The 135,188-nt window shown below is 41.8% G+C and overlaps 3 protein-coding genes and 1 pseudogene across 6 annotated transcripts; 3 read left to right on the top strand and 1 right to left on the bottom strand.

Annotated features, from left to right (window-relative positions):
* The first annotated feature begins 25,562 nt into the window (after nt 1–25,562).
* GALM (galactose mutarotase) lies at nt 25,563–77,418 on the top strand. 2 transcript variants are annotated; one of them, XM_022574045.2, is made up of 7 exons: nt 25,563–26,085; nt 33,031–33,185; nt 36,608–36,814; nt 43,287–43,368; nt 73,765–73,906; nt 75,304–75,478; nt 77,235–77,418. In XM_022574045.2, the coding sequence occupies exons 1-7, from the start codon at nt 25,896–25,898 to the stop codon at nt 77,412–77,414; spliced, it is 1,131 nt and encodes a 376-aa protein (XP_022429753.1). In that variant the 5' UTR covers nt 25,563–25,895; the 3' UTR covers nt 77,415–77,418. The 2 variants fall into 2 exon arrangements, with proteins under 2 accessions (XP_022429753.1, XP_022429754.1); XM_022574046.2 differs by having other exon boundaries at nt 76,053–77,418.
* A 10,816-nt stretch (nt 77,419–88,234) lies between these two features.
* SRSF7 (serine and arginine rich splicing factor 7) lies at nt 88,235–93,724 on the bottom strand. 2 transcript variants are annotated; one of them, XM_022574048.2, is made up of 8 exons: nt 93,576–93,724; nt 92,365–92,545; nt 91,926–92,102; nt 90,986–91,060; nt 90,786–90,896; nt 89,503–89,556; nt 88,914–88,949; nt 88,235–88,535 (listed from the first exon to the last, which is right to left on the bottom strand). In XM_022574048.2, the coding sequence occupies exons 1-8, from the start codon at nt 93,601–93,603 to the stop codon at nt 88,481–88,483; spliced, it is 717 nt and encodes a 238-aa protein (XP_022429756.1). In that variant the 5' UTR covers nt 93,604–93,724; the 3' UTR covers nt 88,235–88,480. The 2 variants fall into 2 exon arrangements, with proteins under 2 accessions (XP_022429756.1, XP_022429757.1); XM_022574049.3 differs by having other exon boundaries at nt 90,795–90,896.
* A 13,620-nt stretch (nt 93,725–107,344) lies between these two features.
* LOC149747773 (tetratricopeptide repeat protein 39B pseudogene) lies at nt 107,345–115,654 on the top strand (annotated as a pseudogene).
* Nucleotides 115,655–120,163: 4,509 nt separating this feature from the next.
* On the top strand, nt 120,164–124,844 carry GEMIN6 (gem nuclear organelle associated protein 6). Of its 2 annotated transcripts, XM_022574040.2 has the most exons (3): nt 120,164–120,364; nt 120,959–121,102; nt 123,976–124,844. In XM_022574040.2, exons 2-3 carry the CDS (start codon nt 120,978–120,980, stop codon nt 124,349–124,351), a joined length of 501 nt encoding a protein of 166 aa, XP_022429748.1. In that variant the 5' UTR covers nt 120,164–120,364; nt 120,959–120,977; the 3' UTR covers nt 124,352–124,844. The 2 variants fall into 2 exon arrangements, with proteins under 2 accessions (XP_022429748.1, XP_030618830.1); XM_030762970.2 differs by lacking the exon at nt 120,164–120,364 and having other exon boundaries at nt 120,838–121,102.
* Nucleotides 124,845–135,188: the final 10,344 nt, after the last annotated feature.

Below are 135,188 nucleotides of genomic sequence, written 5' to 3'. Positions count from 1 at the left end.
TATTTCTCTGAATTTCTCTTTTAGACCAAAGTTGTTCATTCAATCCTCTGAACCTCCCAACTTGCATGAGCCAATTAGTTCTCCTTTTGCTTGAGCCTGTTTGCACAGGGTTTCTTTCACTAAAAGATGACTCAAAACCTTTCTCTGGGGAGTTCCCTGGTGGTGCAGCGGATAGGACTCTGCACTCCCAATGCAGGGGGCGCAGGTTTGATCCCTGGTCAGGGAACTGGATCCCACATGCATGCCGCAGCTAAGAGTTCACATGCCACAACTAGGGAGCCTGTGTGCCACAACTAAGGAGCCCACCTGCCGCAACTAAGGAGCCCACGTGCTGCAAGTAAGACCCGGAGCAACCAAATAAATAAATAAATAAAACCTTTCTCTGGGGTTTTTATTCCTACAGCCAATTATTGGGAACGCTCACTACCATAATTCCTGGGATTTAAAATCAAGTTAACTAGATAAAGGAAGAAAGACTTGGCAGAGTGATCACATGTCTGTTCTTCCTCTCAAGCACCAATAAAATAAAAGTAAAGGAATATACAATAAAAAGGCACTACCCCCAACAACACTGGAAAGGAAACAGAAACAAAGAATATTCAACAAACTATGGAAGATGGAAAGTAAATGAAGTTATAACTAACTTAATAGAACAGAGGAAGGTGAAATCTAAGCATCTCAGAGGGGAATTCCAGTGAATGAGCCAGAAACTGAAAGTCTCAGTGTTTGGAGGCAGCAAGTACCACAAAAGGTAGAAATGAAGATGTGACTCTAAAATTAGTGGGATTGGTGACTATATGTGTGGAAAATGGTTGGACCTCTAGTCCTAGGTCCCCATCTAACGCTAAGCAGCCAGATAAATATTCCCCCCTCTACTCACCACTGCACAGGAGAATGGAAGTTCAAACTCTGGAGAAATCAACCCAAAAGGCTTGGAGCCTAAGCCACATGCAGGGCAAGGATAAGTCATAGAGTTGAAAACTGGTATATTATGTAAGAAGATATATACTGAACTATGGAAGCTCCAGGCATGCCCCTTTCCTGCTCCCAGAATGTCAGTAACCAAGCATATACCTAGCCCCAACCCTTGCCCAATCAGAGATTCTGCTGTAGGGGAAGTAGACAGTCCCAAAGAAGAGACCTCCAGACACTGACAGTAGAGGATCCCCCAATAATAAGGCTAGTTCACTACCCAGTCATTCTACAGCAAAGTCTTTCAGGCAACAAATCTTGTCAATGTACCCAGACCTTGTATATTTCAATGATTAATCCTTTGTCAGTTGCTTCGTTTGCAAATATTTTCTACCATTCTGAGGGTTGTCTTTTCGTCTTGTTTATCGTTTCCTTTGCTGTGCAGAAGCTTTTAAGTTTCATTAGGTCCCATTTGTTTATTTTTGTTTTTATTTCCGTTTCTCTAGGAGGTGGATCAAAAAGGATCTTGCTGTGATTTATGTCATAGAGTGTTCTGCCTATGTTTCCATCTAACAGTTTTATAGTGTCTGACCTTATATTTCGGTGTTTAATCCATTTTGAGTTTATTTTTTGTGTAGGGTGTCAGGAAGTGTTCTAACTTCATTCTTTTACATGTAGCTATACAGTTTTCCCAGCACCACTTATTGAAGAGGCTGTCTTTTCTCCATTGTATTCTCTTGCCTCTTTTGTCATAGATTAGTTGACCATAGGTGTGCGGGTTTATCTCTGGGCTTTCTATCCTGTTCCATTGATCTATATTTCTGTTTTTGTGCCAGTACCGTATTGTCTTGATTACTGTAGCTTTGTAGTATAGTCTGAAGTCAGGGAGTCTGATTCCTCCAGCTCTGTTTTTTTCCCTCAAGATTGCTTTGGGTAAAATAGATAGCTAGTGGGAAGCAGCCGCATAGCACAGGGAGACCAGCTCGGTGCTTTGCGACCACCTAGAGGGGTGGGATAGGGAGGGTGGGAGGGAGACGCAAGAGGGAGGAGATATGGGGATCTATGTATATGTATAGCTGATTCACTTTGTTATAAAGCAGAAACTAACACACCATTGTAAAACAATTATACTCCAATAAAGATATTAAAAAAAAAAAAGATTGCTTTGGCTATTTGGGGTCTTTTGTGTCTCCATACAAATTTTAAGATTTTTTGTTCTAGTTCTGAAAAAAGTGCCACTGGTAATTTGATAGGGATTGCATTGAATCTGTAGACTCTTTTGGGTAGTATAGTCATTTCCACAATATTGATTCTTCCAATCCAAGAACATGGTATATCTCTCCATCTGTTTGTCTCATCTTTGATTTCTTTCATCAGTGTCTTATAGTTTTTTGAGTACAGGTCTTTTACCTCCTTAGGTAGGTTTATTCCTAGGTATTTTATTCTTTTTGTTGAAATGGTGAATGTGATTGTTTCCTTAATTTCTCTTTCTGATCTTTCATTGTTAGTGTATAGGAATGCAAGAGATTTCTGTGCATTAATTTTTTTTTTTTTTTTTTTTTTTTGTGGTACGCGGGCCTCTCACTGTTGTGGCCTCTTCCTTTGCGGAGCACAGGCTCCGGACGTGCAGGCTCAGCGGCCATGGCACATGGGCCCAGCCGCTCCGCAGCATGTGGGATCTTCCCGGACCGGGGTACGAACCCATGTCCCCTGCATCGACAGGCAGACTCTCAACCACTGCGCCACCAGGGAAGCCCTGTGCATTAATTTTGTATTCTGCAACTTTATTAAATCCATTGATTAGCGTAGTAGTTTTCAGGTGGCATCTTTAAGATTATGTATGTATAGTATCATGTCATCTGCAAACAGTGACAGTTTTACTTCTTCTTTTCCAATTTGTATTCCTTTTATTTCTTTTTCTTCTCTGATTGCCATGGCTAGGACTTCCAAAACTATGTTGAATAATAGTGGCAAGAGTGGACATCCTTGTCTTGTTCCTGATCTTAGAGGAAATGCTTTCAGTTTTTCACCATTGAGAATGATGTTTGCTGTGGGTTTGTCGTAGATGGCCTTTATTATGTTGAGGTAGGTTCCCTCTATGCCCACTTTCTGGAGAGTTTTTATTATAAATAGGTGCTGAATTTTGTCAAAAGCTTTTTCTGAATCTATTGAGATGATCGTATGGTTTTTATTCTTCAATTTGTTAATATGGTGTATCACCTTGATTGATTTGCATTTATTGAAGAATCCTTGCATTCCTGGGATAAATCCCACTTGATCATGGCGTATGATCCTTTTAGTGTGTTGTTGGATTCTGTTTGCTAGTATTTTGTTGAGGATTTTTACATCTATATTCATCAGTGATATTTGTCTGTAATTTTCTTTTTTTGTAGTATCTTTTTCTGGTTTTGGTATCAGGGTGATGGTGGCCTCGTAGAATGAGTTTGGAAGTGTTCCTTCGTCTGCAATTTTTTGGAAGAGTTTGAGAAGGATGGGTGTTAGCTCTTCTGTAAATGTTTGATAGAATTTACCTGTGAAGCCATCTGGTCCTGGACTTTTGTTTGTTGAAAGATTTTTAATCACAGTTTCAATTTCAGTGCTTGTGATTGGTCTGTTCGTATTTTCCACTTCTTCCTGCTTCAGTCTTGGAAGGTATACCTTTCTAAGAACTTGTCCCTTTCTTCTAGATTGTCCATTTTATTGTCATAGAGTTGCTTGTAGTAGTCTCTTAGGATGCTTTGTATTTCTGCGGTGTCTGTTGTAACTTATCCTTTTTCATTTCTAATTTTGTTGATTTGAGTCCTCTCCCTCTTTTTCTTGATGAGTCTGGCTAAAGGTTTATCAATTTTGTTTATCTTCTCAATGAACCAGCTTTTAGTTTTGTTGATCTTTGCTATTGTTTTGTTTCTATTTCATTTATTTCTGCTGTGATCTTTATGATTTCTTTCCTTCTACTAACTTTGGGTTTGGTTTCCTTCTACTAACTTCTTCTTTCTCTAGTTCCTTTAGGCGGAAGGTTAGATTGTTTATTTGAGATTTTTCTTGTTTCTTGAGGAATGATTGTATTGCTATAAACTTCCCTCTTAGAACTGCTTTTGCTGCATGCCAAAGGTTTTGGGTCATCGTGTTTTCATTGTCATTTGTCTCTAGGTATTTTTTGATTTCCTCTTTGATTTCTTCAGTGATCTCTTGGTTATTTAATAAAGTATTGTTTAGCCTCCATGTGTTCGTGTTTTTTATGTTTTTTTCCCTGTAATTGATTTGTAATCTTATAGTGTTGTGGTCGGAAAACATGCTTGATATGATTTCAATTTTCTTAAATTTACCAAGGCTTGATTTGTGACCCAAGATGTGATCTACCCTGGAGAATGTTCCATGTGCACTTGAGAAGAAAGTGTAATCTGCTGTTTTTGGATGGAATGTCCTATAAATATCAATTAAATCTATCTGGTCTATTGTGTTATTTAAAGCTTGTGTTTCCTTACTAATTTTCTGTCTGGATGATCTCTCCATTGGTGTAAGTGAGGTGTTAAAGTCCCCCACTATTATTGTGTTACTGTCAATTTCCTCTTTTATAGTTGTTAGCATTTGCCTTATGTATTGAGGGGCTCCTATGTTGGGTGCATATATATTTATAATTGTTATATCTTCTTCTTGGATAGATCCCTTGATCATTATGTAGTGTCCTTCCTTGTCTCTTGTAACAGTCTTTATTTTATTTTTTTTAATTTTTTTTTTTTTTATTTTTTTTTTGCGGTACGCAGGCCTTTCACTTTCGTGGCCTCTCCCGTTGCGGAGCACAGGCTCCGGACATGCAGGCTCAGCGGCCATGGCTCACGGGCCCAGCCACTCCTTTAAGAACTCAACAGTAGAGTTCTTAAAGATTATTTTATTTAATGTTTTGTACCAGTATACAAATAATTGCACAATTATTAAAATTATGATATAACCTTTATTATTCTGACTTGTATTATTATTTTCATAAGGATTTACATTTATTGACTCAATATAAATCTATTGTTCTTCCTACAACAATCTAGCAAATGCACTCTTAATAGTTGTAATAAATGTCCATCTATTTCCCTATTTATTTAACTATTGAAAAGTTCTTAATAATTTTCATATAAAATTAACATATTTCATAATCATCATTAATTATTCTGGCATATTCCTCTTGCAATAATAAATACATATTTTTACTTCAGAGACTGATAGAATTTCAACATACAAAAGCGTACAAAGAGATTTTTCACTGCAACTTATATCTAGAAAGCTAAATTATATTTGAAAAGGAATTTCCAGATATTAACAATAAATCCAAATTACACGTCTTGTTCAAGTAATTTGTTATAGCTGCACTGATTAGCTATAAAGTTAACTACAAGATCATGTGATCATTGGTCATGCCTTGATCCCTGAACTGGGTGCCAGAGATGATCTTGAAGCAGGATTCAGCTATCTGGCCTTCCCAAAGCCAAAGCTGCTGCCAGAATTGTAGTGCTTCCTTCACTCCAAAAAGTTTAAAATATGCAGAAAACCTGATTTTGTTTAAGGATGTTAGAAAACAAAATTCAACTGAATAAATTTTAAAGATATTATTGGCTGTATTCAATGATTCATGAATCAGGCAGCATCCAATCTAGCAGATAGAAAGGAGCTCCAAGGAGTGGTACAAAATGAATGACTTTTATAGGTAGAAGGGAGCAGGTACAAGGAAGTTGTACTTGGCAAAAAGGCAGATTGGTTATTGCAAGGTTATTTTCCTTTAGGAGATGACAGGGGTTCTGTCAGGCAGATTACCTAACTAGTGCTGATTCCTAATTGACTGGTTTAAGATTTCATTTCTGGGAGAGCCAAACTGTATTTAAGTCTCAGTTGAGAAACTGAGGGCTTAGCTTAAGTGACTCCATTTCGGGCCTATTGTCTTGTTTTTAACAAGGATTACATGGATATGTATCACAATTATAAAGGCGCGTCTGAGAGTAAAAACCAAATTCAGGTATGAATTTTCTTCTTTTGTGGGAAAAGTGAGGAATGCACTACGTGAAGAATACACAGAAGGGCCGATTGTATTTGCAAAGTTTTATTTCTTAAGCAAGATTTGAAACTTGACTGTTTATTATATTTTTCTCTATTTTTTTTGCATGCTTCAAAAATTTAAGCAGAGAATTAAAAACTGTGCTTATGAAGAAATCGTACTGTTCTAGAAACCAGAAATATTACTTTCCCACGCAGCATGCGGGATCTTAGTTCCCCAACCAGGGATCAAACCCATGCCCCCTGCAGTGGAAGTGCGGAGTCTTAACAACTGGACCACCAGGGAAGTTCTATGAACTTTATAAATTGGAAAAAGATTTTAAAATAGGGATTTATCTTTTCTTCAGAGGTGAAATTATTGGTTATTAAAGCATCCACGCAGCTGTTGATTTATTTAAATCTCAAAAAAATAAGATAAAAATAAACAGAAAGCTAACTTAACTGTACACCATTTTTAATGGCAAACTGGTACAAAATGTCTTCCTGCTATAGTGATAGTAATTAAAGGCAAAGGAAAAATGTAGCTTAGAGGAAAAGAAACTTGATAGTTTGATCGTATCTGAAACCAAATGAACAACATTCAAATCTGCAGTCTTCAGGGGTAAGATCTCTACCTTAAGTGGAATGTAACCCAATATCAAAATCTGTCTCATTGAAATGTTCCTTAACTTCTGTTTGGGCACGGTTTTTTTTTTCTCAATATTATCTGGCACAAATTTTCTGTTTCCAAAGTTCCTCAGACCTCTGGTCAGAAAGCCCTGGTTCTAGATCTCTCTGGTGATAGTTGTTTGCTCAGTACCTGCCTCATTTCCTGTTTTCTCTCTCATCTAGATACATACAACAGGTATGAAGTAGAGCAGGATATGACAGTTAGAGGGAATGCTGCAAACAATAATGAAAGTAATTACTCTGAGTCTTAGGCCCATTTGCTCGTTTTCATTTCAGTAGATAAAAGATATTCTCTCTTGCAAATAACACAAAGAGGTACAGGGGCTGTACCCGTACCAGGGGAGAAGAAAGGCACCTGGCTCAGTTATCACTTTCAATCAGCAAATGTTTGGCGCCTTCAGGCCTTAGGGTTTTTTGGGGTTTTTTTCTTCTTTTTTTTAATTAAAGTCTTCCCACTAATGAGGTTTTGCATTTGAATTTTGAGTTTTGTAACTTTATATCTAATTTATGTCTTTAGAAATCTCACTTACTTTTAAGAAAGGCTGAAATATAAGAGACAAGATTTAGAAAACAGCATGATTCTATAGGACAAAATGAGGAAAGAGATGAGGTGCTTAAAAGTTCTGCTTTCATTGGGTGCAGTACTGCATCATCAGTTCCTTCACACACACACACATACACACACACACACACAAAACTCTACTACAGCAGATGAATTGCCTTCCATGATATATTTACATCCAATTACCTACCCCCAAAGCTCATTTTTGTAGTGCTTCCTACTGACTTTCCAGCAGAAAATCACTCTTTTAAAAATGTGTGCTCAAAGTAAATTGGTGGTTGCCTAGGCTTGTGGGGCTAGGGGTGGGGATAAGAGTGACTGCTACTGGGTAGCGGGTTATTTTCTAGGATAATAAAAAGGTCCTGAACTTAGATTTGGATGGTGGTTGCACAACTCTGTGACTATACTAACACCATTGAATTGTACACTTTAAATGGATGAATTTTATGGTTTGCAGATTATTTCAATAGAGATTTTTTTAAAATCTGTTCTGCAGGAGGAATCTGAGAGAGAAGAGTGCCATAAAGAGAAGTCTCTTGGATTTGAGTAACCTCTTTGCCAAAGCTTTAAGGCCAGGAAACAAAGGTCAGACCTGAGGTTTTTGATTCAATATATCCTAATAGTCCACCATTTTCTCTCCCTACCTTCCATCAAGATCCTTCTTTATAATTTATCACATGAATAATATAACCCAGTGGAGCCCTGTGATAGACTTCAGGGATTGGCAACCCCAAAGCCATTCACAATGTCCTCTTCTCCCACCCTTTTCCACTATAGGGGCTAGAGAGCAAAGTACAGTTGGCCCTCTGTATTTATCCATGGATTTAGCATTCATGGATTCAACCAACCTCAGATTGAAAATATTCAAAGCAAAAAAAGAGTCTAGAAAGTTCCAAAGAGCAAAACTTGAATTTGCCACATGCTGGCAACTACTTACATAGCGTTTACATTGTATGTACAGCTATTAGCATAGCATTTGCATTTATTAGGTATTATAAGTAATCTAGAGAGGATTTAAAGTATAAGGGAGCATATGAGTAGGTTATGTGCAAATACTACACCATTTTGTATAAGGGATTTGAGCATCCACAGTTTGGTATCCGAAGGGGTCCTGGAACCAATCCCCCAACGACTATATTTCTTTTTCCATTTTTGCTGCTGGAAGCAGCTGTATGACTTCATTCTGGTCAATAGAATGTAAGCAGAACTCTCTCAGATGAGATTTCCAGGGAAGTTTTATTTACAGATTAAAAGGGGTAATCACAACTGGCAGAGCCCTTTTGTTCCTTTGTCTCTTCCTCCTTTTTCCTGCCTAGAAAGCAGGCATGAGGCCTGGAGATGCAACAGCCAGCTGGTGACATGAGAGGACAAGCATGAGAATAAAAGCCCGTAAGCTAAGGAAGGTGGAGCAGAAAGACTTGGTCCTTGTCAGCATTTCTCAGCAGCTGTGCTGGACTGCTCAGCTCTGGATTTCTCATTATGTGAGAAAAAGAAAACTCTTTTTTGTTAACCTACTATGACTTGCTGTTGCAAACAAGTATCCTATTACTTGCAACCACAAGCACTTTTAACAAGCCAATTATGAGACTTTTATATTTAAAAATTATCTAAATATGTCAATGTCAAAGTGGGTTTACTTTAATGTCTAGGGGCTGCTTGTTGTACACAGAAAAGACCATTTATAGTTAATCTGGGTTCAAATTGTTATATAATTTATTGAAGACACAAATTTTCCTTAAGCCTTTAAGTTTAATTTAAAATATTTTATCTTCCTTAAAGATCTAATAAGTGCCATAATAGAGATCTACTCAAAGATGAAGAAAAAGAAAACGTTGTTTCACAGAAACACATTTGAGCTAGGCCTTAAAGAATGTAGAGAAAGGAAAATTCGAGACAGAAGAATACATAAACTCAGAAGCATGAAAGGGCATGATGTGTTAAGTGGGCGTGGGAGGCCGGAGAAGGGGAGATGAGGCTGGAAAGCAAATTGAAGTCAAATTGTTCAGTCTTATATACCAGACTAAGCACACTAAAGTTTAAACTTTATCCTACAGCAAACTGGAAGCTCTTAGAAGTTTTGAAGGAAGGGAGTGACGTGATTGTGTGGGTGTTTCAGAAAGAAAAAGAGATTGGAGGAGGCCATAGAGGCTATTTGGAGAATATTGCAGTAGAACCAATGAGAGAGGATAAAGGTCATTAAGAAAACCCCACTGCAGACGCTGCAGGGGACCCCCAGGGCAGCAGGCCAATGGAGGATGAAGCAGAGGCTCACAGTCAGAGGAAGCTGAGTGGAGGCCAAGTCTGCAAGGGAGAAGGGGGGTCAGCATTCCTAGGAAGCATTGCCAAGGCTGTTAAGAGCCACGTGTTAATTGCAGCAGGCTGCAGCTTTGGAAACCCATGAGGCCCATAGCAAACAAATGAACGTGGGGGCAGAGGAGGCAAGGGACCCCCAGCCGAGGACCCTGGCTCTTCCTGCTGTGACATGTACTCATAAGCGATACCCCTCCCTCTTCTCAACACCTGCTCAACAAGTTAGAAAAAGAAGCAGGGAGAGGGGCGGTTATCTGAGAGTTTGGATTTTTTTGTTGTTGCTTTTTTGGGGGGAGGGGGATTTGTTTTCTGTTTTTTTAATGCAAGAGAAACTGAACATACCTGTTAAATTAATTCAACAAGGAGGCCATTAAACTGAGGTGGCTTTAATGCCGTGGGGGCCTATGTAAGCAAACCAAAATCTAAGCCTGTCAATGCCTCAAGTTTAGGAAATTGAAACCTAAGGACAATGAGTCACAAATAGCCAACTGGGCTTTAAGATACAGCCAATCAGGAACTCCCTGGCGGTCCAGTGGTTAGGGCTCCTCACTGTCACTGTCAAGGGCCTGGGTTCGATCCCTGGTTGGGGAACTAAGATCCCACAATCTGCACAGCATAGCCAAAAATATATATATATATATCCAATCAATAATTTCCTTACTTTGCTTCCACTTTCTTTCTATAAAAGTGTCTCTCCAGGCTCCTGTTAGTGGAGAGCTCCTGACCACTTCCAGTTTGGTGGTGCCCTATGCCAATCCATTTTTGCTCAAACAAACTCTTAAAAAGTTTTAAATGCCTCACTGTATCTTTTAACATACTTAAAGGGCTCATTTCAATTATCAGCATTACCATGCTTTAAACCAGTTGGGACGGTTGGCTAATCATCACCACCACAAACAACTAACCAGTAGGTAGGAGCTCAAGAGAAGACCACATCAGTTATGGACAAAATAATAGGAAAATCCATTTTCTCTGCACAACAAAGTTGAATTATACACTCTGAATCAGAAGCACACAAAAAAAGCCAAATCGAAAATACAAACATTGGCTGGTTATATGCCACACCCACCATGGGAGGCACTGAATCCGTGGGGCATCAGCAATCCAGTCATCAGAGACAACTCCCACTTACGAGCAAGTACATTTTGGGGGGCCTAGCCCTGGCCCAAACTCTCCAGCTTTCTGCTCCAATCCATGCTTATCAAATGGTCCTTGATTATTAATTCATCATCACTAGTTCTTCAATACTAGAGGCTGGCAGTGGAAAAGGATAACCTCCCTTTAAGGAAATAGAATGGGCTTTTATTTTATACATCAGTCTCATAAGAGTGTAGCTGGTATTAGTCGCCCTAAGCAGGACTCATCCTGGGGCTCTAACAAGACGGCGTTTCCTTAACACAACATCATAATTCAACTGTACTTCAATAGGGAGTTCCCTGGTGGCCTACTGGTTAGGATTCCAGGCTTTCACTACCGCGGCCTGGGTTCAATCCCTGGCTAGGGAACAGAGATCCCGCAAGCCGTGTGGCACAGCCAAAAAACTCCAAAAAGTACTTGAAAAAGTAAATTAAAAAAAAAAAATGGACTGAGTTTATTGCCTGAAAGGCCGAGGACTAGACTCTGGGCTCATGGGTGAATCCAAACCCTGGTAATCGCTTGGCCAGTTTCTCCTGGTGACACCAGTATTTCCCTGTCCTGCCCCTTCTATCAATGTCATGTCACACTGTGGACTCCAATTGAGAAGGAGAAGAACCTACATGGAAGCAGAACAGAATCTGGCCAGATCCACATATTTCTTCTAAGGTCCTATGCCTGCCCCATGACACACTCCAGGTGTGGTGGCCAAGCTGTCCACTCAGTGACTCATCCCTGAACCACTTCCCATCACCTGGTCTACTTCCTTCTGACCAACTAAAAAATTCTGGCTGCTGACTTTTATATTCCTTCTCCTACTTATTTCCCCACTGCTCCCATTGGATTTGACCTTGGCTAACTCAAAAAGCCTTGGGTGACACCTTTCCTGTTTCAGCCTGTCTCCTTCTACCCCAGCCATGAACTGAAGGGCTACTCTCCCACTAGGCCTGCCCTGGCCTTGCTGACAGAACTTAGATGCACAGAACTCTCCAGGGCACACTCCTCCTGTCAGAAGAGGAACAACTTAGACTCGACCACGCTGGACTCAACCAGATTCAGCCCAAGATGTGATGATCCCAGCAATTTCCAGAACCGTTGGCTGGACTCTCCTACCACAGGGATTTGAGTTCAGCAAAAAGACAGGAAAACATTCAGCAGGACTGGTGATTTCCCAGGGAGGCCCTGAGAAAGTAGCTTTTCAGTAAGTAGCATTTGTAGGCCGAAGCTTTTCCTACTTGGCAGCCCAGTGCTGCCATGTCAGCGCTGCCATTTCCATAGCAGTGATTATGGAGTGACTGACATTCGGTACTGTGGCTGCAGCGACTCCAGCCCACAGTTAAGTCACACCAGCTCAGCATGTTCCCTTTTAATTACTTACCATTCTGAGGTAGGTATTGGAGCCAGGCAGGCCTGAGTTTGAATACCGGCCGTACATAGTTGGCCACATCTTCTCTGAGTCTCGGTTTTCCCAGCCGTGAAATAATAACAGCTATACCTTCCTCACAGATAAACCACATGAAAACGCCTAGCATGCACATCCCTGACACAGCAGACACTGACCAGTGTTAATTCTGATTCCTTATGCTGAGATTCTGATTCCAACCTGAGGCAGAATCTCCAGGATCCTAAAGATCTGCTTCACCTGGGAGTCCTTTGTACTCAATTGTAATTCTTCCTCGTCTTTAAGTCAGGGGAAGGTGGTAACCTACAATCAGACTTGGAGCTCTGACTGGACAAGCTTATAGAAAGTAATAGTTTTGGGGTTGGGTGTAAGACTAAAGGAAATGCTCACTCCCTGGCTTTCAACCTTCAGCGACCATGGGAATCATTTAGAGAGTTTACTAAAAATACAGGGACTTCCCCGGGTGTCCAGGGGCTAAGACTGTGTGCTTCCACTGCAGGGGGCACAGGTTCTTTCCCTGATCGGGGAACTAAGATTGTGCATGCCAAGCGGCCAAAAATAATAACAATTAATAAATAAAAATTTAAAAATAAATAAAAATACAGATACTCAGGTTCCTCTCTCAGTGACTGTCACTGAGTCACTGACAGTCAGACCCAAGAATCTACATTTTAAGTAAGTTTCCGAGGGCTTCCCTGGTGGCGCAGTGGTTGAGAGTCCGCCTGCCGATGCAGGGGACATGGGTTCGTGCCCCGGTCCGGGAAGATCCCACATGCCGCAAAGCGGCTGGGCCCGTGAGCCAGGGCCGCTGAGCCTGCGCGTCCGGAGCCTGTGCTCCACAACGGGAGAGTCCACAACAGTGAGAGGCCTGCGTACCACAAAAAAAATAAAAATAAAAATAAGTTTCCAAGATTATTCTAATGTGCACCAAAGTATGAGAATCACTGCCCTGTCTGGAAGTTTCTCTCTTCTCCTCCTTGACCTGGTTATTCTGGTAGACAGAGTGGGTGGTGGGGCCCAGTTGAGGGCTGTGGTAATAATAAAAAATTATTTGGTCTTTGTCTCCAGTTCCTGGCACAAAGTTCCCAAATCCTTGGAATCTCTTGAGTGATGAGTGTCTTATGCTAATGTGGTAACCCTTAGGGGGGTTAAGTGGGGGGGACCCACACTAGATAGCTTCAGGATGGGGACTGGTCGGTCACAAGAAAAACCAACCAAGTGATGAAAGGGCTAGACTTTCAGCCCCAGCCCCTGACCTCCGCAGGGAGGGAGAGAGGTGGAGACTAAGTTCAATCACCAATGGCCAGTAATTTAATTAATCATGCCTAGCTAATAAACCCTTGATTAAAATCCTAAAAAATAAGTTCCATGGGCTTGCAAGTTGGTGAACACATTCATGTGCTGGGAAGATGGCACGACAGGAGAGAGCATGGAAGCTCTGTGCCAATCCCCACTCCCCACCCCCATCCCCTATAACTGGCCCTATGCATCTGTAGGGGAGCAAAATTTGCCACCCCAAAATATCTCTTGACATGCAGATTATTCTGAACTGAAAACTATCAAGGCCCAAAAGACTTAGGAAGAACTTTTGACCTTCCCCCTAACTGCCTAAAGAATGTAGAGGCCCTGTTCTGGGGAGGGAGCTATCACCATAGATAACTATAGTATGAACTAAGTATGACTGGCAGAGAGGAACCTAGCAAAGTCTGTTTGTTAAAATTCCTCTCTGTGTCCCACTGTCTCTGCATGGCCCAGCAAACATTTGTTTACCAACAAACATTTGCTTTTCCACCTCATGTTAATTGCCTTCCTCCCCTTTAGAGCCCCAAACCACTATCCCCAACATCCTCTTTTGTCTCTAACTGAAGATGGTGTTTAAGGTGAGGGTTCTGGCCATTTTGGTGAGTTACTCAGTTTTCCTTGGCCTCTCCCATGTATACATGTTATTAAATTTTTGTTTGATTTTCTCCTGTTAATCTTTCTCATGTCAGTTTAATTCTTAGACCAACCAGAAGAACCTAGAAGGGTAAGGGAAATTTTTTTTCTTCTCTGACACATCTCTTCCATTTGGTTGTTCCTGAGTTATATCGTTTATAAGGAACTGGTATATGTAAGTAAAGTGTTTTTCCTGAGTTTTATGAGTCATTCTAGAATATTATCAAACCTGAGGGGATGGACACCAAGGGGGAAAAGTGGCGGGGGGGTGGTGGTGGGATGAATTGGGAGATTGGGATTGACATGTATACACTAATATGTATAAGATAGATAACTAATAAGAACCTGCTGTATAAAAAAATAAATAAATAAAATTCAAAAAAAAAAAAAACCTGAGGGGAGCTCGTGGGAACTCCCAAATCTGTAGTTAGCCAGGCAGAAGAGTGGGTAGCCTGCGTACCCCATTTGCAGCTGGTCTGAAGTAGGGGCAGTCATGTGGGAGTGAGCCCCTTAACTCATGGGACCTTACCCTAATTCTAGGTAGATAGTGTCAGAATTGAATTGAATTGTTGGGCACTCAATTAGTGTCATAGAATTGGTTGGTATGTGGAAAAACAGCACACATTTCGTATCAGAAGTGGTGTCAGAAAAAAAACACTACACAGGGGCCTGTCACATTCTGTCCCCTCTTGACTTCACCTGGCCCTTGTATAACCACACTTCTTTATAGAATGTGGTTGAGCCCAGAAGAAACAGCCAATTCCGCTGCAATTCTCTGACCTAAATTCAGTGTTGACCTTTTGAAGAGGAATAGAAGTAGGGCTAAAATTTTCCCTGTTCAAGCCTACCCAAAAGGAGGGCAGAATTTGCCTATAGGCTTCTGACTTGCTGACTGTAATCCATAGCACGCCCAGAAGACAGTCTCCAACAAACCAAGGAGCAAAAGGCCTGCTTTACAGTAGGGTACGAGCTCATTTACTGGAATCATCTATGGACTAGCTGACTGCCTTGACTCTGGCTGGACCCTGCCTGAGCTGCCCCGTAACCTTTTGAGCCTGGTCATTAGTGTTTGCCAGGCCCCTTCCCTCTAGCTAGATTCTCTGCCTCTGTTCCTCTTGGCTATTTATCAGTGCCCCACAGTTGCTGCAATAAACTCACATAGCAATTTCCACTTTAATGTGCCCCAGGAGTCCAGGTAAAGTCTTTTCTGATAAGCCTTCCTATCCTGGCCTCACATCTGATAGGCCTCCTGTGCCCCCAGCGTTTGCTGTTAAAATGCTATCCCCTCACTTCCTTGCCTTCTCTGCTCTCTCTCTCTTCCTAGAGAAGCCACATAGTTTCATCAATCAATGCCGCGCATCTTGGTATATCTGCTGATGTACCTGAGACCATTCTAAGGGCCTCATTCTTAGTCTTTTTTTTTTTTTTTTAAATATGTGATCATTTTTGACAAGGATTTCTTCTGCCAGAACCCTGTTCAGGACAAAGTTAACCTGGTCAATAATTGTCTTACCCACCTGCAGGGAGAGAGACACAGTCAATTTGGTAAGAGATGGTACAAAATCAAGGGAGATGACTGAGGCAATGTGCTGAAGTCCAAGTAGAATGAACTGGCCAAATGCTTCTACTTTGAGCAGAGGCTCAAGTCTTCCATGAAGGAGAAGCTTCCCCGAGACTAGAAGGCCAGAGCCACCACTAACTAGTAGAGAACACCTGCCAGCTACAAGGTCATCCCACGGACCTCAGCTGGGTACTACTTAGGGTAGTGCCCCAAGCAACTCCCAGTCAGTTGGCCTTGGGAAATTCCTTACTGTAACTATACTGGGTCAACACTGACTCTTGGAAATCCCTCCCTCCAACTGTGGTTTTGTCTCCTCTTCCATGACAGAAATAGCCCTTGTCCTGGGCTGACTGACTTGGAGTTCTCCACGTCTTTTACAGGATCCACTTATGTGAGGGTTGGGGGGAAATCCTGTGTGGCTTGGGCTCTTGAAAATGGTTCCCAAGCTGCACCACCCACCTTCTGGGCATAATAAACTTCTCCAAGTAGAGCTCTTCCAGACCTTGCAACTTTGATCCTTGGAGTCTCTAGCACCATACTCACAAACACACCATCATCTGGAGTAAAATCTCTGTCATTTTCCAGATCCTTGGAAGTCATATGATTCCTGTGTGTTCTCACTTTGGGGAGTGCCTGTAGAGTATCTGATACCTGTAGTCCCATCCCGAGTGTGTACTCATAGATATCTGGCTGCGACCGGTACCCACCCAAGCCACAGGATCAGATTCTCATTATGTACAAAGAATGGGAGGAACAAAGTGGTGATTAGCAACCCTCTAAGGTCCCTGGAAAGTATTTATTTAAATACCACCAACTTTTAGTAAAGAATGTGGCAGAGTGCCACTTATTCTCCAATGTCTTCTCCTTTATACTACATTAATAGAATATCTAGAATAAAGATTATACATTTCCCAACATATCCTGAACTTTGATATGGTTATGTGAATACACTGTGGCCAATGGGAGATGAAGGGAAGTGAAGTATAGAACTTTCAGGATATGTTCTTAAAGGGAGGGGGGCTGCCCTTTCTCCAACAGTTCCTCTCCCTGTCTCCTCTCCTCCACCCTGTTCCTCTAATTGTGGACATGGTAGCATATCTCCTTGGCCAAGTGGACTTTAGGCCACACCCTACAGATGATGAAGCAACAAGTTAGAGGGAACCTAGGTCCCAGATGACCATATTGAGCAGAGCTGCCATCCCAACCTCGGACCACCTGTTGAAACAAGCAGTGGTGAGCCTGAGCATCCCTGAACATCCCTTTTGGGTATGCCAGCAATGCAAGACCTTGATTGCTTTTAGCCAATCATTTCTCAGAGTTGAGTTTGCAATCAACAGGCTCAAGAGATAATGTAACGTCTTCTCCCAGACAAAGAGCAGGCTTGCTTACCAGCCACTGTAAAAGTGGTAGATTTCAGTTGAAATGCAAACCCACTATATGTAGAGTGTCCATCTTTGTCCCTCCATGCTGCCTCCATGGTTTTTTTTTTGGCTGCACCACGCAGCATGCGGGATCTTAGTTCCCCGACCAGGGATTGAACCCGTGCCCCCTGCACTGGGAGCATGGAGTCTTAACCACTGGACCGCCAGGGAAGTACCCCTCCGTGGGTTTTGAAAGGCATGAGGAACCAGCACCAACATGATGCCCATGATGCTTGGATGCAGTGAGTAATAAAATTTTTTGTCTCGGACCTAGGAATCTTGTATCTTCAGCCAGCATCCGTGAAACAGCAATTTATTAGCTTGCAAGTAAAGTAAACCCCCAGAACTTCACATACCTACCACTGGACTGTTTTTAGGAAAGAAATCAACTTGTATCTCTTTTAAGCCACTATTATTTTGGATGTCTGTTACAGACAGCCAAATATAATTCTAACGAATCAAAGAGTAATTTTTTGAAGTTTGATTTGGCAAAAAAAACTGCTTATTACATCTTGTCAGAAGTTTATCATTCAAGCTGAGCCAAATGTGATCCATTCAAAAGCAGGAAATTATAAAAGTGTTGGGACCTCTTGAACAAGTGACATAGCATATAGGAATTAAGGAATTAAGATCACACTATGACTGGTTCCCATGGTTAGCAGATATGGAACGGACTGAATCAAAGCTTACTGAATCAGGCAGGCAAGATCATGAGAGCGAATGCTCCACATTTATTTGCGTAAGATATCTTAAAAAAAATTTTTTTTTTTGGTCCACGCAGCGCGGCATCTTAATTCCCCCCTATCAGAGATTGGGCCTGTGCCTCCTGCAGTGGAAGCGTGGAGTCTTAACCACTGGACCACCAGGGAAGTCCCTTAAAATGTTTTTTGAATGCTATTTTATGCCAAGAATTATATTCACCCATGATTTTTGATGTGTTTCCATATTATGAGGGATGGAGTTCAGATAAACTTGGAGAGCAATTCCTTGATCCACCTTGTCTTCAGACAAGGCAAAGATTAATGTGCTTCAGACTAGACTGGATCTAAGCTAACATTCTTTCTAGAATGTTGGTGGCTCTTGTCCTTTGAAAAACTGAAGGGTAATTGAAAAATGTTGAGAAAGGTTTGAGCAAGTTTGTGTCAGTACCACATTAGTCAAGAGACCAAGGCAAAAGTAAAACAAGAATAGAAATGAGGATGTGGCAACACCTGCTACTGAAAGCACTGACAAAATGTTGAAAGCTCTTCATGAGACACAGGTATTCTGATGTGTCAAAATATTCTAAATGCTTGAACTCTCTACAAGAATTCCCTGTGTAGTTTTTTTTGGTTTTTTTTTTTTTTTTTTTTTTTTTTTTTTTTTGCGGTATGTGGGCCTCTCACTGTTGTGGCCTCTCCCGTTGCGGAGCACAGGCTCCGGACGTGCAGGCCCAATGGTCATGGCTCACGGGCCCAGCCGCTCCGCGGCATGTGGGATCTTCCCGGACCGGGGCACAAACCCATGTCCCCTGCATCGGCAGGCGGACTCTCAACCACTGCGCCACCAGGGAAGCCCTGTAGTTATCTTTTTAAATTAATTTTTATTGGAGTATGGTTGCTTTACAATGTTGTGTTAGCTTCCACTGCACAACAAAATGAATCAGCCATACACATAACAGATATCCCCTCCCTTTTGGACTTCCCTCCCGTTTAGGTTACTGTAGTGCACTAGGTGAGTTCCCTGTGCTATACAGCATGTTCCCATCAGTTGTCCATTTTATACATAGTATCAATAATGTATATGTGTCAGTCCCAGTCTCCCAATTCCTCCCACCCCACCCCTTTCCCCCTTGGTATCCATACATTTGTTCTCTACGTCTGCGTCTCTATTTCTGCTTTGCAACTAAGATCATCTATACCATTTTTCTAGATTCCACATATGTGCATTATTATACAATATTTGCTTTTCTCTTTCTGACTTACTTCACTCTGTATGACACTCTCCAAGTCCATCCACATCTCTGCAAATGACCCAATTACATTCCTTTTTATGGCTGAGTAATATTCCATTGTATATATGTACCACATCTTCTTTATCCATTCCTCTGTCAATGGGCATTTAGGTTGCTTCCATGTCCTAGCTATTGTAAATAATGCTGCTATGAACACTGGAGTGCATATCCCTTTTTTTGAATTATGGTTTTCTCTGGGTATATGCCCAGTAGTGGGATTGCTGGGTCATATGCTAGTTCTACTTTTAGTTTTTTAAGGAACCTCCATACTGTTTTCCATAAGGGCTGTATCAATTTACATTCTTCCCTGTGTAGTTATTTTTTATTTCCAACTTCTAACACTCTAATGACATTACTCTTTTTGGTGGACACACATTGTTTTTGCCTGATCAGCATCCATTTTCTCTTTGGGAATAGCATTCAGATTTTTCCTTGGGGAATTACCTTCCCCCTCCCACCCCCGGACTTTCCTAGTCCATATTGTTGGGTCAGCCTGACTTCACCCTACCAAGCAGCAGGTAATTGGTTCAGAAGAGCACATGACCAAGTGAGATTCAGTACTGGGACTTTTATTGATATTATTGGGAATGTGAAGTTTGATGTATTTTAAGTTTGCTATCATAGGATAATATAAGACTGGGGATGCTAGAAATCATATATAGAAAAAGCAGTCCTGGAAATAGGGCCAATGCAGTGGAAACAGAACCAAGAGGAAGAGAAATACCAAGTCCTACTGACATAGTTTTAACCCAGATCCAGCCATGCCTGAACATGCCTGAACATCTCTAGACTTTTCGCTATCTTTAGCCAATAAATTCCCTTTGTTGCCTAAGCCAGGCTTGAGGTGGTTTATACCTTGAGAAATAAAAGAGTTTTGACTCTTGAAGGTATTGCTGTCACAAAAGCTACCTAGAAGTGGCTATCTAGTCTGTATAAAAGCAAAGAATGTGCTCAGGCTAGCTGTGGCTCCAGAATTTATATAAATAGGTGCTACAATCAAGCCAGAGGTAATGGATGAGGGACTTGTTCTAAAGCTGCTTTACATAATTTTGCTTAAACATCTATTATTCATATCAAAGAATGAGGAGAAGAAAATACCTCACCCTCCAGGCCAGTCGCTTGGCACCACAACTGACTCAAGCTAAGAAAAGATCAATCAATAAGGTTGCCAGAGCTCTGTGAAGGTCTAATCCATATCTGCCTTTCAGCGTTTACCAGAAGCATCTTGATATAATGGAAAGTGCTCTGGGTTCAGATCCTAGCTGTACAACTTACCAAGCTAAATGACCCTGGACTAATGGCTCAAATTCTGGGAGATCTAGTTTGTTTTACAAATTTTTGTATTTGATATAAATGATATATCTGCATCCTTCTGCCAGTGATTTATTTCTCCCTTAACATCATAAATATGAAATTCATGCTTGAGGTCCTGTGGAGCCCTAGTGCATTCGTTTTCCTGTTATGTTATATTCCATTACATAGATCTACCGCAATATATTTTTTTAAATATTTATTTATTTATTTATTTTGGCTGCGTCAGGTCTTAGTTGCAGCTCGGGTCTTTTGTTGCAGCTCTCAGTTGTGGTGCGCGGGCTTCTCTCTAGTTGTGGCTTGCAGGCTCCAGAGCACGTGGGCTCAGTAGTTGCGGCGAGTGAGGGCTTAGCTGCCCTGGGGCATGTGGGATCATAGTTCCCTGACCAGGGATCGAACCAGCGTCCCCTGCATTGCAAGACCTATTCTTAACCACTGGACCACCAGGGAAGTCCCCTACCACAATATTTTTTACTCACTTTTCAATTGATGGACCTTAGGTTGTTCCCAAATTTTTATTCTTTTTTTTTTTAACCAAATTTTCATTCTTATGCATACTACTGCCATAAATATTGTTGTTGTTGTTTTTGCGGTACGCCGGCCTCTCACTGTTGTGGCCCCTCCTGTTGTGGAGCACAGGCTCTGGACACGCAGGCTCAGCAGCCATGGCTCACGGGCCTAGCTGCTCCGCGGCATGTGGGATCTTCCCAGACTGGGGCACGAACCCGTGTCCCCTGCATCAGCAGGCAGACTCTCAACCACTGCGCCACCAGGGAAGCCCTGCCATAAATATTCTTATGCCTATATGCAAAAGATCATCTACGGTATATTCCAAGGAATATAATTGCTTGGTTATGGACCATTGCTGAGTTATATGTACTTTGACTTTACTAGATATTGACAAGCTGTCCTCCAGAGTTTTATCACTTGAGACTTTCACCAGCTTTGTAAAAGAGATGCTTCACATCCTTTCTAGCACTCAAACATTCACTAAACAAATAGTTTTTTAGTCATCTACTAATCTGTTCTAGGTACTGGGATGCAGCAGTAGAATTTCCAGCTCTCTTGGAGCTTCATTTTCTTGGCAGGAGACATAATAACAAATAAAAAATGAATATATAATAGGTCCAGAGGTGACGAGTGCCTAGTTTCCAGAGTCTTTGGGTGCCAAGGACTAGTTCTTCTCCTTGGGTCCTTTTTACCTACAGTAAGTGAATACAATGCCCTCTTGAACCCAATGTGACCTAATTCCAGAAACTGATTTTTTAAAACTTGCAATTACCATAAAATTAGAAGATGAATATTTTACATTAGTGTGATGTTTTAGTATTCAGTTAGTGCTTTGGAATCCATGTTCTCAGTTGACCACAATTCTAGGCAGCATATAAGGAAGAGGTTAAATGCTCCTATCTCTGCAGTCAAGCAGCCCGGGGTCAAATCTTGGTTTCCTGACTTACTAACCATGTGATTTTGAACAAGTTACTTAATCTCTCTAAGTCTCAATTTCTGTATAAGGTAATAGTGTCTGACTCATAGGGGTGCTTATCACGGTGCTCAGTAAATTTTTAGTACTTAATATTTACTAGTGATCAATTAACAATTGGATGGGTCAAACATGTGATATTATTCCCATTTCATAGATGAGGAAACTGAGGTCCAAAGTGGTTGAACAAATTGCCCAGACAGTAAGTTCTGTTGCCTCATGAACCTGGGTTTTCTGGCACCAGAACCAATTCTCCACTAGAAAATTGTATATATAAATGTATGATGTATTTGTTGAATAATTATTTATTGAGCATCTAAAATTGCCTGTCACTGTTCTTGGTGCTAGGGAATTCTAAAATATTCCCAATATGGCTGATCATCTTTGGGCAAGCCTGAAATTATAGCTATCTTGAGGCCAGTCCCAGTACTTTGTTTCATCTAGCGTTGACTATGAATTGAATTTTGAAGATTTTACTGAAGTTTTTATGGAGGATAGAGATGAACATTATATCACTTTAGACTGTAAACATCTTGAAGGCAAAGATCATGTTTTACCTACCAGTGTACAACCAGCACTTAGCACAATGCCTGGCATATACTTATTGACTATTTGATAAATGAACATGTCATACAGCAAAACTTAATCTATCTTCCTCAGCAACTTCTCACCTGTCCCCATAATACCTTCCCCAGCAGCTCCTTCAAAACTGTTGATGAAATGGAGATGAATTGAACTGTGAAGAATCCTACCTCTCATGAACTTGATTGCATTCTCCCAAGTATGCCTGGCTTCCAGATACAAGTAGTTTTCATCTGAAACCAAATATAGTGTTGTTTGGGTTATAAAACATATATGTAAAAAAATTGAGTCAGGGAGCCAATAGTTGAATAAACAATAACAACAACAAAATGTATTCATGGAAAGATAAGGGATGATCTAAGACAGTGCATACTGAGCACTTGATAAAGAGAACTGACAGTAAACATCACTGGAGTTCTGAGCAAAGAGAAAGGAAACAGGAGGATGGTAATGTATCAACCTGACTGAAGAGAATCTATTCTAGGTCTCTTTATTGACAAACTGTGAGGTATTGTGAGTTGGTTTTTTTATTATAGCTCAGAGAGTTTACTATTATTATATCTCAGAGAGTTTGCTCTTTGTAGCAGGCTGTCAATAGCTTAAGATTTTGGAGACATCTTTATGGGCTTAGGGTCTAATGGGTCCTAGGAACAGCCCACCTGCAGTTTCTGTGTAAAAAGAGGAGGTGGAGCCCAGGGAGCAAGGGCCTTGATTCCTCATTCCTGACTCTCCTAGCATTCAGCTTTGGGGACTAACCTCCAGCTGAGAAGAAAAACAGACCTTATTCTTGACCTGTCCACCCTGATACCTCACTCTCTGGTTGAAAGAAAAGGTATCCACTTTAAGTAACTCCTCTTTGACTTAAATGTCACAGTTCCTACTCCCTTTGCCTCATAACCTTACCCTCAGCCCCTATCCCCCACATAAAAGTAAATACCCCCTAAAATTTGACAATGCTTCATTCTCATCATTCTCAAGATTACTACCTTGCTTTTAACCCAATCCAACATTTGGGATGGAGAATATTTCCTTAGATTTCAGCTTCTTCTCCTCCTCCTTCTTCCTCTCCTTTTTTTTTTTTTTTTTTGCGGTACGTGGGCCTCTCACCGTTGTGGCCTCTCCCATTGCAGAGCACAGGCTCCGGACGTGCAGGCTCAACGGCCATGGCTCATGCTCTGCAGCATGTGGGATCTTCCCGGACCAGGGCACAAACCCACGTCCCCAGCATCGGCAGATGGACTCTCAACCACTGCGCCACCAGGGAAGCCCCTTCTTCTCCTTTTCAAGTGCACAGATATTCCTTTAAATTAGCACTGTGAGATTAAGAAAATAAGATATTTTGGTAAGAAAAATCAAGATTTGTGCCTGACACCTGACTTAGCACAAAGTAGTCCTATTGGGGACAATACGTTAAACCCTTCAAAGCTAAAGGAAAATGAAATCAAGAAGTGTAGCTCTTAGAGAGACATCATGGTATGTTTCATTTTCCAACAAGCCAAGCTACAAGACACCCACTGGTGACACTTGGCTTTGGCCATCCAGATGCATTTATTTATTTCTGTGACAACATGAGCTTGGCAGAACATTGAGAGCTGGTGGCTGAGAAAGAAAATTCGGTCTTCCTGCTCACAGAAGAGATTCTAAGACATCCTTGCTAATACAGCTTTGCAGAAAGGGCTTGTGTATGAGTCAGCATACACATAAATGTTAAGTGGGCTGAGGAGGGTGGCAGAGTTTATGGGAATTTCTGATGAAGCAGCACCAAGAGTGCCTACCCGTTATTGTATGAGTGCAGTGCAGTCTATAATTTGACTTGTTTGGGTCTTTTTGTTATTATATGTTATGCTTCACTGAAGCTTGCTGCAAGCTCTCTTTTTCCTTTGCTATCAGAATTCCCCTGATTCATGAATGAGAATTGAGGCTTTGTGGCAAGAATGTTAAGTATTCCTTCAAACTACACAGACAGGGCTGAGAGACTGTTATGTTTTATTAGCATCTGATTCCAGGAATGGGATCCCAATTCTCCTAATTTCCTAGTCATAGACGCATTTTGGTGTTCACCACAGTCTAGCTGGATCCCCTCTGAAGTATCTAGGAACCAAATCAAAAGCAGTGTCAAGCAAAGTTGAGCTGAGTATACAGATGGTCAAGTAAAACATGTCGCCAGGCTTCCAGAATCCTCCCCCTTCCTAGGCCCAGTACTGTCTGGACAGATTTAGCAAAGAAATAACCCAGGCCCCTGTATTTTATCTGGCAATCCTATTAAGGCTTTTGGTAGCTCTATCTTAGTCCTCTGCCATCAGAGGGAAAAAAAATCTGAGATTAGCCATCAAAACCTGGAGCAATATTTCTCAAAGTCTGGTCACAGATAAACTGCATAAGAATAACCTGAGGAACCTGTGAAAAAAGCAGATTCCTGAGTTTCACCCTAGACTCACAGAATCCATAATTCCAGGTATGGGCCTGGGGATATGCATTTTAAAAAATCTCTGTGGATAATTCTGAGGCACATCAAAGCATAACTATTATTTATGACCTCTGTGTCTTTTCTCATCTAGCAGTGCATACTTAAAGCCTTTTGTTGTTGTTGTTGTTGGCCACGCCCCACAGCATGCAGGATCTTAGTTCCCTGACCAGGGATCAAACCCACATCCCCTGCATTGGAAGCGCAGAGTCTTAGCCACTGGACTGCCAGGGAAGTCCCACTTAAAGCCTTTTTCTGCTTATGGAAAGCAGATAATAAAAGTACAGTATATGACATTAATAAATATTTATCCTTAATCCCTTCTTAAAGGAACTTTGGATTTCAGGAACAAGAAGGGGTATATACCCAAGGTCCTTTCCCGGTTCCCTGAAGAAAAGAAAGTCAGAGATTGCCTCCATATAAACTAGGCCCTAATCACCTACACGTGACCCTGTCCAGGCTGTTGGCAGTGGCTCCAGCAGAAACATGTTCAGAGTTGTTTGTGTGGGACAAACAGAATGGATCTTCAGTCAGTGTGCAGAGAAACCTGCAATTATTTACCCCTTCTCTAAATTACCTCCATACTTCTTTCCGGTCTGGATCAAAGAGTTAACTTAAAAACCAAAATTTCCCCCAACTTTTCCTTCCCTCACTATTCCTAATTCTGATCTCTTCATTAATCAGCGTTTTATCTGAAAGTTAGCCACCATTAATGAACAGATCATTGCATATTGAGAACCTCGTGTCAGCGAAGGCAATAGAACCCTGCGGATTCAGGATTTGGGTTTAGAAAGACTACAGGCCCCAACATGCAATTTCACCTTCCAAGGACTACCATTCCCAACATGCAATGCAGTCAGCGTTAGTAAAGGAAAGGAACTAGCTGGAAATTGCCAGGCTGGCTGGAAACTTTGCCTGCGTGCCAGCCTCAGGCAAAGGAATGATTTAGAAAGCTCCCAGAGGATATTTTTTGCAGGAGCGGTCACTCCCTAAATCCAGGCAAGAAAAGGGAGGAGTCTGAGCCGTGTCCCGCCCCTTCTCCAGTAAACTTCTGCCGTTCCAGGTTTGGCGGCGGGAGTTCGAAGGACCTGGAGAAGCTGCACACCCCTGGCTTTCCCCATGGTTTCGGTGACCAGAGCCGTTTTTGGAGACCTGCCCTTGGGGGCAGGGACGGTGGAGAAGTTCCAGCTGCAGTCAGACCAGCTGAGAGTAGACATCATCTCCTGGGGCTGCACCATCACGGCCCTGGAGGTTAAAGACAGGCAGGGCAGAGCCTCAGACTTGGTGCTCGGCTTTGCTGAGTTGGAAGGTGGGTTGAATTCCGCCCCGGGCTGCGGACGGGCCCCAGTTCCACCTGGCACACTGCCCCACACGGCCTGCCCGGGATGCAGGGATGCAGGGGAAGTACGGAGCTTGTGACCATCAGGAGTACTTGGATCCGGCTAACTCACTGTGTTGCCATCCAGTGTTTGGAAAAAGACAAAATGAATAGAAACTGACGTAGGACTGGGCCTCTGGTTATACATTTAGGCTTTGTCTTATTTAAAAAGTCAGTTGAGGGTAAGATAAACTCCAGCAACACTGGAGCGATCTTTGAGCTGCCGGATCTTTGTAAGGGGGGGAGGGGAAAGTGCAGGCCAGAGGGGGTGTGCCCCCTGCTCTTCCTCCTGCCCTTTCTGAAGAAGGAAAATGATCAAAGTGCGTCTTCTACTTCCTTTCTCCTTGATCAGATTCTCTTTGAGGTCTGGTTGTTTCAGAAATGCTCCATAAGGTAAGCTTAGTGGGTGCAGAAGCTTATCCGCTTTGGTCTGTGATCACCCCCTGGCTGATCAATAACTATGTGCTGAAAGAATGAGGAAGACCAACTTACTGTCGAGAAACGAGTCTCCTTATAGCTAGGGTGGACTTTGTTCTGTGGGAATCCGTAGACAATTAAGAACATGTATTAATTCCTGCATTCAAACACTGTTGATCCAACTGTCTCATTCAATGAGACAGGTCCCCATCATCATGCAGCTTGCAGCGTAGGTGTGGAGATAGACCTTAGCCAAATATTTGCGTAAATAAATAACTCACAGTGCAGTTTGATTGGGGCAAAAGAAAATGTACATAGTGCTTGCTATCTCTTGGCACACCCGAGTAGCTAGACAGAAAATGAGGTTGAAATAAAGTTAGCAGAAGGCAACTGCTTGAGAATTAATTCTCTCTGCTCAGTGGTAGGGGCATGGACAAAATCTGTTAAGAGGGGCTTCCCTGGTGGCGCAGTGGTTGAGAGTCCAACTGCCGATGCAGGGGACACGGGTTCGTGCCCCGGTCCGGGAAGATCCCACATGCCGCGGAGCGGCTGGGCCCGTGAGCCATGGCCACTGAGCCTGCGCATCCGGAGCCTGTGCTCCACAACGGGAGAAATCTGTTAAGAGGAGGCTTGAGGTTTTCCTTTAGGTGTCTGTTTTTCTGTCTGTTTGGTTCTTTAGATATGTAACATAGCTCATTGTTGGAGGTCAAGAAACCTGAGAGTATTGGTTTTCCCTTAGGAGGATAAAACTGGCTCATTTCCTTAGCAAAATGTATTATAAAAGTATTTCTGAGGATCCTATTCCTTGCCCTCTGGTTGGTTGTCTTTAGCTCCTTTGGAGCCTCCACAGCTTGGCTCAGAGAAGGAGGTAGGTAACCTTCAGCAGAATTTCTTTGGTGATTTCAGCGAGTCTATTATAGGAGACTCACTGGTAGGAAGGTGCAGGGGCTGGGGGAAATCAGCTCCACTTACCCTTGCTCTCCACGCCCCCTTCTACTTCTGGGGGTGGTGTTCCTATCTTCTGTCTTCAGAGTCAGAAAGCAAGAGAGTTGACAAGTGACAAAAGAGGATTCTTTAGAATCACTTTTGCTGAGTCACCTCTCTCTGTTAGTAGCATAACCATTTGCTAGGCTGAACCAGAATCACAAAGAGATAACTTGACTGGTGCAAAATTGCCCGGTGGAGTCCAAGGAGAATTGGATAGATGACCTAGAATTTCGGAGCCAGTAAAGCACTGGAGTTGATAAGCGGTGAGCATCTGCTTTAATCACCCCATTTCCATCTCTTCTTTCTCACCATTCAGGAGGTAACTACCCCCCCTCCCCTCCTCCCACTCATACACACACTCACTTCTTACTAATTTTAGTTCTCATGTAAGAGTCACATGGACCTTAAAGCACAAGGCATCTTTATGGAATTCATATGAAACGTGTGCCATGATGATGTGGCACCTGGGAAGCACCAGTTTCTTAGCAGGCATAGAAGTGCCTATTTTGTGAGGGCAATAATACAGTCATCTCTGTGAGTCTATGAATCTTGTGGGAGTCTAGGTGGAAGAAAGTATTATCCCCAAATGTTCTTAAAAGGGAGAAAAAAAATAGACCCCCCCTCAGATTACAATGATCTAGCTTGTATTGACTATTGTTCCCCATGTTATTAACATCTCTTGAGAAAGTTAAATAGCATTCTCTTATCAGGATGTGTCACAGGCACCACAAAATGCCAGGTCGAATCAAAGCATCTAAAGTATTCTAGGTGCTGGGAATTCCCTGGTGGTCCAGTGGTTAGGACTCCAAGCTTCCACTGCACGGAGCACAGGTTCCATCCCTGGTCGTGGAACTAAGATCCGGCAAGCCGCGTAGTAGCGTGGCCAAAAAAAAAAAAAAAAAGTAAAATATTCTAGGTGCTAGATCAAGATAGACATTTTCAATCCTATGCTATAATTTAGATAATTTAATTACTTATTTAAAAAGGAGAGCAAGCTATTTTCAAAAGATAAAGAAGCATTTAGAATATCAAGTGAGGCTTTCTGATATGTTTAGCCACTTCGAGGTTGAACTTCATATATGTCATTACAGGAAGCATAACTGCCTCAATCAGAATAGTGTGAAATGGCGGTCTGCTACTATTTTGATCAATTCTAGTGTATTAAAACCCATGTTAAGAAATTGGCGACAGAGGATGTCTTTAAGAAGGGACTCTGGGTAGCTGGGGTACAGAGACAGGAAGGAGGCTAGATTTTCACTGTACAGTCTTTTAGAACATCTGAGTATGTAAGTATTATATAAACAAACTGAGGCAAATAATTTAAAGCAATAAGATGTGACAGAGTGAGTAAGGGGTTATCCTCACATTACCATGTTCCAAAAATGTTTTGAGCCAAGGTGAAGAGCTAAGCATGGATAATTCCATGAGACATGGTCCTTTTGTAATTGCCAGGTTAGATGTGAACTACCTCTAATTTCCCAGATAGATTTTATAAACTACTTGGCTGATGGCCATGACTGGAGGTCAGAATAGTTCAAATTCTCCCTCGGAAAATGAGATCTTTCTTCTGTAGAATTCTAAAGAGGTAAATCATATGATCTTTTAGTTATAGGCTAGAAAAATCAGTAATGCCTCCTGTGAAGTATTTTTTCTGCCATTTTTTGGATTAAAAATATTTTTTAATGTTTTTCATCTGCAACTCCCACCTGCAGTCATTATGACTTCTTTCAAAACCCGTGATGAGGATATTTCCTATAAGCCAGAGGTGTAAATAACCTACTCATGCAATCAATGCTATTCCTCCCCCTTCATCTTCCACCCAGTTGCCACCAACACCCAGCTATTACTGCCATGAGAGCCATTATGGAAAGCTTAGAAAAAAATAAACTTAGTGCTCTTAGAAAACCTGCGTTTATAAGAGGGGGTGGGAGGAAAAGAGACCAGTTTAGAGGTTGCAGTTTAATATTACAGATGCCCAAGAGTGTCCTTGTAGGAGCTTTGAGGATTCCTAGTTTAAAATCTCTGCTTTGTCCCTTAAAGCTGTGTGACCTTGGGCAAGTTATTTAACCTCTCTAGATCTGTTTCCTCACTTGAACCAAGTGGATTAAAATGCTATTGGCTGTGATCATGTCTGACTATAGTGAACAATTAATCATTTTAATCTCCTCTCCTTCCTTTGCCCCCAAATATCTTCCCTCTTACTCCTTGAACTTTTTTATTTCACTTTGTTAACTGTGCACAAAATGGCATGGAGATTCCTCTGGGACAACCAGCAGCCATCTAAAAATATATAAAATATTTGGGATGCTAAAAGTGCTTGTCAATTAAACTAGTGTTTATTTTCCTTAGAAAGCTGAAAGAAAGTCACTCAGGTGTGGAGTTTTTGACTGAGAATCCTGAGTGATTTTATTTGAGATTTGGGGCACTCCTGCTAAAGTTTGGGCTGTCTGAGGTGGGTGTCATAGCTGGGATCCTTGGGATATTTGAGGAGTGGACAGGGCCATACCCCATGGTTAAGCATTTATTAATATATTCTAGCCAGTCCCTTGCCCAGAAAAAGGAACAAACTTTTTGTCTACCCTTTATCCTACATCAGCAACTGACGACTGAATCAGCATTCATGTCTTGACCTAGAAACTTTGCCCTTTTTCATGGAAAACAGTATTTTCTGCATTTCAAAAACAAGTTTTTTAGTCCTAATCAGAATTTGGGGACTGTCACGTTTTGTAATTCTGACTTGATTTAAAAGCTTAGTAACATGTGAAAGTAGTATAAAATCCATGTGTTCTGAAGAGTTTCTCAGAGACAGTTGAGAGCAGTGGTTTCTGCTGTCCTTGTGGTTTAATCCTTAAAAACTCTTCATCTAAACCAAGGGCTTCTTACCTCCATTGGCTTAATAATTGTTGCCAGAAAATGGTCCCTTCCTAGGGAATTCTTGCAAGCCCATGAGGCAGCAACCTTGCTGTTGAATTCGTCCTTGTCTCTGATGCCAAGCATGGGGCTGGCAGAGAGTAGGGGCTTGGTGTACGCTTGTTGAATGGATCAATGTAGGAGTCAAAAAGAGATATAGCCAAACAACTTTTGAACAAAAATTCTGCTTTTCTTCACATTTTTGAGCTCCCGATTAGCAAATGAAATTATATGTCATCAGGGAAATGCAAATGAAAACAACATTGAGACCTATTATTATTATTAGTTAGTTAGTTATTTTTTTTTTTTTTGGCCGTGCTGCGCGGCTTGTGGGATCTTAGTTCCCTGACCAGGGATGGAACACGCCCTCAGCAGGAAAAGTGTGGAGTCCTAGCCACTGGACCACCAGGGAAGTCCTAGAGACTCCTGTTTGTTACTCAATGTAAGGGGTTTTAAAGCTACAGCTTCAGAGAAGAAGGTGGGGAGAGAGGTGGAAGCTGGTGGAGACTCAGCCTTGCCTGTGCTGAGAGATGGTGGTAAGGTCAATTAACCAGAAAGCCTTGTGCTCTCCAAATAATGTGATGCTTAAGAACATGTACTCAGGAGCCAGACTGCCTGGGTTCAAACCCTGATTCTGCCACTAACTAGCTGCGTGTTTTGGGCCAAGTTACTTAACCTTCTGTCGTCAATTTCCATGCCTGTAAAATGAGAGTAATAATACTGCCTACCTTATAGCAGTATTCTGAGGATGAAATGATTTAAATGTAGAGCACTTAGAAAGTGGCTGGGACTTAGGAAGCGGTCAATAACCGTCAGCTCTTGTGGGAGTCTATGGGCAGGACCCTGAGGACCTGCAGATTGGCAAGGAAGTGAACCAGGGAAGACCTGGAAGAGAGTGATTAATGTTTCACTTACGCCCAACCAGCTGAGTAATGGGAACGTGTGACCTATAACTGGCCCAGTAGGTTCAGGGCCCATATCCTGAGAGCCCCTCCAGCCATGGTAAAAAGAGTTCATGCACTTGAATCACATACTCTTCTGACCCACAGTAGGTGTGATGGATACAGAGTACCACATGAAGGGGGGATGGAGTTCCAAGGACAACTGAGTGAAAAATAGAGCAGAAAGTAATCTTAGCAATAATACAAAAAAATGAACTACCTCCAAACCTTAATCTCTGCCATGACGATCTAAACTAAAAGATTATAGCATAGAGAAGCTTAAAGACAAGGAAGTTACTGTAATATGCCCACGCATACTGTTGTAAGTACAAGGACACTGGCTACACTACTCTTTATGTCCCCGCGCCCTCCCTCCCCCAGAAAAGCCCAACAACAGTTTATGCTCATCAGCATGCCATACAGCCATCAAAAGGGATATGGAGTCACATGGAATGATCTTAAGACATTTGATAAATGAAAAGTTGCAAAACAATATGTGTAGTTTGTCTCTTTATGTAGAATGTGTGTGTTCGTGTATTTGTTTGTGTTTATATGTAGTTAATTTAAAAAACAAAAACAAGCAATTGGAAGTGTATATCCCAGACTGTTAGCAGTGATTATCAGTGGGAAGGAGAGGAGTTGAGAAATGAAGGATGGTTTTCATGTTTTACTCTTTATTAAGCTTGCCAGATTTAACAAATAGAAATGTAGGACACCCACCTAAATTTGAGTTTCAGATAAACAATAAATATGTTTTATGTGAATGTCCCATGTATTCTAATAATATGGACATACTTACACTAAAAAGTTATTCACTGTTTATCTGAAATTCAGATTTAACAGGTGTCCTGTGTTTCCTCCAGCAAGGCTACTGTATATACTTGGGTATTTAACGCTCATTAAAGGAAATTTTCATGTACTAATTGTATGATTTTTAAAAAAGAAAAAGAAGCATAAGATAGTTTCTTTTCAAGACTACACAAAAATATAATTTTTGGTAAAGAAAGTTGGCCTAGAAGCAAATTACAGAGGAGCATGTATATGAAGACCTCAGTTTTGTAAGAAGAAAAGCATATGCACACATATACTAAAAGATGGAAAGGTATACATACCTAGATATACATAAGAATACTAACAGTCCTCTCTAGTGTTGAGATCAGGATGATTTAAGTTTCTTCTTTGTGCTTTAGAAAGCTCTTTTGTTTGTTTGTTTGTTTTGTGGTACGCGGGCCTCTCACTGTTGTGGCCTCTCCCCTTGCGGAACACAGGCTTCGGACGCGCAGGCTCAGCAGCCATGGCTCACGGGCCCAGCCGCTCCGCGGCATGTGGGGTCTTCCCGGACCGGGGCACGAACCCGTGTCCCCTGAATCGGCAAGCGGACTCTCAACCACAGCGCCACGAGGGAAGCCTTACAAAGCTCTTTTAAAATGTTTGGAAAGAACATGAATTGCTTTTGGAAAGGGAAAAGGTCATGTGTAAAGAACACCATTTTTCCTTGCTTCCCTGTGGACGCAGATATGCCCAAGTTGCAGCTGCCCTCAGAAGGAAGTGGTGGGCAGCGGTGTGAGCCTTGTCTTTGGTTTAAAGTTATAAAAAACTCTGTCATCCCATACCCTTGCAGGATACCTCCAAAAGCAGCCCTACTTTGGAGCAGTGGTTGGCAGGGTGGCCAACCGAATTGCCAAAGGAACATTCACGTTGGACGGGAAGGAGTATCAACTGGCCATTAACAATGGGCCCAACAGCCTGCATGGAGGAGTCAGAGGGTTTGATAAGGTGAGTTGGGGGCATCGGACAGAGTCCTCACCTGGCACACTTCACTGAGTACCTTCAAGCATACCTTCTATTTGCCAGGCACAATCCTAGGCCCTAGAGCAAATGCATGATAAGGTGATACAGGAAAGAGGCTGCTCCCATGGTTTGGGGGAGCAGATGTGCCGGCTATGTTCCAGGAACCACCCTTCACTAGCTCATCTGACTCTAATAGGCAGGAGAGCCCTGAGTGAAAGGATGACAGCCCTTAGGAAAGACAGGGAGCACCTTTCTCACAGTTTTGGCATCAGAGTTGGTTGACCTTAGGCACAACAGAAAAGTGGATTAAAAATAATACCCACCACTTCTTGCACACGGCATTTGCATATATCATCTCCCACCCTCACTAGAACCCTGTACTGTCACCAAATGAGAAATCTGAGGCCCTGAAAGGCCACACAGCTCCTAAGTTGGGCTGCCTGACCCAAAGCCCTCATTCCTATACTACCACTGCTGGTGTCCGCCACGGCTGCTGTGGGTGCCCCCAACCCAACACACCCCATGTATCTGTCCGTGAGCCCCCTCCCTATGCATTGTGGTGCCACATCCAGGCTGCGCTTCCAATGAAGTGCCTCACGCCTCAAAATGACCTCGACTCTCCCCGGTTCCCCCTTTCCACGTTAAAACTCCCATCCCTTATGTGAATCCCTGGAAAACCAGGTTAGGAAAACAAATTGATCAAACAGCTTCTCCCTGAGGTAGGAATGCCTGCCCTCCTGTTTCCTAGCTGCGTGGGAGCCTGCAGGTGAACCCCAGTGACTCTGTTACTAGTCTAATTTCAGAGAGGTAATTTTGGTAGTTAGCTTTCCTTTAAATTATACCACCCAGGTTACTTCCTAGGAAAAAGCCAGAGAGGACAGGAACATGTATGGCAGTTAAGAATCACAGTTTTTTCTTTTCTACCTCTTACTGCCACCCATGCTGTTGAGGGAAGTTGGTCACTCTCTGTTTCCCCTGTCCTACAAGCTTCCTGTCTGTGGTTTAGAGCTGGACTGCCCCATCACTTCCCCTTTCCTCCATGATGGAACTCCTCACGCCAGGGAGACATGAAGGCAGAGGGTATCCTCTGTCCTGGCAATATTAAGGCAGAGGGTCTCTGGAATATGCCAAGTGCATGGGCAAACCCCAACCAGAGGAAGTTAGGCCCAGCTCTGTTTGGCCAGAGATCTTCAAAGGAGCCTCAGCACCTTGTTCTAGCTTGTTCCTGCTCACATGGTTCCTGTTCCACATGGAATTTTCTGTGGTGTTGTGTAATGGGGCATGCCCTGTATGAACAAACGCAGAAGGATAGTATTCATGTCCTTCTATGCAGTGTGTCAGCTGAGCCCCTTCTGTGAACCAGGGGGATGGGGATTCCTGAGACTCCAGTATAGTGAGGGATTCTTACATAACTGTTGCAGGCAACAAGCCCCATAACACAGATGCCAGTGGTGTGCTACAGGAACTGGGTATGGACAAATTAATGGCAAGTAGGAAGGTTGGATTTGAGCTGTTCTTGAAGAAAAGATAGTATGTCATTTAATAAGTGGATATTGGAGAGTGGCTGTGCAACAGCCCACAGAGGGGTGGGGAAAGACTTGGAATGTAATCTTGGAGCCACTGAAAGTTTTAGGCCACTAGGTTTTCATGTAGCAACATGAGCAGTATCACATGGACTTTGTTTTAAGTTGCATTTGGTTTCAACAATTACTGAATAATTGTTGGTTTGCAGGTATGTTTTTCTACTTATACCAACACATTTTTTAAAAGATGAAATTTGAATAACCTGACAGGATTAGAAATGGTGTAAGTAGGCCTAGAGATGCAAATGCGGAAATTTTCAGGAAATTTGGAAACCATAGGGTCAGGGAAATCCTCCCGTGAATAGGAATTATACTTTCCACTTTATCTGATAATATTGCTTTACACAAAAATCTTTCCATTGTTCCTTTCTCTAAAGGAAAAAAACTAGGTAGCAAGTTAAGACGATTTTATTTCAAATATTTTATTCCTAAAATTTTCCGTTTGGGGGATTCCTTTTTCTTTATTGAATCACACATATACCAGGCCACATTTCCGGGAGATAATTAGGGTGTAAAATTAATTTTTTACTAAGGTCAGCGAATTTGTTTCAAATACCAGCTGCTTTCACTGTAGGCGAAGGCAGAGACCTCTGTTCCCCACTGGGCTCCTCTTCCTGGTAAATGCAGTGTCAGTGAGAGAGATCCAGGCCATGCCAGAAGTGGGTGGGCAGAGCCTGGGCTCGTGGGCCATTCCTGTGACCCACAGAAGTTATTATCTTCCAACTCTATTTGCAATGACAGTGTTTGGCCTCAACTCTGCTGTTGGAAACCAAGATTGGAACAAAACATTGACTGAAAGTAAGATGTGGAATAGTGCAGACTGCCAAGCTAAGTTTGAATCCTAGCTCTGTCACTAATTACACGTATGACTTTAAACAAGATATTTCTCCCTTTAAACAATTGCATGAATTATGACAGGGTTCTACTCCATCCCCTGGAATGTGGGAGGTGGAAGTGGGCAAGTTAGCTCCCCTGAACTCAATTTGCTCATCTATAAAATGGGGGTAATAATGTTAGTTGGAGCCAGGTGAAATTGCCAGTGCTCAACTGTTTTGACCTATAAAGATGGTAATTTCGCTTGGTTCAACTAAATCCTTACCTTATAAAATGGTTTATGTAAAGCACCAGGTCAGTGACTGGCTGGTGAGCACCCAACAAATGGAGGTCTCATGTCTGCAAAGGGCCCCTTTCCTAGTGACCGCAGAGCTCCCCAAAGGGACTGGGGTGTCTCTGGCTACCTTGTCCTCTGATGGTGTAGAATAAGGAAGCAGGCTCAGGATTAGACAACTTGATTCAAATCCACTGTCTTATTGGCAGTGTGGCCTGGGACAAGCAGTTTATCCTTTCTGAGCCTCCATTCTCTCATCTTTAAATGAGGTTAATGGCACCTACTTTACGTCAGCCCTGAGACAGATAGTGTCTGCGAAGTTTCTAGCAAAGAGCCTAGGCTCATAATGGGCGCTCGATAAGGCATATAAGATTACATATACATTTCAGGTGTACAACATAGTGATTCACAATTTTTAAAGATTATATTCCATTTAAATTTATTATAAAATATTGGTTATATTCCCCACGCTGTACAATATATCCTTGTAGCTTATTTATTTTATACATAGTAGTTTGTACCTTTAATCCCCTACCCCTATGGTAACCCCATTGGTAACCACTACTTTGTTCTCTGTGTCTGTGAGTCTGTTTCTGTTTTGTTATATTCACTAGTTTGTTTTATTTTTCAGATTCCAAGTTGTCTTTAAATATTGAAATGTGGCATTTAGCTTGGGATTGGAGTGACTAAACAGCTTCAAAAACACTTTCTTCCAGGTCCTGTGGACCCCTCAGGTGCTGTCAAATGGAGTCGAGTTCTCACGGGTCAGTCCAGATGGTGAGGAAGGCTACCCTGGAGAGTTAAAAGTCTGGGTGACATACACACTGGATGGCGGGGAGCTCGTGATCAACTACCGAGCACAGGCCAGTCAGACCACTCCGGTCAATCTGACCAACCATTCTTACTTCAACCTGGCAGGCCAGGTAGGTGAACTTGCCTTTGATCACCTGCTGTAGTGTGAAGTGCCACTTCCCTCTTCTCTCCTGCGTTGTGCTTTGTGGAATGACCTGGGGGAGTGACTGGAGAGACTAACCCAGTATGGAATTACCCTGGCAATGGGGTCGCCCCTGGGATGAGGAAAAGTGCCCAGCAAAGCATCTGACTCATAATAGGTGGTCCACAAATGGAAGTTATAGGGAAATGAGTACATTGTCTTGCCCCACACGCTCAGACAGGTAACAAGCTATTTAAAGAACTCCCTGTCACCTAATTGTAACAAGTGCTTACATTTGCTTCCCCAGTTTCACTCCAGTTTCACCCCCCCCACACCAAAATTACTTCCAATTAAGGCATTTTCCATCACTGGATCCTTGAAGATGTGCTTAGCCCAGCCCCTTTAGATAAATGCTGCCAATGTTTGTGTGCTCCCGCTGTACGGCCCACCCTAGGAGTGGTGTGGAGACACTGACAGCCCCCCTTAGGTAATTCCCTCTAAACTACCTCATTCCCTCCTAATGATAATATTTTAGCTTGCTGAGGAGGCTATTACATGAGACAGAATAAAAAAAAGGCTTAGCTAAAATCTGTAGATTCTATCTATGACTTTCTCTTCATCTAAGAAGCTCATCATTGTATACTAGACTTGAATCGCTTTGGCATGATTTCCTACTACAAAGTGATGTTCACAGCCAGCTAGTAATATCTTGCATTTTTACACTTTTTAGGATTTTGTTGATGATATGCTGATTTCTTTTCTAGAATCTTTTCAAATAGCATGAGTTAATTGGTTCTTACATAATTTGAAGATAAGAAAGACGGTTCTTCACTTGCTTGTTCCTTATCTTCAGGAACTTCCACCATCCTTTTTTTTTTTTTTTTTTTAAGGGTCTTCGTTTCTGTGCTAGGGCTTTCTCCAGTTGCAGCGAGCGGGGGCCACTCTTCATCGCGGTGCGCGGGCCTCTCACTATCGCGGCCTCTTTTGTTGCGGAGCACAGGCTCCAGACGCGCAGGCTCAGTAGTTGTGGCCCACAGGCCCAGCCGCTCCGCGGCATGTGGGGTATTCCCAGACCAGGGCCCGAACCCGTGTCCCCTGCATCGGCAGACAGACTCTCAACCACTGCGCCACCAGGGAAGCCCCACCACCATCCTTCTTTAGATCTTAAAGACAAGCCAAAAAATAAGCACACACAAGCCACAAGAGACTCTGCAATCATGAGCATAAAGACCCCACTTTTTTTTTTTTTACATCTTTATTGGAGTATAATTGCTTTACAATGCTGTGTTAGTTTCTGCTTTATAACAAAGTGAATCAGTTATATGTATACATATGTTCCCATATCTCTTCCCTCTTGCATCTCCCTCCCTCCCACCCTCCCTATCCCACCCCTCTAGGTGGTCACAAAGCAACAAGCTGATCTCCCTGTGCTATGCGGCTGCTTCCCACTAGCTATCTACCTTACGTTTGGTAGTGTATATATGTCCATGCCTCTCTCTCGCTTTGTCCCAGCTTACCCTTCCCCCTCCCCATATCCTCAAGTCCATTCTCTAGTAGGTCTGTGTCTTTATTCCTGTCTTACCCCTAGGTTCTTCATGACATTTTTTTTTTCTTAGATTCCATATATATGTGTTAGCATACAGTATTTGTCTTTCTCTTTCTGACTTACTTCACTTTGTATGACCGACTCTAGGTCCATCCACCTCACTACAAATAACTCAATTTCGTTTCTTTTTATGGTTGAATAATATTCCATTGTATATATGTGCCACATCTTCTTTATCCATTCATCCGATGATGGACACTTAGGTTGTTTCCATCTCCTGGCTGTTGTAAATAGAGCTGCAATGGACATTTTGGTACATGACTCTTTTTGAATTATGGTTTTCTCAAGGTATATGCCCAGTAGTGGGATTGCTGGGTCCTATGGTAGTTCTATTTGTAGTTTTTTAAGGAACCTCCATACTGTTCTCCATAGTGGCTGTACCAATTCACATTCCCACCAGCAGTGCAAGAGTGTTCCCTTTTCTCCACACCCTCTCCAACATTTATTGTTTCTAGATTTTTTGATGATGGCCATTCTGACAGGTGTGAGATGATATCTCATTGTAGTTTTGATTTGCATTTCTCTAGTGATTAATGATGTTGAGCATTCTTTCATGTGTTTGTTGGCAGTCTATATCTTCTTTGGAGAAATGCCTATTTAGGTCTTCTGCCCATTTTTGGGTTGGGTTGTTTGTTTTTTTGTTATTGAGCTGCATGAGCTGCTTGTAAATTTTGGAGATTAATCCTTTGTCAGTTGCCTTTGTCATTTGCAAATATTTTCTCCCATTCTGAGGGTTGTCTTTTGGTCTTGTTTATGATTTCCTTTGCTGTGCAAAAGCTTTTAAGTTTCATTAGGTCCCACTTGTTTATTTTTGTTTTTATTTCCATTTCTCTAGGAGGTGGAAGACCTCACTTTTTAAAATAAGTTCAGAAAGAAACTTGACAGAAATAGAACAAAATATTAATGGTTTTATGTAGGTAATAGATCATGGTGATTTTTCACTATTTTCCACATTTTTGTAACTAAGGGGGTGATCTAAAGGAATAGATTCAGAAATAGAAAAAGAAATTAGGCGTGAAGTATTACTCTGCCAATGTGTTCCAATGTAGGACGCAAAATGGGAACGTAAGGTTCACTAAGGCTCTTTCTGCTTATGTGAGAGGAGGACCCTCCTGACCAGAATTTTCTACCCTTCCAATCCTACAAGGACTTGGAGTGACTCCTAAAAATTTCTAAATTTTTTTCCAGAGGCTGAATAGTTTCCCAGATCACAGACCCCACACAGAAGGGCGGTCAGGGTCAACTCCCTTCTGTGTGCTGTCTTAGTAAGTACAGCTCACATCTACAGCCTCTAGCTTCAGGGATGGGGTGGGTGAGGGCCACCAGCCTTTTGGAGCATCAGGTAAGGGTTGGTAGGCAGTTACTCGGCCTGGGGTCAAGGGGTCTCTCTGCATTTTCAGAACATCTCTTGCCCTACCTGGAAAAACATTATTGTGTGTCTTAAACCCTCCCCAGGTAAATAGCTCGAAACTTGATATTTACAATAGTCAGCTCATCTTATATATTTTCTTTTTGTTTGTTTTTTAAATTTAATAAGCAGTATTTTTGTCCTACTTGGGGGTCAAACTTTGACTCATCACTTCTGAGTTTGAGTGTTGGAGGCCTAGGGGGAGGAGAGCACTGTGTTTTTCAAAGAATGGAAAAGGTATGTAGGTTGCAGGTTGGTTGATTTTTTTTGGCTGTTCCTTTCTTATCTAACACAAAACTGGAAGAACTTTTTTTTTTTTTAACTGAAACTTTATCTGAAGATCTATGAAAGCAGGCCTGGGGCAATTTGAGATGAAAAGCAATAGTTCTGGTTTTGGTATGACTGTGTAGGTATGTCATCAAGGACCCAAATTCTTCCATCGTTCCATTCTGCTTCTTCAGTGCTATGGTTTTTGTCTTCCAGCTTATCCCCTCATGGTCACAAGATGGTTGCCACAGCTCCATGAATCACCTCTTCATATAGTCACATCCAGAGATAAAAGAAGGAACTATTCTTTTTTTCATATCTCTAATGTTCCATTTTTAAGAACAAGCAAAACTTTTTCTAGAAGCTCCTCAGCAGACTTTCCTCATGTTTTGTTGGCCAGAAGTGTGTCTTACGCTCTGCTTAACCCAATCACCAGCAAGGGAATTAGACTACAATGGTTGGCTTAGACAAATCAAAGTTTGCCCTCTGGGGCCTGGGTGGGGTTCCTTTCCCTGAATATATCCTCACATAGGATAAATCAACAAGTCAGTGTTCTGCCACGGGGAAGGGAGGGTGCTGATAATGGAGTTGAGATAGCTTTTGGGTAGTAACCAATAGTGTCTGTTACATCCTGCTAGTGGTGATAAGAGCTGAAGTAAGGAAGTGGTAGTGGCAGCGCACAAAAAGGTCTTTAAAGCCCCATCCAAGCCGCAGTGAGCTTTATAAATGGTTAATGTTACAAATAGTAGCAGCCAAAGTTAACCAAAGCAAACACTGAACTCAGAGATGGGCCTCAGTTCTGTTTGTGAATCAGCATTCCTTGCCAAGTTTTCATCAGCCTGAAAAGGAAAAGAATCCAACAGTAACATTCCACCAGAGTAGACATTGCATTATTCCAGGTCAGAAGAGTCATAAAATGAAAAGCGTGCTTCCTTTACTGAAGGAACGTTCCTGCTGTTTAATGACCCAACAATTCAGAGAGTGGGTGCCTAGTCAGTGTTCCTTCCCTTCTCCTCCCAGGCTTCTTCCCAACATCTTGGACTCAATTTAGTGGTGTGTGATTTTCATACTGAATCATTTTCTTCCTGCCCTAGTGCTAAAAAACAAACAGAACAAGGAAATTTCTAAGAAGCTCTATTCATAATAATAAAAAAAACTCAAAACAACCCCGAAGTCTATCAGTAGGAGAACAGATAAGTTGTGATATATTTATACAATGGAATACTACTCAACCTTGAACTGAGCGTTGAACAATTAGAGCCAAAGAAAGAGTCCCAAATTCTCATTCCCTCACAGCTGCTACCCTCAGTCCCAGGGGCCTCTTCGGTACTGGCAGTAGCCTGAGGCCTGAGGTGACAGTAGGGAGAGCCACACAGGAGAGAGACCCCTCTAGGCTGGAACAGCTCTAGGCGGGGGTGCAGGCCACTCCCATTTTGGACCTGCCTTCCCAGGTCAGATCAGGGACCAAACAAGTGGCTAAGATAGTGTGGGCAGAAGCCTCTGCCCCAGCCTTGTCTCCCACCCACTCCTACCCTTGACCGCTGGGACAGTACAGGAGAATCATAGTTCATTAGAAACAGAGCCTCCTGGTAGTGTAAATAAACCAATTTCTGTCATGTTTAGACATCGATTCTCACAGCCTCTGAAATCTTGGCCTTTGTCCTCTGGATGACTCCATTTGATTGTGTGGCTGAGGCCTTCTGACACTAGAATATGTTTTCAGTTAACCCAGAGCACTCTGCCTCTCTCTGCTCACTTCTCAGGAACCCCTCGGAGCCTTCAATTTAGCTGAGCTCAGGGTTTCTCAACCTCGGCACTGTTGACATTTGGGGCCAGATGACTCCTTGTTGCCGGGGTGCGGAGGCTGACCTGAGCATAGTAGGCTCTTTGGCAGAATCCCTGGCCTCTTCACACGACTGCATCCCCAGTAGCATTACCACCCCCAGCCGTGACAATCAAAAATGTCTCGAGACACCTGTGGGGCAAAATCATCCCTAGCTGAAAACTACTGGTTTCGTTTATTTTATTTTATTTTATTTTTAAATTTATTTATTTATTAGTTTTGGCTGTGTTGGGTCTTCGTTTCTGTGCGAGGACTTTCTCTAGTTGTGGCGAGCGGGGGCCACTCTTCATCGCGGTGTGCGGGCCTCTCACTGTTGTGGCCTCTCCCGTTGCGGAGCACAAGCTCCAGACGCGCAGGCTCAGCGGCCATGGCTCACGGGCCTAGCCGCTCCGCGGCATGTGGGATCTTCCCGGACCGGGGCACGAACCCGTGTCCCCTGCATCGGCAGGTGGACTCTCAACCACTGCGCCACCAGGGAAGCCCTGGTTTCGTTTATTTTTGAGCATTCACTCAGCAAAAGCCCTCACTTGGTTTCCTTTCCACATCTTTTGCTGTGAAGCTTTAAAATACTGCTATTAAAATGTAATCCTTTTTATTAGAAACATATATGTGTATTTTCCAGTTTGTAAGCAACACAACACATCCTTACTGAACTGTTCCCCAAGAACCCTGGACAGAATGGGGACATCAGCCCGATTTTATACTGAAGGAAATAAGTCCAGAACTAGACCCCGGGCCTTTCTGACCACTGACCAGTGCTTCAGGGACCAGCCTTTGACTCTACCAGGAGGTCAGGCTGCATCTTTACAGGGGAGATGGGTCCCCAGTTCTGACTTCCAGGCTTCTGCCATGGAGGAGGGAGTGGGTCCTCTGAGTGGGAACTAGGCCAGAGAAGGGGTGACATGGCCCACCCCTAGTGAGCCTAGAGGTGATGCTTTGGCTGTCCACCTGTGTGTTACAGGTCACTGACCCTTGCTCTTTTGTTTGCCTGGCATGTGAGGACAGTAGAAGAAAACCCTCTGCTAATAAGTCAAAATCCAAAAGGCTTTCAAACCACTGTTGTTTCTCTGACTTTTCACTTTCATAATTCCATTCAGAAAAGAACATGCATGCTGGGGTCACACTCGAAAGTTTCTTCCAAATGCATCGGCTGCTATGTTTGAGCCCCTATCTACCTAACTTAAATGAACGAATTCATCGTCATCATAGGCCAAATGGGGTTTCTAAAGTTTTCATCAATACTTGAAAACATTTCTGCAAGAGAAGTTGTAAAGCAAATATATAAAATAAGACTGAGCACTGAACCTTCTTTTCCTTCTCTACTTTTTCTCTCCCAGGGTTCCCCGAATATATACGACCATGAAGTCACTATAGAAGCTGATGCTTTTTTGCCTGTGGATGAAACCCTGATTCCTACAGGTTGGTGAATTTAAACCTCTTATGGGAATGCAGAGCTGCGGTGCGGTGTGAGAAACATTAAAACTTCATTTCCCTAAATATATTTCCCTTGTTGGCCTGACACAATGCCCATAATTACCATGATTAGTCATTTGTTTTGGTTATGGTTGGGTGACCATTTACTTAAACACCCAAACCAGGACACTCTTGAGAGGGTAAGGGGATGCTATTAATAATTTTGCCAGGGCAACAGGCATAAACTGAGATAATCCCAAAAAGCTGGGTCAGATGGTCATCCTAGCTGAGCCATAGACGCCAGAAGTTCTGCATTAAAATGTAAATCTGTTACTCCTTAGCATCTTAGCAGAGATAAATTTACCTAAGCATTACCTCACAAATGCAGGACGCTGATAGAACATGTCATGGTTTTTGACAGAAAAGGAAAGGGTTGGATGGGTTGTACCCTGAGGAGGACAAATACAGATACATCACCTCCGAGACACAGTTAGGGGGATGGGATGGAAGGAGGATTTCTGCGTACCAAAAGGGAAGGCGAGGTGTTGGCAGAGTCAAATTCATGTGTGTGTGTGTGTGTGTGTGTGTGTGTGTGTGTCTCCTAGGTTTACTGGATTGAGATCATTTTGGTTATTATTATTTGGGATCAAAAGTACCTTGGTTCAATAGGCAAATCCATAGAGATAGAGAGTAGATTAGTGAGTTGCCAGGTGCTGGGGACAGAGGAGAATGGAGAGTGACAATGGGTACTAGATTTCTTTTTGGGGTGAAAGATTCTGGAATTAGACAGTGGTGATGGTTGCACAACCTTGTAAATATACTAAACATTGATGAATTTTGCACTTTAAAAGGGTATGTGAATTATATCTCAATTTAAAAAAGGAAAGAAAGAACCTTGGTTCATGTGTTATCTCCAGGATTGAGGGGTATAGTTTTGTACTAGATTGTACATGTACCCCCATCTGGCTCCAGGGGACAGATAGATGACAAGATGAACGGCAGGGGTGCTGTTATTTGTGGCAGTTTATAGAAATTAACTTGTAATAATTATCCCCAAAGCAGTAGATACATATTCTTATTGGGATTTTGTTAAAATCAGAGATCAGCTGAATGTAGAAGGCATCGTCAAAGAAAACTAAAGTAAACAAAAGTAGAGGATGAAGGGAAGGAAGAACAGAAATCTAGAAAGACACAAACACTTTCTGTATCAGTTCCCCTTCTGGAGGAAGGGCCATCTTCGTGCTGCCCTTGCCTGATCTAGGTCTCTTACCTGTGTCTGACAGTGACTTGACTTCTCGGATGTGTTATCTCATAGCTCCTTTATCAGATGGCTTATGTCCTGTGGTCTGTTCTCTCAGGCTTCTGTTTAGAGCGCCAGCCCTCCAGAAGCCCATTGCTATGGTAGCTACGTGTGAAAGGTCAGGAAGACCTGTCCCTTCTGTTCCCACCCTGTGTAAGGGTACTAGTACCTTAGTTGTCACCTCTGCTCCAATAAAGAGCTTAGGTGATAGAATATGAGCAATTAGAAGCCAAGGGCACCATCTTTGTTAGTTACTTGGTTTACATCACAAGTAAGAAGACTATTGACATTACATCCCCCTCATATGATGCACTGAAAAAAGCACATCACTTGTGTGGTTTTCTGTCAAAAATGCAGAACCTCAGTCCATTCAGGAGAAGCCATGACATGAACCCAATTGAGGGATCATGTACAAAATAATTGACCAGTACTCTTCAAAGATATCAAGATCGTGAAGGACAAAGAAAGACTGAGGAGCAGTCACAGAGGAGACTAAGGAGATACAATAATTAAATGCAACATGGGATCCTAGACTGGATCATGAGGCAGAAAAAGGGCAGAGAAAGGTGGGTGAAGGGTACACATAGATGTATTATTTTTGCAACATTTTTGTAAGTCTAAAATTATTTCAAATTTTCAAAGCTGGAAAAAAAGAAAGACCCAGGGATCCAAGTAAGATACTAAAGTTTACTGGGCACCTGCCTTACTTTAGATAAGGGCTTTTGTTTGAGCATCTTTATTTCGGCATCTTTAAAACAATAGGGCTGTGTTTATGGCTGGTAGTTCAAAATTCTTAAGGGGAAAAAGAATGTGAGCCTGCATACTGAACAGCAACTTCAGTTAACAGCAGGAATTAGAAACTCCCATAAACAAGGCGACTACAAAACTAATTAGAATAATAATGAGGAATCAAGATACATGGATTAAAAATTTTTTGGCGTCACAGTGTTGAATATTTTTCTGGCTCCAGGGCTTTTATGTTTGTCTTGGTAATGTGTTATCTTCTGATATTGACATGGCTCAATAGATGGACGTGAATAAGCTGGCCCATCTTGTCCTAGATGCAGAATTATTGCATTAGAACTATGTGATGTGAACTGCAAGGGAAAAATGGTGGCAGCTCCTGTTTTGTGACTGATAAGGAAGAAAATGAACTAAGTAGCTTATAAATGGAGGTGATGAAATAAGGGCATATTTACTTCTGTATATTTATAAAATTTTATGCTATCCTGCTGAGTTTTGATCAGATGAAAATCACAAAAATGCATAATTCATACCAGGTAAAGATTATTTGTCATGATTGTAAGAGATAATTGTCGCAAAGCAAAGTACAGCTTAACATGCAATCTAATTGACTGCATAAAACTCATGTTCATCTCAGTTCTGCACTGTAAGTGGCTTTAGGATCAAATTCTACACTCTGTACTAATATTGAACACCTGTGAAGTTGAGTCGGCTGTGAGATCTCTGGACTTTCAGGGAGGCAAGAGCCCAGGTTCTAGTCTTGGCTTTGCTATTGACTAGCTAGGGGGCCTTGGGTGCATGTATAATGCTTTAACATTTAACCTCTATAGACGCTTATTTCCTTTTCTGCAAATAGGAGATTGAACTCAATCAGGGTTCATAAATTTTCATAAATCAGACCCATAAATTTTATTTAAAAAACCGTTTGGGAAACTTATCTGGGGTTGCCCAACTTTTCATTTTGCCAAGCTAGAAAGCTATTACAAATACAGAGCTATTAAAATTAATTGGGAATATATGCATATTATATTTCAATTTTAAAAAATTTAACCAATTGGGATAATAATAAGGAACAGAGATAAATAGGCTACATTAAAAAAAAAGCTGAAACTACCATTCATAATCACCATGTTTCATAAAAGAAAGAATATATTAACACCATAAAAGTGGGGAAAATTTAATCTCAGAATAGAAAATGACCCTTTAAATTGAATTTTTCTTACTTTTTTTTTTTTTTAATTTACTTTTATTTTTGGCTGCGTTGGGTCTTTCTTGCTGCGCACGGGCTTTCTCTAGTTGCTGCAAGAGGGGGCTTCTCATTGCGGTGGCTTGTCTTGTTGCAGAGCACTGGGCTCCAGGCGTGTAGGCTTCAGTAGTTATGGCACATGGGCTCAGTAGTTATGACTCACGGGCTCTAGAGCGGAGTCTCAGTAGTTGTGGTGCATGGGCTTAGTTGCTCCGCGGCATGTGGGATCTTCCCGGACCAGGGCTCGAACCTGTGTCTCCCACATTGGCAGGGGGATTCTTAACCACTGCGCCACCAGGGAAGCCCAGTTTTTCTTACTTTTTAAAGAAATGTGACAGCTGATTATCCAAATCTATCTCAGTTTTCTGTGGACCAGTGAACATTTTATTATGCACTCATGATTAAGAACCAATAATTGGTTTGCAAGGTCACTTGTAACTCTTACATTCTGTGATTCTACAAGGCTCTTAGTGTAACATTTTATGGCTATCTCCAGCACCCTTCAAGTTCATTAGAACTCTATTACAGAAGTAAATAAGTTGCAACAACTTCAGAGCTCATGACAAATTTGTAATTATCTTTTACATATCCATACATTAGCTGGTCCCTCATAGATTATATCTGTTTGCCCAATGACACAAACTGAAATTATAGAGTTTTTTTCCTTCCTCCTTTCTCAGAAATGCTTAAGAAACAAATAATTATATTATTCCTTTGTAACTTCCTCAAAAAGGGCAGTAACTTCTACTGTACCCTTCAGTGATGTAAGAATTCATATGTCTGGCCCACTTTCAGCAGAGAGGAAATCTCTAAGAGCTCAGATTTCATGTGACTCTTAACATTGACCAAAAGCCCACGAGCAAGTGGCTTAACTAAGACGAGTCCAAAGTCATTTGGTCATTCAGAAATGCCTCCCCAGTGTATCTGGGCCTGCCAGGAGTTGACAGTCCAGTGGAGGAATCAACCAGAATATTATCCACTGACCTGGAAAATCATGTCAAAGTAGATGTAACTAAGAGACTTGGTACAGAAGGAAAGCACTGCCTGGGGGCTCCCAGGTAGAGGAGATTAGAATGAAATAAAACTTGGAAGGGCGAGTAGCGTTTTGCCAGGCAGTGAGGAGGAGAAATGTGTTTTCGACGGAGAAGAACAAGAATGGGCAGTGCAGGAAACAGCAGGATGGTCCCCAGGGAAGTGCTGGGCTTCTGAAGCATTCAGGGCATGCTTTTGGTGGCAGAAAATGGATGGGCCAATAAGCAGTTGGCTGGGGCCAGGTCACATCTGCACCAGACTCTGATATGGCTGCAATCCCTGGGGTGGCCCTGGATGACCCTAGGATGACCTGGAGTTCAAGGCCAATCCACACAGGGCAGACTCACAGGTGTACCAGATATTCAGCCAGAACTGGACTGGACTGAACTCCAAACCCACTTCCGTGAGACGTGCTGCAAGAAACCTGTTAGACCAGCCACACTTGTTAAGGGTTCTGGGAATTGATATGCAGTATCTAGAGACTGAGGTTGTGTTGAATTGAGAAAAAGGAAGATACTGTTTATCTGTGTGATGAGGTGAGGGTTTATGATAATAATAGCTGGTATTTCAGAGATACTTTATAAATAATCCACACCACAACCCTATAAGGTAGGTTCTGATCATTTTTCTTACTTATCGGATGTGGAAACTGTAGCACAAGGAGTTCAAGTAACTTACTGAGGACCATTCAGTTAAAGAGCAGTGGAAAGCTGGAATTCAAACCTAGGTAGTCTGGTGTTAAAACTCAAGCTCTTGGGCTTCCCTGGTGGCGCAGTGGTTGAGAGTCCGCCTGCCGATGCAGGGGACATGGGTTCATGCCCCAGTCCGGGAAGATCCCACATGCCGCGGAGCGGCTGGGCCCGTGAGCTATGGCCGCTGAGACTGCGCGTCCGGAGCCTGTGCTCCGCAACGAGAGAGGCCACAACAGTGAGAGGCCCGCGTACCGCAAAAAAAAACCAAAAAAAAACACCTCAAGCTCTTAACTAGACCTGGTTATATGGGGGAGAGGGAAAGGAAGAAAAGAGAGAAAAAAAGAAAATTAAATGAATTTCTTTTTTTTTTTTAACTTTATTTATTTTTGGTTGTGTTGGGTCTTCCTTGCTGCACGGGGGCTTTCTCTAGTTGCGGCGAGTGGGAGCTACTCTTTGTTGTGGTGCGCAGGCTGCTCATTGTGGTGGCTTCTCTTGCTGCAGAGCACGGGCTCTAGGCGCACGGGCTTCAGTAGTTGCAGCATGTGGGCTCAGTAGTTGTGGTGCACGGGCTTATTTGCTCCACCGCATGTGGGATCTTCCCAGACCAGGGCTCGAACCCGTCTCCCCTGCATTGGCAGGCGGATTCTTAACCACTGCACCACCAGGGAAGCCCAAATGAATTTCTTGACTATAAAGATAGCCAAGATCACCATATAGCCAAGAAACAGGGAGCCAGAAACTAAATAAATAAATAGAGCTTTGGACAGTTGTCAGTTCTCATTCTTTTGCCACCTTTTATTCATGTGGCCTCCCAGCTTCTCTCACTGTTTTCCTTCCCATTTCTCCTTCTTCTCAATTTATTTCTGCTTTTTATTTTCTGCAAAGAAAACAGCAAACAAGTTTGTTCAAATTATATTTAAAAAGAGAAAAACAGGGCTTCCCTGGTGGTACAGTGGTTGAGAGTCTGCCTGCCGATGCAGGGGATGCGGGTTCGTGCCCCAGTCCGGGAGGATCCCACATGCCGCGGAGCGGCTAGGCCCGTGAGCCATGGCTGCTGAGCCTGCGCGTCCGTAGCCTGTGCTCCGCAACGGGAGAGGCCACAACAGTGAGAGGCCCGCATACCGCAAAAAAAAAAAAAAAAAGAGAAAAACAAAAAAGAAAGACAAAGATAGAGGCCATGTCTCCATCTTTTGTGGCTGTTAATTTATACTTATATTTGTTTTTCACCTCCTTTTTGTTTGCTCTTCATGAAAGCTGTGACCTGAGTTCTTAAGGGAAATGCTAATGCAGATCTAAACTTTGGGGGTGTTTTTACCTTGGTTACAGACCCTCAGCAAATAATTTTTCAGGTGATGGGAAAACCCATTGTATGAGAAAGTAGCACCTCTTATCTTACAGTAGTTGTAATACTGTGGCCGAGGTACTCGGTGAAAAGGGACCTTTTCCCCATGTATGTTTGGGGGGAGAGGTGAAGTCCTGTCCTCCATTTTGTTTATCACAGGCTTACTGACTGGGCATTATTACATAGAGAGGAAATGGATACCTTGACATAGAGTTTCAGGGAACCAAAGCAAGCACAATATGATGAGATCCCTTTGTCTTAAACTTATAGCTGCATTTAGACCTCTACCTAAGGCAGGGCCACAGACCTCCAGCAGCCTTGGGCACCTGTTTCACTCCTGCCTTTGTTCCTCCTGACACTTTTGGGGAGAGCATATAAAATGTCGTCAGCCCTGTCTGCCAAAAAAGCCTGGAAGACAACAGCCTGTACTCTGTGGCTTCTTCATTCTTCCCCTTTCTCGGCTCTGGTAAAAGGCTGTCCTTTTCCCAAAGCCCATTTGAAACGCCTCAGCGTAGCTGTGAGCTATGGTCCTTGCTCACAGGCACCTGTCTCCTGCACCAATAGAAGGTCTCTGCAAGGCTGAGAGCTCATTTCACCTGTAGACCAGGAGCAGAGTTGCAGCTAAGCTGTCAAAACTGGGTTTGCATGTCAGCAGTTAGTGTAGCTTTGTTTTTTCCGAGCAGTTGTTTTCCTCAACTTAAAAAAAGTGCAGCCCTTATAGCATTTGCTACTACTTAGGATGGGCGCATACTCTGTTATTGGGGCACCTTCAGGTCACCTTGAGTATGTTTTCTATGTTGTTGTCAGGGCTCTCCCTGTAGTTTCCCAGAGGTGGAACTCCTGGAAGCCATTTACCAGGAAGGACAGGTAGACGTCCACAAAGAGAGAACACTCCAGTGCCCAGTCTCTGTGCTGACATGTCAGATATTTAGCTTCGAGGCCTGAGTCTGGTGTCCTGTCCTGTGGCAACAGGAGGAAACCAGTCCCTGGTACCCTGCTCAGGTACTAAGCCAGCTGAACGTGAGCAGGTGAGAAACAGAAAATCCCTGTCTCTCCAGGGATTAATTCATTCCCAGGGTTGTAAATATTACATTTCATCCTTTCGCCTTACAGAACTGTGAGACTTGGAGGCGATCTGGGCCACCAGCCCAGCAAGACCTTATGATGTATGCAGCACAGTGCAAAACTAAGCGTGTGTCTTTATGGGCATTTACAGCACATAGGTGTTTTTTTTTTTTTTCATTTTAATTGTGCTATTCTTTACTCGTAGTAGATAAGTAATTATGACAGCAAAAATGAATGATTTGATTGGGTCTTTTGTCTCTTAAAGTAACATTAGTAAAATCCCGTCTTATTCTCTTCCTTGAGATGAGATACCTTTTATTTTTATAAAAATTTACCCAATCCACTTTGTCCCCCAGCCCATCTGTGTTCACTTGTGGAGAGCAGTTCTTGCTGCTTTTCATTTTTGAAAGGTCCTACTAAAATTACATGAAAGCAACCCCATTTTGACAAAATTAGAATTCTGGTAGGAAAGGCTTACCACGAGGCTGCGGAGAGAAGCTCAGCAAGACTTTTGTATTTTATTTCAACCTGTCTGGGTTCAACCTACAATTCAGTTGCTTTTATAATTACTTCCCTAGGACAGGTCTAAGTCTCTGACCTGGAGAAATAACAAATTCCAAAGTAGTCTCCCAGTTCAAAGATGGTACAGATGAAGACTGTTTTGATCTACGTGTTTTAATCTTTGCAGAGCTTCTTACAGAAAACTCCTTTAGACTTTATATAATTCTAAAATAGTGGATATAATGTTAGTTTCAACCCTCCATCAATATGCTTCCTCTTTCCTTTTCATCCCACCTCCCCACCCTACTCAATATCATCGTCAGGTCCTGCTGATTTTTTGTAATAAGACTTAATTTTTTTTAGAGAAGTTTTAGGTTCACAGAAAAACTGAGCAGAAGGTACAGAGATTTTTCCATAACCCCCATTCCCACACATGACGGCCTCCCCCTTATCAACACCCACCACCAGGGTGGTGCATTTGTTATAATTGATAAACCTACACTGAGGGGCTTCCCTGGTGGCGCAGTGGTTAAGAATCCGCCTGCCAATGCAGGGGACATAGGTTTGATCCCTGGTCTGGGAAGATCCCACATGCTGCAGGGCAACTAGGCCCGCGAGCCACAACTACTGAGTCCATGTGTCACAACTACTGAAGCCCGTGCGCCTAGAGCCTGTGCTCCGCAATAAGAGAAGCCACCGCAATGAGAAGCCCACACACTGCAACGAACAGTAGCCCCCGCTCACCGCAGCTAGAGAAAGCCCACGCACAGCAACGAAGATGCAACGCAGCCAAAAATAAATAGATAAAATAAATAAATTTATTAAAAACAAGAAACCCAACATTGACATGTTTTATCACCCAAAGTTCATAATTTTCATTAGGCTTCACTCTTTTTTTGGGGGGGGGGCCGTGCTACACAGCTTGAAGGATCTTAGGTCCCCGACCAGGGACTGAACCCACACCCCGTGCAGTGGAAGCACAGAGTCCTAACCACTGGACTGCCAGGGAAGTCCCTAGAGTTCACTCTTGGTGTGGTATACTCTATGAGTTTGGACAAATGTATAATGACATGTATCCATCATTATGGTATCATACAGAGTATGCCCTAAAAATCCTCTGAATCTGTTTCAACCATCCGTCAATATGCTTCCTCTTTCCCTTTCAGTCCTTCCCCACACCCATCCCCATATTGTTAGTCATTAGCTCCTGACGATTTTTAACAACTAATATTTCTTGAATCTGCCTCTTCACTATGTATCATTGATTATATGGTTCCATCTCTATCGTCACTGTCCCAGTGTAGGTTGTCTTTTCTTCTCTAGATCAGCTCCAGGTTTATATTACAAGCTTCATAATTTGGGAATCAGTGAATGAACAAATGAATCTGGACAACAGCTCTCTAACTAGGGGAAAAAAAATCTCTTTAGATCTATCCTCCATCTGGTTACTAAAGATATCTAACTAAAATGCAAATCTTACTTTGATACTCTCCAGTTTAAAAAAACTTTTAGATGGCTCCCAGGCCAGACACCAGCTGCCTCCCAGACCAATCCCCCAGCGTGCCTCACTCACACCTCACCCTGTTTCAGCATCCCCCTCCCACCCATAGGGACCACTTGATACCCCTTCCTTGCTGCATATACCCCTACTCTCCTCAAGGCTCATACTTTCTCCTTAGAAATGTTTCCCCCACTTCCTGGAAACAGTGGATTCTTTGTTGCTCTGGGGTTTTCCGTAATGACATAATCCGTTTTAGAGTGTGCCCAGGCTCCCTTATCTTTCTCTCCATTAAGTCTACCTCATATATTCTATCAGGACTTACTAGTTACAGATCCAAAGTGGGAAGCTAGAAGGGAGCTTCAGGCCAGGTCTCTTTGGCTTGAAGCTAGAAAACTAATCTATGATAAACAGAAAAGTGAAACCAAGTAGCAGCCAGTCTGCACATGCTATGAACAACTACTCCTTCCTTTCCCCCTCCATCCCTTGTCAGTCTTTTTCCACTCTTCTCTCTTCTTTACACTTGTTTTAAACATAGTGTATTAAAGCAATACCATGTGATAACTGGAATTTAGCAAACCTGGATGCAGGTCTCAGTTCTGCTACCCACCATCTTTGCTCTCAAGTCAGCCATGAAAACCCTTTGGTCCTCATAACCTAATCTGTAAAATCTCATTAGATGACGGTTACATTAGTTGAACTCTGAGGTCCTGTTAGTTTCTAACAATGATTCGAAGACCACATGGAACTTCTAACCCAGATATTCTTAACCAGGGTCCATACCAGGGTCTAGGAAGATGATGAAAGAACTTCAAGGGATTCATGAGCCCCTAAAATTCTTTTTTTTTTTGTAAGACTCTTTTGATGTGGACCATTTTTTTAAAGTCCTTATTGAATTTGTTACAATATTGCTTCTGTTTTATGTTTTGGTTTTTTGGCCAGGAGGCATGTGGGATCTTAGCTCCCGACCAGGGATTGAACCCACACCCCCTGCACTGGCACGCAAAGTCTTAACCACTGGACTGCCAGGGGAGTCCCCAGCCCCTGAAATTCTGTATCAAACTCTGTGTGAGTTGGTCTCGTCATCTTGGTCCACAGAGGGATTTTCTGGTCTTGTTTTCCCTTTTGAGGTAATGATAACTTATGGTTGCCCCATTATGTATTATTATACATAAAGATAGTCATATTTTTTTGGTTTTGTTTTGTTTTTTAATTGTTATATTGGAGTATAGTTGATTAACTGTTATATTAGTTTCAGGTGTACAGCAGAGTGATTCAGTTATACATATACATGTATCTGTTCTTTTTCAAATTCTTTTCCCATTTAGGTTATTATAGAGTATTGAGCAGAGTACCCTGTGCTATACTAGGTCCTTGTTGGTTACCTATTTTAAATAGATCAGTGTGTACATGTCAATCCCAAACTCCCAACCTATCCCTCCCCCTCCCTCTTCCCCCTGGTAACCACAAGTTCTTTCTCTAAATCTGTGAGTCTGTTTCTGTTTTGTAGATAAGTTCGTTTGTACCATTTTTTTTAGATTCCACATATAAGCGGTATCATATAATATTTGTCTTTCTCTGTCTGACTTCACTTAGTATGATAATCTCCAGGTCCATCCATGTTGCTGCAAATGGCATTATTTCATTCTTTTTAATGGCTGAGTAATATTCCATTGTATATATGTACCACCTCTTCTTTATCCATTCATCTGTTGATGGACATTTAGGTTGCTTCCATGTCTTGGCTATTGTAAACAGCGCTGCAATGAACATTGGGGTGCATGTATCCTTTCGAACCATGTTTTTCTCTGGATATATGCCCAGGAGTGCGATTGCTAAATCATATGGTAACTCTATTTTTAATTTCTTAAGGAACCTCCATACTGTTCTCCACAGTGGCTGTATCAGTTTACATTCCGACCAACAGTGCAAGAGTGTTCCCTTTTCTCCACACCCTCTCCAGCATTTACTGTTTGTAGATTTTTTGATGATGGCCATTCTGACCAGTGTGAGGTGATACCTCCTTGTAGTTTTGATTTGCATTTCTCTAATAAATTAGCAATGTTGAGCATCTGTTCATGTGCCTCTTAGCCCTGTTTTCTTTGGAGAAATGTCTATTTAGGTCTTCTGCCCATGTTTTGATTGGGTTGTTTGTAATTTTTATATTGAGCCACATGAGCTGTTTGTAAATTTTGGAGATTAATCCGTCGTCGGTTGCATCGTTTGCAAGGTAGTCATCTTTTTTGAGACTAGCAATAGTGTATTTCCCTCTTTGTAATCTTCAGGGTGGTTTAAAAGTAAATTTTATTTTTTTAAATTCATCACCATTAAATTCCCTAAAGGGAGCTAGAAGGCTAGCTAGAGGAAGAAGGTGGCACACCAGAAAGAAGAGTAACTTCCCCAAGGTCCTACCCAGAGGAACTACAGCAGCCAACACTCTGGGTTGGATGGCCAGAGTTTGTTTCTGCTTGATCAGATGAATGAAATTGTCTTCCATTACTCACCAGCCCTTGTGCAGTCAGGATTCCAGGCCTGGTCATCAGTCTGTGGAGTGTGGGAACAGGCAGACATGCTGGGGCCTCCCTGTAAGTGGAAAGCCAGAGCATGGTGTTGTGTTTGTTACCCTCAGCTCTGCAGTTCTGGAGACTAGCCCCTCCAGGTCCAAGTCTATCCCCCAAGCTTCTTCTCCCATGCTCCATCACCTGCTGAGATCAAGTACCTACTATGCGCCAGGTACTGTGCAGCCCTGGGGAAGCAATGTTGAGCAAACTAGGTACACCCAGGCAGCATGGAGAACATAAGCCACATACATAGCACAGGTCCTGTCCTCAAAGAAATAAGGCTACAGTTAAGAAAATACTTGAATGACACTAAAGGAGTAAAACTGGTGATATTGGATCTTATAGACTGTTATTTACCCTAGAGCTGTTTCTTATATGACAGGTCCCCCCTAGACAGTGTCTAAGAAAGTTCAATACAGCAACTCCAAGGAACTCTCCTGGTAGCAACGATACCCTCCAAGGGGATGCATTACCGAATCCCACCTTATAAGACGGCCCCAAGAACAGCTTTATGGGACTCCAGAATACTCGCAAAGCTCCTCGTGTTCCCTCCTAGAAAATATCACTGCTACGAGATTGGCAAACATGAGCCAGCGCGGTGAAAATTTGGCAGGAAGAAAGCTCAGAAATTAGCACTTGGCCAGACATTGCATAATTCCTATGAACATTTCAGAGTAACAGCAAGTAAATTTGCCAGAAGGGGAGCTATTTGCTAGAACTCTGACTACCACCCTTTAAGAGCTTATGGCTTACCAACTCCCCTCCCCAACCCTAGGTCTGGACAGGGGCCTGGCTCTAGTTCATACCTGGTGCATAACAATCCTTAGAGGTCACCCCTTTCTGAAAGGGATGAGAGGTAACTGTGGGCTTTGTGCCATGGGCCTGAGGCTAACTCAAGCAAGTTCTCAGAGCAGACTTGCGTTCAGTTCAGCTAACATTTGTGGAACACCTAGTGATTGCTACATGCTCCCTGGGGCACTGGCCATAGAAACACTACCCGTGCCCTTGAGAGGCGCACAGGGAGTGAAGAATCTAATGTAGTCAGGGCAGTGGTAGAGGTGATGCCCGTGGGACTAAGGGAGCGTGGAGGCAAGGGTAGGAAGAGGCCTTCTCGATATCACTCTGAGCTTCAAGAAGCTTCCTAGTGTCTGTGAGGGTCTAGCAACAAGGAGAGTAAGAGTACTAATAAGCACGGAATGTGGGTGTGAGGGTAGGCTGTTAAATCAAATGCTACAGAGACAGTTTGGCAGGGTGGAGGCTAGGGTGAGGCAAGAGAGTTGCAGCACCTAGCGTGCAAAATTTAAGGCAGCACTCACTTTCAGGGTCATGCAGGCGCAGGGTCAGCACCTGAGAGCGAGTGTCTCATTAAATTTTGCACCCTGGGTCCTAGATTGCCTCATCCTGGTCCCAGCTTTGTAGTTGAGTGTAGTCTTCATGGGCATTCTGGGCCATAGTAAGGAGCTAGGATTTTATCTTTAAATCATGTAAGACTTTGAAGGATTTTAAGTCAGGGGATTGACCTAGCAAGACTGGCATTTTACAGATACCACCCCAGCAAGTGTTTCTCTCAGCAGCTGGAGTCAGAAGCAGAGAAGGTGGATTGTGGGATGATCCCTAGTTGGGTTTTATCTGGAAGGAGGGGCAGGAGGAGAGGACAGGGTGTAAAGCAGGTCAGTAAGGGTGTTACTAACCAAGTGGCTCAGGTCACAGACAGTGGGCCCGGGGAAGGTAACAGAGGATGTGAGGGCCCTCGTGCACACCTGGAAGTCCAGGGGAGCGTGGCGGCACTCAGGAGGAGACCAGGTCTAGCGGGAAGGCTAGGAGGCTGCAGACAGTTGGGTGAATTTTACACTGGCGGCAAATCCCCAGATACCATCTTGATGAGAGTCTAGGATGGAAAAATTCCCCGCATGAAAATGCCTCACGTGGGCCCAACTGTGAAACGTAAAATTGTCTTCTCACCTGAAAACATCATGCAACAGTGTTTAGCATTTTATGCTTCCGATGGCATGTAATATGCAGAAGTAACGCCCTCCCCCACTGCAAGTCAAAACCAAAAAGTGCTCAGTGGGAAAAATTAAATAAATACATAGAAACCAGCAGTAGAATAAAGCCGCAAAATTGAAGCATCGGCAGAGGAAAAGGAAAAAACTGCGGCAGAGACAAGCTTTGAGGTCGTGTGATCTACGAAAATTTATAGAAATGTTACCTTAAAAAAAAAGTCCCAAGGTACTTAACTTGCCAACCACTGGAATGAAGTCAAAATTCCCACCCAGGGTGTTACTTTTAATTATCATTCTCTTTATGTTGTTTCCTAAAATAATAACAGGCATTCTAGAGATGATTTACCAAGATGGCTTAATTAGGTGTCAGGTGAGTACCTGTGCCCACGAGCCCCATTACCGCTGGTTTCCTTATGCAAATTTGACTGACTGTTCTGAACCTGACTAAAGAAACAGACATAATTGGAGCAGCTGGGCTGGAAGCATAGCTGGGCCGTCCCCATAGAGACCAGACTCTTCCTTGTGCCCCAGCATTCCTCGCCTCCCCCCACCCCTTTTTTTTTTGAGATGAAAGTACAGCACACTTGAGCCTAGGTCTCCCTTAGATGGTCTCCACATCACTGCCTTTCACCTTTAAAGTGCACACAAGTCACCTGGGGGACTTGTTGATACGCAGATTCTGACTTGGTGTGGGGTGGAGCCTGTTTCTAACAGGCACCGGGTGATGCCTGGGCTGATGGTCCCGGTTCGTGCTTTGAGCAGCTATTGAAAAGGCTCTAAAGAGCTCTGTGTAACCTCTAGTAACTTTTGTTGCTTTCCCCCCACTTTTGACACCTATTTCTGCCCATTTGCTCCTCTCCCCAACAACCCTGGGTCCTCCTGCTGCCCCTTAGCTACCTTTATTCCCCTTTCCGCTCCAACACTTCACGCTCTGACTCAGCCTCTCTTATCAAAAGCCATTCTTTACAGCTCATTCTGCAAAGAGCTGCTCTCAGCCAATGGCTTCCTTAGGTAAGACAAGCTGAAATTTTTATTTAAAAAAGAGAGAGAATTAACCAAATATCACAGTGTGCTCCCGAAGGGAACAACTTGCTTCACCGTGTTTGTCCCATGGGCCATTGGACCTATAGTCCTGGAATGTCACAGTTGGAAAGGACCTTATCTTTTCCAGCCACCACCCACCAGTCGAGTATTTGAATCTCAGAACCATGGGCTTTGCCAACACTCAGGTGCCTTCTGGCCAGGATGCTCACTGCCCATCCTGGGCCAGCACATAGGAAAGGCCTTCCTGATATCGAGCTGAAATCCGTCTACCTAGAGCTGACCCCCACTTGGCTTAGTTCTGGGCCTCGGGTCCCTAAAGAGCAGGCTTATGACCTTAGAAGGCAGCTGTCATGTCGCCCCCGAGGCAGAGCATCCTCGGGTCGTCCTGTGATGCCTGTGCTGCAGACAGTAACCAGGAGCTGTCACCACCTTGTTATAGCCTTTCTGTGACTTCCATCGCACTTGCTGCCAACCACATCCTTAAAGTCATTTTCATACAAGCTGTGGCTCAGCTACATCTCTCCCTAGTCGGTAATAATTGTAGTAACTAGACTTAACATTTATGAGAGTAAATGTAACGTGACGGTTAAGAACAAAGGCTCTGGAACCAGACCGCCTGTGTGTGAAGCACTGTACCTTCGTGCATCACATCACTGTGCTGGGTACTTTCCCTGTATCAACTGTCCTTAATCTTCATGACAACTTAATGAGGGAGGGGCTATAGTGTCCCAATTTCACAAGTAAGGAAATAGAACCTCAGAAGATTGTTTTGTACCTGGGGTTAGGGTTACAATCGCAACCTAGCTGGTGTCCTTTGGTTTGGGGATTTTTTTTTTTTTTTCAGACACAGGTGCAGGACCCTATCTGTTCCTGTTATCCATAAATTTCATCTTGTAACCAGTGCTTTACCCCTGCTTTATACTTTCTTTTGAATTCCTGATTCTGTTATCCCAAGCGTATCTGCCTCCCAGCTTCATGCTGTCATAGTCTGAGGAGAATACCTTCTGTATCTTCATCTAGATTAGCCACAGATCAGAGGCCATTTGATAACTCCCTACAGAGCCTGCTCACTGAAGCCCCGATGCTTCATCTCCCCAAGCTCCGTGAGCCACCAGCCTTGTGACCCAGTCTGAGAAGCCTAGGGGGTGGCCAGGAATGGTTTGTATTTGAATGCGTCTGTGTTTGGTTCCTGGGGAGCAGGCTTCCTCCTTCCTTTTCCGTCTCCATTCTGGAATTCTTCCCAGGACAGAGAACTGCTCCTAAATTCGTAGCGTGTGAAGTTGTTCTTGTGGGCAGCGCCAGATGCAAGGAGCAAATAGAACTCCGGGTCTGCAGCGCACACATTCCCAGAGAGGATACACGACCACATCCTGCACGTTAGTTAGTGAGATCAGGGAGGCCGGCCCCGCCTTTCCAGGCTGCCTGCCCTCCAGCTCCACTAGTACAAACACACAACTTCCGCGTCCAGACTAAACCAGAGGAGGCTGAGCAGCTGTGATGGGACCACCGTTTCTGTGTAGGAGGGCTTGGGGTGGCAGTCACAGTATAAGGGTGTCCGGGGTATGCCTCGAAACTTAGATGGTGGTATGTTGGTTTGGGGTGATTTGTGAGAAGTGGCAGCACTGATGGAGATCAGAGGGGCTAAATTTCCCACATAAAGCCATTTCTTGACACTGCCACTGTGTCAACTGACCAGAAAGGCTGGACTGATTTCTCCCCTCTCTCCCTTACTGGTTCTGTTCTCTGACCCTAGGCCATTAACATAATTTGGCTATCTATGTTCAACTACTATCTTTTTCATGGTGTCAGGATATCAGCTGACCTGTCCCTGCTGCTCTTCTTGGCTTCCTGTGAACCGTCACTGTGGGAGCCTTGTGACTCTCAGGGAAGAGTGGAGGCCAGGGGTCTCCAATGAGCCTCCATTGTCGCTGGAGTCTGCTCGAGCTGCTCTGAAGCAGCATATGGGAAAATTCTTCTGCCCCAACGTGTTCCCCTTTTGAAATCATCAAGTAAACCCCGAACGCTGGCAGAAGGGCTGCCCCTCTCACACAAGAGCAGTTAACAGCCATTGGCAGACCGAGTCCTGTGGATCCAGGGGGATTTGGGAAGGAGGTCTTGGTTCTCATAGATCAACATCCGGCCCCAGCAATGCACTGCTCTTGGGCAGTGGGTCCCCCCGGGGTGCCATGAAAACTGATGGGGGCAGGCAAGCGAGTCCTGGCCAGAGAAGTGGAAAGCACCTCTGACCTTAGTGAAGTGAGTCCTTGGTATGACCTTGAATGGCTTTTTAAAAGGGCTGATTTTGACACATCATCATCAGGGAAACACAGTAGTTAAGGGCACGGACTCAAACCCTGACTGCTTAGGTTTAAATCCTCACCAGCTCTGTGATTTTGGACAACTTATTCTACCTCTGTGGGCCTCGTGGAGAGTGGAGAGTGGAGCCGGTAACTGGACCTACCTCATTAGTTGTGACGATTAAATGAGGTAATACGTGTAAAGTGCTTACAACACTTCCCGGCATTTAGTTAGGAGCTTTGTAAGTATTAACTATTATTATGACCATCACCATTATCATCATTGCCACCATTTTTACTGAGTGTTTAATATGTACCAGACACTGAGCTAAGCATATACGTGCATTAGCTCATTGAACTACCCTTTGAAGTAGGTGTTATGCTTCACTTAAGCCTCATTTGAAGAAACGGGCATTTGGAGAGTTCAGGTAACCTGCACAAAGTTAAACGGGTAAGTCACTAGCAGTCTCCCCAACTCCAATGTCTATGCTGTTATTGTCCTCAGCTATTGTCCATAATACAGCTGTATTACTAGGTATTTCCTATGTGCTGGGTAGGAGCACTTTGCATGCCTTATCTCACTTAATTTCCATAATCCTATGAGTAGACACTCTTGTTATCCCCGTTTTATAGATGAGGAGGTCAAGATTCAGAGAAGCTCAATGACCTCCACAATTTTTTACAGCAAAGAAAGTCAGGATTTAAATCCAGGCCTGCCTGGCCCTAAAATCCACTCTAATGTCTATTGAGTTTAACTGCCCACCAGGTGAGCAGGATGCTCCTGAAGCTGATAACAGTAGTTGGGGATGATGACTGCTGATATGTCCTGCAACCAGGGAACACAGTTTGCCTATCAGCCGCATTTTCTGAGCTGTCATTGGGGCAATTTCCACTTTCTCTGATACTTCATTTTCCTGCGGTTTCTTTGAGCTGTTGAATTGCTCAGACTAAGACAAGCTTCTGTACCCTTTCCGGTGTTAGTTTATTGTCCATGCTGCAAGAATATGGAGAAATCATAAACCGTCCAGAAGAAGGCCCTGAGGTATTATGCAAAGCCTTTGCCACACTGCTATAGGAGGAAACTCCCAGTCTGCATTTCTTGCCCAGACACCTCAGGTTATGTGACTGCAACATTCCAAATGTGCATTTCAGTATCAGGTCATGAGAGGGCAACTTGTTTTGTGACAAGTAGTGGTATAGGCAGAAAATACTTACCAGCCTATAGATCAGAGATTCTTATCCAGGCACGCATCACTGGACTTCAGAGGTTCTGGGAACATTGTGTGTGTGTGTGTGTGTGTGTGTGTGTGTGTGTGTGTGTGTGTGCATTTTCTTGGAGAGAGAGCCCATAACTTTTATAACATTCTCAAAGGAGTCCATGACTCAGAAAACACTTTAAAAACCATTGTTCTAGATTTAAAAATCACTAAGAGAGAAAGTTTCAAAAAATAAAAACAAAATTTTAAAAATCCTTTGTAAGGAAAATGTCAATGCCCCCTGGAGGCAGGAATTCACTTTCCTTTAGTATTAATGACTTAAACTATAATGAATAATTGTTTTCTCTGTTCTCTGTATTTCTGGAGTGTTTGTGTGTGTGTGTGTGTGTAACAGAGTGAGCACTAACTATGTGCCAGGTGCTGGTCTAGAGATATGACCTCCTTCATAGCATTCTCTCAATTAAACATCACAGTATCTGTATTAGGTAGATACCAATATTAGCTCCATTTTATAAGTGGGGAAGTTGAATCTTACAGAGGCATAGAAACTTACCAAGGTCAGTTAGCAAGTCTGTTGAAATCCTAAGACATCTTACATAGATTTGTAATCAACATATAGGACAAACCATAGAAAATAGTTTTCAAATAACATACTTAATATTTTAAAAAACATTTCTTTTTAAAAATAATTAATTATTTTTTTATGGTTGCATTGGGTCTTCATTGCTGTGCCTGGGCTTTCTCTAGTTGTGGCGAGCGGGGGCTACTCTTCTCTTCATTGCGGTGCACAGGCTTCTCATTGCGGGGGCCTCTCTTGTTGCGGAGCACAGGCTCTAGGCGCGTGGGCTTCAGTGGTTAGTTGTGGCACTTGGGTTTTGTTGCTCCTGTGGCATGTGGGATCTTCCCAGACCAGGGCTTGAACCCGTGTCCCCTGCATTGGCAGGCGGATTCTTAACCACTGTGCCACCAGGGAAGTCCCAGAAACATTTCTTTTTTAAGGGAGAAAAAATTATTGGAGAAAATTTCTTCCCTCCACCAAACTTTTCTACAAAGTCTGTGCCAGATTTTCTTTTGCTTTCTTTTCTCTTTTCTCAAAATGATTTTTAATTGTAATTATAAACAGGAGTTACCCGTGCTGAGGACTGTCTGGAGGGACTCTGGTTTTCTTCCAATAACACTGTACTTGTGTTATTGGGTTGTGTGAAGATGAGCTAGAAAGGGGACCTGCCAGGAAAGAGGGGCTAAAAAATGAATAAACATGAAGATTCAGTGACTCTTGCAGTGACCATCTGTTCATCTTCTCAGAGAGTCAGGCACTAGGGCCACCAGGTAGGGAAAAGAGCTATTTCAGGTGATGCGAAATTAAAAGCATTGAATTAAAATTCACCCCGGGTGAATTTTCTCAGTCATATACTGAGAAGAGTGTTCATGTCCAGATGTTACACAGAAAACCATGTCAGTAGTCAGTGTTTGATCAGGAGTGCATAAGGACTAATTTACCTTCTACTCTGTGTCTTAAGTCTTTTGCCCAAAAAATCAAGTCAGAGCTAGGAGCCCAGAGGACAAGTGTAATATAACTGTCTTGCCTTCACCCCAAATATGGACAACAAGAGTCCATTCCTGTGACAGATTTAATGCCTTGTGACAGAGATCTGGAATGTTAGAGAATCTTGTTTCCAATAATCAGGTCTACATCATCTTCTTGCAAGAATGAGGCAGCTGTAGTTGCCAGAGTGATTCACATGACCACTCTTGTCATTCACGGAGGACAGTAGTCCTACGCCTTGTCCAGTTAGCCAATCCTGACTTACCTTTCAAGGTTAGCCTCCTGCCACCACCTCTGGAAAACCTTTCCTGACCCTCCTGGCTGCATTAGGTAGGTGCTGCTGCTCCCTGCTCCATCGGAGCCCTTTGAATGCCATTCTCGTTGCATTTGTCATACTCTCCTGTAAGTTTTTATGTTTTTGTCTGTCTCTTTCATCAGATTCTACGTTCCCTGGGGTCAGTTTAATGCCTGGTGCATAAAAGATACTCAAAAATGGGTGAACTAGCAAATTTATATTTGTTTTTCCCCCCATCCAAAAGTAATTGCAAGGATTAGTGTTCTTAAGGTAGAATCATCTAAAGGGACTTCTGTCAAAATTTGTCACCTCCTGTCTTGTCAAATCAAGTGCCAAGAGGTGAAAATATCCCAAGGCAGTATACTGGTTATCTATTGCTATGTGATAAGTTACTCCCACTTTATTATCTCTTACTGCTTCTGTGGTCAGGAATTTAGACAGGGCATATCTTGTCTCTATGTATGATGTCTAGGGCCTCTGTTGGAAGGTTAGAGCAGGTGCTGGAATCATCAGAAGGCTCATTCACCTGCATGTCTGGCAGCTGATGTTGGCTATTGGCTGGGTGCTGTCAGCCAGAAAACCTCACGCATGGCCTTTCGATGTGACTTGAGCGTCCTTACAACATGGCGGCCGGAACCAAGAGCAAATGTCCTGAGGCAGAGAGGGCCAGGCCAAAGCCACTTTGTATTTATAACCTGGCCTCAGAAATCACATAGCATCACTTGTACCACATTCTATTGGTTGAGGCAGTTACAAAGGTCCATCCAGCCTTAAGGGAGGGAAAAAAGACTTCACCTTTCACTGAAGGAGTGTCACCATCACATTGTAAGTAGAGCCTGTGGGATGAATATATCCGGGTGTGGCCATCTTTAAAAAATGCGGTATGCCACAAGCAGTCATGGGGAAAAGGTCGAGCGCCTGTAAGACTCCTTCATGTGAGATAAGAGGTGTGAATCAAAGCAGATGGATTTCATGAAGGCAGTGGGTTTTTCCTGTACTTCCAGAGGGCAGGTAGTTATAACTCTGTCAGGAATGAGGAGCTAGAGGAAGATTTAAGGCCTTGTGACAGGCATCTAGAATGTCAGAGTCCTGTTTCCACTGCTCAGGTCTACATCATCTTCTTGCATGAATGAGTCAGCTGTAGTTGCCAGGGTGACACTCACGTGAGCTCTCTTTGTTGAGGTCCTCTGTAGACTTGACCTTATTCCTGGCTCACTGTCACTCCAACATTACTCTTATCATAATTCTACATTATTTCATTATCCATATGGATGATACCCTGACCTTTTAGCTTCTTGACGTCCTCTCCCAATGATCTCGTCCTCCAAGGTTTCCAGCTACTCACTCCTATAATCTTTGAGTCATACCCTTGACTTTGTCACTACCTCTTATTGCAGCCTTTTATGCTCACTATTTAAGATGTCTGTTTCAGCTTCAATAATTCTTCAATGCCACAAGAACCTATAGTCACTTGATCCTACCACCCTTTCACTGTTCACCTCCTCCCCTACTAAGATCAAAAGTCCATCATTAGAATCACCCCTTTTCATATGCTCTCCACTCCCTTGCCCTCTCCTTTTTCTTTGTATTCTCCTAATAAGGCCCAACCCTGACTAATCCTACCCCCGCAGACCCTCTACAGCTGCTGCCGTACACCTACTGGTCTCACCCAAAATTCATGACAGTAACCTCAGGTGGGTCCTTAGTGGGGCCTGCGGTGAGACTTTCCCTGAAATGGGGAAGCAGAAGTACTGACTCAGGCCACTCCCCCAGAGCTGTAACCCGCACACCTTTGGGTCAGAGCCCACCGTCTGCCAGGCATTGCTGCTCAGACCTAAATGCACACCCAGCCAACCTTCTTCAGGACAATAAGAAATCCTCATCTGAAAACGGCTTCTCTCTGCTGACACCACAGCTTTCTGGTGGCTTCAAAACCAAAGTCTGGTGATGTGACATCCTCTCTGAAGGCACCCTTTCCATTTCGGCTTCATTTTCTGTACACTCAGCGCTGCTGAGACAGCTATTTTGACATCTCCTATTCTTAGCACCAAAGCACAAACTCACATATAAACCGAAATTGAAAGAACTGCACATTCATTCTCCAAAGTCTTAGAAAAATCAAGAGTACTTGAGGGCTGGGGGTGGGAGGGGCTGTACCCAAGTCACTCCAGGGTGAGGTGGAGAGTGCCTGAGTAGGGGCCTGGAGGCTGTGACACTATGCAGATGTGTCACCTTGGGCAAGTCCCTTTAGCCGCCGTCTGGGTTCCAACCTCATCTGCAAAGCGAGGGTACTAGATGAGGTAATTCCTAAGGTCCTTTCTAGATCTTTCATTGTGACTTTGTCACAGGATGCTACAACATTCACAGTTGCCCTCTTTTTTTTCCCTCTACCTCATTCATTCATCAGGTTTTCAGTCAAGTAAAGGCTCTGTTTAATGCTCAGAGGGTCAAAAATCAGTAGGACACAATCCCTGCCCTCTAGGGGCTCATATTCCTTACAGATATAAAGCTTGATATACTCTCTTATAGCTATGCCTTAATGGGATGAATGTCTTGGGGAAAGTATGTTCAAAGTGGGATGAACAAAGTAGAAAAGGGGATTAGTTCTAGCTGTGGAGGATACAGTCCCTCACAGAGGAAGTAGCATTAGAGGATAAGCATTATTTATTTATTTATTTATTTTTGGCTGTGTTGGGTCTTCGTTGATACGCGCAGGCTTTCTCTAGTTGCAGCGAGCGGGGACTTCTCTTTGTTGCGGTGCTCGGGCTTCTCATTGCAGTGGCTTCTCTTGTGGAACATGGGCTCTAGGCGTGCGGGCCTCAGCAGTTGTGGCACGTGGGCTCTAGAGCGCAGGCTCAGTAGTTGTGGCTCTCAGGCTCTAGAGCACAGGCTCAGTAGTTGTGGCACACAGGCTTAGTTGCTCTGCAGCATGTGGGATCTTCCTGGACCAGGGATCGAACCCGTGTCCCCTGCATTGGCAGGCAGATTCCCATCCACTGCGCCACCAGGGAATCCCGAGAATAAGCATTCTTAAATGACCTGGTGGACTTTCCCGGAGTGGGGTAGAGGAGCCCAGAAACGTCATTCCAGTTACAAGAAAGGGTCTAAAGACATAGTGAATCTGGGAGACAAATTCTAAGTTTCCCATTTGCCTGACCAGTAAGTGCATGAGGGAGTGTGTCAGGGCATGAGACTGGAAAAGACAGATTGGAACCTTCTCTTTTTCTTCTCATTCAGCAAAAATCTCTTTTTACAATTTTCCCAAGTGTCTAAATTTTAAGTCAGGGCTTCTCTGCCGTTCTTGAAGTCTTACCCTGTCTAAGCTCTGCTTTGTGTTATATATATATTTCCTGAAATTTAGCCCTTTTATTTATGCCATCCTCCTGAAAATGTTCAAACATATCATTTATCAAATATTTCCATGTAATGTATGGGGCGGCAAATAATAGCAGCTTTGTTTTACAGAGAGAAAAGCTAAAGTAAACATTGATTGCTTGATATCATAGATTGCTCAGTATCAGGTTAATAGACATGAAATATGCCCTGGGTCCTTCCTTCATGAAAATTCCATGACTTTCTTTAAAGTCAAGAAAAGTAAGTAATTGATTGACTGATCCGGGCAATCACATTGGGACTATTTTAAGGGTTCGATTTTGAGTCAAATATGGCTTTAAGAAAGAACTAAATATTGTGAGCACCATTTAAAGTTAGGGAAGAAAGCATAACATAAATTACCACTGGGAATATGGGTTGGTAAGATTAAAATCTTCCTGAGCCCGTGTTAACAGCTGCTTCTTTTTCCCAGTCTAATTGTTTCCTAAGGAAACACTGTTGTCTTTTTTTAAAGTCAATGTGGGAGATAGTTGGTCACCCAGACTTCACAGGACAGTAGCGCCCCGGTGGGTCACTACCATCCAGGATTTGGCCTTCGAGATCCAAAAAGTTCAGCCATCCTCCAGAACTGCTCGGGGTTTAGAGGACCGACTGGACTCAGACAAGGTGTATGTTTATAAAGCAAGCTCTTTACATTGTGTCTCTAGCACCATCTACCGGGAAACAAAAGTGCCTTTATTAGAATTACATTAGAATGTGTCAGAGGCCCAGAGAAAAGGGGAGGAAGAAGTTCAGAAGATTCTAAGAAACAGAGAATTAAGTATATTATATTGAAGTGACTTGTATGTAGATGTAACCACTAAAACAAAAACACAAACTTTCTAAATTATCAGGAACATACACACAGACCATATTGTAAAAGATTTTTTTAAAAAGTGACTAGAATTCATAAACACAGAAAGCATGCCATAAAATATAATGACAAACTAAGAACAATTAGAATATACGTGTCATCTTAATGCCATAAAACGCCCCTATTAAACAGTCTCTCAGATTAAATCACAAAGCAAAACCCAACAGGATGCTGTGTACAAACCAAGTGACTCAGAAAGGTTGAAAATACAAGAATTCAAAAGCAAACCAAGCAAGTGAAAGCCAAAGTAGCAGGGGATCTCAATCTGAACATCAGAAAAGGCTGATTTCATGACAGAAAACATTCTGTTTTCTAAAGGATGCAATTCACAATGGATGCAATTCACAACAGAAGTTCACCAAAAAATGACTATATCTAAGACCATGAAGAAAATCTCAGGCAGTTTCACAAAATACAACACAGCCAATATTGACCTAGAAATGTTTTAACTGTCTCTTAATAATTCTTGGATCAAAAAGGAAGTCAAACCCCAAAACTAAGGATATTTAGAAAATAAATAATGTAATTATTTATGTGGAAATATATACATAATATATAGGAATATATAGTAAGCAAATATCATATTACAGTTATCTATAATGGAAACTCCTACATGTGATATAGTTAAAGTAATACTCAGAAAATTTTAGCACTACTTATATTAATCAAAAATTGTGAAGTTAAATGAATTAGGCATCTAATGCAGATATTTGAAAAAGAATAATAAAATAAACCCAAGAGAACAAAAGAAAAATTAACAAAAATAAAAGAAATTATAATTTTGAAAAGAATCAGAAAAGGTAGTACTCATAAATCCAAGAGCTGCTTCATTGGAGGGAAAAAAAAAACCCAATAAAATAGATACAGCATTAGCTAATCTATTCAGTCCACAGAATTAGATATGAGCATAGGCAAATAACCACAGACAGATGAAACTGAAAGGATCATAAATTATTTCTTTCCTCAACTCTTTGCAAATAAACATGAGAGTAATATAGATGAAATGGATAATTTTCTAGGAAAATATATAAATTTGCAATTGTGACCTCAAAAAGAAATTTTAAATAGATTATCATAGAAAAAATAGAGAAAAGTATGAGTGCATATGGAGTTGTCTAATGAAATACCTAGGAATAAATTTAGCAACAGCCTCCAAGATAAACTGAGTGAAAAGATCAAGGTGGAAACAGGCTGTGAGTTTGTGGATGTGCATGGACATGCACTTAAATGCTTGGATATCCTTGTAGTATCTCTGGAAGGTGCATGAGAAACAAGTGACAGTGGTTGCTTCTGTTGAAGGAAACTGCATCTGTAGGGAACGAAGACGAGAGAAATTCTTTTCACTGTAGAGTACAGCTTTGTAACTTTTACATTTGATATCTTTTAAATTGATTACATGTGTAAATATTACCTACTCAAGAATTCTTTTTTGGAAAAGTAGAACCAAGACAAAGGAAATAGATGTTTTTAAAGGATGTTTCAAAAAGAATACCACTTAACCTTTCCTAAAGCTGACTCTGGTAAGAGGAGGATCCTCTTGGTTGAACAGTGGACACCAGACACTAGGATGGTCTTAGCCAGGCCTCCGTGTCTCCCTCAGGAGCTCTGGAACCCAGACACCCTCGCGGCTCTGTGTGAACTCAAAGACCCCAGTCCTCACGTGCCAAAAAGACTACATTTCTGAGCAGAAGTTCTGAGTTAAGAAAAGGATACCCTCTTTTCACCCAAAGACAGGACATTCATGTTTCTTAGTATTTAGGAACTCAAAGAAGCAGAACCAAATGCTTTAAATGGCTAAAAGTCAGTTCTCTTTTTCCTATTTAATTTTTTAATGGTAAGGTACAAGTTCCTCATTTTTCTTAGCCTCCTAAGATTTCAGCCCCACTTTGCATGCTATATCTCTCCTCTAAAAATAGCAGGAACCAAGTTCCTAAAACATTATCCATCTGACCGTGTGAAAGGAAAAATAACTCTCACCCTGAAAGAGTATGTTAAACGCCTAATGTCTGTACTTACCTTCAAAATATATGATTCAGTTCTGGGACAATACAAAAACTTTTAAATGTACTAAACTGTATCATTGTGTAAGGCTCTGAAACAGAGTCCCTTTCCTCTTTCCCCCTCAAGAAAGACTGGCCAGATTGCCTGGCCTGCTGCAGAAGAACCTGGGATTCTTTGTATTTGGGGAAGATCCTAGGACCAGGGGCTTCTCACTCCTAAGTGGGTCATACTTTTAGGGGGTGGGATGGGGTGCACCTCTGCTGTCATCTGTTCCTAGGGTTTTCTAGGTGAGCTGCTCAGAGCTTTTACTGGCTTCACTCTGGCTTTTATATATATGTTTTTTATGTTGTATACAGTTGACCCTTGAACAGTGTGGAGGTTGGGGCACTAACCCTCCATGCAGTTGAAAATCCACCTATAACTTTACAGTTGGCCCTCCAGATCTGCAGATTCAACCAATCAAGGACAGTGTAGGGACTTCCCTGGTGGCGCAGTGGTTAAGAATCCGCCTGCCAATGCAGGGGACACGGGTTCGATCCCTGGTCCAGGAAGATCCCACGTGCCGCAGAGCAACTAAGCCCATGCACCACAACTACCGAGCCTGCACGTCTAGAGCCCGTGAGCCACAACAAGAGAAGCCACCGCAATGAGAAGCCCGCGCACTGCAACGAAGAGTAGCTCCCGCTCTCCACACTAGACAAAAGCCCATGTGCAGCAATGCAGCCAAAAAAAATAAAATTAAGAATTAAAAAAAAAAAAGGACAGTATAGTACTGTAGTATGTATTACTGAAAAAAATCCATGTATAAGTGGACCTGTGCATTTCAAAACCATGTTGTTCAAGGGTCAACGGTATATGTATATTTATTTTATGTTTGTGTGTGTGCACACTTGTATTTATTGAGCGTCCCTCTGAAATAACAAATTCTGCAGGAATGGGGTAGGGGGTGAAAGTCAGTGATTTAGTCCAGCTTATTTGTTGTACTGATGAAAAACCCCAGGCTCAGAGAAGTGATTTCATCTAACTTTACTTAATCTCTTTCCTCATCTGAGGCATTCTACCCTACAACTGCTACTACTACTGCTGCTGCTGCTACTATTACAGTACACACACACACACTACCACCTTGTACTTAAGCTGTTTCCTCCACATCGATTATTCTTCAACCTTCTTCACCCATTCAACCTACCATGACCTCACCTCAAGTCTCAGCTCAACTAACAAACTTTTATCCATGAAATCTCCCCAGTCCGCCACATCTAAGCCAACCCAGTCATACTGCCTGTCTTCTTTCTTACAGCTGTGCCTCTGGGAGCACTCTTCACACTCTGTGGTTATGAGCGGCTTATGTGTCCTCTCCTTCCTTCAGACTGCAAGCGGCTTAAAAAGGCAGGTCATGTCTCATCTATGTATCAGCTCTGCTCAGCACAGTGCCTGGCATACAGTAGGTGTTTAATGTGTTGATCGATCAGAAGAGTGACTGTGAGTAGGCTCCTAGTCCATTGCTCTGGCTCTGTCATATTCCAGGAACATGCCTATGAGGAGGAATTCTTCCGCACATTCCCTGGGCTTTCTTAACTGAGCTAAATTCAAAATATTTGTGTACGTTGTTTCAGGTGGCTCAGCCTAGCATCTAGGGAAGAACAGATCTGAAAGTTGGGAAGAGAATGAAAGGTGATAAAGCAAAATGGCACAATATTCAGAAGAATGTAAAACCCATGTTATAGCCTTTTGGCAAACATGTCTAGGGGACTGTCTGTTGAGAAGTTTGCTCTCTCCCTTGGACCTCCAGAGAAATTACTCACAAGATAACGCTGATTCCTCTTTTTCACCCTCAAAGCCCTGATTTTTTTTTTTTTTTTTTTGGCTGCACCACGTGGCTTGCAGGATTTTAGTTCCCCAACCAGAGGTCAAAACCCGGGCCCTTGGCAATGAGAGTGCGGAGCCCTAACCACTGGACCGCCAGGGAACTTCCTCAAAGCCCTGATTTCTTGTTCAGTGGTTTTAGTAGAGCAGAAGATGTGGCAAATTATTTTCACATATTTTATCAACTCTAAGATGCCATCAGCTGTAAAGTTCACCATTATTTTACATTCCATGAAGGAAAAAAACACCTCTGCCAGTTAAAGCATGACATGACATGATTTCAGAGATTTTAAAATATGAAAATGAGGGAATTCCCTGGCAGTCCAGTGGATTCTGCGCTTTCACTTTCGGGGCCCAGGTTCGATCCTGTGGGGGGAACTAAGATTCTGCAAGCCGAGTGGAATTACAATATATATATATATATATATATATATATATTTTTTTATAGCCTATATATATATGAGAAAATGAGTGTCTTAAATTGAGGAAATATGGTATATCAATATCACAGGTTGTTGTTTGATGATACCAAGTTGTGTGGGTCTCAGTCTTATCTGTTACATGAGCAGTTTGGACCAGATGAGCTCTGAGAACCCAACACCCTTGAGTTCTGTAACACCACGAAGGGATAGTCTTGACTGGGCATCATTTGTTGTGTAATAACCACCAAGATGGGGCTCCCATCCAGATTCCTTCTGTGCTTTGCCCTTTAAGAGTTGAGGGTCTTCACACTGCAGTGTCCTCCCTCAGGACTGGTCACCCACCCACATCATTGAGAAGAGGCTTCAGAATGTCCCACCTTGATAAGAACAAATATACTTATTAGAGGTTGAGGAATCTGGCTTACACATAGGAAGGGGGTGGTGCTTGCCAACTATAACTCCTCCAAGAAGCACTCCTAGAGACACAAAGCTTTCAGTCAAAGGATTGACTCTGGGCTTCCCTGGTGGCGCAGTGGTTAAGAACCCACTTGCCAATGCAGGTGACACAGGTTTGAGCCCTGGTCCGGGAAGATCCCACATGCTGTGGAGCAACAAAGCCCGTGTGCCACAACTACTGAGCCTATGCTCTAGAGCCCGCGAGCCACAACTACTGAGCCTGTGTGCCACAACTACTGAAACCTGCGAGCCTAGAGCCTGTGCTCCACAACAAGAGAAGCCACTGCAATGAGAAGACTGCACATTGCAACGAAGAGTAGCCCCTGCTCGCCACAACTAGAGAAAGCCCGCATACAGCAAGGAAGACCCAATGCAGCCTAAATAAATAAATAAATAAATAAACAAACAAAGGATTGACTCTAAAATTGGCTAATAGTAGAGTGGCCATACATTCTAGTTTCCCCCCAACTGTCCCGGTTAACTCATTTGTCCCAGTGTTGTTATTAACAGTTCCCTCTATGTTTCAGGTCTACAGACTGATCAGGGAAGTGATTGGGGAAGAGTGGCTACCAGTGTCACTTTGGCTAATAGTGGCCCCAAATGGTTCGAAAATCACTAATCTCAGGGACACTGTTAGCATCAGGTTAGCCAGTACCAGGTATTAATGCTCAGTTATGAGCCCTGGGATATTTCAGCATTAAAGCAAGAAATGTCAACAAGGTGATTGACTCAATGGTTAGGACAACCATCACCCTTTATCCAACTTATTCCTTAACGGAAATTATGCGTTTCCTTGATTTTTGTACTTTTTTTACACTTGAATGATTCTGAGTGTTATAGCTACTGCATCTTGCAGTCAGTGACATTTTACAATTAAGGAGATCCAATAATTTATTATTCTTAGGATCTGGACTCCTACCTCCTTTACAACTTGAAATGAAGGCTGGGAGTGTAGAACCAGTGGGTCTTTAGGATATAAAGATTTTATTTAGGCATTTGTCACTCTTTTTTCTGCCTCTTCCCACCAGGAGAAGTTGCTCCAGTGCAGGGAACTGCATTTGACCTGAGGAAGCCAGTGGAGCTTGGAAAACACCTGCAGGAGTTCCACATGAATGGCTTTGACCACAATTTCTGTCTGAAGGGATCTAAAGAAAAGCGTTTTTGTGCACGGTAGGCACTTTTCATTTGCTGCCTGTACTTTTCATTTGCCTTTCATTTGTTGGGAAGAAAAGATACCAACTCCTATTTGAGGAGCTTTTCCTCTGCCATATTAATGCCATTTACTCTGCTACAGGGGACCAACTACCACATCCTATGTGCCTTTTCAAAGCTCCTATTCCATAGGTGAATACATCTCCCCCCTCCCCCTTCATACCGTTTTCCCTGTGCCCCTACCTGGCATCCTGTCTCTTTGCTTCCCTTCTCCCCATCTCTGCCTGTTCTCTAAGGCCCTTTTTTTGTTAGAAACCCCAACTCCTCCTGACTGAAGTCACCTCTGCTTTCCAGGAACTTCCAGAGCCCTTCGTCCTTTCTTGACTTTTGATGTATGATTTGCCTACTTCCGTGACAAGCTGGAGGTTGCATTTCCCTTATAGCACTCACCACCTCCAGCCTTGTCTGACAGGCATCTGTGTCCACACTCTCCTTTTCACTAAATTCCAAGTACCTCGTGCCATCTTATCTTTGTGAATCTCTACCTTTACCCTAACACCCTAATACCATGCTCGGCACTAGCAAATAATCAATAGATGTTTGCAGAATGAACGGGTCTTAAATAAAGCAGAGAAAAGACTGCTTTTCTCCTCTGTCCCTGCTATTCACATTTCTCTTTCCATGGCCCCCACATGAGGAGACCCTCCGACCTCCCCGCCACTATTCAAATCCTGGCCTTTCTCTTTCCAAACATGTTTCCCCGAACCTCTTGGTTGACTACACATTGTGGGGATGTCTTACCTCGGTAAGTCTGTAAGACCCAGCCTTTCTTTATCTATATATCCCTTTGACCCCAAGTATAGGACCAGGTAGGTACTCTCCCATCTGTAGAGGCCTGGTTTTTTTAAAAAAGGAAACAATTTGGCAGAAACCCAGAACAGATCTATTCTCGGGGGAAAGAGCCCTGCCTGCTCTAGCCCCAAGGGTGGCGGGCAGTTTAATTTGGAGAAGCATCTATTCTCTTTCAGAAGACGTAGCTGGTTGTCTTGCCAAACCAAGCAGAGAGCTCCACCTCTTTACGAGAAAGTATCCCAGCCTAACTACCTGTCTCCAACCTGGCCGCCCCCGACACACACAAACATATCTGACTGGGGTGAGTCCCTTTTGCCCTTCCCCAGAGAAGCCAGGCTCAGAGTGAGAAGTTGCTATTGGGGATCCTCAAAACCACCTACTCATGCCTCACCTGAGAGGCTGCCAGAAGTTCCCTCCATGCTCTTCTTACCTTTGTCTCCTCCATATATGTTGTCCCTGCTCTGTGACTGGGTCTAATTCCTGTCTCAGAGCTGCTTCCCAGCTTTTCCCTGTCTGCTTTTCCACCCTGGACCTGTATATATGTGGTCTGGCTTTATCCCTAGGGTCCATCATGCTGGGAGCGGGCGGGTACTGGAAGTGTACACCACCCAGCCGGGGGTCCAGTTTTATACGGGCAACTTCCTGGATGGCACACTGAAGGGCAAGCGTGGAGCAGTCTATCCCAAACACTCCGGTTTCTGCCTTGAGACCCAGAACTGGCCTGATGCAGTCAATCAGGTAAGTCTACAAGCCAGCTTGTTAGAGCGGTGGTGTGTCCAAGGTCACACTGGATGACAGAGGTCATAACACTCAAGTCAGACCTGGTCTGTATGATTCAAAAGCCTGTGTGTGTTCTCTTCTCCAAGTCATGAACAACACAGGAAACTCTTAACCACATTACTAAAATGGCATTTACATGTTTAAAAAAAATCTATTATTTTCTGCAACCACAGTGCTAAGATGATCCTCCAAATCTTTTCATCCTGTTTACTTCCCCATAACCTTCTTTTCTAGCTATTGCGTAGAGTAATGCTCCTCAAAGCTCCAGCCCATAAGATGCTTGCAGCTTGCACCAGAATGTAAATCAACCCTGCTTCCTTAAGAAAGTCTTGCTGTGATAAAGTGTGTTTAATGATGTGATTTTCATTCTGGTTCAAGTTCTTTATCTCATTGCAAAGCAATAATAAACAGTTCTTACACTGGCAACTGGTTCACAGAACTGGTCTAGAGACCAGTCCAGAAGCCATCCTGAATGGTTAAGGGTGCAACCTGGGCTGGCAAGGTGTAACCTGTATTGTTTTCCCCTTCACAGCCCCACTTCCCTCCTGTGTTGCTGAAGCCTGGTGAGGAGTATGACCACACCACTTGGTTCAAGTTTTCTGTGGCTTAAGGAAGTGTAAAGATATGACCTGCTCCAGGGCTAGGTTTGGGAGCCCCTTCAGCAGCCTGTCACCTATGCAGAGATGAAGATTTAGAGGCTTTAAAAGTGATCCTCTGAATTAAAATCATACAAATGGTAGCTGTCATGATAGTCAGTCTGAATAGATTTCCTTCCCAAAGACTGGCTCCAGGCCATGTCTAATGATCAGCTTTATTCTCCATGCAGTGAAGAGGACCCAGCCATCAATGTCATCTAAGCCTTGACCGTAGCCCAGAAGTGGTAACTGAGCTCCTTGTGTTGGCTCCATCTCTCCATTCTGCCTCTTTCTTTTCTACTTTTCACCCTTTTCTTTGATCCTACTCTCATTCCTTTTCTTTTTCCTCCTTCTCTACCTCACACCACCTTGCACTGTGCAGCACTTTGGAGTTTTCAGAGCTCACTTAGCTCATTCAACCTGCTGGCAGAGGGACCTCTCTGCCCCGATACAGCAACAGATGATGAAGTGAGCCAGCTGAGGCTCAGAGGGGGTAAATGACCCATCTAAAGGCACAGAGCTAGGAAGAATTTTAGCCAGGGCTCGAGGTCAGGTCATGTGAATTCAGGTCCCCTTCTTCGCCTCCACTCGTCTTCCAGAGCATTCCGAGTATCACTGATGGGCAAAGGGGGATCTGACCCTTACTCTGTTAGAGCCATCCTTTCTTCCCAGATTCACTTTTATAAGAAGCTTTAGTCTGCCTCTGAGCCTTACAGATGGTGTGACTTAAAGTGCAAGATCAAAATGTCCAGAAAGAATCTGTTAATTTGATTCTCTGCCTTTGCGGTTAACTGAGAAAGCCCAGCCCAGCCAAGGCATGGGAAGGAAGCCATTGGAGACAGGAGCTGTGTTAGTGTGAGGAGGGCCTTGACTGAGGATTGCACATTGCACTGAGAACAGATGTTGTGTTATGTAGATGAGCCTGGGCTTCCCTCCTTTCCTGAATAACTGAATCATCAGTGATGGGTTTGGGTTGGTGGGTTTTAAAGAAATGTATCTTATACTATTATACACTAATAATCGGTTGAAATAAAATCAAAATCTGCATCTTCAGATAACTCCCAGTTTCTTCACTTTAGATCTGTCAGGCATGGACCTTTGGGAAATGGACCAAATATAAATGGTGTTCTGCATTCTACCATACTCTCCAATACAGCCCCAGCATCTTCCTAGAGGAACACTACTTAAATGGCAGCCTATGGAAATTCCTATACTTCCCCTCTCTCTTAGCAACAAAAATAAACCAGTTTATTTTTTAATTCATTTCAGCATGGATTTTCTGAGTACCTACTGTGTACACGGTTCTCTCCTGGGTTTAAGGGGCTCAACAGGTAATGTCCAAGATGTAGTTATGTTCCTTAGAGATATCACAGTCTCTCTGGGGAAAACAAGACTAATAGTAACAACCAGATGATATAGAATTGCACCACGACAGAGCTGGGAGCCCTGAGCACTAACTTTGCTCCTGGCTTTTACTACATGGGCAAACAATCTAATTTCATTTGGCCTGTTTTCTCACCTGTAAAGCAAAGGGATCTGACTATAATTATCTGGAAGGTGAGTATATGTCTGCAGGCTGGAACTAAATTAGCCACTAGTGCAATTCATGTGAGGTGGTGAAAACAAACATGGTACTCAATAGGGAAAACACCATATATAACTACAGAATTATTAAAGCCTTGTTGAAATGTAAATATCCACTCAAATGCAACCCCCTCCCCCAAGAGTAAGTCTCCAGGTCCTCAGGAGTCCATGCCTTCTTTGTAGAGTCCATACAACCCTCTACCCACAACCAGACTAGTGCTGTATTATTCTGAGTACTGATCTTTCACAGGTGAGCATATTATTGACTCCAGTTCAACGATCTATGGATTCCTGTTTGTTTCAAATTCATATGACACAAGTTCTTATTATTAACTGTGAGATTTTCATTTTTCCAGTTCCCACTCATTTTGCCTAACAAGGTAAGATGCGGTCAGTGGGTGCAGGTTCAGTCCCTGGTCGGGGAACTGAGATCCCACATGTGGGAAGGGAAAAAAAAAAAGTAGAACTTGGAAAAAATACAGAACTACCAGCAGAAGAAAGGAGGGAAGCACAGCATATACCCTCTTCCCTAGCTAGTTCCCATTAGCAGTTATAACCATTTTAAACAACTGGATCACAAGTTTGCAATGGGCTTTTTGGATATTTTCGACAGGACTGCAGTCCTTTTCCAACTGAGGAATTTATCTTCCTTTAAGTTCCAACTTCTCCAATTACTCAAATCATAATTAAACTCTCAGATGGTCTGGGTAGCACTGCCAGCTATAGCTGGCAGTGTAAGAAAGTCAGCAAATCCTCTCTTCAAATGTAGAAGGAAATTGACAAAACAGTTCCCAGTGCTCTGGGAACTGACCCAAAACATACAACCACCCAAGACACATTTATGTTTGAAAAACTGCTGAACTTTGAGTAGGAACAGTGGAAGACTGTGGCATCCTTGCCTGGGGCTGCTCCCATTCCCTTTATTCCCCCAGCTCAGTCACTGTGGAGCTTCTGCCAGAGCAAAACAGAACACGAAGACCAGGAGATTGCTATGGTCGGAAGGCGGGGGAGGTTCTCATTTTGGAGTGGTAGGTGATATCCATGCCCAGCTGCTTTGTCAATAAAAATAATCTTGGTGCTACGACAGCAGGGAGGGTTGATGGCTCTACTAGCCTGAGTTTGCAATTATGGTTGGAGCAAGCAGATTTCTGGGTGATCAGAGGCTACACACATACATAGCAGAGACCAGAGAGGGCCAAGCTATTCATACACTCCTAGCCAACCCTGAGGCCGCATGCATGTGCAGAGGAAATTAAAAGGGACTTAGCAAAAAGCTAAAACAGACTTGAGAACAGCCTAAACACTGAATCAACTCCCTACCTTCACACAGATCCATCAGCAGACGGCAGAAATCTGGTTGAGGTGTCTGAGCACGACTATCCAGTTGCTGACCACTAAGCAAGCTATGCAGACACAGGGCAACCCCTACAAAGCTGAGCTTAAAAATAAACACAGGGAGTGCCCTGGTGGTCCAGTGGTTAAGACTCTGCACTTCCACTGCAGGGGGGAAGGGTTCAATCCCTGGTCAGGAAACCAAGATCCTGCATGCTGCTTGGCACGGCTAAAAGAAAAACTCTGAGGAGTCCTATCGGACAGGGGTCCCCAACCCCTGGGCTGCACAGCAGGTGGGCGAGCCAGCAAAGCTTCATCTGCCGCTCCCCATTGCTTGCATTCCGGCCTGAACCATCACCCCCCAACCCCCACCCCAGGTCCATGGAAAAGTTGTCTTCCACAAAACTGGTCCCTGGTGCCAAAAATATTGGGGACCACTGCTGTAGGAAATAAAACTTGTTTTTAAAGAAAAAGAAACTATTAAAAATAAACACAAGAATGTTTTCAGAAATAACAAAAAACACTGAAGAGATTACAAAACCAAGCGAAATTCTGAGGTTGAAATGTACAGTAACAAATGACAATTCCAACTAGAGAGGCTCAGAAGCAGATTAAAGATGGCAGAAAAAAAAGTGAACTTGAAGACAGATCAATAGCAATTATTCAATCTGAAAAACAGAGGAAAAAAAGACTGAAGAAAATGGAAGAGAACCTCAGAGATCTGTGGCACAACAATAAGCACATCAACATATATGTAATGGAGGTCCCAAAAGTAAAGGGACAGAAAAATATTTCAAACATTAATGGCAAAAAACTCCCCAAATTTGATGAAAACCATTAATATATACATCCAAGAAGTTCAGTATCTCCAAGAAGGATAAATACAGAGATCCCCACCTAGATACATCATATTTACTTATTTGGGTGGGGGGGGGCGCATTGGGTCTTCGTTGCTGCACGCGGGCTTTCTCTAGTTGTGGTGAGCAGGGGCTACTCTTCGTTGTGGTGCACGGGCTTCTCACTGCAGTGGATTCTCTTGTTGCAGAGCATGGGCTCTAGGCGCAAGGGCTTCAGTAATTGTGGCACGCAGGCTCAGTAGTTGTGGTGCACAGGCTTAGTTGCTCCGCAGCATGTGGGATCTTCCTGGACCAGGAATCGATCCCATGTCCCCTGCATTGGCAGCTGGATTCTTAACCACTGAGCCACCAGGGAAGTCCCAGATATGTCACATTTAAACTGTTGAATAACAAAAAGCAAAAAGAAAATTTGCAAGCAAGAGAAAGAAGTCCTGTCACTACAGAAGACCACCAGTACAATTAACATCTGACTTCTCATCTGAAACAATGGAGTCCAGGAGGCAGTAGAATGACATAGTCAATGTGCTTAAAAACCAAGGATTCTGTATCACCCAAAACTACCCTTCAAATGCAGAAGTGAAATAAAAACATTCCCAGATAGGGACTTCCCTGGTGGTCCAGTGGTTGAGACTTTGCCTTCCAATGCAGGTGGTGCGGGTTTGATCCCTGGTTGGGGAGGCTAAGATCCCACGTGCCTCAGGGCCAAAACACCAAAACATAAAACAGAAGCAATATTGTAACAAAGTCAATAAAGACTTAAAAAAAAATGGTCCATATCAAAAAAAATATTAAAAAAAAAGAAAAAAATTCCAAGATAAACAATTAGAAAACTCATTGCTAACAGAGCTGTCTTACAAGAAATACTAGAGGAAGTCTTCCATGCTGAAATGAAATTAAGACAATAACTTGAATCCATGGAAAGAAATGAAGAATATCAGAAACAGCAAATCTTCTCATCTTTTCTTTAAAAGATATAAGGTTGTATAAGGCAATTAAACACTGTATCATTGAGTTTATAATATACAATATAGCACAGGGAAGGAAGTTCAAGAAAAGAAAATATACTGGAGCAAAATTTCTATATTTTACCAGAATATTAATCTGAAGTAGGGACTTCCCTGGTGGCGCAGTCGTTAAGAGTCCACATGCCAATGCAGGGGACATGGGTTAGATCCCTGCTCCAGGAAGATCCCAGATGCCGCAGAGCAACTAAGCCTGTGTGCCACAACTACTGAGCCTGTGCTCTAGAGCCCGAAAGCCACAACTACTGAGCCTGCGTGCTGCAACTACTGAAGCCCACAAGCCCATGCTCCGCAACGAGAAGCCACCTCAATGAGAAGCCCGCACACCGCAACGAAGAGTAGCCCCTGCTCGCCACAACCAGAGAAAGCCAGCGAGCAGCAACGAAGACCCAACGCAGCCAAAAAACAAATAAATGATCTGAAGTAAATTATGATAAATTAAGAGCCAACCACTACGGAAATAACTCAAAAATACAGTAAAAAAAAAAAAAAAGAATTTAAATAGTTCATTAAAAAAATGTTTAATACAAAAGAAAGCCATAAAAGGAGGAAGAGAAAAAGACAAGAGACATATAGAAAACAACAAAATGGCAATTATAAATCCAACCATATCAATATTCTATATGTAGATGGTCTAAACAAACCAAAAGGTGGTTTGTCAGACTGAATTAAAAAGCAAGATCAAGCAACTAACTATAGTTGATCCTTGAAGTACCCCACCACCATGACCACCAAGTCAAAAACCTACATATAACTACAGTCAGCCATCTGCATCTGTGGTTCTGCATCTGCGGACCACGTAGGTATGTAGAGTCTATTGAAAAAATATCCACGTGTAAGTGGACCATGTTGGTCAAACCCACGCTGTTCAAGGGTCAACCGTATAGGCACCAATAAGCTGAAAGTAAATGGAAGGAAAAAACATACCACACAAACATTAATCATAAAACAGGTAGAGTGGCTATATTAATATCAGAAAAAATAGACTTAAAAACAAGAAATAGGGGCTTCCCTGGTGGCGCAGTGGTTGAGGGTCCGCCTGCCGATGCAGGGGACATGGGTTCGTGCCCTGGTCTGGGAAGATCCCACATGCCGCGGAGCGGCTGGGCCCGTGAGCCATGGCCACTGAGCCTGCGCTCCGCAACGGCAGAGGCCACAACAGTGAGAGGCCCCTGTACCGCAAAAAATAAAAATAAAAAAAAAAAACAAGAAATAGTACGAGAGATATTTTATAAGGATAAAAACATCAATATATCAGGAAGATATAACAACTATAAATGTATATAAATGTACGCATGCAATAGAGCCTTAGATGCTTTGAAGCAATTGTGACGAGAGGCCATGTCTGGAGTTGACTTAGTGTTGGATATAACCCAATAGTTCTGATAAATACTCCTTCAAATCTCTTGAACAGAATGCTAACTTTTTAAAAAATGAGTATTTCTTTGAGCACAGTGACCTCTATTGGTACTAATATAAACCCCTTTTTCATAGAAAGGTTCCATTCCCGCATAGGGTCATTTGGTTAGAGAAAGGATCAGAGAATCCTAGAGGATGTATTGTAGAATCACACCTGAGTGCTGCTTTCTAATAGCAATAAGCTAGGCCAGTCTGTCTAATAACTAGTGAAGCTGGAGCTGGTTAGCACTAGTCTTTAAGCAGCAGTTTTCAATTTTGGTTGTATATTAGAATCACCAAGGGAGATATTTAGAATATTAATGCCCAAGCTTCACCCTTAGCAACTGATTTCATTAGAATGTTTTTAAAGCTCCCTGGGTGATCCTAATTTGTAACCAGGCCTGAGAACCACTGCCCTAGTGTAAAAGCTTTCCTCAGTATTGCCTCATAGCATTCACCAGTATTTTAAGCGCATTAGTGTGTTTAGCTAGAATTTGCTCTCTAGCTTCAGGAAGTACTTCCTCAACAATGAGTCACAGAGAAACAATCTTCCCAGATCAAAAGTATGTCTTGGTAAGGCCCTGGCAACCCTACCAATAATCCTGGTACTCAAGATCTTCAGAGATAATTATTTTGAAGATTGTGAACAGTTAGAGAAACATGGGAATTCCCTGGTGGTCCAGTGGTTAGGACTCCAGGCTTTGACTGATGAGGGTGTGGGTTCAACCCCTGGTCAGGGAACTAAGATCCTGAGAGCCGTGCAGCGTGGCCAAAAAAAAAAAAGAGAGAAAAGAGAAATGTCTAAACCAGGTGTTGGCAAACATTTTCTTTAAAGGTCAAGAGAGTAAATATTTTAAGCTTTGTGGCACTTACAGTCTGCAGTTACTCGACTCAGCCACTGTAACACAAAAAGTCACAGGGTACCCGTTCTTAGGCAAAGGAATTCTTGTTATAGGGGCCCAGGAACTCTGGTGATAGTCCAACAATGTCAATGACCAAGATAAACAGACCCATCTACCTTTACCTCTGCCACAGAGATTATTTCTTTACAGCCAGATTTTTTATCCTTGGCAGCAAAAGGATTCATTTCCTAGAATCCAGATTTCTTAGAGATATATTATAAACCGAGATAAAAACAGGGTCTTTGTATAGAATCACATCCAGCCATCTTCAAGCTTCAGTCACTAAGAACCCAGGGAATCTAAAGAGGTGGATAGGACATAACCTTAGGCATCTGACAGTCATAAGAAATGGATGACTTGACCTTCCTTATATAGGTTAGGCTGACTCACCTAGGCTCACCAGTTCTTGGGGTGTTAGTAAGTTTGTACCCTTTCTGCAGAGAACTTTCTGCACAGGAATTCCCCACACCCCTTCTGAGCAGAACTCTCAGCGTTAACCCAGATGAGGGGATAAAAACCTTGCACTAGAGTTGCAGAGTAGAGCTGGGCATTGTAAATAGCAGCCTAAGGATCTAAATCCCCTCCAGGCAGATCAGACAAGAGTCAGTCTTACAGGTAGCTAAACTGAAAATATGGACTTTTAATTGAAATGTTGATTAATTATAAGGGTCTCACAGAAGAGAGGAGGTTCCAATTTTCTGTTTGGTTTAACAGATTAGAATTCATTCACTCATCCATGAATTCACTTTTCATTCATCAGATATTTAAGTGTTAATAAGCACTAGGCAATGAAGAAACAGAACAAGGCCCGGTACCTGCTGTCACAACTTGTCTTGTGGTAGAATAGCGACGGAGAAGTAAACAGGCAATTACAGTCTCCTACTATAGACAGTGTGTTGAGAGCAAGGAAACCTAAACCAGACTTGAACACACGGCAGTTTAGAGTGGGGGGAAAACATGTATTTTACCGCAATTAAAACAAGCTATGCTGAGACATCATTTTTCAACACAAGATTGGTAAAAATCAACAAGGTTGACAGCCCACCATGTGGTTACACCATGTGTACCAATTGGGCAATGTCAGAGAGAAATAGGCACTCCTATCCATTTCCACCAGGGCAAATAGTACCTAGCAAAAATATAAATGCACCGGAGCCTTTGACCCAGCAATTCAACTTCTAGGAATTATCCTAGATACAGGGTCACATGTGCAATGTATTGTACAAGGTTATCTACTGCAGCATTATAATAGTAATTAGAAACTACTCTCATATCTATTTGTAGGGAACTGATTTAATTCCTGTCACTCTTTGCTCAAAAACTCTCCAAGGAAAACAGAGAGTCCCTCCCAAAGGACACAAAGTCCTCCAAGATCTAAATCTTACATCCCCTCCCTTCCTATGCCATCTCTTCCCACTCTCCCCTCTGTTCACTTCCTACGGGCTTCAGACTACTTTAGGGCCTTTGCATGAACTGTGCCCTCAGAAGCTGGTGTAACTTTCTCTCTGGCCCCAATGTTGTTGCTATCAGAGGCCTCCTTAGACCACCCTTTACACAACAGCAACCAATCCCCCCATCCTTTCTGTTTCATCATTCTCCCTATCAGTTATTACCCACCTGATATTTGTTCATTTTGTCTCTCCAGAGCTCCAGCTCCATGAAGATAGACTTTGTTCACTTCTATATTCCAAAGCTAGTAGTACCTGGCACATTGAAGGGGCACAAAAGTTTAATGCATAAATTATGCACCATCCAAGCAACTAAATAGTATGCAACTTAAAAAAAAAAAAAAGTGCATTTTTACTTATATGAAAGATCTCCAAGATATTAAATGAGAAAAACAAGGTATATGTATTTTGTGTTAAAAGAAAAAAGGAAAGTGGGAATTCCCTGGCGGTCCAGTGGTTAGGACTCGGAGCTTTCACTGCTGGGGTCCAGGTTCAATCCCTGGTCAGGGAACTGATATCCCACAAACCACGTGGTGTGGCTAAAAAAAAATTTTTTTTAATATTAAAAAAGAGAGAAAATATCTATGTGTACTCAGGCTATATAACTGACAACAATGGTTGCCTTTGGGGAGGTAACTGGGCAGCTGAGAGTCAGGGGTTGGGAGCCTTCTCACTGTATACACATCGAGTATATTACCAAATCAAAAAATGGAAAATAGGCTGGGCCAGCAGCCTGTGGGAAAAGTAAAAAGCATTAGGTTTGAGAAGCGGCCTTGAGGGCTGTGCTCTAGAATTACCCTTCTATCTAGCATCTTTTCCCCATTAAGTCTGGAAAGAAAAGTTTATTAACTAAGACCAAGAGTTATTTTGTTCTTTTACTTCCTGACTTTTCCATAATGTGGTCTTATTTTAAGGGAGCAGTAAGGTGCTTTATTAAAAGTTAGGGCTTTGAAACCATTAAGTAGGAATCAAACTTTTCCTACCTTTTAGCTGGTTAATAGTACAGTATTGTTACCAATCTCCCTGAGCCCATTTCCTCTTGTATGAGATGGGGTTTTTAACAGTATTAATTTGTTGTGAGGATTAAGTGACAATATCCTTTGACATTTTTTACTAGAATGGTATCCGTAAACCTATTAAGTTGTGAAAAAAATTAACAGGCTTTGAAACCGCCTAAAGGTGCTTTTCTTCCCCACCTTTTAGATCTGGATACAACAGCTTTAATACTACCATACCTTAAACCTAGGCACCTTTGTCTCATTTATTCGGCTTGTCACCAGTTCTCACCACCCTCCGAACACTCCAATACCAGCCAGGCCCCGAGTATTTCTCGCTACTTTGACCTTCTTTGCCTTCATGTCTTCCCAGCTATAAAATTATGCATACATCTTTTAGGCTATACTATACAGCACTCCCCTGCAAAGGTCTCCAAGCAATTGTTGCTCACTCAGAGCCAGATCTAATGAATTCTTTGCTCCTGTCCTTCACTGATAACTCATTGCCAACATGTCAGTTTCAGAGCTTTCAATTCCTACTTAAGCTTAATATATCCTGGAAATCACTGTGTTCCTTTAGACTTTGAGATAGGCTACACAAAGACAAAAACCACAATCCCACACTACCATTCATTTAACCCAAAGTCACAAATTGATGGTATTTCAAGACCCCCTCAAATTTTATTTTGTCCTCAGGAGAGGGGACATGGTAAAATGGTAGGACCACACTTTAACTTGATACTTAGCTTAATTCAAAGCCCAAAGGAGAACTACCAAAGTGAAGTCATGAGTTATGCTTTACCTACCTCTATACCTAGGAGAGAGAACCAAGATAAGGTTCATTGCCCAAAGCACTCAATGTCTGACGTGTTCAATTAGCTACCAGTCAATGCCAGGTTAATAATTTAGAAGCAATGAGTTTAGACCAGCACTTATCAAGTCAGTCACAATCAATTTAGCAGCCCCAACCTCTAAACAAAAAAAAGGTGCACTGAACAAATGTATCATTTTAAGATGTATACTAAACACAGGGGTACGGACTTGCAGTCAAGGGTACAAAAGGTGTTGGTCTATACACCCAGTATTCTCTTTCCCATAAGGGTAAATAGAATTTTCTGTGCTTGTTTCTTAAAATCATTTTTTCCCCTAACCCCTCCTCCATATCATTTTTACCCTTTCACACTAATCTCTAGGATGCTGCTAGTAATCCATCCCAAAGCTACAGGATGTTTCCTACTCTTGGCTCAGAACTCCCACTTCCAAAAATTGAATATCAGGACTGTTTATTCTCTGCAGATTTATTGTTGAGTAATCTTATCTTTATATAATACAGAACAATTAAAGCTGACCAAGTGCAACAAATAAGCCTGCTGATTACACACATAGCTTTACACCAACCACATAACGCAGCCAGTTGTCAAAATTCCAAAAACAGAACGTCCAAACTTCCAACATACTAATGATCTTTCAGACCAGTAAATAAATTTGAGGCAGATCAGTATTCCCAAATTGTAAAGTTATCCAATAACTTTGTTTAAAAGCATAAGAAGCAAGGGCAGACAGCTGTGCCACCAGCATGAAATTTTTTTTGCACCAAAAGCTTGACCAGAAAACTCAAAATTGTTACTGTCCTATGATACTTAAGATATTTAAAGTCCAAATAAAGAATCTACTGGCTCTAACATTCTGAAGTTTACCAGATGCTACCAAAAAATAACTACATGAGGTGTTGCTAAATATAGGTTGGATTTACAAAACTACTTTAGTCTTTTTTTAACATTTCTGATTGACATCTTTAATTACTTTGCACCAGCCTGGCAAAATAAGATAAAGTATGTTGGTGTTCGTGAACTGAAAAACCTAACTTGGGAATTAATAGATCTCTGCTCAGAATAAGGCAATCCATTTGAAGAGACAGAGGAGAATATCTGGGCTGGAAAATTTTGCAAAGCTGGTTTACATGAAGATGTTTTGTCCCAAATTCAGACAATTCTTCAAACATGCAAAAATTTTGGCATAAAATTGATTGTTTGAAAACAAAGAAACAAAAGAACATTGAGTATAACTTCCTAGAATGGAGAACTCGAATTCAACACCATCCTATCTAATAGGCTGAAAACCTCAATTAGTTACTATACTTAAATAGGCTTCAGAAAAACCAGTTTCTCCAGCATTAAGTCCAGCTACTCTTGCTCAGTTCCTGTTGTGCTCACTTTATAGCAAGTCAGTGGTCCCTACAGCCTGACAAAAGAGATCATTAGCCTGATAACATCTAATGACGCCAACTCCAATAGATTAATTTAGGGACTTGTCATGATGCATTCATGCTAAGGGGGACTCACTCGAGTTCTTACCATCTTACCCAAAACTCTAAGTGTAGAAAGGAATCTTCCAAGTGTATATATACTATTCAGTGATGTTCAAGACTTAAATAACACCATTAAACTTTGAATGTAGGTCTGTATGAATATGGTTAATATCAAGGTTGACTCCTGAAGGCTACCAAATTGAGGAGCATTAATACTGAACACAAATCAAAAATCTAATTAGAAACATTTTATTTTAAATGTGCCAAATAAAAACCCACATTTTCAGACCATAGGATGTTAATACATTCAACAAAAATTTATATTACCTTACTGCTGTGAATTTACAGAGTAATAGTCCAGATCCGTTTTGATTAGATGGTTGAATTACCCTTCCCTAAGTTACACTTTACAGACATCACAAATCCCTTATAATAATGTAAACAAAATAACTTTTCCCTAAAAGGTGAACTTGAGAACTTCAGTCCACTCTTTCAGGACTTGCACTTCTTCGCGGACTTCCTGATGGGGAACGACTAAAAAGAAAAACATTAGGTTTGGAACCAATTAGTGTCTACTGAAACTCTTCTTGCATATATGTCAGGGCAAAACTCAAGTTTCAATAAATTCAAAGGTGGCCAAAAGTAGTAAATTCCTACAGCAGAAGTCTAAAAAATTACGTAAGGCTTAATAGCTTCTTCACGAATATTACAAAATTTAGTTAAAGAGAACAACTACTTGAATTTTGGGGATTTTTTTTTTTTGGATCACCTAAGAAACTCTGCATCTAGTATTTTAATATATAGCACCAATTCTCCAAAGAGCTCAAAGCCCGGAAAGCAGGCAGTAAGCAAACAAATTCTGCAGAGGCCACACCTGACAGTTAAGATCTGGCAACAAATTATTTAGCTTACCTTCTTTTTGGAGATGGAGATCTGGACTTCGATCGGCTGTCAAAACAGGAGAAATTCTATTAATAAATTCTATTAAAGAGAAATTCTATTAAGAAAAAATACTATCCAACCCCTTAAGTCACAATACCACGAAATGAACCCCCAAACTATCTTGACCTTAAATTGTCCTGCAGTTAAACTGAAAACGAACCTACCAATTTCTCACTAACAAAAGCTAATCTTATAACACCTGTTCTTCATAAAATAAGCGAACTGCTTTATTTTATCACAAATAATCTTTTACACTCTACTTTAAGCACCATGAACTCAGAATGCTTCTCCATGCATCTATCAATTCTAACATAGGACTTACTATAGCCCCAAATTCACCAACTTCTTTTTCACTGTAGCTTGACACACCCTTGTCCAGGAAGTCAGCCAGAAGAGGCCATGTATAAATGAAATACTAAAGTTTGGTTTATTAATAAGGTATTGTGTTCCTACTCAACACCTAAGCTTACTGCTAACACTTGAAATTTCAGCAATTCAAAAACACTTTGGATATTGGTGCCATGTAACTAGAGGAGCATCAGTGAGATTTTTACCCTACCTGCTTCTTGGTCGTGAAAGAGACCTGGATCTTGATCTCGACCTGGACCGGGATCTTAATGAAAAACAGAAATACAAGTATACCAATTAGTCCATAGGAGTAATTTCCTTCACCAACTACTGAGTACCTTATTAGGTAGGCTAGGAATAGTGGCTAAAACAGAGCAAGATGCCATGTATCAGTCCAAGACTGGACAAGGAATTGCTTTCGGTAAGTTCTGTTATCAAATAAAGAACCACCTTTTCAATTATCTATCATGAGTTGGGTTGTCACATTTCCTGTACAGAGGTATATTCTTAAACAGTGTAGAGTATCCAAAAGAAATATATGGTGTTCGTTTGAAAAACTGGTATTTTATCTTAAAAGAATCAAAGCAACCCCCTGAACTGAAAACCATTTCTTCAGGTGGTAAGCTCAGTGAAAAACCATGACTGGGTAAGGCTTTGTTCTTGGATCACCAACAAACTGTCATGGTTCAAGGGCCATCCATTTGTCACACAAACCAAATCAGGCCGACATACACATCTTGAGGTCCTGCAACCAAGTTAAATGCATTTATCTATAGAGTCCAGAGATTTTTCAATTGGACCACAGGTTTTTGAATCCCTGAATTTATAAAGACTGTGCTATTACTGAATAGTAATAATTCCCAGTAGCATTCCCTACCACTGACACGAGTAGCACTATCAACTCATTATCTAGAATTTTATCCATTTCCATCACCTTTTAAGGTCTTCTACAAAGGAAGTAAAAAATGCAGAGGTGCCTAATTTGATTTTTAAGTTTTTAAATTTCAGTGTCTAACCCAAGTATCTGGTTACACAGGCCATGTTCATCCAGATGTATGTTACCCTAAACAAATTTTCCATGGTCTCAAACTCACCCCCACCATTCCAAAGAGAAACTTTGTTTTAACTTGCTTCTAACTCTAAATAAATCTCCTCCTGGTTCTAAAGGGTTTCTTACCAGGTATCTGGCAACTATCATCTTCTAGTGCTATTTCATTTACCTATACAACAGATACAAGCTGACTCCAGAAAAGTTTCCAACATGTTTACCCAGTGTTCACTGGAATGATTTGAGGATTTGTGCTTTGGACCCTCCTCTATCACCTCTGTAACAGCCCTTAAAGTCTTTAGTTGGGCTTTTCTTCACCTGGACGTGTACACATTCAACGTTTTCCTGAAGCATTCCATGTCAATTAGGTCCTTAAGATACTCCACTGCTGTCATTAAGACGTGACCATCCAAATACAAATAAGGGGAAAAAAAGGTGCTACATACTGGAAATACCTCGATCCTTTTATAGAACCAGACCTAGATCGTCTGAGTGAAGCTGATCTTGATCTACGAAGAGACACAGATCTTGATCGCCGAGGAGATGCTGATCTTGACCTAAAAATTAAATCAAAGTTGTTTAAGTCCACTTCCAATTAAAGTTTTTTTATCTCTTGTTAAAACTTGAATTAAGCAACATCTCTCACCTCCTTCCCCTGCTCCTGCTGCGAGAGCGAGAGTATCGCCTACCTCTGGATCTTGAATGTGATCTAGACCGTGACCTATTTTTCAAGTCAGAAAAAAGCAAAATGTTAGATGGCAACTCCTTTTTAGAGTTCGTGTGCCTCTGCTGAAATCAAATCTCAAAACTATTTAAACTTAGTGTCTCATTTGGAAATAAACTCTGGGCCTATTAGTTGTCTTTTTTTTTTAAACTACCTAAAAAAAGATTTGTTAAAAGCTCAATTACATCTTAGAATTACATAATATAAAACACTGTAAGGTGTATTTAAAATAAACCTTGCAAGTTTGCAGGTCGACCCTCTTTGGCCCATGGTCTAGTAGATCTAGACGATCTAGAAGTATCTATAGCCGATCGCTGCATCTAGATGTTTTCTTCAATCTAACGACGATCAAACTGACAGCCAAATGAGCCAGGTGAGGCTTGATTGACGCAAGAAGATTTTTCTAGTTGGGAATGTGGTCAATCTGGTGTTCCTCTTTCTAAACCGGAGGGGGCCCCAATTGTAAGCCAAATTTACTGTTACGGCGATCACCGTCTCAAATTTTCTGCCCTTTAAAGAATAAGGTGAAGCTAGGTGTAGATGACTCGAGGGGATCTGGCCTCTTATGCTGATCACCTCAAGGTCTAGGAGGATCTTAATTGTCGGATTTGCAAGGCGCCTCAGCATGATATCATAAGGCTCGTGACATTCTGAATCAAGGCGACTGACTCAAACGAAGAAACCTGAAAGGTTTTGACCAGGTTGATTATTAATACATTAACATTTAATTAAACAAAAACTGTAAAATACACCTGTACAATTAACATTCAAGTTTATAGAAAAATACTAGTTTCTGCCTTGCTAATAAGAAAATTAACTTGATTAACCAGTACACCAACCACTCCTTTATTAAAATAAATACCTGCTTCTTCTTCGGCGGCTATAGCGATGACAATCATAAGCATAATGTCCCTTTTCGCCACACTCATAGCATCTATCATTGGGATCAAAGGGACGTCGGGCAGGTGGTCTATCAAAACGAGATCTCCGAGGCATGCCTGTTGATAGTTCAACTCTCACTCGGGAACCACAAATCACTCTATAAAAGAAAAACAACGAAATTCTAATGCTTAAAAAAAACAAAACAAAACACATGACTCCTATATTTAGAACTTTCCAACCACTCTTTGCCCTCACAAGCTTCAGCTATACCTTTAGAAGCCTTTCAAACTCCACCTTTGTTCCCCAGTTCCTGTCTTCATAAAATGACTATTTAAAATCTCCTCCAGACAACAGAATCCAAGCTTAGCACTGGAATATTCTCACAAACAGTTAAGTTTCATAACCGACATGTTACTTACTTCCCATCCAGGCCTCGCACTGCATCTTCTGCATCTCTAGGATCTTCAAATTCCACAAAGGCAAATCCCGGAGGATTTCTGGCAATCCACACAGTTCTTAAGGGACCATAATAACTGAAAGCCCTTTCTAATTCTCCTTTGCCAGCACCAGTTCCCAGGTTACCAACATACACCTTGGTTTCTGTTTAAAAACGCAAATAGAAAAACGTATGTTATGAAAAAACGGGGTTAAGTTTGAATTCTTTGCTTTAGAAGAGTCCATCCTTAAGACTGCAAACCATGTTTAACGCTCTCTCAAGGATTGACTTTAGCCTTAAAACCAACAAGTCCGTACATTTCTGAAAAGCTAAGCGTACGACAAAGTTCTTAACGTTCAAATGGGGGCGGTGGAGGGGAACCTCCAAAACACACAAGCACAGCCGCGTGGTAGGACACTCCGAGGCATGGGGCGGGATCCGCCCCGGCCCCGCCCCCGCGGCCCGGCAGGCCCAGGCGCGCCAGGAGCGCGCGCGGGCCGGCGGCGGCAGCGGCGTCGGCGGCGAGCTGGCCCCGGCGGAAGCCAGACCGAGAGAGCGGGGCTGCGCGGGCTCTCATCGTCCGCGGCAACCGCCCCAGGCGCAGGCTCGCCCACGACTCCAGGTCCCCCGCCCCAGAGTATAAATCGCGCTCGACAGAGCTCCAAGAGAAAAAGACACCAGCCGCCAGACCTAAAGATCATGTTATGTCTCCATTCCCACTCAGCAGTCCGACCGACTGACGAGAACGCGCAGCTCGAAACTGCCACAGTTTTGTTCAGTCTTAAATTCACTCCTTTTACGGCTGCGACCACATCTGTCCGCCAAAGTGGCGGGAAAGCGCCAAGAAAATGCGCCACCATGGTCGTCAATGTGCGCAAAATGGCAGCCGAGGGCGGGGGGGCGTGAGGGACGGGCGGGCGGCTCGAAGAAGGGCAACAACAAAACAGGGATCGAGGGCTGGGCGGGGAGACGAAAATGCCCAAGAACAGATATCAACCCCGGCACAGACCTACCCCAGCCACCTCCTGTCCTCCTTCGATACCCCGCCCCTGCCGTCTCCGGCTTCGTATGGTGTACGCCGAAGCCGCCATTACGCACGCGGAATAACAGTCTCCCAGCCGCCGCGCCAACCTCACGGCTCTAAAGACTCACTACACCCACAGCAACGTCCCTCACTGGCCCCTACCCTCTTACCTCCTCCGTACCGCCCGTAACGCGACATGATGACTGGCCTGCGAGCTCGGCTCTTTCAGCTTGCAGCGCCCAGAGATCGATTACTACAAAGCCTACAACGCACCAACTGTCGCCAACGGTCCCGGCGGCACTACGAGTAAAAGCCTGGGTTCGCGCTTATATATGCGGCGGTTGGGTTTCTTTGCGCATGCGTCATCTCGACGTTCTGCGCGGCACAAAGGAGGAAGGAAACAGCAGAGAAGCGGCGCGGAGGGACCTGAAAAGGCTAAGACGCGAATCACTGGCGGAGGGATACGTTCCCATGGCAACGCCAAGGGCTCGCCTGTAAACCCGCCCCCTTCCCTTTCCCTGTGCCCTCCTTATTTTCCTCCCTTCTCCGTCCACGCTTTCGTTTTCCCCAATCTAGGAACCCTCAGCCCTGGTAATCTTACAGCAGGTGCACGAGACCGGGTTTATGAAAGGCTGTAAAATTTAACCGCTGATGTTGCAGCCGTCGCCGCCTTTCTGCTTGGGGACCTGGCCTAGACTGCTACTCATTGATCTTCGGGGCTCGTCAGAGGTAATCGGGAGTTTGGCCAGGGTGAGAACTCCATGAACCCCACCGTTGTGAGTAGTGGTCTCTGCACCACAGGCCTCTAAAGGGGTGACGCCCTCAAGGGACCGCCCGCCCTGCACCGACCATCCAGCCACTTCAGAACCAGCCACCAGTGTTCAGCAACACGGCCCGAGTTCTTGGAGTCAGGAAGACAAAGGAATAGAGGGTGTTTTTTCCCCCTGTTATATTGCCCGGAATCCTTAAATCTTTTTGGTAGTGGCAATTCTGAAATTATTTGCATTTGAAGCACAGAGTATTTGTGCTTCCTTTCTAGTGCTTTCTGCTTTGTATTGTAGTACCACATCTCATCCACTAATATTCAGATCCTGAGGACGAGGACTTTGTCTTCTCTGAGTAGCAGCCTTGCTGCTCAGCCACTATATATTCAATAAATGAAAATCTTTTCTTTGTTAGAATCGCTTAAAAATCCAGTTTCAACTTTATACAATGTATTTATTTATTTGCCAGATACCAACTCTATAAATACAGATTTAACTTCTTTTTTTACCATCCATTAAAAAAAAAAGACATTACACTATAAATACTTGGAATACACGAGTTGGAAATATTCCACAAAACAAGGGGAAATTCTTAGGTATTTTTATTTTTTTCATCTGCTGTAACTTCACTTGGTAGATATAGGTGTGGGATGCAGAGTATAGGAGAAAGGAGGCTTAGTTAAATAAGCGTGTATTCAGGTAAAGTATGAACTCTCTCATAGTAATGCTGCGAATTTATATTTTTTTCCATAATTTTTCAAATTATGGAAGAAATCGGTCTATTTCAAAAAAATCTCTAGTAAGAAAATAGACGTTTATAGTCTGTTATATTTGTTCTCCCTTATTTATTTTTTGTTATCTGCTTAACAGGGTTTTTCTTAAAAGGATTAAAGAATAAACTTTTATATACTCCTTTATATATTCTTTATATAGAAAGTGCATAGGTACAAAGTGTAGGTAACTTATTAAAAGGTAGTGCTTATTATACCGCATACCTCCTCATAGGCCTCAATAAATATTTTTTGGCTCTGAATACAAAGTCTATTGTACAAAAGAGAATTTTTAAGCAAATAATAGTGTAAACAATAAGAAGAGCAATTGTCCAACTTACAACAAACTGATTTCAACACATTAAGCGGAAAAGGGTAAACCTCGACTGGTTTGCCTGCCTCTGTACCTAAGTATTATTTCTCTCTCATTAAAGGAGGGCCAGTTCTAGGCTGGACTTTACTAACCTTGTTGCCATGAAAAAATAATAGTACTATATACTACTTCCGTACAGTGTTATACTGAAAACCCTTTCTCTAAGAACATGTAACCAGTTCTTTTCACTAAATATCAATCCAATCAGGGAGATTTTTTTTGTACAGAGTTCCTGTATTCCTGCTAATTCTTTTGAAATCAGTTTCACATACATAATTTTCTGCCTCTAGAATTTTGGGTTAAATTAATGTCACATTTCCAGATTCAGTTTGAATGTGAAAGTTACTTAATTCAATTCAACAAATATCCTAATATTTCCTAATATCCATTGAATAATTCTTAAGTTTCTGTTGTTAAATATTGATAATATTATTAGTTTATGAAGGGAGGGGTAATTCTTTTGAAAGCTGCAGCTTTCAAATTTTATCTGCATTTCCTAGATTCACTATTTCCAGAGAAGCATTAAAGAAATACTCACGTTTTATCTTACTTTATTTTTAGTTTCACTTTTAAGTCATTGTCTCCATTTTAGCTTGAATGTGAAAACTTTAAAACAAGAAAAACAAGTTTAGACCTTTTGCACATGTATTACTTTTTAGTATAAAAAACAGTCTTTATTAGAATAGTCTTTATTAGAATAGTATTACCAACAGTAGTTTTTTTTTTTGGTTCGTTTTTTTGCCTCAAGGCTTCCGGGATCTTAGTTCCCCAACCAGGGATTGAACCTAGGCCCTCAGCAGTGAAAGTGTGGCGTTCCAACCACTGGACTACCCGGGAATTCCCCCAACACTAGTCTTTTAATATGTATTTATGTATGTTCTGTGTATGTTTGTACTGTAGGTCAACCCAAACAGCTATGTTCAACCACAACTTCCTTTTCTTGTTTCAACATTTCATACTCTTCTATTCCCTCTAGAATACTTTTAAATTCTGGGAAGGAAAAATTATTAGAGGCATGTTTATAAGTCTTTCATATTGTGTAAAGAAATTAACTTCTCATTAGCCAAGTACTGGGCTGCAATCAGTACTGAAGTATATAGGAGGAAGAGGGGAGCAACAGTTAAAGAGCACCAGTGCTTTGACCAACTGCAAGGAATAAACTAGGAAAAACTGTGATGCAAGAGTGATCCACTGATACAAATATTACCTAAATGGATGGTTTAGGCATGTAAAGCAATCCAGGAAGAGGGAGGCTTTCTGAGGAATGCCTGATTTTATTAAAAAGTGAGAAACTGTAACGTTATCAAGCCCTAAAACAATCACTTGTGTTGTTCCTTCTCTAAAGGAAGAGTATTAATGAAAGGGACTTGGTCAGCTTGGTGTCTTAATTAGAGAGAGCTAGACTACCTTAGACTTTGAGTTTAGCACTATCTTGGAAGGAGCGAATCTATGTTATTGACCACCTCTCAGCTGTACTTAGAGACTTTGTTTGATGTTTTGCCTAGTTGCTCCGCAGCATGTGGGATCTTCCCAGACCAGGGTTCAAACCCATGTCCCCTGCATTGGCAGGCAAGTTCTCAACCACTGTGCCACCAGGGAAGCCCTCTTCTTTTTAAAATTTTCTTACTCTCTGATTTTTTCTCAATTTTTGGGGGGGTTAAGTCATGCTTTGTTCTTTACTAGAGATTCTAGATTCTTGAATTTGGGGAGCTAGATAGATCTGAAAAAATTGGGGGGATGGAGGGGACAAACTTTTTCTATCAAGAAAACACATGAGATTTAAAAAAAAATTATCCTCAGCATCCTTTCATTTAAAAAAAATTGGGGGGAGGAGCATTTTACCAGAAAAAAAAAAAAAAGACATAGTCACAGATAAAGGATGGTTTTTCCCAAGAAAGAGTGATTGGCAATAGTTTATATTTTTCTGAGATGGGAAAAATTTTCATTGAAGTTCAGACAGACTGACAGTCTTTGTAGCAGGATTTGGGAACATTGCACTCATCATGCTGCAATTCTAGGTCTTAGTCTCATTTGAAAAATGAGGTTGTTAGACTAGTGATCTAACAAAAGTCCTCCTATCTCTGAATTTCAAGCCATTTCTTTCATATGCAGTTTTAACTTAATTATCTATTTGAGAGTTACAGTGTATGTATCCATTTGTCATAAGATTTGAAGTAGATTTTATTTGCTTAAAAAAATTTTTTTTAATTTGTTTTATTTTTTTGGGCGTGCTGCTTTCGGGATCTTAGCTCCCCGACCAGGGATCGAACCCAGGCCCCCAGCAATGGAAGGACTGAGTCCTAACCACTGGACCGCCAGAGAAGTCCCTATTTGTTTTTCTGTGTTTTTTTTTTTAAGTATACCTAATCTCATAGATATTAGCCTCCAAGACTAAATTTTGTAATAAAAGTGACAATTTCCACATTGCTCCTGAACACATATCTCCCTATTCCACAGGAAAATACCGTTGCACAGAACCCTTAAGAACGTTTCAGCATGTGATTTTGGGATTCCTGGGGATTTACTTTTCATGAAGAAACTTTCTTTTTCTGAGTTTTTGTGTTATATGTGTCAGATTATTTTTCTCTGTGTGGACTGGGTCAAAGAAGAAAAGTGACAATTTCCCTTACTGAAGTCATTGAGTAAAGAGACAAAAACATCTTAGGAGTGGCCACTTAAGGCTGGTCACCACCACGTTCCGGAGTTTCTTCCCCAGCTTTGATGAAACTTCAATTTCGTCCATGCGCTGGATCATATCAAATTTTTAGCAAATGACAAAGATTAGTCAACCTACTGCTACTCCTCCTACTACTAACATTTATTGAACACTCAGTGTGCTAGACACCATGCAATGTTATATACTTGGTTTACTTCATCCTATCCTAACAATGACTCTCTAAAATAGGTACTATTATTAAACCCCATTTTGCAGATAAGGAAGCTGAAGTATCAGGAGATAAAAAACGTGGTTAAGGGGCTTCCCTGGTAGCGCAGTGGTTGAGAGTCCACCTGCCAATGCAGGGGACACGGGTTCGTGCCTCGGTTCGGGAAGATCCCACATGCCGCGGAGCGGCTGGGCCCGTGAGCCATGGCCGCTGAGCCTGCGCGTCTGGAGCCTGTGCTCCGCAATGGGAGAGGCCACAACAGTGAGAGGCCCGCGCACCGCGATGAGGAGTGGCCCCCGCTCGCCACAACTAGAGAAAGTCCTCGCACAGAAACGAAGACCCAACACAGCCAAAACTAATAAATAAATAAATTTAAAAAAATTTTTTTTAAAAAAGAAAAAATGTCTAACCTTACCAAAAATGCAAATTAACACAACATGCTATTTTTGTCAGGAGTGCAGTGAAATTGGTACTTACACAGACTAATGGGAATGTGAAATAATACATTTGAGGGGGTCAATTTGGCAATGTTTTAAAATTATTAAATTGTACGTATATTTTGGCCTAGCAATCTTATTTCCTAGAATTCATTCTAGAATTAATCATAGATATGCATAAAGATTTATATGCAAAAATGTTGGTAGGATCTTATTTATAATGTCAAAAATTGGAAATAGCTTGAAAATCAAACATAAAGGGATTGGTTAAATGTTATGGCACATAAATTTGTTACATATATTATGGCCATTAAAAACCACATTGTAGGGGCTTCCCTGGTGGCCCAGTGGTTGGGAGTCCGCCTGCCAATGTAGGGGACAGGGGATCGGGCCCTGGTCCGGGAGGATCCCACATGCCGCGGGGTAGCTAGGCCCGTGCGCCACAGCTGCTGGGCCTGCGCTCTGAGCCCGCGAGCCACAACTACTGGGGCCCGCGCGCTTAGAGCCTGTGCTCTGCAGCAGGAGAGGCCACCACAATGAGAAGCCTGCACCCAGCAGCGAGGAGTGGCCCCCGCTCACTGCAACTAGAGAAAGCCCGCGTGCAGCAGCGAAGACCCGATGCAGCCAAAAATTAAATAAATGAATAAATAAATAAATTTTTTAAAAATTTACTTAAAAAAACCCACATTGTGTAAGACTTTAATGTCAGAAAAATGTTAATGGTATATAGTTAAGTAGGAAAGCCGATTTCAAAACAATGTGCATGCACAGAATAATTCTGGTTTTGTAAAAAATCATTAATAAAAGTAATTTAAGTTTTCTTATTTTATTTTTCTGTATTTTACAGTTTTCTATAATTTTTCTTTTTAAAGTGAGAGGCTTGGAGACAGACGAATTCCAAGTTTGAACTGAGAATCACTGTTTAGTAGTGTTAATTGGAACATGTGACTATACTTGTCATTCTAGGCTCAGGATTTCACAGAAGAAAATGGAGGTTTTAATGATGCTATCTGTGGGTGGGTGGTATTATGAATGTAGTTTACATGAGTTTTAGTTATTTAAAATTTTTTTTCTGTTATGACCTGTATTACTTATAATAAAAAATTAAATGTAATCTTAAATATAAATAAATAAATATAAATATCTTAAGTGGAAGTAGTAACGGGGGAATTAAACGGGATAGTTAATATGGGAAGAATCTAGCATTAATATGTATACTCCCAAACTGTTAACTGTGGTTGCCTCTGGGAAGTGGAATTTGGTTGAAGACAGAAAGAGCCTTCATCGTTTAACTGTACAGCGTAGTCTTCTGTATTGTTTGAAGATTTTGTGTTTTTTTAAGCAAATATAGTACTTTTGTAATAGTGCTTCAACATTATAATATGCGCTTCTCCCATACTCTCTATACAGTTTACTCACCTTTATTTTCCTTCATAGCTCTTCTCACCTCTGACCTCTTCATTTATTCTGTGAGAGTCTCTCACAGTGTGAGATTCACAAGGGCAGGGACTTTGTTTTACTCACTGATACATTCCTACTGTCTGGCGCTGTGCGTGGCCTATGGAGTACTAGTTTCTCAGTAATATTTGTAGCATTAATGAATTCTACTAAGAAACTATTTCACATGGTTGTTGATCGATTAATATTTACAAATTATTTTCCCAAGGTTATACAGCTATTTAGGTCCAAATCTGAACCTCTGATTCTCTCAGTCCATAGAGCTTTCTTTTGAGCCATACTGCCTCCCTAAAAGTAATTTGTTTTGGCTTTTTATCAACTCTGAGAGTTGCAGTGAAACATTTGTTTTATGTTATAAAAATGTGCCTGTGAAACCTGCAGATGTACTACCATTTTTCTGTAGGACACCGTTGGTATTTAAAGCAACAACAAAAACTCTACTTTATCCTAGAATTTTTAAAATTATTTTTTAATTGAAGTATAGTTGATGTACAATATTATATAAGGTACAGATTACAATATAGTGATTCACAATTTTTAAAGGTTAAAATTCACTTATAGTTAATGTAAAACTATATTGTATATTCCCCATGTTGTACAGTATATCCTTGTAGTTTATTTTATACCTCCCCCCTTTTCTCTCCCCACTGGTAACCACTAGTTTGTTCTCTGTGTCTGTGAATCTGCTTCTTTTTTGTTGTGTTCACTAGTTTGTTGTTATTTTTTAGATTCCACATAAAAGTGAGAGCATACAGTACTTGTCTTTCTCTGTCTGACTTATTTCACTTAGCATAATGCCCTCCAACTCCATCCATGTTGCTGCAAATGACAACATTTCATTCTTTTTTGGCTGAGTAGTATTCCATTGTGTGTGTGCGTGTGTGTGTGTGTGTGTGTGTGTGTATCACATCACATCTTCTTTATCCATTCATGTGTTGATGGACACTTAGGTTGCTTCCATATCTTGGCAATTGTAAATCCTGCTGCTGTGAATATTGGGGTGCATGTGTCTTTTGAATTAGTGTTTTTGTTTTTTTCAAATATATAGCCAGGAGTGGAATTGCTGGGTCATACGGTAGTTCTGTTTTTAGTTTTTTGAGAAACTGCCATACTGTTTTCCATAGTGGCTGCACCAATTTACATTCGCATGGCCATCTGCATTTCCTCTTTGGAAAAATGTCTATTCAGGTCTTCTGCCTATTTTTTAAATTGGGTTGTTTGGTTTTTTTGATGTTGAGTTGTATGAGCTGTTAATATATGTTGGATATTAACCCCTTATCAGTCATATCACTTGCAGATATTTTCTCCCATTCAGTAGGTTGTCTTTTAGTTTTATCAGTGGTTTCCTTTGCTGTGCAAAATCTTTAAGTTTAATTAGGTCCCATTTGTTTATTTTTGCTTTTATTTCGTTTACTCCAGGAGGTAGCTCCAAAAAAATACTGCTGTGATCTATGTCAAAGGGTGTTCTGCCTATTTCTTTTCTTTTTTTTCCTTGTGTGTGTGTGTAATCACTTCTTTTTTTTTAATTTTTTTAAATTTGGGTATAGTTGTTTTACAATATTGTGTTAGTTTCCACTGTACAGTGAAGTGAATCAGCCATATGTATACATATATCCCCTCTTTTTTGGATTTCCTTCCCATTTAGGTCACCACAGAGCACTAAGTAGCGTTCCCTGTGCTATACAGCAGGTTCTCATTAGTTATCTATTTTATACATATTACTGTATATATGTCAATCCCAATCTCCCAATTCATCCCAGCCCCCTTCCTCCCCTTGGTGTCCATACGTGTTCTCTATGTCTGTGTCTCTATTTCTGCCTTGCAAACAGGTCCATCTGTACGATTTTTCTAGATTTGCCTATGTTTTCCTCTAGCAGTTTTATGGTATCTGGTCTTACATTTAGGTCTTTAATCCATTTTGAGTTTATTTTTTGTATATAATGTTAGAGAATGTTCTAATTTCATACTTTTACATGTAGCTGTCCTGTTTTCCCAGCACCACTTATTGAAAAGACTACTTTTTCTCCATTGTATAGTCTTCCTCCTTTGTCATAGATTAATTGACAATAAATGCATGGGATTATTTCTGGGTTCTCTATTCTGTTCCACTGATCTATATGTTTGTTTTTGTGCCAGTACCATACTGGGTTTCTTTGAGGTTTTTTTTTTTTTTTTTTTTGCTGCATTGGGTCTCTTGCTGCGTGTGGGCTTTCTCTAGTTGCAGCAAGCGGGGGCTACTCTTCGTTGCGGTGCATGGGCTTCTCATTGCGGTGGCTTCTCTTGTTGCAGAACACGGGCTCTAGGCGCATGGTCTTCAGTAGTTGTGGCACGTGGGCTCAGTAGTTGTGGCTCGTGGGCTCTAGAGTGCAGGCTTAGTAGTTGTGGCACATGGGCTTAGTTGCTCCGCAGCATGTGGGATCTTCCCAGACCAGGGCTTGAACTCGTGTCCTGTGCATTGGCAGACAGATTCTCAACCACTGCACCACGAGGGAAGTCCCTGGGTTTTTTTTTTTTTTAATTAATTAATTAATTAAGTTATTTGGCTGTGTTGGGTCTTCATTGCTGCTTGTGGGCTTTCTCTAGTTGTGGTGAGCAGGGGCTACACTTTGTTGTGGTGCATGAGCTTCTCATTTTGGTGGCTTCTCTTGTTGCAGAGCATGGGCTCTAGGTACGTGGGCTTCAATAGTTGTGGCTCGTGGGCTCCAGAGCGCAGGCTCAGTAGTTGTGGCGCACGGGCTTAGTTGCTCCGTGGCATTTGGGATCTTCCCGGACCAGGGCTCGAACCCATGTCCCCTGCATTGGCAGGCGGATTCTTAACCACTGAGCCACCAGGGAAGTCCCAGTACCATACTGTTTTGATGACTGTATCTTTGTAGTATAATCTGAAGTCAGGGAGTGTGATTCTTCCAGCTCTGTTCTTTTTTCTCAAGATTGTTTTGGCTGTTTGGGTCTTTTATGTTTCCATACAAATTTTAAAATTATTTGTTCCAGTTCTGTGAAAAATGCCACTGGTATTTTGATAAGGATAGAATTGAATCTGTAGATTGCCTTGGGTAGTATGATCATTTTTAACAATATTAATTCTTCCAATCCAAGAACATGGTATATCTTACCATCAGTTTGTGTCATCTCCAATTTATTTCATCAGTGTCTTCTAGTTTTCTGAGTACAGGTCTTTTACCTCATTAGGTAGGTTTATTCCTAGATATTTTATTCTTCTTCATGCAATGGTAAATGGGATTCTTTTCTTAATTTCTCTTTCTGATAGTTCATTGTTACTGTTTAGAAATGCAGCAGATTTCTGTATATTAATTTTGCATCCTGCAACTTTACTGAATTCATTGATGAGATTTAGTAGTTTTCTGGTGGCATCTTTAGGACTTTCTATGTATAGTATTATGTCATCTGCAAACAGTGACAGTTTGACTTCTTCCTTTCCAATTTGGATTCCTTTTATTTCTTTTTCTTCTCTGATTGCTGTGGCTAGGACTTCCAAAACTATGTTGAATAAAAGTGGCAAGAGTGGGCATCCTTGTCTTGTTCCTGATCTTAGAGGAAATGCTTTCAGCTTTTCACCATTGAGTATGATGCTTGCTGTGGGTTTGTCATATGTGGCCTCTATATGTTTACTATGCTGCCAGATATTTGGTATTGGTTTTGTTTCTCTGGAGAACCCTGACTAATATGGTATATTATACCATAAACAATTTTCCAAGTCATTAAATATTCTACAACCTTATAATATTTGCATGGTATTCCATTGTATGGGTATCCTTTGTTGTAAGAAGTTTAGATTGTTTTCATTTTTTATATTATAAATAATGCTGAAGTGTATACAACTTGTATAAATGCATATCCCTGATTATTTCTTTAGAATAATTCTATAAGTGAAATTACTGGATCAAACAGTATAAAAAAATACAAAAGCTTTAAAACATGTTGCCAAGTAGCTCTCCAAAAGGGTTATAGCCATTTATACACCCACCAAGTAACACACAAGGATATTTGGTTCTTTGCACCTTCATTAATATTGGATGTTATAAATTTTTTATCTGCCAAGTTTGATTTTTTAATGGATATTTTTTTCATTTGTATATTGTTGATTTACAGTGAGACTGAACATTATGCTCACTGGCATTTTGTTTATATCACTTGCTGATTTTTCTGTTGGAGTGTTTCTTCTATCTTACTGATTCATAGGAACTCTTACCTTATTAAGGACTTCAATTGTTTGTGTTCACTGTTAAATTTTCCAGACTCTTATAGTTTTTTTCAGAAGCTTACATTTTTAATTGGTATGTAATTGACATATAACATTGTATAAGTTTAAGATTTATAAGTTGATTTGATATATTTACATATTGCAGTGTGATTACCACTGTAGTGTTAGCTAACATGTCTGTCATGTCACATAATTATCATTCCTATTTTGTGGTGAGAACAATTAAGATCTAGTCTCTCAGACAGCTTGAAGTTTATAATACAATATTGTTGACTCTAATCATTATGCTGTGAATTAGATCTCCAGGATTTATTTATCTACCAGTTGAAAGTTTATACTCTTAAACAACATTTCTCCAATTCCCCTACCTCCCATCCTCTGGTAACCACCATTCTACCCTCTGTTGCTACAAGCTTAGCTTTTTCTTTCTTTTTTCAAATTTTTTAAAATTGAAGTATAGTTGATTTACAATATTGTGTTAATTTCTGCTGTACAGCAGAGTGATTCAGTTATACATATATATAAATATATACATTCTTTTTTACATTATTTTCCATTATGGTTTATCTCAGGATATTCAATGTAGTTCCCTGTGCTAAACAGTAGGACCTTGTTGTTTATCCATTCTATATGTAGTTGTATCTGCTAATCCCAAACTCCCAATCCATTCCTCCCCCACCCCACCTCCCCCTGGGCATCCACAAGTCTCTTCTCTATATCTGTGCAGAATCTTACAGTTTTAACAGTTGATTGATTACTTCATCCTGAATTTATCTTAGTATATGTGAATTGAAAACTGTTATAGCCATGTGATAAATATTCATTTAGGTTAATGACTAAGTGCCAGTCATTGTACTCTGTGATGAAGACAGATATAAAAGATGCAGTCAGAAGACAGACACTTGAAAAAATATATATATCAAGTGCTGTGATAGAGGTAAGCACAGGGCATCATAGGAACACACAGGATGTTCACTTATCTTAGACTGAAAGAAGAAATCAGGAGACCCTCACATCTTCTACATCTCTGCTCAAATTTCACCTTATCAGGGAGACCTTTCCTGGCTCCCCACCATATACTAGCAAGTACCTCACACCTCATCCATCTCTAAACTCTTTATTCTGTCTTAACCTGTTTTATTCTGCTTCTAACTTATGTCAACAGCTGACATGCTATTTTTTTTTAACATCTTTATTGGGGTATAATTGCTTTACAATGCTGTGTTAGTTTCTGCTTTATAACAAAGTGAATCAGTTATACATATACATATGTTCCCATATCTCTTCCCTCTTGCGACTCCCTCCCTCCCACCCTCCCTATCCCACCCCTCCAGGCGGTCACAAAGCACCAAGCTGATATCCCTGTGCTATGCAGCTGCTTCCCACTCGCTATCTACCTTACGTTTGGTAGTGTATATATGTCCATGCCTCTCTCTAGCTTTGTCACAGCTCACCATTCCCCCTCGCTATATCCTCAAGTCCGTTCTCCAGTAGGTCTGTGTCTTTATTCCTGTCTTACCCTAGGTTCTTCATGACATTTTTTTTTCTTAAATTCCATATATATGTGTTAGCATACGGTATTTGTCTTTCTGTTTCTGACTTACTTCACTCTGTATGACAGACTCTAGGTCCATCCACCTCATTACAAATAGCTCAATTTCATTTCTTTTTATGGCTGAGTAATATTCCATTGTATATATGTGCCACATCTTCTTTATCCATTCATCCGATGATGGGCACTAAGGTTGTTTCCATCTCCGGGCTATTGTAAATAGAGCTGCAATGAACATTCTGGTACATGACTCTTTTTGAATTATGGTTTTCTTAGGGTATATGCCCAGTAGTGGGATTGCTGGGTCCTATGGTAGTTCTATTTGTAGTTTTTTAAAGAACCTCCATACTGTTCTCCATAGTGGCTGTACCAATTCACATTCCCACCAGCAGTGCAAGAGTGTTCCCTTTTCTCCACACCCTCTCCAGCATTTATTGTTTCTAGATTTTTTGATGATGGCCATTCTGACTGCTGTGAGATGATATCTCATTGTAGTTTTGATGTGCATTTCTCTAATTATTAATGATGTTGAGCATTCTTCCATGTGTTTGTTGGCAATCTGTATATCTTCTTTGGAGAAATGTCTATTTAGGTCTTCTGCTCATTTTTGGATTGGGTTGTTTGTTTTTTCGTTATTGAGCTGCATGAGCTGCTTGTAAATTTTGGAAATTAATCATTTGTCATGTTGCTTCATTTGCAAATATTTTCTCCCATTCTGAGGGTTGTCTTTTGGTCTTGTTTATGGTTTCCTTTGCTGTGCAAAAGCTTTGAAGTTTCATTAGGTCCCATTTGTTTATTTTTGTTTTTATTTCCATTTCTCTAGGAGGTGGGTCAAAAAGGATCTTGCTCTGATTTATGTCATAGAGTGTTCTGCCTGTGTTTTCCTCTAAGAGTTTGATAGTTTCTGGCCTTACATTTAGGTCTTTAATCCATTTTGAGCTTATTTTTGTGTATGGTGTTAGGGAGTGATCTAATCTCATACTTTTACCTGTCCAGTTTTCCCAGCACCACTTATTGAAGAGGCTGTCCTTTCTCCACTGTACATTCCTGCCTCCTTTATCAAAGATAAGGTGACCATATGTGCGTAGGTTTATCTCTGGGCTTTCTATCCTGTTCCATTGATCTATCTTTCCGTTTTTGTGCCAGTACCATACTGTCTTGATTACTGTAGTTTTGTAGTATAGTCTGAAGTCAGGGAGCCTGATTCCTCCAGCTCCGTTTTTCGTTCTCAAGATTGCTTTGGCTATTCCGGGTCTTTTGTGTTTCCATACAAATTGTGAAATTTTTCATTCTAGTTCTGTGAAAAATGCCAGTGGTAGTTTGATAGGGATTGCATTGAATCTGTAGATTGCTTTGGGTAGTAGAGTCATTTTCACAATGTTGATTCTTCCAATCCAAGAACATGATATATCTCTCCATCTGTTTGTATCATCTTTAATTTCTTTCATCAGTGTCTTATAATTTTCTGCATACAGGTCTTTTGTCTCCTTAGGTAGGTTTATTCCTAGGTATTTTATTCTTTTTGTTGCAATGGTAAATGGGAGTGTTTTCTTGATTTCACTTTCAGATTTTTCATCATTAGTGTATAGGAATGCCAGAGATTTCTGTGCATTAATTTTCTATCCTGCAACTTTACCAAATTCATTGATTAGCTCTGGTAGTTTTCTGGTAGCATCTTCAGGGTTCTCTATGTATAGTATCATGTCATCTGCAAACAGTGACAGCTTTACTTCTTCTTTTCCAATTTGGATTCCTTTTATTTCCTTTTCTTCTCTGATTGCTGTGGCTAAATCTTCCAAAACTATATTGAATAAGAGTGGTGAGAGTGAGCAACCTTGTCTTCTTCCTGATCTTCGTGGAAATGCTTTCAGTTTTTCACCATTGAGGATGATGTTGGCTCTGGGTTTGTCATATATGACCTTTATTATGTTGAGGAAAGTTCCCTCTATGCCTACTTTCTGCAGGGTTTTTATCATCAATGGGTGTTGAATTTTGTCAAAAGCTTTCTCTGCATCTATTGAGATGATCATATGGTTTTTCTCCTTCAATTTGTTAATATGGTTTATCACACTGATTGATTCGCGTATATTGAAGAATCCTTGCATTCCTGGAATGAACCCCACCTTGATCATGGTGTATGATCCGTTTAATGTGCTGTTGGATTCTGTTTGCTAGTATTTTGTTGAGGATTTTTGCATCTATGTTCATCAGTGATATTGGCCAGTAGTTTTCTTTCTTTGTGACATCCTTGTCTGGTTTTGGTATCAAGGTGATGGTGGCCTCGTAGAATGAATTTGGGAGTGTTCCTGCCTCTGCTATATTTTGGAAGAGTTTGAGAAGGATAGGTGTTAGCTCTTCTCTAAATGTTTGATAGAATTCGCCTGTGAAGCCATCTGGTCCTGGGCTTTCGTTTGTTGGAAGATTTTTAATCACAGTTTCAATTTCAGTGCTTGTGATTGGTCTGTTCATATTTTCTATTTCTTCCTGATTCAGTCTTGGCAGGTTGTGCATTTCTAAGAATTTGTCCATTTCTTCCAGGTTGTCCATTTTATTGGCATAGAGTTGCTTGTAGTAATCTCTCATGATCTTTTGTATTTCTGCAGTGTCAGTTGTTACTTCTCCTTTTTCATTTCTAATTCTATTGATTTGAGTCTTCTCCCTTTTTTTCTTGATGTGTCTGGCTAATGGTTTATCTATTTTGTTTATCTTCTCAAAGAACCCAGCTGACATGCTATTTATTCATTTATTTATTGCTTTTCTCCCCCATCACGATGTCCCTCCCTCATGTCTCTTCCTTAAGAAAATTAATTCCATGACAGCAGGGTGTTTGTTTTTGTTTTTTTTAAAATAAATTTATTTATTTTTGGCTGCGTCGCATCTTCGTTGCTGTGCGCGGGCTTTCTCTAGTTGCGTGAGCGGGGGCTACTCTTCGTTGCGGTGCATAGGCTTCTCATTGCTCTTGTCGCGGAGCATGGGTTCTAGGCGCGCGGGCTTCAGTAAGTGTGGCACGTGGGCTCAGTAGTTGTGGCTCGCGGGGTCTAGAGTGCAGGCTCAGTAGTTGTGGTGCACAGGCTTAGCTTCTCCGTGGCATGTGGGATCTTCCTGGACCAGGGCTTGAACCTGCATTGGCAGGCAGATTCTTAACCACATCGCCACCAGGGAAGCCCAACAGCAGGGTCTTTGTTTTGTCCACTGCTGTACCCATAGCACCAAGAATAGTGCTTAGCATGTGGAAAGAGCTCAGTTAAGTATGTACTGAATGAACGACTGGAAGGAAGACTCTTCTGTGTCAATGGAAGAGATTTTTCTCATCTTATCCTCCCTTCAGCTGTGCTCTGTGCACCCCCAAGTACCTCCTTTTTACTGAATTGTTCCTTTCTGTATCTTCAGCCTTTCCTTCTCTACCTTACTCGAGCTCCCTAGCTGTCTGATCTTCCTGGCTCAGCATTAGCCTTTCCTAATCACTAGAGTGATCCTTCCAAACACAGACAAGCAGATAGAAGTAAAGAAGACACTTCAGATAGCACATTTTAAGCAAAAGAATGATAGGAGTATGACTCTGCCTCTATCACCAAAAGCTTTGGGACTCCCAAACATAGCAGTCTGCATCCTAAATCCCATTTAAAAAATTCAGTAAGCACCTACTATATTCCAGGCTATGGGGGGATGGGTATAGAATAATATATTGAGTATTTACTATATATGCCAGATATTATCCTGACTGCTTTTCAAGTATTAATTCACCTAATTCTCCCAACCACTTTTTGGTAGAAGTACTATTATTCCGTATTTGCAGATGAGAAAACAGAGGCCAAGCAAGTGGGAGAATCAGGATTTACACCTTAGCAGCCTAACTTCACAGTCTTTGCATTTTACCATCTTCTAACCTTAGGGATAAGCCTTGTTAAAGAAGTATGCCCAGGGTGATTTGGAGGACAAGAGAGAGGCACCTCATTCAGCAAAGTAAAATTGCCAGAGTTTGGTCACCGATGGATATGGGAGGAGAAAAAAAAGAGTCTACGGTGAATGATGGCGTCAACCATCCAGATAGGAAATACAAGAGAAGGAGGAGAAGGAGGTGGTTTTGGGAGCCAGCAAATAACATCCCTTTTCCTTCCCTGGGTTCAGAACCAATGAGATACAGATGCAAGAGTGAGGCAGAAGGAAATCAAAACATGACCTTTTTGACTAAGTTGATAGTTACTGTGACTTCAGATGTGCTGCCACGCAGGCTAACTTATGTGGCCACCCCTTAATTAAACAAATTTACCCACCTGGTCCCACATGTAGCTGGAGAGCAGAAAACAAACTTCCTGTTTTTTGGTTTCAGACTTTGCACAGGCTGTTTCCAAAAGAAGGAATTCAGAAGGCATAGAGGGACACTTCCCTAGTTCCTTCTATCAACTCCCAGCCAGAAGTAGGCCCACCAGCCAGGAGTATTTCTCTAACAGAAAAGTCTCCTTATGGGAACATTAAGAATAGGGAATAAGGGGGGTGAGGGAAATAGGGAGAAGTTGGTAAAAGAGTACAAACTTTCAGTTATAAGATGAATAAGGTCCGAGGCTCTAATGCGTAACATGGTGACTCTGGGAGTAGCAAACCTAGCAATTAAGTAGCAGAAAGATAAGTTCACAGCTCGCTTTCAAGAAATTCCTAGAAAGATGTGTGGGCACCCGAATCCATTTAGCAACCATTTATTAATGCCTACTTTGTTCAAGGGATTGTACTAGAACTAGGATATAATGCTGAATAAAATACAAATCATGCCTTGAAGCTCCCAGGCCAGTGGTGAAAGCAGGTGTATAAATAATTACAGTGCAGTGAGATAAATACTAATAAATATATATACAGCATACCATCAGAGAGATTATGCTGACAGACTTAGGTAAGGTTTCAGAGAAAGTAAAATTTGAGCCGTCTTCTCTGGGGAATAGGGATTCTAGGGAATATAATTTGAAAGCGTTAGGCCAGAGGAAAGGAAACTTTGTCCTTGAGTTAAATATGGCCCCCATCTAGGTTTCTCCAGCCAACCTTAATCTAGCCACTACTGCAGTCCCAAGAATAATTTTCCTCTTAATGGGCTTCAGAGCTTTTCCAGTCAGAGCTGAGCCTTTTAGTTAGCTGTGCAATTAACTTAGCTTTTCAACGAACAGTGATTACAGTTGCTAATACTGAAACATGACTAAACCTCAAGGTGTAAAAACAAGCAATTGTATTAAAATAATATCTTCGAGGCTGTCCTCCCCCATTAATTTTTTCTCATATATAACTTATTTTCCCTCTGTTTTCTCTCTTCCCTCTGTGTAAAAACCTGCATCTCTTCTGCTTTTCTCCCTCTTTTCCTTTGAATGTTCTCCTCTGTTTTACTTTCCCCTCCTGTCTTTTAACATATAAAAATACAGAATTAAAGTACATTTTAAACTGTATTTGTAATTATTGTTAAACATTGTGAAATTTACTATTGAAGTATTTTGTCTGTGGTTTCTATTTTTTTTTTTTGCGGTTTCTATTTTTACAAATAGATTAATTGAACCTATTGTATTATTATGAATATATTAAGTAGCTTGCTAGTTGGAATTGGTTTTCCATTGTGCCCACCCTCACCCCACCTTCCTACCAAGACACTATAGTAACGCTGTGATCAAAACTATTACATTTGAGTTCTTTTCCTAATTGCAGCAATGCGAGGAAATCTTTCTAGTTTACACAGCACTGTCCATGTCCAGAGTCCTATACAACTAACCGTAATATTTTATCAAGACCTAGTTTTCTATGAAAATATATACAAGCACAGCAGTGGTACTAAGAATAGCATGGGGTGGATTTTTAATTCCCATCATCTTTAGTCTTTGATCTGGACAACTTACCCCTTCCTCTAGTCTTAACTAGAGACCTATGCAAATACATTCTTCTTTCCCACCAGGTTCTTGCCCCCAAGGTCTTCCTGTAGAGAATTCACTCTCTTTGTACAGCTGTCATAGTACGGTTCTACAACACAAATACACAAAAGAATGATCTATTGAAAATGGTAGTCTGGAGGGATGGTTAACAAAAGAGGTCTTCTGTTTACAAAGGATTTGCTTCCCAGTATTCTAAAAGAGCATGTTTTCTTTAGTACATTCCAGATGATTTGAACTTTTCAGAAATTCATCTTCTAATTAAATAAAATTGTCCTTTTTCCCCCTTTGTCCGACAGAGATGAGAATATCCTAATGCTGCACCTCACAACTATTAGTTTGTTTGCCTCTGTTATAACAGCAACACTTCAGGCTGTGGAGGAAGTGACCCCAGTCAGGAGAGCAGGAGCTACCCTCATTGCAGCCACATCACTCCACTTCAGATATTTCTCATTTCTAAAGGGGGGAAACAAATATGTCACCTCCTCTGAATAAAAGAGAAAATAATGAGGATGGCCTTACATCATTTAGTAAGGGATAAAATGATAAGGAGGACAAGTTCAAAGATGCCTATGAAAGTATCCCCGCAGCAACAACGATGGATCTAATATCTTCCCTGGAGGAATGCACAACTAGATTGTATTTATTTCTAAATAACAGATTCTCAGATGCCATACACCTCATTTATCCATGGTCGAAAAACAGCGTGTACCCTGCCCGAATTTATGGTATCCTTACGGTCATCAAGGCCTTCTTGACTTTTGATCCACAGGAGATAGAAATTGGGATGACTGCCACAAAGGAAGCTTTGAGAACCTGTAATAGTTTCCGAAGAAAATCTAGGATGATGAGTTTTTCTCGTCTAGTGAATAAGCAGGGAATAAATGCTATCAAAGAAGAGGAATTGCATGCAGAAATCTGCTATGCTGAGTGTTTGATCTTGAAATCCACTGTAACGTTTATACAGGATGACAGTGTGCTTCGTTTTCTTAAAAGCGAGATCAACGTTGGGTTAAGTTGCCAAATATACAAAGACTGTCAGCGAGTATTAACACAGATACCTAATTACCAAAGTAAAACTTACAGACACCTGGTTGGAGGCATAAAATTTGGACTTGGAGTATTCAATTTGATATTATCACTTGTGCCACCAAAGACACTTAAACTACTCAATGTTGTTGGATATTCTGGCAATAGAGAGGTAGGCTTGACTTTGCTTCATGACAGTGCATCTGAATCCCATACAAATAATATCTTAAGTGTTTTGACTCTATTCTTTTATTATAATTATATCTCCGTAGCTTTTGGTGTTGAAAAGAGCCACAGTTCTGCTGCAGAGAATCTCTCCCTAATCTACCTCCAGAAATTTCCAAACTGTGTCATACTTCAATTTTTTCATGCACGTTTTAGTATGTTGAAAGGATATTTTAAACATGCCCAATTAACATTAGAGGAGTGCATTTTTATTCAGAACGAATGGAAGCAGGTTCATCACCTCTGTTACTGGAAACTCATGTGGTGCCACAGTTTTCTGCTGGGTTGGAAGCAGGCTTACCGCTCTGCTGAGCTACGGTTTCAACACAGCAGGTGGTCCAAGGCAATGTATTCATTCGCTAAAGCTTCCCTACTGGCCGTGCTTCCTTCTGATTTTGTGAAATCGGTAAGTGAGGACATGAGCTCTCTCTTCTTAAACGTGGATAACCTGAGAATCAGAATTTTAGGAACTTCTATGCCAATAGAAAAGTTTGTTGCTGAGAAGGGTCAGCGCTATGCGACCACTGCAGGCTGGTTTACAGCACAGCCCATTTTGGAACTCATGTATGCCTGGAGTGGTTTCCGAGTCATGAGCAAAAACCTAGAGCTTATTTCAACCTGGCTATCAATAATTGACAAAGGAGGAGAACTTTTACAAGAAAATCCAAGTAAAGAGTATGGCACAGATGACATAAATTTCTTAAATTTACTGAAAGGTCTGTGCCTGAAATACTTAGGCAAATATTCGATGGCCGAGCACTACTTTAATCATGTCATTCAAAAGGAGAAATTATTAAAACATGACCACTATTTGGTGCCGTATTCATACCATGAACTGGGAATTCTATACTATCTAAAAGGAGATTATGCCAGTGCAATAAAAAACCTAGAAAACATAAAAAACTACAAAGACTATTCCGTGGAAGCCTGATTACAGTTTAGGGCTCACATAGCCCTTGAACAAATAGCTAAAGAAAAGTGATTTAGACACAAAGTGTGGTTTTGTTTTTTAATGGGTGAAGTATCTACAGTCAGCAAGGTAATTAACAGGTAGAAAAATAATTTCTTTGTGGAAGAAATCCAAGAAGAGGCAGCTGCTAAGAATCTGACCAGTAACCAGGAAGAAATGAATTGGCCATTACTTTTCCCTCTTTCCTTCTGCATACCTATAAAATGGAATGTCTTAGACTGGCAAATGGAGTGATGCGCATTTCTGAAAAAGAGAAGGCAAATGATGTACATTATAAAATGTACTGGCTCTCTTATATGTTATGAATTTATCGATAAAGTTGGACAACATTTTTAAAAACAAAAAATATTTTTTGACGTCTCACTAGATAATGTATACAGCTCACAAATAAAATAGGGAAAGTAGCTATACTAGGAATCCCAGTGCCCTATGAATGTTTTTATTTAATCGTTAAAGAAAGAAGAAAGACTTTAAGGTCTTACATTTCAAAACGATGCACTGCATAGCATAGACTCTGAATGGTTTTCCCTTGTACACAATGCTTTTCATTGGCTTTTTATACCAGAGAAGATATCTTCCCCTGTGTGATCAGTGGTATATTTTACCCTTTTTCATTAGGAAGCTCAAATATGGGCCTATAATTTGCCACAGAATAGAGAAGAAGGAGGCCTCCCTTCCACACACACATAAACCTTTTGAAGATAATTGGAGGAGGACAAGAGAACAGATTCACTGGGTAGATAAAAAGAAAAGATTAGGTTGTAGGCAGGAGAGTTTAGTTACCGCATAGCGCTCTCTTTAGTTGCCCTCCGTAAGGTGTAATTCCTCTTAAGATCAGCTCTTCCACATCATTGAACTGCTTGCATCTACCCTGTTGCCATTGTTCATGGGCTAAACTGAGAGTTAACAGCAGCTGTAGGAATGGGGCTTTGTATGGCTTTACCTGCTTTAGGGATAAAATCAGTCCCTAATTTCCAGACCATTAATTCTGGCTGTGTGTATCCTCCTTGCAGTCACGCTTGGAGGTAGAAGTTGCTGGGAGAGTTTGCTTTGCCAGAACACATGGGTGAAACACATTAACTTAATGCTTTGGGTGTCCAGACAACCAACTGGAGCACAATGAAGAGCTGGTATTTCGGAGTTAGAAACTCTTACTTTGGAAAAACGTGTTCCTCACTAACTAAAAATAGACTTTTAGGCTTTGGCCTGATTGCCTGGGTTTGTATCCTAGCTCTGTCACTAACTAGCTATGTGGCGTTGGACTTCTGTGCCTCAGTTTCCTTAGCTGTAAACTAAGGGTAATAATAGTTCTGATCTCATGGCTTTTCTATGTTCATTAAGGTTGAGTTAATATGCATTTATTATTACTACTACTACTAGTAAGGATAGTAATACATTGTAATCTTCAGTGCAGAGGATTTAAATTACTTTCTTGAAAAAAGCAAAAGTCCGTTTGTTACCTGCTTTGCCAATCTAAAATTTGACCTGTCAATTTGCTTATCCTGTTCTTAGTTTATCTTGGTCACTTATGAAATAAGTAACTCTCTGCTTAAATTATGGTTTTCTGTTTGTCCCAGCTTGTCCCCAAAAATAGCAAATTTATTAATTGGCTAAACAAATCTATGTTGACTGCCTACTATATGCGGTTATTGAACAGGGTACTGAGGATATAAAGATAAAGCATGGTCTCTCTCCTGAGGACTTTATTAGGGAGATAAATTAGAAAAGCAACTTGAAACAGTTGCTTAAACAGAGAGGAGTTTATTTGTCCCAAACAAAATAAATACAAAGGTAGGCAGTTCAGGTCTGCTGTGTCTTTCTCTTTCTTTTATTTTTCCGTGTGGCATATAGGCCTTCTCATGCATCTCTCCTTGTGGTGGAAAGAGGCTACCTCACCTCCAGGCAGGCTGGAGGAGAAATGGTTAAAGGACCAAAAAGGCTTTCTCCTTCTTAGGAGACTTTGCCTTTTTATTTCAGAAGGGACAGCCTTCTTAGGGACATCCATGTATATCTCACTGGCCAGAAGCATTCATATGGTCACTTCTACCAGCAAGGGAAGCTGGAGATTAAGTTTTAGCTGTCAAGCCTCATTAGAAGGTTGTGGGAAAGGACTGTTAAATGAACCAATCTACAGTAACTGCCACAGCACACATGTGAATAACAATAAGCTACAAAATGGTATCAGAGGGGCACAGTTGAAAAGGGGGCAAGGCGACAATGAGATCAAGAAATCAGCTGGAGAAGTCTGTATGGAGATCTAACAGGAAATCCTGCAACTGGCACTTCCTTGAAGTTGCTACCCACAGCCCAGGTTCTGGCCTTTAACTGGCCCAAGAATTGACTAGACACATTGAGGCTGATTCTCACCAAACTCACCAGAGATTAAGTTATAATTTACTCTGCTAATTTATTCATTTGTAGTAGGGACTATTCCAGAGTTGAAAACTCAATTTCCTGTAGGAATCAGGCAAGTAATGTAAATATATGAATCAGCCAAGTGTAAAACAATAAAAGTGGTGGAAACGAGTTGTGAAGAAGAGAGAGAAAAAACTATTTAAAGGCTTTCAAACTGAAAGACAATTAAACACTGTGCAGATATTAAACCTATCTGCACTTCCTGATAAGACTTTTTGGCCCTAGTTTGTGAATTCTGGTCTATTCCTTTCTATTGACTAGAAAGTGTTCATGTTTCTTTTTTTTTTTTTAACATCTTTATTGGAGTATAATTGCTTTACAATGGTGTGTTAGTTTCTGCTTTACAACAAAATGAATCAGTTATACATATACATATGTTCCCATATCTCTTCCCTCTTGCGTCTCCCTCCCTCCCACCCTCCCTATAGTGTTCATGTTTCTGTCTCGAGAACCATCTCTCCTGATAAACTGTGTACCTAGAAAACCAGTAGAGGAGTCACAAGGCAGTCTGGTGGGCACGGAATCTGAGTATAAGGAGGCAGATAGTTTTAGAAACATCTATTCCAGGCCAGGGTGAGACTTGATGAATCATCCATTCCCCACAATATGCATACGTCTCTGGAAAGCCCCTGCCTTCCAGATTCAGGGTCTCTAAGAAATACCTCCCAGCGTTTTGCTTGCCGACGTTCCTTCTTCTATGCCTCCTGCCAACCCTGGGTTACTCAGTCCAAGCAGGATACAATATAATTGTTTCCATTTACTAAAATATAGTCCTGCTTCCAGAGGATACAACAAACTCACTTAGTTTGGAATTTGGACATTTCCACATTCTTGGTTACCCAGATAATAGATGGTCTCCTTGTGCAAATGTATCAGATCTAATCACACCCATTTTATTTAATCTTGAGGGTTAGTTTATAAGAGCTTGGAGGAGGTACCTCACTGTTGCCTTCCTGTGTCATAAACACAGATATAGGCCTATTGAAGCATTTTTAATTTAATGATAAAATTTTCTTATCTAATTTAGTAGATAACTATTTGGAGGCCTGAGATACTTGAAAAATAAAAAGGAAGAGGAAGTTATGAATGAATAAAAGAACACAGAGAATTTCTGTTAAAGGCCTAGTGTCAAAGTTCTCAACATGTCCTTGCCCCCAAACAGTCACTAAATCCTTTGATTTCTCCTTTGAAATATTTGTTGAAGCTATTCTTTTTTTTTTCTCTTTTTCATTTCCACTGCTATCAACTTACGCTAGGACTTTATTATTTCCTGTCTGGACTACTGCAGTAGTTCTTAGGAACTCAGAACCGAACATCCTTTTTTGTTCCAAGGCAATTCAAGGGAAAAATTAAAATGGTTAACTCCACTTCTTTTTTCAAATAAAAATAAAATCTCGGGACTTCCCTGGTGGTCCAGTGGTTAAGACTCTGCACTTCCACTGCAGGGGGCGCGGGCTGGACCCCTGGTCGGGGAATGAAGATCCCACATGCTGTGCAGTGCAGCCAAAAAATAATAAAAATTAAAAAAAAATCTGTGTAAAACATGTACATCTTATCATTTAGATTGATTACTTGGTTAAATAAGAGGAACTCAATGGAAAAAAAAAAGGCACTGATTTTTAGCCATAAAGTTATTATCTGGGCATATTTGAGATACAGCAGTACAGAAGCAGTTTTCTAAACTTTTATGCCTTACATTTGTTTAGTTCTTTAGAGTCCCCAGAGTCTGTTCAAGTCGTTTTTATCCTAGGAAAAAATTCTATCTTCACCCTACTGCTAGGAAAACAGATCTGCCCTCTTTGTGGTAGACAGGTCTGGGTAGGGCTAGGCTGGGCTGGGCTAGTCAGATAATGAATCAATTTGGAGACGCTGCCTCCCAAAAACTGACTTTCCATTTGGACACTGGTTCCGGAATTTTTTCCACCTAATACCACTGCTTTGTTTTAGTAGAAAGGCTACATTTTACATAAAGTTGTATGCTGTATATGCTCTATACCTCCCTATTTTCCCCACATCCAATTTCTCTGCATCCTTTTTAATACACCAATTTAACCATATCATTCCATTACTCACATATCTTCCATTGACTTTGGTCTGTTTATTCACTCATAAAAATGAGTTAATATTTGAAAGTTCTTAGAATAGTGCATGGCACATATTAGGTGCTATATAACAATAAAATATAATTTTTATTAAGAAAAATTCAATTCAAATTGAGCATCTTACTATATACCAAGCAATCTGCTAGAGGTGGTGTATATGGCAGTGAATAAAACAGACATCGCCCCTGCCCTGAGAGTTTACAGGGCTTTCCTAAGTGACTGTGTATGTCTCAGTCATGAAAATTTAGTGCTGAGAGGATCTTGGATCATCTAATTCCATGTTTCCATTTATGGATGAGGAAACTGAAATTTAAGAAGGCAAATGACTTTCAAAATCATACAGCTGGTAAGAGCACAGTCAGTGGTGTGCAGGAGCCAGGACACTACAGGATTTAACCAAATTGAAACCAGTGTTGCTAAAACCCCCTGTCCACTGTTCTTCAATCCAACCCACAACTCCCTTGTTCAGGTTCTGTGTCCCATAGACACAGAATTTTTTGTGGGTGTTTCTCATTGCCTATAAATCAAGTCCAAGGGGTACGTGTTTGTTGGGTTTTTTTGTTTTGTTTTGGTTTGGTTTTTTGCAGTACGCGGGCCCCTCACTGTTGTGGCCTCTCCCGTTGCAGAGCACAGGCTCCGGACGCGCAGGCTCAGCGGCCATGGCTCACGGGCCCAGCCGCTCCGCGGCATGTGGGATCTTCCCTGACTGGGGCACAAACCCACGTCCCCTGCATCGGCAGGCGGACTCTCAACCACTGTGCCACCAGGGAAGCGCTAGACTGAATTTTTATGAGTTCAAATGTTTTACTTCACAGTACCATAACAATGATAACTGCTATTTATATTAGCTCTTTGTAGATCTATAGAGGACTTTAACTGATAAATTAGATTTTGTAGATTAGATGTCAAAATCTAATCTATGAAAGCCACATTAATATCATAAGCCAATCATTCAATGAGTGAAGGTTTGGGGACGGATTATTTGAAACGATGACATTAAGAAACAAAAACTTCAAGGATTATATGCAACTCAAATCCCAAGTAGCAAGGGGAAAGTGGATTAACTGTTGGTGTTTTCTGTACCATGGTTTGACAGTCCTCTAACTCAGTTTTTGTAAATCTCCCTTGGTGTTCACATTTGCAGGAATTCAATCAACATTTACCACCTTGTACCATTTTTCAGGATTATAGTCCGGAAAAAATTCTGGACCATGCCAGAAGCCAACAAAGTACTCCAGTGACCAGAAATCTGTGGTGGAAGCGAGTCTCTTGCACTTTTCCACTCCTGCGTTTTTTCAACCCAATCCTACGCTTTTCTTTCCAGCTCCGACACACCCTCAGGACTGTACCAAAGGCACATCCCAAAAGAGTAGGCATCTTAATTGCCTTACACAGGCCAAAGAAGAAATACATTGGTTCTGTGGCTCTTCTCCAAGGCACTGTCACCTCACACTTCTAGAGCTTTAGGATTTACCTGGAGGGTTCATGGCAAAAGTGGAATTCCACTTCCACTCTCAAGGAAGAGGTGGCACGAGCCTTCCCTCTTAAAATTTTTATCTTGAAATGTCCAATGTGGCAGTGAAAGGCGGACCCTGGCGAAAAAGAAATCTTATTATTATTATTATTACAAAAAAATCTTAGCCCCGCTCCACACCCTGAACCCCAATTTCATCACCCCAGGCCTCGGGACTCTCCGACCTCGAGGTGTGACCAACGCCACGGACTACAGAACAGAGAATTCTGGGGGAAGGAAGTGACGACACGGCGCAAAGCACGCTGGACTCCGGCAGGCTCGGCTCAAGAGACTCCTTCCTTCCAACGCGGCTGCTGAGGACCTGGCGGTGCTAGGAGATTTAACTGGTATTTTTCTCATTTGTCAGGATTACACGTTAAGTATTACCTGGCTTGAGTACAGCTCAAAGTATCATGCGGCTTCGGGTTACGCCAGGGCATCAGCTCTAGAGCCTTAGCTGCTGCCCCTTCGTTTACGCATCCTCCAAACAAATTTTAAGATGAAAAGTGTCACAGATCCGGGGGCCTCTCCCTGGCGGGATCCAGCGGAGACGCAGAGCCAGAGAGGGAGTGGGTGGATATCAGAGGAGTTTTCTTTTTCATTTTTGGCTAAGAGTCGTGTGGCGTGAGCTCCTTTGATGGAAGGAGAGCAGAGTTCAAGGATTTGAGCATCTGCAGACTGGAGATCAAAGCCAGCGTGAAGGCGATCTGGAATGGGATTGGGAGGTGAAATAGGGGTGTGCCAGATAAGTTACCCCAGACCGGGACCCGCGGCAACTCGATGTCCCCGTGGCTTTCAGACTGAATAGTAAAATTTAACTGTCTTTCTGATATGGAACTTGAGGCAAATTGCAGGTGTTCTCTACCTCTAGAATGGAGATTGGAGTAAGACATTTGCCTGGGTGGAACATATATATTAATCCGAACTGGTGGTTGTTTTAGATCTAGCCAGCCGGCAACCATGAATGAATGGATGAAGAAAGGCCCCTTAGAATGGCAAGATTACACTTACAAAGAAGTCAGAGTGACAGCCAGTGAGAAGGAGTATAAAGGATGGGTTTTAACCATAGACCCAGTCTCTACCAAGTGAGTATGGGTCCTGCTTCCCAGATATCACCCCTTTGCACTGTTACATCCATACTAAGAAAGCGGATAAATGAAAGGCTAATTATTCCCACATAAGAATTTAATTTCCTTTGAAGCTAAGTATTGTTCTAATTATAGATTTGTGTCAGACCAACCAAGTTCGTAGAAATGGGACACTCCTTTTATATTACATTTTATTGGAAAATTTCAAATATACACAAATGTGAAGAGTAGTATAATGAACACTAATCTTATTCCCCCTTCCAAATATTTTAAAGCCAATTACAGACATAATTTTGTTCATAAATCCTTCAGTATATCTCTTAGCAGATTCGGACTCTCTAATAAATGTAACCACAATACCATTATAACACCTAGCAAAAGTACTAATAACTTTAATATTAGCTAATTCCTAGTTTGAGTTCAGATTTTCCTGTTTGTCTCCAATGTATCTTTTTAAGCATATCAATTTGTTGATATGTCTCTGAAGAATCTTAATCTATAACTGTACTTTCTCTCTCTTTGGTTTTCCATGTCATTTATTTGTTGAAGAAATGGAATCATTTGTCTATAGAATTCAACACACTCTGGATTTAGCTCATTGCATTTATCATGGCATAGTTTAACATGTTCTTTTATCCTTTGTATTTCCTATAAACTGGTATTCATAACTAGAGGTTTGATTAGGATCAGATTTATTTTTTGCAAGGCAACTTTAAAGGTGGTGATCCACACACTTTATTTTGGAATGATTTTAGATTTACAGAAAAATTGCAAAGAAAGTACAGAGAGTACCTATATACCCAGCTTCCCCTAATGTTAACAGTTTACACAACTGTCAAACATTTGTCGGAATTAAAAATTTACACTCACTAAACTACAATCATTTGGATTTTATCAGTTTTTCCACTAATGGCCTTTTTCTGTTCTGGAATCCAGTCCAAGGTCCTACATTACATTTAGGCATCCTGTCTCCTTAGTCTTTTCTGATATGTGACAGTTTTTCAGTCTTTACTTGTTTTTCATGACCCTGACACTTTTGAAGTGTCCTGGTGAGGTATTTTATAGAATGTCTCTTAGTTTGGGTTTGTGTGATGACTTCTTTTTTTTTTTTTTTTTTGGCTGCGTCGTATGGCTTGCGGGATCTTAGTTCCCTAACGAGGGAATGCATGCGGGCCCTCGGCAGTGAAAGTGCAGAGTCCTAACCACTGGCCTGCCAGGAAATTCCCTGTGATGTTTTCTCATAGACTGGGGTTATAGGTTTTTGGAAAAAGTACCACAGAAATGAAATTCACATCACGTCACATTGCATCACATCATGTCATACAGCATATCATATCATATTTTAGTTAGGATTTTTCCATTTGTATTCATGAGTGAGATTAGCTTATAGTTTTATTTTTTAATCCTGTTCTTCTCTGCTTTTGGTCTCAAGGTTATATTAGCCTCATTAAATGAGTTAAGGCATAGTCTCCCTTTTATAGTCCATAGGAGAATTTGGTTGGATTAGAAATGTTTGGTCCTTGAAAATTTTATAGAACTTCCTGGTAAAATTGTCTGGGCCTTTTTTTCCCCCTCCATGGGAAGATTTTAAACTGGTTATTTCAGGTTTTTTTAAAAAGATTATAGGACTATTTACATTCTCTCTCTCTCTTTTTTTTTTTGAGTCAGTAGTAGAAATTTATATTTTCTAGGAAGTTTTCTGTTTTCAGTTTCAAAATTATTTTCCTAAATTTGTTCTTAATACTTTATACTATTAATTTTCGCTACCTTATTCCTAATATTATTTATATGTGCCTTCTTTCTCTTTTTATTAATCTTGCCTGAGTTTTGTGAAATTTATATATCCTTTTCAAAGAACCAGCTTTTGGCTTTGATGATCCTCTTATTGACTTTTTAAAATTGAAGTATAGTTGATTTACAATATTGTGTCAATCTCTGCTGTACAACAAGGTGACTCAGTTATACACACATATACATTCTTTTTTATATTCTTTTTCATTATGGTTTATCACAGGATATTGAATATAGTTCCCTGTGCTATACCTTAGGACCTTGTTGTTTATCCATTCTAAATGTAATAGTTTGCATCTACCAACCCCAAACTCCCAGTCCATCCCTGTCCCTCTCCCCCTCTGCCTTGGCAACCACATCTGTTCTTTATGGCTATGAGTCTGTTTCTGTGTTTTTTTGTTTTCCTGTTTGTTTGGGTTTTTTTTGGCCACGCCAGGTGGCTTACGGATCTTAGTTCCCCAGCCAGGGATTGAACCCATGTGCTTGGCAGTGAAAGCACCGAGTCCTAACCACTGGACCACCAGGGAATTCCCTGTTTCTGTGTTGTAGATAGGTTCATTTGTGCCATATTTTAGATTCCACATAAAAGTGATATCATATGGTATTTGTCTTTCTCTTTCTGAACTTCCTTCACTTAGTATGACAGTCTCTAGTTGCATACTCTTTTGTTTTCTCTCTCATTAATTTTGTGCTGTGTTATTTTCTTTGGTCTGCTCTGAAGGAGAGTTATTCGGTTGCTTTTTAACTCCAAAAGTTAAATCTGTACCCTGTCTTCTTTCCTAAAACACATTTAAAGCATTCATAACTCTTTAAGTAATGCTTTAATGACATCCCACAATGATTAGCTTTAGGCTGGACAAAAGCCTTAGATGTTTAGGACCATCAGAGAATTCGTGTTGAACAAGTTAAAACATTTGGTGGTGAGAGGAGTAATTTAAAACGGGGAAGAGCGTTCCCTGTTGTTCTAGTGACCTGTTGGGGGTTGATGCTGACTCTCATTTCACTGCTTCTTCCATAGTTTTATAGGCCTTTTGGTTTTTCTTTTGCAACTGTGCTCTGAACTTACTTTTCCTCCAAAGTATTGTCCTTGTGAACTTCCTTGAAGATGGCAGCATGTCTGTGACCGGAATTATGGGACATGCTGTGCAGTCTGTTGAAATTTTGAATGAAGGGGACCATAGCGTGAGAGAGAAGCTGATGGATTTGTTCATGTCTGGAGACTGTAAGGCGTACAGCCCTGAGGATCTGGAAAAGAGAAAGAACAGCCTGAAGAAATGGCTGGAGAAGAACCACATCCCCATCACTGAAGAGGGAGATTCACGAAGGACTCTCTGTGTGGCTGGGGTCTTGACTATAGATCCACCGTATGGTCCAGAAAATTGCAACAGTTCTAATGAAATTATTTTGTCCCGTGTTCAGGATCTTATTCAAGGACACCTTGCAGCTTCTCAGTGAGAGGCCAAGAACTATGGATGCACTGATTGAAATAAGACTTCATTTTTTGAAAATTCTTTGTTGTTTTTGGTAAAATCAAAGATGGGGATTATCAGTGCTAATAAGTGAACTGGGCAAGGATGACATCACAAACAAATAAAATTAACATAGGGACATCAGAATTATAAGAGCCTTTCCTTTTGATGGGGATACACCTCCATTTCTTTTTTTTTTTTTGCGGTACGCGGGCCTCTCACTGTTGTGGCCTCTCCTGTTGCAGAGCACAGGCTCCGGACGCGCAGGCTCAGTGGTCATGGCTCACGGGCCCAGCCACTCCGCGGCATGTGGGATCTTCCCAGACAGGGGCATGAACCCGTGTCCCCTGCATCGGCAGGCAGACTCTCAACCGCTGCGCCACCAGGGAAGCCCACACCTCCATTTCTGTTAGGCAAGAAATGTATGTGAAAAAGATGCAACATGTTAGATTCAATATAAATGCTAAGGTAAAATCACAGTCTTGTTACATCCCTTGTACTAACTAGATGTGTCTGTTTTAAAACGTTTATTTAAAAAAATTTTTTGGTGTAATGATGTAATAGCATTTGAATCAGAATATATGCTTTTTTTGGTTGAAACTTGAACGTTTTGGTAAAATCTTAACACATAAACCTTATAAACTGTCAAAGCCTTAAAAAGTGAGCACTGGCTGATATCTCTGAGGAAAGAGGTAAGTGTGACAGGTATTCTGCTGCTGAGCTCAACCCAGTTCTTTTGCCTGATGGGTTCAGCCCAGGCTTCTGGGTCACAGTGCTTTCTTCCTACAGTCTCTACTCCCCTTGTCAGGCTTCACTGAGGGGAGACAGTGCAGGAAGTACACTTAACTACATCTGATTCTACCCCTTGGAAGCCAGTCAGGGAGGTTTCTGGCCTACAAAAGCACCTCAGATTGTTAGTTTAGGGGTTGTATGGTCAGGCCACTCAAGATGGCTGTTCTCTTGCTCTTGGCGTGACCAGTCCCTCCTGCGCCTACACCCCACTCACGTGAATGTGCTTGCCCCCTGCCCCAGCCAGTGATTGTTATAGTCCTTAGGCCAGAACAGCTCCACCTGCTAGTTTATTAAAGGGAAACACCTGCCCCCATGATGATAGTTAACCTGAGGGGCTGTAAGGGTTGGGTCTCATCTGCTGGTTTCCCCGGTAACTGATGAGCCACCCTGACGTCAGTTCCCCCTGTAAAAGGTAGCTTCCTGCTCCTCCCAGTAGTGAAGGCTGCTGCGTCTCGCTTGCGGTGTGCCCCGCACGGTGGAGGTGTTTCTCCAGGACCTTGCTTCGGACGTGTAAGGTGCCCTGTCCAATAAGCTGGCGCTGTCACTGGGCTCTTTCTTCGGCCTCAAGGCTGGTCATCCACAAGGCTTGCAGACCTGTGAGGTGCAGCCCAACAATTCACAAGCCAGCCAGGAGGCCTAGGGAACTCCCGTGAGTGCCAAGATGTAGCGAAGGAAGGACGGGGACGGAAAGTTGCGGGAGGCAGTGGGGAGTCGCGGGGAGAGCCCAAGGTGGCCGCCCACTAACATGTGGAGCCCTGTGGCAGCTGACTACCATGAAAGGTGTTTTTTCTCTTCCATTGTACTGATGATATCCCGTTAAACTAAGTCTGTTTTTTGTTTTTTTGTGTTTTTTTTTGCGGTACGCGGGCCTCTCACTGTTGTGGCCTCTCCCGTTGCGGAGCACAGGCTCCGGACGCGCAGGCTCAGCGGCCATGGCTCACGGGCCCCGCCGCTCCGCGGCATGGGATCTTCCCGGACCGGGGCACGAGCCCGCGTCCCCTGCATCGGCAGGCGGACTCTCAACCACTGCGCCACCAGTCTCTGCCCACTCAGTCTCTTGAGTTTAAAAGTAGCAGCGCTATGCTCGTGGCTCATCTGACTGCACGGGGATGGCTGGTGAATACAGACAAAACGTCAGGACCTGAATTATCCACAAAGGGCAAGTACACCCCCAACCTACCACCCTTCAACAACTACAGACAGGCTTTAGGGGTATTAACTTAGGGACAGGTTTGTGAATTGGACATGGCCAGTTACCTGGAAGGGTTTGGTTCAGGCCTATGGCAACGGCAAAATAATAAGAGTACCCTTGGGCTTCTGTTCCCAGCTATGGAAGGGGGCAAAGCAGTGATGCAGTGTGATGGAACAGTAGCTATACGCAGTCTACAAAGAGTTATAACAGGTGGAAGACATTATAAAAGGCCTACTCGAGTCCTGGAGCAATGTAAAAACGACTATTCAGGGTCTAGAACAGCTGTGTGTGACATATAGGACCCCTGTGGACATGGATAGCAACCAAGGAATCCACTTTACTGGCCACGAAATTCAGAAATGCGCCAATGAAAATGACACACTGTCATTTCTACCTACCCTGCGCCCCCACTGCTAGCAGGCTAGTTGAAAGGATGAGTGGACTACAGCTGAGACGGGAAACCCGCTCTCTGTGTGGACCAGGAGGCTAACTCAGGCCCTACGAACTATAACTGAAGATCCCAGGAGCAGTCTTCTCAGTGCTTACTCCATGTTAACCCAGAATCAACTAGTCAGCACCATCGGAGTTCACCTGTTAACCACTGCAGGGACCATTGCCAACTACTGGTCAGGGTGATAATTCACGTTTGCCCCCGCCACAGGATCTACCTCCAGGGGAACACATTATAAAATAAATGACTCTGGGGCTTCCCTGGTGGCGCAGTGGTTGAGAGTCCGCCTGCCGATGCAGGGGACACGGGTTCGTGCCCTGGTCCAGGAGGATCCCAGATGCCGCGGAGCAGCTGGGCCCGTGAGCCATGGCCGCTGAGCCTGCGCGTCCGGAGCCTGTGCTCCGCAACAGGAGAGGCCACAGCAGTGAGAGGCCCGCGTACTGCAAAAAAATTTAAAAATAAATAAAATAAATGGCTCTGGGACTGGCAGGTAAGTCCCCCATGGTTTGGGTTTGCTGCCCTGTGGGGAATAGGATTAGAAAGGGACTTACAGATTTCACCTGTCTTCTACCTGCCCCACCTACCACTACTAAAGTAATTAATCCAGGCCCCTACTGGAGGAAGGCCCCATTATATTAACCTCGAGGTCTGTTGTTCTACCACCTTGCCTGTATTTGGCACTGGCTATGGATACTGAGGGTGGACAGGTGGAATGGTACTGCAGGCCAGGACAAAAATCACAGGCAGGGGTGGTGTTACCTGAGAATGCTGTTACTGCTTGTATTTTGGTTAATGGTCATGATCTCTTGTGCCTGTTAAACATTTATTACATTTTGTCCCTGGTCCGAGCAGAGGTGATCTGTTCGCAGACTGGGTGATAACAGTGGCCTCACTGTGAAATGAGTTTGATTGCTGGATCTACAGCAAAATGTCCTCCTCGGGATTTCCATGAAAAATTGACCGGATAAAGTGCCTGGCCTCAAAGTTTGCCCACGTCTTGCACTCTTGATACTCTTCGGCTGCTATTGTGTGTACTGCATGTGTGGTATTTGGGTTGCAGTGCCCCTCTAGATACCTGCCCCCAGGCATATCGCATAAGAGGGGCTGACCCAGATGGTAAGGGTCGTGCAGGGTGTGTAGGGGTGGAGTGTGTGGTCAGATGGCTCAAGGTGGCTGTTCTCTTGCCCTCTGTACATGCCCTGCGTGACCAGTCCCTGCTGCGCCTACACCCTGCTCACCTGGACGTGCTCGCCCCCTGCCCCCGCCAGTGATTGTTCTAAGCCTTAGGCCAGAATGGCTCCACCTGCTAGTTTATTAAAGGGAAACATCTGCCCTCCTGTTGGTCATTAACCTGAGGGGCTGCAAGGGATGGGTCTCAGCTGCTGGTTTCCCTGGTAACTGATGAGCCACCCTGACGTCAATTCCCCCTATAAATGGTAGCCTCCTCCCCTGTGTAGCAAAGACTGCTTACCATGTCCTGCTCCCCGTCTGCCATGCACAGTGAGGGTGTCGCTCCAGGACTTTGCTTTAGATGTGTAAGATCCCCATCTATTAAACCATTGATGTCTCTGTCGCTGTTTCTGGGTTCTCTCTTTGGACTCAAAGCTGGGCAACTACAAGGCTTGCATGCCTGTGGGGTCTTCTCAGGGGAATGTCTACATTGACCCCAGGGTTCATCAGATTAGAACCCCAAGCAGCTTACTCCCTAGGACAGGGGTAGCAAACTTCAGGCCATGGGGACAAATCCAGGCTACTGCCTCCATTTATTAAAATGTTATTGGAACACAGTCATACCCACTGGTTTGTGTATTGTCTGTGGCTGCTTTTGAGCCATAGTGGCAGAGTTGAATATTGACAGAAACGATATGGCTTGTATTTACAGAAAGATATGGCTCTTTACAGAAAGGTTTTCCCTAGGAGATCCTTGAACTAACCTGGTCTGCCAGGGGTCAAGGTGGACTTATGTCCCCTGTCATCCATACAAAAAGAATCTTGTGGTATTTTTGGAAGAAATACTTTAAAATATTCAGGTTTTAGGGGGTCTTTGAAAGCAGTTTGATAACATAGCTGTTACTTTCCTGCATAGTTGTCTAATAACAGGATGTAACCCAGTGATTCTTGCACTTTTGCAAGCATCAGAATCAGCTGGAGGGCTTGTTTAACACATATTGGGAGTAGGGCTCAGCAATTGATTCTGATTCAGTAAGGGGCCAGGAGCTTGCGTTTATAACAAACTCCCAGATAATGGTAGTGCTACCAGTTCCAGATCACACTTGCAAAAGCAGTTTAGAAGCTTTGGGGAACAGAAAGGCCTTCCCTCACAACTTTGTAAAGCTCCATAATCTTAAAAGTGAAATTTAGCTCATAGCCTTTCCCCTCAAACCCTGGAATGTCCTTGGACAGCAGATAGGGGACGGGGAATAAAAACAAATTTCTTTCTTTCTTTATTTTTATTTTTTTGCGGTACGCGGGCCTCTCACTGTTGTGGCCTCTCCCGTTGCGGAGCACAGGCTCTGGACGCGCAGGCTCAGCGGCCATGGCTCACGGGCCTAGCTGCTCCGCGGCATGTGGGATCTTCCCGGACCGGGGCATGAACCCGTGTCCCCTGCATCGGCAGGCGGACTCTCAACCACTGCGCCACCAGGGAAGCCCCTAAAAACAAATTCAAATGGCAAGGATTCCGGCAAAATGAGGGAGGCCTTGAGAGAAGACCTGTAGGAAATTATCCAGTGATTGGTCAGGAGTGAACCTTGACCTAGGGACAGGTGTACTGGTGTTGGTGGATTTGCTGTCAGACTAGTGAGCTGGGGACAGAGACTTTCTTGGCAACTGAGTCATCTGATTTGTTTAAAAATTTGCCTTGCGAACAAAACCTGAGTGCTAAAGAGGGTACATGATCTGGCTCTGCTATGGAAACCTGCCTATTTAGGGAGCTGGGCCAGCCAGTCCCTCGGCTCAGATTCTCCCTAGGAGTTAACTCACCTGTTTCTGATCCCTCCTCTGGTTCCAGATTCCCGGAGGGAGATCCTTCCCCAAAGCTGGCTCTGCCAGCTGGAGGCGGTAGCCAGGGCAGTCCTTGAACACAGCTGGTGTGAATGATACTTCTCAGAACAAAAGGTGGTTAGGACTTTCACTGAGTATCTTTTGATCTTGGAGCAAACTTTCCAGCCTCTGTGGTGTATCTTGCTATCCCATTGTTCATCTGATTTCCTAAAACTCTCCACCTTCTTCCAAATGTTATGGCTGAAATTGATTTTTTCCATGAATTGTTTTCAATAAAATGAATGAAATTTAAAGCATTCGCAGTTTTACTTGAGAACTGGTGGAGTTTTCATGATGCTTCTTGAAGTAGACTCTAGAATACTAGGGTCAAGGCTACGGATTACTAGACATTTTGGGAGAAATCGGAACAGTGAAGGACTATAATTAAACATACTTAATTGCTTCCACTACCAAATACAATTTTTTTTTAAACCACTGAGGTAAGAATAACATACAAAAGCTACCTATTTAGTGTATATAACTTGATGAGTTGGAGATAAGCATACACCCATGAAACCATTCCCACAATCTATGCCCTAAACATATCCATTACCTCCAACAGCTTTTCCTGCCTTTATTATTATACAACTGGTTTTGATTTTTCAGACATTAAAGGATTTCTATTGAAAAAATTATACCATTACCCAAACATGCTTTTTACTTTTGCGTGTTACTGTAGAATCCTTTAAAAGTCTACATAACTGTAATCAATGTATACAGTTTAGTTTTCTGTTTCTGTAGTTTTCATAATTTTAATATTTAAGACAATATTGTGTTGATGGACTACAACTTACTAAAACATTTCCTTAAATTTTTGACATTTGTTCTTTTTAAAAAAAAAAATTGGTTGTACCAAGTCTTAGTTGCGGCAGGCAGGCTCCTTAGTTGTGGCATGCAAACTCTTAGTTGCAGCATGCATGTGGGATCTAGTTCCCTGACCAGGGATTGAACCTGGGCTCCCTGTATTGGGAGCACGGAGTTTTAACCACTGTGCCACCAGGGATGTCCCAACATTTGTTCATTTTGCTATCATAGATTATGGTGCTAAAGAATATCTTCATGAATATGTCTTTATTGCTATTATCGAAAGCTAGTGCTTAGAAATGAAAGTACTGTGTGAAAGAGTATGAACACACGTAGGTTTTCTTTAAATATTTTGTGCTGCTTTACATCAACAAGAGCAATAATGTGTATACAAATTTCATTACACCCTTAGAGTATTAATATTTTGTTTAATTTTTACAACTGAACATGGTGTTTTAAAGTTGCTTTAATTTGTATTTATTAGCATTTTTCCATGTGTTTCCAGTATGGGAACTGTTTGATTCACATCTTTATTTTTTTTTAATCTTCGTTTTCAAAAAGTTATTTCCCCCATACTTATCTTGTCATCAGTTTGTGTTTCTAATTTTTACTACATGGCTATATGTGTTAATGAGCAACTGTAATTATACATGCATTGCTTCTAACTTATTTTGAGCTAATTTCAGATTTATCGAAAATTTGCGAGAACAGGACAGAGAATTGTCATATATCCCTAGCCAGCAAATGCTAACATCTTACCACATTTGCATTTTTTGTGCACGTGTATGAGTGTGTTCATTTTTCTCCCTGAACTGTTTGAGAATAAATTGTGGACACGATGGAAATATGAGGACATTTTCTTAAATAACCCGGTACAGTTATCAGAATCAGGAAACTAACATTGATACGGTAGGATGATGTAATACAGACATCCAGATTTTGCCTATTGTTCAGTGTCCACTGTATCAAAAAAAGACTTACTTGGATCATGTATTACATTCAGTTATTATGTCCCTTTAGTTTCCTTTACTCTGGAGTAGCTCCTCAATCTTACTTTGACTTTCATGACATTGACGTTTTTGAATAGAGGCTGGTTGTTTTGTGGAATATCCCATGATTCGGGTTTGTCTGTTTCCGAATGATCCAATACGGTATGCGTTTTTGGGGGTAGGAATACCCTGGAAATGATAGTGTGTTCTTCTCAGTGCATCATTATCAGGAGGCATAAGATGTTGATTTGTCCCATATTTGGTGATGTTAACTGTGATTACTTGGTTTAGGTGGTGTTCGTCAGATTTCTCCACTGTAAAGTTATTATTTTTTTCTTCCTAATCAAAGGCATCTTCATACATATTTCTAAAAGCTTTATTGAGGTATTAACATATAAAATTCATCCACCTTAAGTGTATAATTCAGTGGCTTTTTTTTTTTTAGTAAATTTACAGAGCTGTGCAGCCATCATCACAATCTAATTTTTTAAACATTTCCACCATCTCCACAAGATCCCCTGTCCCATTTGCAGTCAATTCCCATTCCCACCCTCAGCCCCAGGCAATCACTAATCTACTTTCTGTACCTGTGGATTTGATTTTTTTGTACATTTCTATAAATGGACTCATACAACATATAGTCTGTGTCTGGCTCCTTCTACTTAAATTTATTCACTTATAGAATATTTAGGACAATATCCTATTGTGTTGATGAACCACAACTTACTAAAATATTCCCCTAAATCTTGAATTTGATGTCCATGTTGTAGCATGTATCAGTGGCTTCTTTTTATTACTGAATACTATTTCATTATGAATATACTACATTTTGTTTATTCATTCTCCAGTTGATGGATTATTAGGATTTTAACAGTTTTGGGCTATTATGAATAATGCTGCTGTGAACATTCATGACAAGTCTTTGTGTGGGCATATATTTTCATATTTCTTGGGTGAAAAACCTAGGAGTGGAGTTGCTGGGTTATATGGTAACTTTATGTTTAACGGTTTAGGGAAGTGTCGCAGTATTTTCCAGCGTGGCCGCGCCATTTTACGCTCCATCAGCAATACACGAGGGCTCCAATTTCTCCGCATCCTTACCAGCACTTGTTAGTGTGGTTATAGTGGTTATGAAGTGGTATCTCATTGTGGTTTTAATTTGCATTTCTCTAATGACTCATGATGTTCAGTGGTGTTCATGTGCTTATTAAGCCATTTGTGTGTATCTTCTCTGAAAAGTTTACTCAAATTTTTGCCCATTTAAAAAAGTGAGTTTGAGTTGTAAGAATTCTTATATATATTCTAGATAATGTTTGCAAATTCAATATCTGATAAAGCACTTTTTTCTCCCAGTCTGTGGCTTGTCTTGAATTCTTTTTATTATTTAAAAATTTTTATTTTATATTGGCGTATAGTTGATTTACAATGTTGTGTTAGTTTCAAGTGCACAGCAAAGAGATTGTTATACATATATCCATTCTTTTTCAGATTTTTTTCCCATATAGGTTATTAAAGAAAATTGAATAGAGTTCCCTGTGCTATACAGTAGGTTGAGCTTTCTTAATTCAAAAAATTTTTGCACTTCAGAAATAGCATTAAGTGCAGCTTATCAATTTTTTTCATTTATGGATCATGTTTTTGGTCTCAAAGCTAAGAATTTTATGTCTAACCCAATGTCACAAAGATTTTCTATCTCTTCTTTTAAATGTTTTAATTCACTCTTATACTTAGGTTTATGTTCCATTTCTTTTTTTTTTTAACTTATTTTTGGCTGCATTGGGTCTTCGTTGCTGCATGTGGGCTTTCTCTAGCTGCGGCAAGCGGGGGCTACTCTTTGTTGCAGTGCACGGGCTTCTCATTGCGGTGGCTTCTCTTGTTGCGGAGCTCGGACCCTAGGCACGCGGGCTTCAGTAGTTGTGGCGTGCGGGCTTCAGTAGTTGTTGCGCGCGGGCTTCAGTAGTTGTGGCACACGGGCTCAGTAGTTGTGACTCACGGGCTCTAAAGCGCAGGCTCAGTAGTTGTGGCACACAGGCTTAGTTGCTCCGCAGCATGCGGGATCTTCCCAGACCAGGGCTTGAACCTGTGTCCCTTGCATTGGCAGGTGGATTCTTAACCACTGCACCACCAGGGAAGTCCTATGCTCCATTTCGAGTTAATTTTTGTGTATGGTCTGATGTAAAGGTCTAAATTTTTTTTTTTACATGAGATTCAATTATTCCAGTACGATTTGTTGAAAAGATTGCTTTCTCTATTGAAATGCCTTGGTACTTTTGTTGAAAATCAGTTGATGATAAACTATAAAAGTTTATTTCTGGGCTTACAATTGTGTTCATTGATCCATTTGTGTGTCCTTATGTTAGTAATGCATTGTATTAATTACTATAGCTTTACAGTAAGAGATTTGATATAAGTCCTCCAACTTTGTTCTTTTTAAAGGTTGTTTGACTATTCTGACTCCTTTGCATTGCCATATAAACTTTGGATGAAGCTGTCTATTTCTGGAAAAAATGCCTATGGGTTTTTTTTTTTAAATAAATTTATTTATTTTATTTATTTGGCTGCTTCGTTGCTGCTCACGGGGTTTCTCTAGTTGTGGCAAGCAGGGGCTACTCTTCATTGCGGTGCACGGGGTTCTCATTGCAGTGGCCTCTTTTGTTGAGGAGCACGGGCTGTAGGTGCACGGGCTCAGCAGTTGTGGCACGTGGGTTCAGTAGCTGTGGTCGCAGGCTCTAGAGCGCAGACTCAATAGTTGTGGTGCACGGGCTTAGTTGCTCTGCAGCATGCGGGATCTTCCCAGACCAGGGCTCAAACCTGTGTCCCCTGCATTGGCAGGCGGATTCTTATCCACTGTACCACCAGGGAAGTCCCGCCTATGGGGTTTTGATAGGGATTGTGTTGAATCTATAGATCAGCTTAAGGAGAATTGTCATCTTATATAATAATACGGAGTTTTCCACTCCATGAACTTGGAATGTCTCTATTATTTAGATCTTTAATTTTCTTACAACAGTGTTTTATAGTTTTCAGTGAACAAGTCTAATGCTACTTTTGCTAAATTTATTCCTGGTATTGCTTTAATGCCATTGTGGATGGAATTTTTTTTTCTTAATTTCATTTTTGAATTATTGATTGCTTGTATATAGAAATAATTTTTGTATATTGATCTTGTATCCCATGGCCTTGCTCATTTATCACACACACACTTTTGCATTCCTCTTTATTTACTTAACATTATCCAAATACATTTTGAAGAGTGAGTAGGCCATAAATTTATTCCCTACAGATTCCTTGATATGCAGAAGTCATTCACAAAGTTTAAAGAAGCACACCTAATTGCTGAACGGATGAGAGTCTCGAAAAACAGAATTAAGGGGCTTGGTTGAAGCATTCAGTACCATTTCTTTTAATTTCAACATTCAGGCATCCCATCTCCTTGCAACCTTCAGAGGTTCTTGCAGGGGGGTAAATTAGTTCCTGATTGAATCTATTCAAGTAAACTTTATTTCTCCCTTGTCCTGTTTCTCCTGTGTGCCTGTTTAACTTTGTATCCAGA

The sequence above is a fragment of the Delphinapterus leucas genome, chromosome 13 (genome assembly GCF_059928025.1).
Source record: "Delphinapterus leucas isolate spDelLeu-1000000601 "Yukka" chromosome 13, BTC_Dleu_Yukka2, whole genome shotgun sequence".
In the NCBI taxonomy this organism is placed as follows: Eukaryota; Metazoa; Chordata; class Mammalia; order Artiodactyla; family Monodontidae; genus Delphinapterus; species Delphinapterus leucas.
The sequence above is the reverse complement of the archived record's forward strand: the minus strand, read 5'-3'. Positions and strand labels throughout refer to the sequence as shown.

What these genes read in the sequence shown, in the direction of transcription:
- GEMIN6 (XM_022574040.2), top strand. Translation starts at nt 120,978, where the DNA reads ATGAATGAATGGATGAAGAAAGGCCCCTTAGAATGGCAAGATTACACT. An exon ending in ATAGACCCAGTCTCTACCAA is followed by an intron (nt 121,103 to 123,975) that starts GTGAGTATGGGT and finishes TTTCCTCCAAAG; the next exon opens with TATTGTCCTTGTGAACTTCC.
- SRSF7 (XM_022574048.2), bottom strand. Translation starts at nt 93,603, where the DNA reads ATGTCGCGTTACGGGCGGTACGGAGGAG. An exon ending in AGCAGGAGCAGGGGAAGGAG is followed by an intron (nt 90,897 to 90,985) that starts GTGAGAGATGTT and finishes TTTAATTTTTAG; the next exon opens with GTCAAGATCAGCATCTCCTC. An exon ending in TCTCCATCTCCAAAAAGAAG is followed by an intron (nt 88,536 to 88,913) that starts GTAAGCTAAATA and finishes TTTTCTTTTTAG; the next exon opens with TCGTTCCCCATCAGGAAGTC.
- GALM (XM_022574045.2), top strand. Translation starts at nt 25,896, where the DNA reads ATGGTTTCGGTGACCAGAGCCGTTTTTGGAGACCTGCCCTTGGGGGCA. An exon ending in CGGCTTTGCTGAGTTGGAAG is followed by an intron (nt 26,086 to 33,030) that starts GTGGGTTGAATT and finishes ATACCCTTGCAG; the next exon opens with GATACCTCCAAAAGCAGCCC. An exon ending in ACTTCAACCTGGCAGGCCAG is followed by an intron (nt 36,815 to 43,286) that starts GTAGGTGAACTT and finishes TTTCTCTCCCAG; the next exon opens with GGTTCCCCGAATATATACGA.